The following is a 101,529-nucleotide window of genomic DNA, read 5'->3' as shown; positions in this document are numbered from 1 at the left end:
TAAACTCACATAGCTATATGCTCTTATAGATATGCATATTATCCAGGCTCTGCAGTCAAATAAGAATGTCTCAACTTATAATGCTCACCAGAGCTTTGTACAGGGGTACTCAAAAAAAAAAAAAACAAAAAAACTTAGGAAAGTTTTCCACAGACTTCAAACACCCTTTGAATTCAGACTCTACAGTTTGCACTCATACTGACACTAGCTACTGTGAAAAAACAACAAATTATTCAGTCTGGTAAATAATGAATCAACCATAGTGATAAAATTTTTGTCTCTATTGTGACAAGCCAATAACCTGATGAAGTATTAGAGAATGTCATGGACTTCTTGCAAGTTCTACATTACATCTAAAACTGCCCTTCAGCTGTTTGTGTGGATTTTGAAAGAGACAGCAAACACTTTCATCGAAATAGTTATTGCTTCTGCAGATGTTGAGGTTTCCTTCTGGAAAGGACTGCACTCATGAGGACATGGGAGCAGCTTGTGTTTTCATGGAAGTTTCACTTAGAAGACAGACATGCTACTTTGTGAATTCATAATGTGAATATGGGACACAGATGTGCATGATGTAAAACATACATTCAGTTTGTCTGAGTACATTCTTCAGAGCAAGCCACAGCTGAGGTACCTCAGAAATTGAACAACCAACAGGAGCCAGCTAAGGCCTCATGAATGCTTTGATTCATGAAAGAATTATGCACATACTCCTGGACTTTAACCAAACAACAGATAGATGAAAAGGCTTAAAACAAAGTCTATACTTAAACATTGGCATGTGCCAGAAATATTCCAGAATGGGGGCTCAAGCCTGTACGAAATGTTGCCCTAGGTTCATCTCATCTGGGAGTCATGTATTCTGTTGCAGCTTTCTAATATGTAAAGCACAATTTGAGAGAATAGTTTCCACATTATACATGAAGATGCATTTCACTTCTCAGTAACACTTCATAACTGTAGGCTTTTCAATTAAAATTTGACTGCAACACGATTCTTTAGATTGGCTTACTGCATCCCTCAAATTCATACAGTCATCAGAGTGCTGGCTGGAAGGGATCTCTAGATACCTCCTGGCTTGTCTCACATAAAAAGCAGGACTGTGGCCAACATTAGATTATATCAGCTGTTGCTTTGTCTAGCTGAGTCCTGAAAACCTCCAAGGACGAAGAGTCTCTGACATCTCTGGGTTACCTGTTCCAATGCTGCAACACCCTCCCAATGAAGAATTTTTTTCCTAATATCTAGCATGAACATCCCAAGCTGCAATGTGTAACTGTTGTCCCTTGTTATACCATCTGCCACTATTGCTAAGAACTTTTCTCAAGCTTCTCTGTAATGTGTGAACAAGAAGCTTTATGCTGTTACTTTGCCCCAAAGTCTCTTCACCAGGCTAGACTAGTCCAGCTCAAACCTCTCATTGTAGGTCTGTACTCCAGGCCCCTGATCATCCATTCCTCAACTTTACCCTCTATTTTTTCCCTTTCCCTCTTGGACTGGAGAGACCCTAAACTGGAAACTGTGAAGTGTGGCTTCACCAGTGCTGAATTATCACCTCCCTTTGGTCACGCTGCCCCTAAGGTTGGCAGCCATGCAGTTTGTGTGGTTTGCAACAAGAGCGCACTGCTAACTCATATGTTAGCATATGTTAGGAAGGAGGGAAGGAAGGAAGGAAGGAAGGAAGGAAGGAAGGAAGGAAGGAAGGAAGGAAGGAAGGAAGGAAGGAAGGAAGCGAGAGGAGGAAGGAGGGAAGGAGGAGGGAAGGAAGGAAGGAAGGAAGGAAGGAGGGAAGGAAGGAAGGAAGGAAGGAAGGAAGGAAGGAAGGAAGGAAGGAAGGAAGGAAGGAAGGAAGAGAAAGCAAGAAAGAAAGGAAAGAAAGAAAAGAGAAGAAAGAAAGCAAACCACCCTTCATGCCTGAGAACTAATATATTTTGTAGAGCAACTTTCCTGGTTCACTGCTCTATTGGAAAAAAAAAAAAAAGAAAAAAAAAAAGTTATCAGACAGGCTGTTTTCACTTCAGCACAAGGCATTGCATCTCATGGGTTAGAAGAGATTTCCACTTTGTTTGACCTTACCTTCTACATATTATCTTTCCTCAGGACAGGAAAGCTTCAGTGTTCAGCATCACATTATACTTGTATTGCAGGTTGGTCATGGCAAGAGAAAGGAACATCTGAGACTCATGGAAGGACAGTTTCTACATTGTCATTGTGATGGGATTGAGGATTTATGTCTCCAAAAGCAAAGCTTAAAGAATTTTTCTCCTGAAGAGGAAACAAACAAACAAACAAGAAACAAAAACTATGAAACAGGTCCATCAAGCCTGAAAGAGAACTAGGTGAGTGATCAGTTTTACCAGGGAACATGACCTCCATTTCTGAGACAGCTAGCCTACTCTGTACCACTAAAAGGCTCCCAGGCATGCCTTAACAGCTCCAATGACATGAAAATCAGTTTACTTCACATTACATTAGTCCGTATCTCTGAAGAACTGCTGAGGAAGGACAGTCTGTTTCTCCAGTGGCAAGACACTGCATCTTTTCTCACTTTTTGCTGCTCACATAAGGTCATCAACATAGGCCATCCACACTGCACCTGCATGCTCAAAGCAGTGGCAAGGCCAGCCCCTCTTGTCTTCTTGTGCTAATAGTTAATCCACAGAAGTGGAACAGCTCTGAACAGCTTTCCTGAAACTGATTCTATATTCAAATGAAATGAATGCAGGAAAAAAAAAAAAAAAAAAAGAGTTGAATCTCTGGTTTCAAGCAAACTGATTCAGGACTTACATATACTAGTATATACTAGTGTTATAAATCACTTGGCGATGCTTTCTGGGGAAAAAAAATAAAATAAAAACCCCTTTCTTTTCCCTTGGAACTGTTTTTGGTTGATTACCAGAGACAAATCTGAATAAGTATATGAATCATATCCATGCAGACTGTGTTAAAAGGCCCAGTGATCACCTGGAGGGACAAGAAGCATGAAGTGATCAAGACTGTTTTTTATTTGAAGTTAAATGCAGACTGAGGCATGACAGTAACTTAGCCCTTTACTGTAAACTCTGGCCTTGAATAAAAAGCACTGACTAGCTTACAGCCTCACACATTCCTCATCAAAACCCAAACTGCAAAACATTTAACCACAAAGAGCAGCCCCAGTAAAAAAGCATCTCTTATCAAAGTGATGATTTGACCTGACATGCTGAGTCAAGGAGAACCTGAGAAACTCTTCTTTGGCCCCAGGAATACAATGCCCCTTGATTTCCCCACATATGGTGTTTTCACTCATTTTTCTTTATCTTTCCTCTCAACCTGGCGCTAAACTGTTCTATCCTTCCCTGTAGCGAAGAGTGTTTATTCAGATAGAAATTACACATTCAAAGGAGAATTCATTACCAAGAGCAAACCATGGGCTTACATTTGTGTTTGGATCCAGGCTCAGATGGAAGATAGAACACCCTGTGGACTCTAACCAAGGAGTAGGGGGACGTCACCTACCCTTGCAATCTTCTGTCATAGAAATCTTCCTTCCTTTGGTTTGGTTTCCATCAGCAATTTTTACAAATTATTCCTTGGTTAAGTCTATGCAATACAGTATTGCACATTAACTCATACGTTCACTTCCTTGCAGGTTTGTGCTCAGCAGAGGTTGGTCTATAAAAGCTGCCATCAGCTATTGTCAAATCAGAAATAAGAAATGTTATTAGTCGAAACTGTGATTCTTTCTTCCACTGGCTATGAATTAGCGCTCTACTGCTTGTTTATTGAGTTACAGAATATTGGCAGAATGCTGCCATTATGTCCGAGGAACATTCTTTCAATTTTTTTTTTATAACGACACTGCACCCCCTGTAATTGTGTAACAGCACTTCCTCTGAATTGAGACAACCCGCATTGTAGGGTGTCTCATTATTTATGAACTAAAGTGATGAGAACCTCTCCACTGAAGACAATGGCCAGACAGAAGGTAAATCACACAGGACTAGAGCTATGGGTCCTGGTGTTCTCTTCTTTGCTTTGTGTTCCCATCCTCATGGAATGCCATGCCATGCCTGGCTCCAAATGCCTCCTCAAAGCATCATCTCCCTATTCATATAGTTTCTCCCAGTAGGTTCCTTTTAGCCACTGCTCCCACTGAACCCCAACCCCTTCCCTGTACAAAAGCGCTGGTCAGCCAGACTCAGTTTCCTCTGCCTCCATTCAGTGTTGCCTTGGTTAGTGCCAGGAGCAGGGAGCCTCTCTGCTGCAGCTCAGCATGAGGCAGCAGTTAGGGCACTCTTCCCTGCACATAGGCCTACTTTTCTGTAGACCCATGAGGTTAACATAGGAGGTTATGATCATAATCTTAAATAAAGATTATCAACCACTGTATGAAATGCAGGGTTAGAACAGAAGTATATGGTATATAGTTCATATATTCAATCCTTTGAAAGGTAAGCCAATGTCTAGGCTGGGAAAGACTCAATTAATTGCAATTGCCTACACATCGGATATGTGGAGATCAGCAAGGTACTCCAGGCTCACTCTGGATACAATAGAAGAAGCATAGGCACTTCCAAAGTGTCAGCCCTATGAATCTTTTCTGTGCCTCCTTTTGGTTGAGGTACAGGGTACTCAAAGCCTCCCATCACTCCTCACGATCTGCAAAGGGGGCCCGGAGTGATGATCACTATGACAAGCCACTTTTCCATTTCAGAGCTCTGTTAATCAAAGGTGAGTGGTTCAAATGCAAAAAGAAGAAAAGCTTCCAGAATACCCTGAAAGTGTGACTGTTCTGGCATATTCAGCTTGCAGGAGCTGGATGGCTTCTGGGAGTAACACCACTTGTTCTGGGATGCTGATGGAAGAAGGGTTCCTTCCGCAAGACCAGCCCTGCCACCAGCAGCTCCAGCAGCTCTGAGCTCTCGGAAAACAGGGAAAACAGAGCTCTGGACATGGGGATAAGCATGATGAATGTACAAGAAAGGGAAGGTGGTGTTCACCTGGGGAGCCAAACCTGAAGGAGTAGAAAATATGTGGTGAAGAGTGGTCACCAATGCACCTGATGGCTGCTCATCCCATGACTTAGGTGTTGGGTACATGACTGTAGGAAAACTGTAAAGGATCTTCCAAGGGTAGTTCCTGAATGAACTCCTGTCTCCTAAAAGACAGTGAGAGTCTGGTATAACTTAAGATTAGGAGGATCTCCTGCAACAGCTTCTGATTAAGAATTTGGGCTTGAAGATTGCTGAAAAGAAACTTAGCTCCTATCGGCTTTCTGGAAAGGTAACAACTGAGAAAAAAGATGAGGAGAGAGATTTTTCCAGCTGTGAACTCAACTGCTGTTCCAGATGGTGGCAGAAGAAAGGCACAATATGATCACAGAGTATCTTCATCCCTGTGTATTCTGTGGTGCTTAACTGCTACTTACAACTTGCTCCCTTTTGCAAAAACAAAAGGTGTCACAATCAAAGCTGCAAATAAGCTGAAACCTAGCTGTTACAAAAGCAGGTTTGTTTCTGCAGATCTCACTTTTCATCATGCCTTTGCTCCCCACGCTACTAGTGTAACCTGTAAAATATTATGTTTCTCCCTAAGTATGCCAACATTTATAACTGCTCCTGGCAGGAAACTAGAGACATGCGCTAGAAAGCAACAAATCAGGAATGACTGAGCAAATATTTCTCTTCACTAAGAATCATTGGAATGATATGAAAGGGTAAACTAAGAACAAGGCTCTGTCCTGGTCTAGTGCCATGGTCATGCAGTGAATGTCAAAATGATACCACCACTGTAAAGAGGTCTAGATCTGCCACTGAGCACTAACTTACCAAATTTTCAAACTACCAGGTCTTTGCATACTGCGTGGTAGAAGACAGAAGCTTCTTTCACTTCACTAACTCTGTAGTGCAGGTTTTCAGACTCAACATAATATTTTTGTTTTAGGAATATAGCAGTCTCTTACGCTGCCTGTTTACCAGGCAGATCCAGGCAGACGATGCAGAGGAGCAGGCCAACTGGAGCCATGGTATTAATAGCTGTGAAGAAAAGAACGTTATCATGTCTAATACAGTCATGGACAGATGGTCTGCGTGTAACACAGTAATCCTTCAACACAGTTTCAGGCTGTAAAATACGTCCTCTCCATCAAAATAAAACATACCAAATAATGACTCAGGATGCTCTGCTTCCTTTTCAGGGGCAAGTCCCGTCACAGAAATATTTAAATCAGCACCTTTTCTTACATTTAAACAGATTTATCGTCATATTTTTCTGTTCCTACATCCATTGCTTTCCTGTTCAATGTGGTTCCCTCTGTTCCATTTCAGCAACCCTCTTCCGATACCAGGGCATCCGCAAGAGCCCCTGCAGATGCAGTAGCTTGCAGCAGAGCCCTTACTGGAACAAATCCCCCATTCCCTCCCACCTCCATTCCCCCAGCGTCTGTGAAATCTCAGCAGTTAGATCTTGTCAAGATGCACTACAGCTTTGCATAGATCAGTTTGAAAGAAGCCAGACAAGGTGAAAAGGAGAGGAATTTTTTCCAGCTCCTCTCTTTTTTGACAAGTTGACATTTTTATAAGGAAAAAGAAAAGAACATGAAGATTAAAAAGGAAAAAAAAAGGAAGAAGTAATAATTAGAGAGAAAGAATGAGAGAGGGGTTAATCACGTGGTAGCTGAGAGGCAGTGAATCACTGCTGGCATGTGTCATGACAGAATCTTTGGACTGTATAAAAATGTCTTGCATTAAAAAGCCCTGTGTACCCCTCCAAGTTGCTCGGTGATGTGCTGAGTACAGCAGCTATTCTGACGCATGGCTGAGGGCAGCTCAAATGTTTTTAGACTGTCTTTAAATCTCATTGGCTTCCCAGTAAGTGCATGCATCCACTAGAGTTTTAAATATGACCTTGGAAGGGCAAAGTGTAAGGCAAACTCTGTGGCAGGGTGCCCTAAGAGACTGTCACAGCTCCAACTTCCTCCATGCACTCAACTCTAACAAGTCAGATCCCAAAGTCCATCTCTTCCCAGTTTTGAATAAGAGGCCTTCTTCGCAATGAATAATAATAGCAGGAGCTTCTGTGCTGTCTTCTCTTTTCTGACTCCTACAGTCTTGTATTTATATTGCTGCTAGTAGCTGTGGCTGCTGTTTCTTCAGTGTCTTAGAAATCTTTGCAGTATCCAAAACTCATATCATTGTTCTTTCTATTCCTACTGCCAAATCTCTTTATTACTGCTTTTGTTGGCTAATACTACTGCAATGTTATTCAGTCATTTACCATTTAGTGCATGTCTACATTGGTATAGACTATAATGTGTATCAGATGATCTCCAAACCATACAGTCCAGGTGCTGGAAGGAGTCTTAGTTATTATAAATAAGACATTCTGTAAATTAATCCATGCAGGAGTGTAACTGAAGAATTTCGTGGTTCTATGGCCATGATTAAACTTTCTCAAGCATCCATATGATATCCATGATGTGTGCAAAATAAAAATAACAGTAGTTTACTGAGAAGCAGCACACATGCATGCCTACCCAGTCCTTCCTGTGCACCTTATTTTGAAATAAAACAAAAATTTGGTACAATGTCAGAACTAAAGAACTAAAAACATTAAAAAAAAAGAAAAAGAAGAAAGAAAAAAAGTTCTGATTATTGTATAAAGCAAAATATAGATTTTATTCCATGAAAAATATGTGGTGCAAAACTCTGTGTTGAAGTAATTCTCACTTTCCTCTTCTCACCATTCCCTACTATGTTTTGAATTTGTGGCTGGCTGAACACTGGTGTGGGGATTGTAACTTCAATGTTTTAATTTTGTGACTTCCATTCATTTAAATTCTCATCCATGAAGCTGCATGTAACTTGACCACAGAAAGGTCCCCAAGTCAAAAACATGGCACTTGCAAACAGTCAATCAAAGTATCCAAACAGCAGAATGATGGCAGCTTGGATGAAAGGCAACAGCAAAACAATAAGAATCAGCCCAGCCCTGCCAAACTGCCATGTTTAGCCAGATTGTTGTTAACAGGGCTCTAAAAAGGGCTGGCTGAGGCTGTGACTAGAAGGCAGTTCTGTCTCCTGTTAAAGAAAGCAGATGAGCTGCATTTCCTTGTAATCTGTGATGCTGGATTTCCCATCTTTCAAGATTCAATAAATTTTTTGTTGTAGAGAATAAGGGGTGGAGAACTGAAGGGAAGAGGCTGGAAAAGAAAAAAAAAATTTTTTCATTCTTCCCTTCTTTGGTCAGTCTGATTTGGTTTATTTTATCTTGACTGTAGGAAAGGATAAAACAGACTGCTCTAGAACTTGTATAAACATTATCAGTAGAAAAGGCTTTGTTTGCCCTTCCCTTCACAATTCAAAGCTACAAGCTATTAAAGTCACTTGTCATTTTTTCAAATGTAGACTACCAACTGATTTCTGACTGTGCATGCTAGATAGAGCTGTACCTAACAGTCATCACTGTTCAAAATGCCAGGCACCAACACCAGGCTAAAGAACAGTATAAGAGCAATACTAAGAAGCAAATAAAATGTTGAGGTAACAGCATCCATGTCTTCCTATTTCTCTCCCCTCTCCATCCACAGAATTCATAGCATTACTGTCAAAACAAAATTTCCTAATTTCATTGCTTTTCAAGTATTTTCAAGTACCTTCTTCACAACACACAGCTTTGTGATAGAAACATCCTATAGTACTTGTTGACATAAACATGCTTAGCTCCTTCAAGTCTGCTCCTTTTCCTTAACTCTCATGAAGCAATACCAATATAAACCAACCTGAAATTGGTCCACACTGCAGCTTTTCACAGCACTGCTACCTTCCTCCCCCTTAACTGCTGCAAAATCACATGCCCTACTGATGCTGCCTGCTTTTGCTCTTGCTCAGTGAGTGAGCTCTGACAGCATTTGAGCTGCATGCTCAGATGGTCTTGCTCTCTTCAAACTGAGTTCATTTACATACCCGAGGCACCGTGTGGCCTTCAGCACTCATCTGCTGTGATGGGAACCAGCGCCTCTTCTGATCTGTTTGTCTGGGCTGGACTCAGGCACATTTCTGCTATCTCCCTGATAGCATGGATTATTCTTTCTCCCCCTAACAAATTCCTAGTTCATGTCCATGCTTGGTCCTCTGAACTTCACTTTTAATTCCTGTTATTGGAATATATGCTTTTTTCCATCAAAAGGGACACATCTACCTGATGCCACTCGACTTTGCTTGGCTATGAGTGCTGGAAGCTCTGTTTCTGTCCCATGTAAAACTGACATGAACAGACCTGAAAAACAGAGGCACTGCCATGGTAAACTTGGCCAGCTGGATTTGCCAGCACTCTGCAACACACCTCGCTAAACAAGCTTTATCTGCACGATCAGGAAAATGTAACTATTGTCAGCACTAAATGAAAAATATTTCACTGAATAGCAGAATTAAGTCTTCTTTCCAAAGCAAGTTGCTTTGAGGAGAGGCATTTCCTCTCCTTTTTTTTAGTTTTCATTACTCTGAAATTCAGCTAAACTGAAGTGAAGCAGCTGGCTCCCAGAGCATTGTACCAAATAGCTACTGACCCCAGCGCTCAGCAGAGAGAGAAAGTGTAAGAAAGCCTGAAGAAGCTTGGCTGAAGTATTTTTGTGCTTCTGTCCTCATTCACCTGCACCATCGAGGGGAAATTTATTTGAGAAAACTCTGCAGAGCAAAAAGTTGCAAAATCACATACTGTGTTAGAATTATTCCAGAATAATTGCACTGCTAGAGTATTTCTGGAACATTACTTTTATCCCAGATTATTTACTGTTTCACCAAAGTGAATTTGTCTGGAGTCTGTGTACGTTTTTAAGCCTGTCCTCAAGTCTGGAATAGTTATTGCAAATGTTTTTTTGTTTTGTATTGTTTTTTCTCTCTCAGTAGCTATTATTTTCAATTACCCCATACTACCATGAGACAGAAGAGAAGATAATTCACTGCAAGAGGAAACTCTAGTCATATCATTCCTAAGGGAAGCTGAATTTATGGAGAAGGTCTGCTCCGGTTTATTTTTACTTCCCTTCACCAAAAACTTCCAAATCAGAAAGCGTTTGCTGGATGGCTTTCATTGCTTTGCTGCCAGGCTAGTAACTGATGCTACCACCTCATTAACTAATCCATTTCTAAATTAAATATGGACAGGATTCAACAAGCACACACACAGGAAGGGGTAAAGTAGATGAGTGTAATGGAAGTGTAATTGTTTTTGATGCGATGTAATGTCAGTAAATGTTCTGCATTAATTGCTTTTCCAGGGCAATCCGCATGCTCTCCAACTTAACTCGTATAGGATGTTAGTTTATGTAGGTATACATACAGAGAAAGCTTTTTGGTTATTCCCCTGGTGTAAATATCAGAATTAAATGACATTGAGATGGGAAAAGGATGAATAAAATAAAGTGCCTAGGATGGTAGTGTGCTTTCTTTACTAAGACCATAAAGTAAATTTGCCAACTTACCTAAGGCTTTATAAGCACAATAAAATGATTTGCAGTAATATTTTTCCTTGAACACTGTCTCAGTCCTCACTTGATTTTTCAATAAAAGCAGCAAGAGACAAGACTGTGCCAGAGGCAAAAATGGGACCCGATGGCAATTGCAAAGGGGAATTCCAGGAGGTGGCTGAGCAGTGAGAGCTCAGCCACAAGCTCTGGATCAGGGAGCACCTGAAGAGATGAAAGTGAGCATGAAAATGTCCCTGCTACAGACTGCACTATGCAATGACCTGCAAAGCACTGTACAGTGTGTCAGAGTCCCCTTGAAAAAAATACAAATACAAATAAAATAAAAATAAAAAGATCTCTACCTGTCTGGTACTAAAACATCTTCTCTATTCCACCTAGAAGATCTGTTTCTAATCTGTCCCTTGTTGGGAAGAAACAATGGTTTGACTGAGAGAGAGTCAGCCTTGGGCTCTCTGCTGAAAGCCTGCAAAATCACAGGAGGCTGACTTGGTGTCAGCCCAGTTTGCAGGAGGCCATCTCAAAAGGCAGAGATGGCTAAATGGTGAAAATGTGTTTTCACAGGTATGAGATTGAGAGGAGATAAATTCATGGAGTGTGTTGTGCCTTGAAAATTACATGACAGTTTAAAGATTGGGAGTAATGGGGGGGGGGGCAGGGGCGGGATATCAGTAATGATGTGTTCAAAGCTGAACTCACAGAAATAAGTAGAGAACAAATCATTTCACTATCAGTGAACAATATGTCTTTTGATCAAATTCACTTGTATGGTAGGCCAGCTATATTTTTTTAGTAGCGACTGGAGGGGAATGTTTCGAGTTATTACTAGTCTCATGAAATCACATGGATTTTTCCGCTTTCCTGGAAAGCTCATATTCTCTTCAGCAATATACAGACACAGTAGTAAAATTTTATTGTTTGTTTATGGGGTCACAGTACATGCCAGCCCCTTTCAGCAGTCACTGCTTTGCATTCAGAGTACATGCTACCACTTTATAAAGTCAGCACAAGTTCAAACTGTACAAAAACAAAAAAAAAAAAAAAAAAAAAAAAGCACGTTCCCTAGACAGAAAGGTAACTTTCCATATTATATTTCAGACTAGACAAAATAATTAACTATGCAAGGGTGTTCACCTGTCACTGAAATTTCCCAGCTTACTAGAACTGAAATAAAGCATTTTATAACTGATCAAAATACCTGAAGACATGATCATTCAATTCTTCTGGTTGTCAGCTTCTCATGTAGCTTAGGCTCCCATGTAGCTCTGTGGAAATTTAGCCAAAAGGAAAAATTCAGGGAGAGTCATGAAAAAAAAAAAAAAAAAACACCTCTCAGTGAATTGAGTGGGAAATTTCTTCCACTAATACAAATTCAGATTATAGATGGGTTCACTCTAGATACATAGATCGCCTTTTTCTATTTTCTTTCTGAAAATAATTGTAACAGTGTGTTTTGCTGGTAAGGAAGTCAGAATAAATAGCTCATTTATGTCAATTTCTGAATTTGAAAATTTTATAATTCCTGCCATTTATGCAATCCTAAAAGTTTCACAGAATCACTTAGGGCCACAGATTAGGGTTCACACCATTTTTGCATGTGCCCAGCTAGAAAACAGTCAATGCAGGACAAGATTTCACATAACAAATCCCTGCAGGATGGTGCTTGCAATTAACTCCCAACGATGAATCCCTCACATGTAGAACAGTTTGTAGGATCTGTTCAAGAACAACAGAGATACAGAATTATCTGTCCCTTTAAAAATACCAATTAAATTGGGATAAATATAACAGGTTAAAAACTAACATAGGTCTAATATGTGACATCTCCAGCTTTACCCAAGCCTGTGGCAATGTTGTTGCTCAAGCCCAGAAAAGACGAGAAGGAAGAAATGGTTGAATGGTAGGTAGCAGCCCTCAGCTTTGTGCACTGCAGCATCAGGACACCCTGTCAGACTCCCTAGGCATGTCTCTGGGCACAGGTCCCTCCATTTGCTCTACTTGAGCCCCATTTCATTATGCTCCCTGACACTAGATTGCTGTTGCAGGGATACCAAAATACAATGTGTTTAATAAAGGTAAGGGGTTCAATGGGTTTATATTTTAACATTGGAAACATTACAGAAAGCAGGAAGACAAACAACCAGGTAAGAGCTGAAGTCCAGCTAGCTCTGTGTTGTTTCCATCTAGCCAAAATACTTTGTGCTGTCTTCTATTCCTATTAAGTCATTGAACCTCAATACCTTTGGTATATCTAACATATTTTGCCCTTTTCCACCCTGAAGGGGATGAGACTGTGAAGTACTTTTAGGAGTCAAGCATCAGCCCAGTTCTAAAAGAAGATGTCAGTACAGATAATGGCCAATAGTACCTGGGAAAAGAATATGAACAGAGCAAGTAAGACAGTCTCCAACTCCTAGCTTGTGTCTATTGCAAACTCTTCAGCTGCACATCAGAGACTTCCTAAATTACAGGTGGCAACTTTGCATTTAGTAGTCTGAATGGATTATTTCTTACTATGAATTTGCCCAGTCACTTTTTGAACCTGTTAAGAAAAAATAGCAATAATAACTCACCAGAAAGAGTCCCACAACTTAAGCACACACTATGTTCACAAGAAAATAACTCACAAAATGCATATATAGTCTATGCAAAATATATTTAGATATAGGCCAGGTATCTAAATATACATGTGTATTTACCTTTTCTATATATCTATTTATATAGTTCTATTTTTTTATTTATTATATATATGTACATGAGTAAGTTGGCTTTAGATCATTTCATTATATCTCATACAGTGCCAGTCCTAGCACGCTGACCAGCTTGCAGAAGACCCAGCTGTCTTGCAGTTCTCCTGCTACTCAGACATCAACCTCCATCTTGCATAAACCTATGTCTCTCTGTTCCCCTTCTCCCTTATATAGTTTTCTCATGCTTCTATGTACATGAAAGCAGTGTTGATGGTTCATGTTACACTTCTCCGCTGTGTTTTGAATTTACATCCTCCAAGTACCTGACAGCTTCCCAGGCTGGAGTTACTGGGGTAGGTTTCCAGCTGGTCTCCTGGTCTAGGTGACAGTTTCATGTATTGAGCATTTCTGGAAGCTAATAATAGTATTCTGCATTGAAAATATGAAAAAATATGACCTGCATAAGCCTTATGTAAAATGGTTATCAATAGTGGTGTGCTCTCCACCTGTGCCAGATAGCAAATGGACTCCCTGCAACATCGTTAACACAAACAGTTGATAAAGAAATGAAGCATTTTTACAGGCATATCTTTGAGTCCTAATACCACATCACCACAATCTCCTACTGACACCAAAAAGACTCCTAAATCATGACAGAGAAAGAACAGCGATTGCATGCTGAAAACATTGACTGTATTTCTCTCCACTGTGCCACTTCTTTCCTTACAGTCTGCTCTTTAAATAGAGATAAAAGCTTTGCCAAATGGTGCTTGTAAATGCGATGTCCCTTGCAGAGTGTCCCTCCCCTGGGATTTTGTGGTTGGATAAAGGAACATCACAGATTAGTTCAAACCCAAGCATTTTCCAAAGGGTCAAGAGTGATTATGCATGAAACTGTCTGAAGTGGTGCTCAGGGCTCTTCCAGACCAGCTTTTTGGAAAAGCAACTAGTGCTAGCTTTTTGTTTGTGAGCCATGTGTTCTTTCGGTTCCACGGAAGGAAAAAAAAATAATAAAAAAAATTCCTTCCAAAACTTTTCAATGTAAGCAGTTAAAGGGGATTATGAAAGTTTAAAATTTTAAGAGTTCACACAGAGAAAGTCAATGAGTAGGGAAAAGCCTTTAGCTCCATCCCGTGACTGTTGAATATGTTTCATGGAGCAGCCTCTTCTTGTGAGGTGAAAACTAGAAAGCAAGTAGCTTAAAGGAGCATAATGTATTGTGACAGAGAGCAGATTATTGAAATAGAGGTGTTTCACCAAAGAACAGCAAGTTAAATTCCCCAAGCTCTTGGTATGGTATGATGCTTAGGAAGCAGAGTTTATTTCAGCTTACTGTTCCAAGCCAAAATGTATCTCTAATCCATTCTCTCACTCATTAAAGTTTCTTGATGCAGAGCTTTAAACTGTTTTGAGCAGTAGCCTGTCTAATTTTACAAGTGCTCTTTTGCAAGCCTACCTGGTAGACTATGAAAACAAACGTCTAAGGAAAAGATGCTTTCTCTGGCAGAAGGCCAGGAGGTGCATTGTAAGCACTAGATAAATGTAGGAAGAAAACATATTCTGCCATCTATACAGCTTGCCAGGAGAAACCTCCTTGAAACCACGGAGCAAGCTTGAAAGTTTAGTTTTCTTTTGCCTCATTTTCCTTGTGTCACTGTGAATTTGTCATCTTTCTCACACAATGTTCATTCAGAATTTATCAGCTTTGTCCTTTTTTTCACATAATTCAGCTTTACTTTCTGATCTAGCTATGGGTTATCCCTTTTGTCACTGTGGTAAAATGACTGAAAAAAAATAAAATAAAATAAAAATTGCCCATCTCTCTTACCATAACATGGCTGAGGTTCAATGCATTTTTCTGTGAATAGAAAGCTGTGATTCCTAGGAATGTCAGTTTGGTACTTCCAAAATTTCATGCTGGTTGACATTATAAAAATTCAGATTCTTACACACAATTGTTTCTCTTCCCATGGATATGTATAAAGTGTGTTTTCAGGATTAAAGACAGCTTTATAATCTGCACTATTTCTGGTGGGAATCTGTGTTTGCTTTCTTTTCTCTACCCCTTTCTCAATCTCCCATATGTTTTTACCACAGGTTTTCAGTGTCTCTTCTTTCTGCCATCTGAGAGTGTAGGAAAGGTAAGAAAGGTCACAGAGGAAGGGCTTTCTGCTGGAGCCCAGAAGTCCTGGACTGTCTACTCCTGTCAGAGATCTGGGGGGACCTGTTCATTTCATAGGTGGGAGGCCAGGCCAGCTTTGCACAGCTGAGAAGAAGGAGGCCTGTAATCTCTGAGGAAAGCAGCACTACAGCTTTCTGACCATGTTACGATCATGTTCTAGGTGTATACTCTACTCTTTGGATTGTGATGGTAAAATTGCTTGAAAAAATCTATGTAATTTGGTTTCCACTTTCCTGCTCACTTGTGCACAAGGTAATCTATATGTCTGCCACTCCTGCTATTGTCTTTAAGCAAGAAGCATGTTCTTCTGTTTTCCTTGGTTCTCTCCCATTATATTTTGAGGGCTACATCCCATAACAGGGTTCTTCTCTCACTGACTGAGCCAGACCAATTTACAGATGCTGAAAATCAGGTGCTTTTTCCAAAACATATTACTGTGATGGAACACTTCTTTGCTTTATGATTTCGCATTTCCTTTTGGCTTAACCTCTCTGTCTCACCGCTCATACTTTATATTTAAATGAGCCATTTGCTTAGAGAATGTCCATTTCACAGTTCCTGGAAAGTTTTATCCAATTTCACTCAGAAAATCTCTCCACAGGTGAAAGCGCTGTATCAGAAAAGCAAAATCTGCACCAGCAGAAATTATATGCCTCACTACCCTTACAGTGAAGAATTTTCTCTTAATGTCTAGTCTAAATCTAGCCTCTTTTAGTTTAAGACCATTCCCCCTTGTCTTATTATTATCTACCCAAGTAAAGAGTCCATCTCCATTTTTTTTTTTTATAAGACCCTTTTAAGTACTGAAAAGCCACAATGAGGTCTCCCAGGAGTCTTCTCTTCTCCAGGCTGAACATGCCCAGCTTTCTCAGCCTTTCCTCATAGGGGATGTGCTCCAGCCCTCTAATCATCTTTGTAGACCTCCTCTGGATTCTCTCTAACAGGTCCACATGTTTCTTGTGCTGGGGGTCCCAAACCTGGACGCAGTATTCCAGGTGGGGCCTCACAAGGGCAGAGTAGAGGGGGACAATCACCTCCTTTGACCTGGTCACAACTCTTTTGATGCAGCCCAGGATGCAGTTGACCTTATGGGCTGCAAGCGTGTACTGCTGATGCACACTTCTTCCAAGGGTAACATCCCTTGGAAACTACTGCTTGATGAGGCCCATTCCTGTCCCAGTCAGCCCTGATTTCCATATCAAATATCATATCACACTCAATCAACTGACTGCAGAGCTTCAAATTCATTATAATGAAAAGATTATCTCTGTTCAGCCAAAGGGTCTAATTCTCTCTAGCTCTGATCTCAGATACCTGCAAAGCAAAAGTCTGGAAAAGTTTTTTTAACTTACTCTTTGCGATGGAAGGGAGAGCTTGGCATCTTTGGTTGCATCTGATTCATAAAAAACACAAGTCTGAACTGATTTCCAGGTTTTGGCTTAGATTCTCAAAGGTATTTTTGGACATCTAATTAAAGTCTTGCAATATTTCAGTAGGTGATTCTGAAAAAATTGAATATGGTGACTGCAATCCTCACATTGCCAGGAAACATTAAGCCCAGAAGTTTATCTGAGTTTGGGACCATTCAGCTTAGAGAAGAGGAGGCTAAGGAGTGATCCTATCAATGTCTATAAATACCTGAAAGGAGGGTACAAAGAAGACAGAGCCAGGCTCTTTTCAGTAGTGCCCGGCTCCAGGACAAGAGACAATGGGCACAAACTGAAACACAACTGGTTCCCTCTGAACATCAGGAAGCACTTTACTATGCAGGTGACAGAGCACTGAAATAGGTTGCCCAGAGATGCTGTGGACTCTCCCTCCTCAGAGACGTTCAAAAGCCACCTGGACATTGTCCTGGTTAACCTGGTCTGGGTGGCCCCGCTTGAGAAGGGGCTCGGGCCAGATAATCTCCAGATGTCACTCCCAACCTTAACTGTTCCGTGATTCTGTGTTTCTGGGTTTCTCTCTGCTATGAAGCTGAAGTTTTCTGAGGGCTTTGTATCCAGATCATCTGGACTAGCTCCTGCTTAAAGTCCAGAACACTGTATTTCCTAACCACTTGCTCTACACCTTCAGAAGAGCCCATCCAGTAGGGAATACTGTTCTCACGGAGTGTTAAGGTTATATGGACACAATCATGGGTGCTTGAACACACTTGGGCAATGAGTCCCTTAATTCAGCACATGCTTTAGCTCCAAAAGCTGGAGGTTCAGTCCCTGGTAGCAGTAGTTATCCCAGCCCAGCCTACTGTATCTGCTGCAGAAAAGAAGAGATGATTGTTTCTTTATTTGGCTAGACTGCTAAAATCATACTCAAAACCAAATTTTAAAAGCAAGTACAGCCTTTCTTTTCAGAAATGACATGACTTGGCTTTGAGGCAAAAACAGCACCAACTTGAGACATGTCAAGAAAAATGTGGCAAATTCATCACCCCAACCCATCAGCTCTAAGTCCTGTTCTTAAATCTGCATTTCTGAAGCCCCTTGACAGCGCCTGCTCCCCTGGAGCAACAGCACAGCCTGCCAGCTACAGACTTCAGCCTCCATTCTCTAATGTTCACACCTCCCACCTGGCACTGAAAGCACAGATATAAATACTTGGTTTTGTCCTGGCAGGGTTTTGTCCCGCATGCCAGGTATTTGGCTTGGAGCTCCTGTCACTTCAGTAGCTGATATGGGTGTAAGAGGAAGAACGCCAGGCTGATGAGAACTCGCCTGTGCCAAATAGAGAGCAAGCAGGCAACTGGGATGTGAATAAGAGGGGCCTGTGGGCACTGTGATAATTTTTTTAAAAGCTTACGTAGCCCATTTCAACTGAAGAATTTATAGAGATTTTTTTGTCCAGAACAGCTTTTCACAGAGAAAATTAGTTAGGATACCAGTTTTAGGTCTCTCAGGAGATGCTGAATGCCTTGTGGGATGAAGCCCTAAATCTATCAATGGGCCATTCTAGATAAGGAGTGGTCCTGCAGCGCTATTCCCAAACCAGCCCCTTCTTGCTCCATGGCCCCTTCCTGCGCGCACTTGTTTCCAGGAATTACTGGCCTGCTGTTGAGAAATGCAGTTTCGCCCTGGTTCCCAGCATGGCTGTGAAAGAAGTGGGGGCATCAGCATCCCCATGCGCATTCATCCGGGGAGAGGAGCTTCCCATTACACCTGCTGTGTCACACAAAGGCTGCAGAGTGCCACAAGGACTCAGCTCCCTCAGCCCCGCGGGAGGCACAGCCCTCGCCCAGCCTCCAGACTGTGGTTGAGCCAAACAAGTGGACAAAAGCAGAGGCTTTCTCTCCCCTCTGCCTCACTACCATCAGCTGGGCCAAGAAGGAGGCAGTGAGCTCTCCTGCTTTACCTCTATCATTCTCTCTGGTCCCATTCAGAGCCATGTTACAAGGACATTCCTCCCTCCACAAGAAAGATTTATACTGGAACAGTCATTGACACAATGCACGGTCTTAGCCTGTTTGTCTTACATTTTGGGGGACTCTTTTAAGTTAAGACTCCTTACTTTTAAAATTCCTAAATATCTTTGAAGTGCTGGCCTTCAGTGTTGCAGCTTGCTATCTTAATGGGAGGGCAAAGTACCATGCAAAACTCAGATCAGCCTAAAACCCTTAATTTCCCTAAGCTCCCTCCACAACTAGCAAAGAGAGAAGCCCTTCATGACATCTATCAGATTTGTTAAATTAGCCCTCTACTTTGAATCACCTTCTGAATAGACTTGTCATGCTCCATTGACTACAGAGGGAGCCTAAGGACAACATCAGAGATTGACCCTCTACCTCATACACAGGGATAGTGGGTACTTAGCATTGACAAATTGCTTAGAAGTTTTGCAATCAAAGGTGTTAACTGAGAGCATGTTGCTAAAATACTGTACAAAGCATAATAATGGCTGTTAAATTACTGTTGTCATTGCTACTACTAGCAACAAAAATGCATATTTCTGTTTTTAAGATTAGAGTGTTTTCCATCTCTGTTGATGAAATCCATGTATTTCAGGGACTCATAGCATAAATACTACAAAGTAGGAAGGTGGCTGCCTTTTCTGTTTTTTGTCTGTTTTGTTTGTTTGTTTGTTTGTTTTGTTTTGTTTCCTCCACAAGCTAGTTCTTCTGCTTTCTTGTGCCATACTATCGTGACCCTGATATTAAGGTTGCAGAGCACTTACTGCTTTCGATATACACTGGACAGAAATAAAATATAGTTGTCTTTTCCTTCCCATGTTGCTAGATAGAACAGTGGCTTATTTAGGGAGCTTTCCTGATAAGACAGCAAGTAGCAATGACAATATACAGGCCCAGCTCAAATTCAGCTACTTATAAAATAGTCTCTATCTCAGGAAGAGTGTGTTTTGTCTTTGTGTCACTCAGTTGTGCAGGTGGCTTGATGGACCCCTGTCATCAAGGGAGGATAATAGCAAAGACAACAAACTTTCTACTTTAGTCTCAGTTAAAGTTCTGATTCTGTCATTCTTTGGCTTTTTACACCAGGAAGTGCCCTATTGAATCAGTGGGATTATCCACAGCACATAAAGCACAGCACTTTACAAATTGTTACAGGACTGAGATATTACGCAGCTGAGGATCTTTATACACTATATCATGATTCTCAGGACATTCCTCCAGGCTGAAAATGAGCTGTTTCATGTTCAGAATACATCTAAAATCAAGTCTAAAATATCTAAATTCAACACAAATCTTTTTTTAGTGTACCTTGCCTCAAGATAAGAGGAGGAATTTCTGGCCTTCCTTGCAACCAGTTCCATCTCCTGCTTAGGTAATCCTATTTTGGGAACTGGGAACAGGGCTCTTCAGCACCTCGGTCTTCAGCGTTTGTTTTGTTTTGTTTTGTTTTTTTATACCTACTTTCCAAAGGAGGAGGGAAGGGAGGTGGGAAGGAAGGGAGGTGGGAAGGGAGGAAGGGAGGAAGGGAGGAAGGGAGAGAGGGAGAGAGGGAGAGAGGGAGGGAGGGAGGGAGGGAGGAAGGGAGGAAGGGAGGAAGGGAGGAAGGGAGGAAGGAAGGAAGGAAGGAAGTCTAATAAGAATGAGATTACACCATGTTATTTCTCGCTGGACACTACCTCCACCTTTTTGTGCTCTGAAGAGAAAGTGGAAGCTGGTCCATTCCTGCAGCTGGAGATTCACTTTGCACCACACTCATAGCCAAGCAGCCGCTGCATTGGACTGAGGCCCACTGTGCACCCTGCAGCAGCACCAACCACACTTGACCAAGGCTGAGTATCTAGGTCCCATGAGTACTTGTGGTGCTACACAGTGAATAGTAGCAATACATGAATTAATGTAATAAAAAACCTAGAGCTTTTCAGATGGTTAAAGAACTGTATAATTACACGGGTGTAGCCCTCTTCTTTATCAACAGCAGGTGTCTGAAGTTGTATATCAAAGTTTAAAAAATATATTTAAAAAAAAAAAAAAGAAAAGTAAAGAAAAATCTGTCTGTATTTCAAAATGCAATAGTATGCAAGTTAACTGTCACTATTATAGAAAGCTCTTTTCCCTTTCCTCCAACCCCAGCATACTGCATTTCTCTTTCACTCTCTCTCCAGAGCCTTCCATAGTATTACTACATAGCTATCAATGAACAGAAAATGTTTAATGTTTATCAGTTGTTTTTTTTTTAAGAGGGAGCATTACTGATCTTGAGAGGCATTATCTACTGTACAGAAAAAAAAAAAAAAAAAAAAGTTACTGACCTTTTCAGATCTGAGCTGTTGTCTTTTGCTCCTGGGGTATAAGTGGAGCAGCAAATTAAAAGGACTACAGTGCAACTTAGAAAAAAAAAGAGACAGAATAAATACAAATAATAATATTCTTTGCCAATGGAGACAATAGTTTCCATGGTGATTGTGTAGCAATAAGCCCTTCTATAACTCAGGGTACCCAGAAGGGATGGAGTTATTTTTGACTGTAAAAGAGACTCTGTGTGTGTGTGCACACATGCATACTTGTGTGCGTGTATGCATGTGTGTGCAAGTGTTCGTCTGTGTGTACATGTATATTTGCACTTTATGTCAAATCTCCCTTGACCATAAGTCACACATAATGGTGTTTCTTGAGAAAAGTTCTCAGAAAACAGTGAAGATTTTATAACAGATGTGTTTCACTATAAGATTATGGTTTTTTTTTTCTTTCATTTGGGTTTTTGTAGGGGCGATTAGTACAGACTAATAAGTAAGATAACCTGAGAGAAGACCTCTGCAAGGGTGATTTCCCACATCATCATAAAAGAGGACAATAGGCAAGGAGTTGAACTATTATTTTGGAGGAATGCTTCATCTTGTACATGAACAGTTGATTGTACAAAATCTCCACTCTGAGCAAAAATCAGGTGTCATCTCTCATCTACAAGGCAAGGGGTGAAGTGTGTCTGCATGTGTGAGTATTATCCATTTACATCAATATTATGCATTAATTACAATTTTACCTTGTACAAGGCCAGAGGGATGATGAATTACAAACAAGTTATTAGCTTCAGCTGTAGCAGTGTATAGGTTGAGCTATGGGGTTTCGCAGTTCTCAAAGTGGCTTCGGTTCTGCTAGCAGCTATTTTTGCATGGACATCTCCGCCCACTCACAACTGGCAGTCCTTCTTGTAACCATAGACTCACTTCATGAACCACCAGTCTCGGAAATTTTGAGCAGAGTGGTAGCAGAGTTCGGGTCCCTTCTACATGAAGTCCCATCCATTCATGTAACCCGTGCATAACAAAAAGAATCTATGTAAAGACAGAGATGGCCTTCTAAAACTCTATTCCATGAAGGCAATCACCAGAACAGAGCTGACCCAAAAACTCCTTGCCAAGCCTGTTTATGACTTAGTCAGCATTTGTGTACAGAGGTAGGAAGGACAGGAGAAATCAGAGACCTGGGTGTCCTGAATGATGGAGCTTTGGGACACTAAGCACTACTTGAGACAGTCCTCAAGCAGCTCAGGCTTACTGACAAGATCAGATAGCTCCCAAGAACAAGAGAATTTTAAAACCATCATTACTTACTAACCTAAAAATGTAAGTAGCATATAAAATGGGAATAAAGACTTTTGTAATTAAACAATAGTAAGCACTTGGTTTCCTTTCCAAAGAACAAATTAGGTTGTTGAGTCCATTGATGATTTGAAGAATGCACTATCGTTTTTCGTGGTTTATAGTTGTCCATTTGCTTCCAAAGAATTTCAGAAGACTGTATAATCACCTAGTCTTTTAACTGGTATGGAGCATCTCCCTCTTTTGGCGGTGACTGATGGAATGGCTTATAGTAATTATTTTTTTCTAAAATTTTAACTAATAGTTGGACATAGAAACAAAAGCAGGAAGAGCTTTGGAAAGGAAAGCAGATTTAGGAAGAAAAAAAAAGTATAATGAAAGGACAAAAAGAAAGGAAAAGAAATGACATACAATGAACATTACCTGAATTTCTTCCTCATTCAGAGTAGTCTATTAATGTAATTTAACATCTTTGCTCTATTCATGAGGCTTAATCATCTGTCACCAAACACACACTCATTAAAGTCACTGTTAAAGTAAAACAGCTGAGCATGACAGGGCTGGGAATAAGGTTTTCCAATTGCTTATCTGACAGAATAATTTAAAAAAAAAAAAAAAAAGTAATTCCAAACTCCTTATACAGACTCCTTAAGCCCACCACTGTGTCAATTACACCAGATACTAAAACAAACTCCCTTATAGAACTGACAAGTTTGGCGAATTTGGGGCAGACAGTTTTCAGCACTCCCAAACCAAAGAGCCATTTTCTGCTAGAACCGTTTCTGGTAGATTACTTCCTACAGATTCTTACTCTTCCTACTGTTTCTGAATTTACAGAGCTAAATATTTCTGTGACATGCAACACTTATAGCTGACAGGAAATTAGTACAGCAGAGGCAGACCACTAATAATATTAGGAATTAATTAAAGGAAATTCAAAAGTCTTCTCCAGTTGCAACAACCAAATGATGACACCACATTTCTGTGTATTAGTTTATTTAATTCTTTATCTAAGAGCAAGTAAATTATGTTGATACAATTGGTAAACATATACATTCGCTAGAGCCTCCCACAATCCCACAGAGCTAAGGGAAACATTAAAGGATATTACAGGATTAATGCTTTCATTCTACAATATGGATATATGGCTTTCATACAAGTTTAAAAAAAATGAAAAGGTAACAGACTACTAGCTTACAAAATCAATATACAAACTGAAAATAAAAAGGAAATTGAACAGGGTAAAGAATGTAACCCATGAGAAGATACTATATAGCACTGGTTTAATAGATATATACAGAATTAGAAATCCATTGAACACAATATTCAGGCTTTAACGTTATTTTGACTTCCATTTCTTCTTTTCTTTAACACCCGAACTACAAGTGTCAAGAGGATTCCTCTTTTACTTTTTTGTTGTTGTTGTTGTCTGTTTTTGTTTTGTTTTTCACTTTTCCTCACTTTTTCTTTGCAGAGAAAAAACCTTTTTCTATCTGGGCTTCTACTTAATCCAATCGGTTCTTCCACTTCAAAGCTTTGAATAAAGCCCTTCCATGTACTTGGTGTGACAGAAAAGAATGTCACCTTTATACTAAGTCCTATCAGCCATTTCATTGGTGTGTGTTTTGCTTTTTCCTTCAACATAACCATTCTTAAATTGCTTAATACCCTTTAATAGAGGAGGGAAGAAAACTGTCTCTTCAGCCTATATACTACCCTTGTATTAAAAAAATAATAATAATAACACAGGCCAAAAGCTCTTTCACTTCTGCTTTAGCTTTAAAACATGGCAGCACGACTTGTGAGAGAGGTTTTGAGTTATGGGTACATTTTTTTGTAATAGTTTTGCTTTTCCATATATGGACATATATATATATGCAGTATGTATGCATGTATATTTAGAGAGCTGCTGTATCTGATTGTGACAAGCTGATGAGGTGGTTTCAAGCTCCAAGCAGCAGCAGTACTAGCCTGCATCTGCTACAAATCCCCTCAGCAACTACAAGAGTCTCTGGACTACCAGAGGCATTTTCTTCAGCTATAAAAACCTAGATGTGCCACATAATTATAACATCGGAAGCATAATGACTCACCCATTGAGAGAAGTTAGCATCATGTTGCCAGGCTGATTATGATGAGGGAATTCAAACAGTGTAATTAATTAAATGAAGTTGGCTAGGATAAGACAGTCCAGCAGAGGCTATCCATTTATCCTAGCTGTACATCACAGAATTCAAGCTAAAGCTTTTGTACAGTATTTAACTTTGAATGACTTTCCAAAATGGGAACACTTGGAGAGCCTCTGTTTTGTCTCATCAGTAAAACCATATATTGGACCCATGCTTTCAGTTTTGTTGTGTTTTTAGATAACTACTGATTTTTTAGCCACCTGGGACCTCGGGAATATAGCTGAAGTCCCATGTTTTCCTTGATGTATCTCATTTCTGCTCAGGTCAGAGTGATGGGGCCTCAAGGCAGACTGCCATTTTTGAAGAGATGCAGAAGAGGAATACTAGGAGAATGATTAGACTTTACCATTTACTTTTAGTCCAAAAGCACATTAAATTTTCTGCTGCTATGAAAAACACTATCTAGACCTTCTCCAAGTTCAGAAACCCATGGGCAGGAACAGGGTCTTTCCATGCTCTACTTCGTTCATACAATTCTCACTGTCTTTGAAGCTCTATGTGCCTTGTCTCTTCCCTTTAACTTGAAGGTAAAGAGAATTCAGTGGGAGAGGATGCAACGTCTTGCTCTGTTTATCTGACTAAGGGGTTCTTCTGTTTGAGGGTAGCTATTCTTTCATCACTGTCTCTACTCTTCCATCATATAGGAATCATTTCTTTTCTCTAGGAAGCCTCACCCAGGTTGAGCTATGACAGAGGTTTTACCAGCAAGCCACCCTCCCACTGAACCCAGAGAATCAATAGCTTATTCTTACACTTCTTTGTCCATTGTTGTCTTCTGCTGAACAAGTTACATTCTGTCATTTATTTTTAATGTTAGAAGGACACAATAAAAGGTACCTAATGGTAGGGGCTTGCTGGGGCTGTTTTACAAGCCAGCAAGTAGTGGAGAATATACCCTCCAGCATGAGAAGGATCAAAAATGTCTGCAGAAGATTGGGTGGGAGGTAGATTGCCTTAGCAAAATCAATGGAAAAACTACAAACTATCAAAATTAGATCTGAGTAGTAGAAGGCAAACAACAGGTATAGTCTGTCCCCACAGAGGAAGAACACAAAAGTTCAGAGAAGATAATGTCCTATAGAATTTAAAAAGATTGAATAAGAGATGCCTACCCTCATTCATATACTGTTTCCCCTTACTGTAAGAATTTGGGAGATGTGAAAAATGATATTGTGTCATATCAGAATGGTGTACCTGAACAATATTTTGCTTTAGAAATGTGGCAGGGTTACATTGCTAATGTTGTTGCTGGCCAATTTCAGCAGCATCTGAGTTCAGAAAATATATTCATAAAAATAAAAATAAAAAATACTGATTCCCAGTCTGAAAGAAAGCCAGGTTGCCTTCGGGTGGACACATTCTTTTGAGCTTGGAGTGGGAATTCTTCTGTATTTTCAGTAACACTCCACTATTGTCCAGTTTGTGTTAAGGCACAAACCAAGTAAAGCATAAAAGCAAATGTGCCACTCAGTAATCCTGCCTTCTCTACTCAAAGAAGAAAGTGAAAGAAGTTTACATAAAATGTTCCTGACTTAGTATATGTCTCTTCTTGACATGGGCCCTACATGGCCTGTTGAGATGTATTTACAATTATTACACTTTTATTTCTACTTATTGAAAAAATTTCTCCCTTTTGAAAATTTCTCCCTTTGAAAAAATTATGCAGTTCAGAATGTCATTATGGAATTAGAAGATGAGAACTGGTAAGTTTGCTTTCCCTTTCTAGGACCATAATGCATACCTTATGCTATAGTCTTCCTGCACTTCATAATCTGTTAAATATGCCAGGCTAACAAGCAATGATTCTCTTTCAATATGGACACTTCTGTCAGGAGACATATCAAAGTGAGAAATGCCCCAGTCCTCAAGTACTGATTTAAATCAAGATATAGACATGCCTAATTGCTTGGAAGCATGGTTCAGTCTACCTAGAAGAAGGAAATGGAGCTAAATCCAAATCCCCCTCAGTCTAATCTTGCTGGATTCCAGGGTGTGGATGCAGATTCACCCTTAGCTAACGTTCAGCAACTCACTACTTTATTTTCTGACCATCCAGATCTTCTAGAAAAAGGCTGTCATTTGGGGGATTTTTATCATCTCCTCATACCATATTATAGCTGTAGCAAATGAGAATGGAAATCACTTTGTGAGTGGTACATTCTTGAAATGAGTTTCAGTCAATTCAGCTAGTGCCTCATGGATGAAGAGGGCAAAACACATACCTCATCCAAAGTAGCCAACCCCACAGCACTGTCACATAAGCTTGCCTTCCAGAAGGTGGTAGATAGAGGATTAGAAAACAAATAAGAGGAAATTTCATAATAACTCTGGTAGGAACTGAGCAAGATAGAGCTGGAAGAGGTTTTGTTCAGATATTTGCCTCTTTCTTTCTTAATAATGTCACTAGTGAAGCAATTACACCTGTTCTCCTAGGTAGCGGGTGTCTCCTTAAAGAGTTGAATTGACTTGCCTCTTCTTTTTAACCTTCCTCGGTGTTCTACCATCAAATACTTTTATCATTGCCTTCATAGCATGAGTTCCCACAGACCATTTTCTGCTGGAAATTTTCTTCATTGTTTCTAAAGTATGGCATACACAAATACAATTATTATTAACAATATGTCAATATAGATCCAAGCATATGTGGCTGAGTAGTACAAAGAAGTGCTCTATTTCACACCCTTTGCTCAGGGGACTGCTGTGCTTTCTCCTGGTCCTAACATGGCATTTTGTTTGCTTATTTGCTTCTGTAAACTCTCTCCATGGAGTCCCTATACCACCATCACAACAATGGGATCTTGACTGGCCTCCTTCAAAAACTATTAGGAATGTTCCTTTAACAATCCAGATGAGCAGTTATTCTTAAGGGCCATAAAATAACAGGGGAAACAGGGGAATTTATTTTTTTTTTACTCACAGAGATGGAAATCAGAAGTCATATCTAAAGTTTCCTAAAGGAAAGTCAAACTGTTGGTCTCAGCATCAATCCCAACTCTTGCGAGTGCCTGTGAAACATGGACTAGATTAACTGGTGTAGGACAACGGTGCAACAGTGTTTACACTCAAAGCTGAACCACTTTAAGTGAACTGCACTGATGCAGCATTTAGACAGACAAACCTTTGGTGAGTGAGAAAGCTTCTTCCTCCCTTTGCTTTCAATCAGATCTACCAATGCATTAGTTTAAGTCTGAGGCACAAGCATTGGTAGATCTCATTAGACCATGAAAAAAAAAATAGCACCCAGAACCACCCAAATAAAAGCCTTTATGAACGGCAGCTTGTAGTTTTGGGTTTGGTCATTGCATGTCCACAACATTTGGGACATCTTTAATTATACTACTGTCTCAGGTATGTCTAATAGTATAGTCAAAATAACAAGGATATCAACAAAGACTGCAAAACACACCCAAGGAGTCTGAGAAATACTTGTGTAACTAGTCTATCTTGAGCTATGCGCAGCCTTGGCTAGCTGGCTTCAAAAGGGTTTGGGAATATCCAGAAGGACTTGACTCACTGAGGGTTCAGATCGGCCATAGTCCCCATGTCAAAAAAAAAAAAAAAAAAAAGGTCAAGCTCTGCTTTTTTTATTTTTTGCTTAGAAAAGGGAAGTGAGAAGTTAGTCTGGAAAAAGATTCTGCATCTCTACAAGCTAATTCCAAAAGAGCAGAGTGATTTACCCAGATGAATGCACCATGATGCAGCTTCACTGAAGTCAGTGGGTATCTGCAGGAATACAAGGGAGACTATGGGTGATTTCCTGTTGACCAGCAGGCAAGCCTGGAGTCTACATAAATGATGAAGCTTACTTCTTAGACTTGAAATTTAAGATTTATAATTTAAAAGCAATGATTTTAAAAAGAATTTGGACACTGAAATCCTATATGTTTCCTCTAAAATGTCTGGTCTGAAGGTTGTTTGGTTTGTAAGACAACCCTTTACCTGGGGATATACCAACCCTTTGCCAGATATTTTTTCTACTTCGTGATTTCTGTCAGGACTCATTATCAGTTGAGACAGGTAAAAATCAAACTGAAAAACAGCAGGTTATAAGTTTTCTTCTCCCCCCCCCCAAGTTTTCTTAAAAAAAATAAAAAATAACAAATAAAAAATAAATAAATAAAGTACAGAACTATTTTTATTATGGCTGAGATTTCCCAAGGTCTTTTTGCTTATATAAAAATGCAAGAAAGCAAAAGGTATTATGTTGGCATTTCCCTTCTGTTTTACTAGTAGAGAAACAAAAATTAATATCATTCCTATAGGTTTCAAGTCTCACAAATTGTCCCTTTTTTGGTAAAAAATATAAACCACTTCAGTTTTCAAACTGATTTCTTTTGTCACTTCCCAGCAGACATACTTTCTATTTTTCAACCAACTGTAGTTAAAATCAACAGGAAGATTCCTACGAATACAAAAGGGAGTAGGGTCAGGCAGAATCACAACAATTTCAACTAGATTTCTGTGAAAAAGATATTCTCCTCTCTCACAAAATAAACAAACAATAGAAAGCATTTTTCGGCTTTTGCAGGTAAAACAGTGGATACTACCATCCACCAGTGTTGATATGGTGTTAAAAAAAAAAAAAAGTATTTTGCAATTTGAAAAATGATTGCTAAAAAATTGTGAAAATTTAGGACCCTGCTATATCCAACCACTAAAAGATTTTAGAATTTTACTGCCATCAACCAAAATAGGGCCAAGGATAGAGGAATGTTACTGGTTTTAACACATAGATGCTGACAGTTTGGAAGGAGCATCACCACACATAGAAGAAAAATCTTTGCCCACAAATACTCAACAAAATGCCCCTATCATTTCCTCAGACAAATAACTTTACACAGTTATCCAGAAATAACAAGAACTTAAGAAACAAAATCTGTTTTTCTTTCAGACATACAGTCCCAATCTTAAATAAAACTGCATCCAGACAGACTCCTATGTCCACACAGGGCACCACTGGCTTCAGCAGGGCTCTACACAGGTTCAGGTTCTGCTTGCATGGAGTAATTACAAGACTGACACTTGAGAAAAAAAATGTTTTAAAAACCTCTACATTGTTCAATATATAATAGATAATTTTCTAAATGAGTTTGGAGTCCTTTATTACAGGCCTCTAAAAATTGTTGTTAGGGTTATACATTAAAAATACTAAAGTAATAAAAAAATGATTTTTTTTCTGTTTGCTTGTTTCCTTCTATTGTACCATTAAGCTATAAATAATTTTAGAATAAAATGACTAGTTATAAGTGAAACCGTTAACTGATCGTGTTTGCTGATGTCCCTTTCTCACATTGCCCAAGTTGGCTCGATTAATCCAGCATCTTCTCTTGTTTCTTGCCTTCTTTTTTCTTCTTCTTGGATTCTGTCAAGATAACAATAACCACAAAAAAAATCAACAACAAATACCCCTGAAATTTCCCCTTATTTTCTCTATGCACATAAGAACTAATTTTGTTTCCTCATTCTGAATAGGAGAAGGGGAAACTGAAGGAAAAGAATAATAAAAAGAACAATCAGGGAGCTAGAGATGGAATGGGGATGCACGTCCAGTTCAGATCCCTTCCTATCTGAGCAGCTGACCCTGTTTGGCATGCAAAGCATTGTCTCAGGAACTTGCTTCAAAAATAAGAAAACAGCAGGCAGCTCCTGGAGAAACCGGGTCATGGCTCAGTGGCGAGCTGGAAGAAAGCTTTGCACACACTACCCACACATATTTCCCTCCCTTACTTCCTTTCTATTTCATTGTTCGTCTTTGGCTTTCCCTGAATATGAGAGCAACTCCAGAGCATGGTGAGAAAGCTCACTTGTTTCTTCAGTTTCTCCATTGCCAACAGTTCCCTTTTTGTCTGGGACAAACACCTACATACACTCGAGAGGCAGCTGAGGTTTGGCCTGCAGTCATTCAAGCACGGTCTGTCCAGCCAGTTATTACTGATAGGATAGGGATGGAAAGAGGGAGCATGTGTTGCTCTGACTAATTTGGGGTCGGTAAGGGAACAATGTGAAGCTACAAGTGAAAGCATATGTATTATACCACTGTGCAGTAAATTCCACCATGCTATCAGGTAGCATAGTGTTCTATGGGTAGAGGAAACTGACAGAGAGGCCTAAAAACTAAATATGGAATTAAGGGGATGAGATATTCTTATCACATATAACCTTGTAATGGGGGAAATAACTCTCACTGGGAACACGAATAAATCCTCCCAGATACCACCGTGAAATACAGCAAAACGGTTACTGAAAAGAGACAGAAACAGTTTTTGTGGAGCACCTTGCCTGGAAACAAAACAGTAAGCAGTAGACCCATGTTTGCCTTAACCTAGATTTCACTGATATGCACTTCCCTCCTTTGAATACTGCCTTTATTTCTTCCTTGTCAGAATGTACCAAAAAAAAAAAAAATCTCAGGATCTCAGGTTAAACAATGAATATCACAGAAAATGTAAAAGATGAGCACTTGGGCCTTAAGGTGGTCTTTTTCTTCATGAATATTATTCTTTTTTCTTTGGCTAGTTCTGGTAACATAGTTGAGAAATCATCATCTGTGGTAAAACCAGCTTACTTGCATTAAAGCCAAGGGAGCTATGTTGACATTCTTCAGCTATGCATAGGGCCACGGTACCTTCAGGAGAAAGTAGACTTAGGACCTCTAATTTCTCTGACTGTTGTTTTTCCTATCCATTAGTTTTTCAAAGCAACATTTTTTCTTCAGCTTATACAACAGGACAAAAATTTTGAATAATCCTTTCATCAATGTGAAATAAAATACTGGTTTCATTTTTTTAGCCACATAATCAGCTCTAAAGTCTCATTCCCTTAAATTTTTTTTTAAACATTTAAAGAGGTAATAACTTAAAACAAGAAGCAATTGTTTTCAGTTTGAAAATGTGAAAACTTTTTTTTTAATTATTATTATTTTTCCTCTGCCTTTGTATATGTGTCGGTGTTTGTCTGTGCATATGTGTATGCATGCCTGTGGCCTAGAGCCATTCACAGTATGTGGCACTATTTTACAAACTGTCATTCCAAAATGTCATTTTTCGATAAGTTAATATAGAATTTGCTTTCAGATAAAGCTTCCCTCACACACATTACTTTTCTGTCTCCCCTCTTATCCTCTTTTACCCATGTCTTTCTCTTCATTTCTTTTTCCCACTGTATCACTGACCCTCCTGAATTCTGTATTATTTGGTCTCTCTCCCTTTCTTGACTCAGAAACAGAAAGATTTTATCAATCAGACCAGGAATGGAATTTGTAATATCTATTCAATCTCACCACAAACAAAAAGTCTCTCTGCAGACTTCAACTATATTTACTAAAAGCAAAGGAGACATGACCATGGGCTGACCACTGAGAGTACTCTACCAAAGAGTATGTGCAGTTCATGTTTGGGGTGAAGTCACTTATTATCAGAAGTTTTTATTCAGGAGTCATTGTGTGACCACATCAGATCCCCATCCTCAATGACTACCTGCCTTGCACTTGGCTTGAGGTACCAGACAACTTACTGTTTATTCATTTGCACTTGAACCCCTTGTGTCTGTATCTGCCTCTATTAGCCTCTCAGTAAAAGGGAAAAAGTTAAATCCTCCCCATTGGCCACCTTGTGATAACCTGCATATCATCCAAACCTCCAAACCTGTCTACCTACACAGACAAGGGATTCTGCTTCATGCCTCAGGAGAATAAAAGGCTCCTGTCTGGGATTTAATTCCTCTCACACCACCAGAGCTTAGTCTTTTGGATGGGTATGCTGTATTGATGAAAAACATATTTACTCCATGAAACCACATGCACCCTCAGAGCTGTGGCAATATATATATGTGTATATATATATATATTATATACATATTATATATATATATATATATAAGCTCAAAAGTTTCCCGGTCTCTTTAGGCTCTTTTAAAAATCCTACCCCAGACACCAATACCAAGGTACTAACCTCTGAAAATATTGCTGGTCATACTGTCTTGCACAAGTCTGTTCATGGGTACCCTTCACCTGTTTTGACTGTAGTCAGGCTACAGACTACGGTATGTGGAAGTAGATTTTTGTTTTAAGATGTACTTCATGTTTTCTCACTGCTTAGACCTACACTATGCATGTATCATGCATGTATGCATGTGTCACTCAGGCTTTCATTGTCTTCATTGCTGTTCACCCTAGACTACTATCTCAACTTTTATCACATGCTATCAAGTCAGCTCACACAGCCACACTGGGACCCACATCATCTTGCTCACTCAGTCTGCCAATGTTTCTCTTCCCAAGGCAGCCAGACTTGACTGAAAGGGTCACCACACCAGCAGTGCCAGCCCTGACGCCCTGCTCAAAAGCCCTGACCAATTCAGAGTACAGTGCCAGTTATCTGAAAACTCAGCAGCCTCATACCCCTTCCAGTAGAGTGAAGGAAAGGTCACTGAGATACACTACCACCAATAATCCCATTCAGGTTTCTACTCCATACATGAAGATAACCTGAATTAAATCTACCTTAGCACAGATTGGATGTAAATCCTTCAGCTCAGACATTTCCTCTTAATGTGAACCTAGCCTGCCATCAGAGTCTGCAGTAACCCGTGAAGCTGTGCCCACTGGAAATAGCTTTTATGATGGGGAAGCCTCTTTGTTGCTCTCCACATCTCGCTGGCATTGCAAAGCAGCTTGATCACATTGATGCTCGGTTTTGAGGCAGAAGGAAGCAATATGGTGAATGGCAGCTACCTTGAGCAGAATGCTGCCATCTGCAAGCACCCTGGGGCAACAGCAGCATCCTGCACCTCACCTAGCTGATTAATGCAATGTTTGCAAAGACAGAGTCGCGGAGCTGTGCATCAGCTGTGCGTTGGCTACAGGGGATGTGTTTGCCCGGACAGGTACTACCAATAATATCCAGAGTCACTATGATGAGATGATACAAATAGATAAAATCCAGACCATGCAAATTTTTAAATCTGAATTCTAAACTGAATCTACTCACTGCACCAGCAGCTTTAAAAACAGGTGGCTTAATATTTTCAGTACTGAGTCAGACATTGATGGGAGGTATCTTTATGAGCTACCTGTGGTGGAGTTCAGGATCCTGAGAGGAGGGAACAAAGCAGAAAGCAGGATCACTTCCCTGAATTTCAGGAGAACAGACTTTGGCCAACTAAGGGACCTGCTCAGCAGGACTAGGTGCCTTTCTGTGACAGAATTATCCTGGAGGCCACATCTGGTTCACAGGCCACAAACTGGAACATCTTGATATAAAACCTTATCAAAGGTGAGTGAATAACTTTGATCTTTACACTCAAATCCATTAAAGGCCTTATCAAAGGTAGTTATTCCATGGACACCAATACCAGGGTCAGCACTGAGCTGGGAGCTGTGTTTTCTCTCACTGTCTCTCAACATGAAGTAAGCGGGCTGTGCAGTGGAGGGAAAGGGCACAGGTAGCTCTTTGCCTACTTCTCTGAGTGCACCAGGCATTAGTTCTCCAGCCCACCTTCCACCTCAGCACACAGCCACATTGAGGAATGCAGCAGCAGTAGTTGGATATGTCTTCTCCACTCAGGCTTGCTTCACATCAAGGAAATACTTAGCTTTACCATCCCTGTACATCCTTGCAGCAAAACAAAAGACCAGGACAGTGAGCTATGAATGGTCCAGAATATTACTGAGGATGGCAAAACAGTCCTCAGTTTTTGTGCCCGTTTTTACAGTATGTGCTTTCTACTGTCCCTCCCCCTTCCCTCTTATCCCACTGTGAGAGAGCTCTTGCACAGCAGGAGGCCAGAATCCTGGATCAGGGCGCATGCAAAGAGCTAATTCAGAACACCTTGCTGTTCCTGCAGAGAGCAGCATCCAAGCAGTGCACAGACAGCTTGCTCCCCACCCCCGGAGCCCAGAGCACTTCCAGTGAGATAAAAACACCCATGTCGCGTTGTACAAATAGCCCTGCGAGAACAAACTGTGTTGATGTACACACACTTGATATTCTAATCATTCAACAACCTGAATAAACCTATGAATCATTAGCTAAGAACTATTCACAGGATTAAAAACTGCACGGTCGTGGATTAGCATTGGGCCCACTTCTGTCTGCTTATACTGTCTACCAATAACAAAAATCCAGTGAATTTAAGTTGAGGACCTTACCAAGTAAACAAATTAATTTGATAAGCCCAACTTTTCATATGCAATTTAGAATGGCAATGGCTCTCCCTAAATAGTCATCTTTATTCTGGAGCCTTATTCTTACTATGCAAGCAATAAAGGAAAGTAATTACATCAAACAGAAGCCATGTAAGATTTGAAGCCCCTCTTAATGCATAAGGCACAAAAGTGAAGTAACTGCATTTTAATGGAATCCAAGCTTTGAAAGCCAGGACTTGCAGGTATTTATTTTCATTGGTTTAGGAGAAGATAACAATTCACTCGTGGCATTGCTGAACTTCTATACATGAAAGTCAAGCAATGTCCCTAAAAGCTATAAAAAATAAAGCATTCAGAACAGCAAAAGCTGTGCTGACAGAGGGTTAGAGCTATGCATTTCAACACCAGGTGTTCAAGACAGAGTTTTCTCAGGAACCAGTGCTCAGTCCCACTCAGTACAGAGGAAGGCAGGTTTCCTAAAGAGCTCTCTGCTTCTTATTGCGAAAAGTTTCCTGAAGCACCTAGTTACTATGGTGGTAGTTACTGGATACAGGGCACTTCTGAAATTTAGGGATAAAATGCCAACCTCTGTAGAAGAAAGATGACTTGATTTTGACAAAGCAAAGGATTTTATCCCTTGGTGAAAAATATCTCACCCTAAAAGGCTTTACCCTGCTCTCTAAGAACAGGAACAGTACTATCTTGTGATTTCCATGATTGTAGAGCAAATTTATTGATTCTGAAATACCCTTTAAATATAGTATTTCTTCTGTTTCTAGAGGAAGAGAGCCTTTCATGGCCATCTAGTTTCTTGTGCTCCTATTTCCTGCCTCACACAAAGCATTTATTTATTCCAAATCAGTTTAAGAAGTAAAAAATATTGCAATAGCAATTTTGTTCCAAAATGAGTTCTTCTTAAAAGGCTCTTTGAACAACACCCAGTTGTACTGGATGGTAACAAAAGCAATATTCCACTAGCTAAAAAGCCATAGAAGGCAACTCTCCAACGAATCAATGACCTTGATGTGATTCTACTTCATTAATGTATTAGAATTGATTATATCCCCCAGAAGTAAGCTCTGTGTTGTTTAATCACTGTCTCTTGTTGTCTGTAAGTGTTTCTCAATTTCTCCACTCTTCCAGTCACTCTTCTCCAAGCAGGTTTTGTTCTGTTTCTCACTTTGCTAAACTTCTGTTTGGGATAGCCTTGAATTTGTTCCCAGTTGAACACTGCATTCAAACAACTCAACCTAAAGGGTGAATATATGCTAGGAAGGTGTTCTGCTGTGTGTGTTATCAATGGGGAAACAGCTAGATTTATGCCTGTAACAAACACTAACGTATCTGACAAAGAAATGGACAAAGGAGCCACTTGTGGAAAAAGTTCTCTAATTTCTTTCTTATTGGTATGGCAGGAAGAAATAAATGCAGGGAAAAATTAATCCAATTTATTCTAAAACCATCCACGAAGCTCTAAAATTCTCTTAGACAGGCAGAAGCCATCATTTGAACCTGTCATTTGAAGGTAAGACTTACATGTTGTTCAGTTTAGCATTCTAACTTCAAACTAGTCAGGTATTACAGGATTTTTTTTTTCCTAAAGATGTAATTTGTTGAAATTTGTGAGAAAAAAATGATAAAAAAAAAAAAACTCAAGATTGCCTAAACACAGACACACAAAAGACAATAGAGATTCATGCATTTTCTGATTTTGCTAGATGTCCTATTTGTCCAGTGACAAGAATTAGGAAAGTTCTTCTCATTTTCTTTTATCCTGGATCATATGTGTTGAAGAGAGAAGAGACTTAAGAGTAAGTATTCAGAAGACCACAACTGTTAAACCTTTCAAGCAATGTCTGTTTTGCACTTGGAAGCTGCTGAAGCAGTCTGGCTAACTGGAAAGTGATTTCCAGAAGAAGCTAACTTTGCTCTTCTGTTTTCTTTTTCTTTTCATCTGTATCTGGCATGTTTGCACTGATGATTCTTCAAGGAATGAACATTCTGACTGCTCTTTGTCATGTGCTGCGCTCAGCACAAGAGGGACCCCATCTCAGCTGGTTCTTCAGCTCTCTGTCCCTGATGCACACAAGATCCATCTTAATGCCAGTAAGACAGGTGCACGAATAGACTGACACATTCAGAGCTTACTGTCTACATTCACTTGTCTACAGGATACTGCTTAAAACAAAGTAGTAATAATTCCTTTAAAGTTTGGCATTTACCTACATCCACAGAGAAGCAAAATGCTACATTGAGGCAGTTTCTATGTCAAACTGAGATCAGTAAATAGTTGTTTATCAGACAATTATTTGTGGGTAACCGTGAATAGAAACCTAATTTTATTTAGCTGTTTTTTGAAAACCAGACGTGCACATTTCTTAGTTGTGCTTTCTGCATCTTCCCCAGCCTGGGCATCTTCTGCATCTTCCCTCAGGGCATGGGACACAGACTTTGCTTTGGTCAGTGCTCCACAATGAAGAGTTGCCTGCAAAACTTTTGCACTAAGTGCAGATAGAAGAACAGCTACAAAGAAGGTGATGTGGAAAACGAGATGGAGGGAGAAAGAATGAAGGAAAAAATAAAGCTTGAAAGGAAAGGAAGTGAAGAAGTAGAAAAGGAAAGGACAGAAAGGAAGGAACAGAGCTTTCTCTCTGTTTCACTGCTGGGAACAGTAATGAGTGTAAACATTTGCTGATGGCATATCTTTTATCACAGTAAGTCCCACAGCTTCAGGCATTTTCATGGCTCAAGGGCAGCAACTACTGCCAAGGAGGCTAGATGCTGTTGCAAGCCAGGAAAGTGAGACAATGAGCATGTAAGAGAATTGGCACATAGTGGGCTGTTTAAACTTTCACCCCAAACAGTCTGCATTAAGCACTAAAAGAAACTCCTGCAGGCACAAGAGGGTTAAACAAGAACATTTGTCACATCTAGTTTTTCCATCTTCTGGAGCAGCACATTAAAGAGCATTTGAAATACAAACTAGGGGGTGAGAAAATATGGAGGTCTAGGTTTCCCATGAAGTTTCCCAGCTTTTTTCTTTTCAAAGTCACCTGTTAAAGCTGCAGAACAACTAGAAACTGAAAAATAGTACTTAAAAAAATATTTCTCTTTCTCCCTCTCCTACAAGCATTTCTTGCTCCCTGGAATCAGAGCTGTGTGAATCAGATTGATGGTGCATCTGATGAGGCATTCAAATTATTTGTCCAAAAAGTCTAATTTTTCAAAGGTACAAAAGCAGTCTCAAGGGAAACTACAGTGGAAAGACTCCAAGAAACATAAGAAAATGGAAGTAGAAAAAAATCCATTAAATGACATCTGAACTTTATTAGGTTAGGGTTGCACTGGCAGCTTACTAGCAACTTGAGGCCGGTCCACACTCTAGCCAACATTGTGTTTTATTTTTCATATATAGCTTATTCTTGTTCTCACTTAAATTAATGAGAAAAATCATATTTCCTGATGATACTGCAGCAGGGAGCCAAGTCACAGAGACACTTCTCAGATATTAAAGTTCCCACTGAGTTTTACCTCATCTTGAAATAACTAGCCACGTCCTCAAGACTATGAAGGAGCAGTGGGAAACACAACCAAGCATTTAGTACCCGATCTCACCCCTCTGGACCACTGTTTCTCCTCTTGGTTTTCACATTTCTCAGCTCCATAAGGTATAAATTATTCATGACAAAACTGCCACTCACAATGTTTATGCAGTGCTCAGTACAATGAGCCCCTTTTTCAAATGGGGCCTCTGGGCACTCATGCAATACAAATAATCATGATGATAGCAACAATAATAACAGCCAACCATGCTGTTCCCACTGGGCATCCACTGCCAGTGTCTGCCCCGCAGAGCTCAGATCACTGAAATACAGTGAAATACACTGCAGGCTCCTGGTCAGTGCCAGGGACCTTTCTTGAATAAGCATGCCTCATCCTTCAGGGGAAGGGAAAAAAACTCCCCTTTTTGCCTTTCAGGGTTTTGTTTAACTATAACAGCTGTTTCCTAATATGAGAAAATCTCATTTTTTATCTAATTAGTTTGAGCACAGCCTATTTTTCTGCCTCCTGTAATACTAATTATTACACTAGCTGCGTGCCTGCACGACTAATAAGTTACATTAAAGATAGGGAGTTCTGCAACCTACAGAAGGAGATACATGAAGAGAGTGGTGCCAAAACAGGAGACACCAACATCTTTCAAACAAAACAGAGTCACAGTCATAACGGGTCTCCCCTACATCCCCTCCAGCTACTCTTCAGAAGCAGGCATTTTGTTGCTGCAGAGAGGCAAATTTGAGGGAGGGCACCACAGAAAAAGCAGACCGCCCACCTTGCAAAATGGGGTAGGCCACAAGTGCTCCGTTTTGTCAGAGCAGCACCCAGCTTGTCTGAGTAACAAATAGCTGCATATCAGGTGAGCAATTAATTCAGACATTATTGTCAGCTCCTTGCAACATACCAGCAGCCAAGTCATTCTGCCAATGTGCAGACGGTCTGTCCCAGCAAAGCACTGTTATTAAGATGTCCTTTCTGCAGGTAGGAATCAAGTCTGTAGCACTCAGAAACCACATGTTGCATTCTGCTTCTGGCACCAAGTAGGGACAGGGATAAAACCATTCACTACCAAAAAGCCCAGCTCTACTCTTTGACAGCAAGCTCCCCTAAGAAGACACAAGGCAAGTTAATGTCAAACACTGTCATAAATCCACTGAGATTACCAACATCAACACCAAAGACCCCAGTTAAGGCCATAGTTCAGACACCTTGAAGTGAATTGTCACATTTTGATAATTGCAGACTGGGACAAAGGGAACAGCAGTGAGAGCTAATAGTGAGAGCAGGGAGCCAAGGGTCAACAGCTCCTAGCTGGGCAGCTGGACCTGCCACTGATACTGTACTACCCTGGAAAATCATTTAGTCTTTCTGACTTTCAGTTATTACTTTTCTTGAAACAACACTTCCTCAGCTTCAGGGAGTGATAGGAAGATAACATAGTTGCTGCCTGTAAAGTTTCTTTGATAGAAGAAGCAATATAATGCAGATTATTTATATTGAATTAACTCTTAAATAAAGCTCATCAAACAATGGGAAATTAGTAAAAACACAAAGTGCACTCTTTCCCCTAATGTAGGAACATGCACACTGTGCCAAAGACAGGGAACTGCACTGACACCTTGCTGGACTCTCAGATGCCACACCTGATCTGCACTACAGGAAAGAGATTACAGCCAATACTATCTACAGCAGGCCTTCCCACAAGCAACCTTCCAAAACACTGGGTGCTGGAGGGTGCAACCTTTGGTTGCCACCCCAATTATTAAAGATGGTGGCATAAGTAATGTTAATATTTGCCAGCTGTAGTTGGAATTATTTTCCTAAGTGTCAAGGGCTGAGCTGAGCCAGAATTAAGAAACTCACAGATCGGATACACTGTAATTGATAGAGTTGTGAAGGGAGATATATTGAGAACTAAATACATCTGGGGGAGAAAGTTATCAGAGAATAAAGTAGCTGAAGTAAAAAAAAATGAAGGGTACATTGCTAAAAGAGCAGGTAGACTGCTTATCCTATTTAGTTTCATCTTTATCAGAAGAATAAGTAGCTAAAAGTACAAGAATTATGGAGAGAGACAGGAAGAATGAGAGTGACAGAAAGACATACTGAAAAAAGAAATAAAGCCTATCAGGCTACCTCGCTCAATAAAAATAAATTTCTCCTCTCTCAGCTGTAAAAGCAAAATGTTTCCTGAATCCTGACAATACCCCATTCTTTTACTTTCTGGCTGGCTGGAATCCAAACAATCATCAATCACGTTTGGGTGGCTGTGAAGTAGGCCAGATGGAGTTTGTCGGAAGCATTTTCTGCTCTTCAGTGGAAGCTGGCCATCAGAGCAGCTGCTCAACAGAAGTGCCTGATTCTTTCACATCTGTCAAGATGGTTTAGGGAGACCTTGAACATCCCCAGCACTTCAGACACTGATTAGAATATGCAATTGTGTGTGCTAGAGGAGAGGTGGCTGCCTCCAAGAGGATCCTGTGATAAAAATTATCCTTTGATCTTTTCCAGCCTTTGTGAGGGGCTTTCTCATGACCTCATTTGTGTACTAAATACACAAACCCTAGTGTCTGGGATACTGCTGTCACATCACTGACAATCTTTCTGTCAAAAACAGACAGCATTCAAGAACGTTCACCAATTTTTATCCTGTGATAACTGTATTTCAGCAAGGCAGCCCAAGACCAAGCCACTGTCATCCAAGCTGAGAACATCTCAGCAAAACGAAGGAGAAAAGAGCTCAACAGAAATACAGGTAAAATTCAGAGTCCTGATTCATCATCTGCTTTCCCCCTTAAATCCAATTTAAGGTTCTCAAGAGGTTCTCAAATAATTCTCCTCTTCCAAACTATAAGCTCCAAGACTACAATCCATACTTAGAGTGTCAGCTGTTCAGAAGGAAAACACCAATACAGAGCAATTATTAAAAAGGAAAAAAAAATATATTTAAAAAAATTATCCAGGAAGTAACATTAGTTTCCAAACTAATCAGAGTACTTCATAAAGATTTTAAGTCCTTTCCATGAATGATGACTAATGATAAAACAAATCCATAAGAACTCTTAGATCACCAGTTTATCAGGCAGGCATTGATTGCTAAGGTTAATGATGATCTCCTGGCTTAGTTTATCAGAAGTTTTGCTGCAGAACAAAGTTCCTCAAAAAAAAAAAAAAAAAAAAGTACTTTTATCAGTGAATCTGCAAAATGCTAACCCTTAGGATTTTTCTGTAGATACAGTTTTCCTTTCCCTTAAACACAGGTCAAAGGCCATGAACAGCACTCATATTCCAAATTGAGTGAGATAAGGGAGATACGGGATTCATGCTACCAGCATATGTTTTTCTATGTTCATGAGGTTGGAAGGTGGATAAGCAACAGAAGAGCAGCAGTTACAGGTGACATCAATTCATTTGTGTTATTCTCAAGAGCAGCGAAGGTGAGGAGGAACTTCAACCACACTAAGGAAACGTGCCTGGTGAAATCTGAGGCACAATACTGAATTGGGCAAGTCTAGATGAAAAAAATCTGATTTACCCACTTACATTCATTCTTGAGTTCTTAACTAATCATATTTTTATTTTATTTCTTTAAATAAGATTTGGGGACAATTGTGGAGGTCTCAGATAAAGATAGCTGCTCCACATGCAAGCTGCGATCAGAAGGAAAACATTTAGTTTATTTGCTGAGCATAATGATGAACAACAAAAAGGAGTATTACAAAGCTGTTTTCCTTTTCAATACAAATCTGTAGAGAACATGCTTGGAACACTTTGTACAGTCCAGTCATTTAATCTCAGATATAATTTAGCAATAATAAAAGGAATTTGGGCAAGTCCAGTAGAAATATGCTTATCATGGGCAAATTGTTATACAATAAAATGCTTAAGTCAGAGGTGCTGCCTTTAAAAGCAGGCAAGTGACAGAAAGTAACAGGAGCTGCAATTGATTGGAGAAGCTAAATGGGGACTTTTACTGACCCTATTTATATTACCAAATTAAAAGGAAAAGTGATGTAATGAAGAGGCTACAAAAATGATCTAATAAAAGGAAAATTTCAGGGCATGGGAAAGAGGGCTAATCAATAAAATTATTAAAACCCTTTTTCTGAATATACTGCTACTTTTCAGGGAAATATTCTTAGTCAGTTCACATCCAATTTTCGCACTCCCAAGCTACTGCTGTCAGAGATGTACTCAGTGATGTAGTTCTTGAAGCTTACGCCAGTCCGAGATGTAACAGTTTAGCAGTAGAACAGATTCCTTTAATCAATAGGACCCTCACTTACTATTCTGCTGCCAGCACTCACAAATGCTAGAGAGCCACTGCCTTTCTACTCCAGGCAATCGCAGTGGGAACTGACAGCGGTTGAGCAGCTTTTACAGGTCTAGCTGCATATATACACAGACCTTATACAACATTACATCTCAGGAAAAAGATTGCTGCTTCCAAATAATGTATTATATGTTGTTTTTTTTTGTTGTTGTTGTTGTTTTTTCTCTTGTAGTCTCAAGCCACTGATGTGAAGCTATGGGAGAAAAGGAGCCTAGTATGTATCTGTAGTTCATTTCAAGTGCTCAAACAATAATCTAGATCTTACTTCTTGGTTCCAAAGAATTAAATATGGTCTATTCTAACTATAGATTGAATTTTCCTTTAGATAGATGTGGGTAGGGACTTAGTCCAGTCTGTAATTTCCTTCCCCTCAGGAAGAAAAACAGAAATACTCTGCATGTCAGCACTCAGATTTTTAACTCAAAAATAAAGTTCAGTAGGGTACTACATATCATACAGTATTCTTCTGCTTGACCTAACTTCTTATTCTAGTTCCTCCTACTGCTGTCAACACACTTTTCCAGCATAGTTCCTATGCAGTTATTCACACATCTGCATATTGATGTCTTATCTTTAGCTCAAGGCCCAGGCAAACTGTAAGTGCTGACTTCCATGCTTGGTGCTCCTACTAATGTGAACAGCAGATAAACAAGCAGGTGGCACACAGGAAGATGCTGTAAGATTTCTGAGACAAAACAGGAGAGCAGAATTTCTGCCCACGTTTATTATGACCGCAAACCTACATTTGTATTTATTTCTCTATTTGCAATCTTTCAAATCAAATGAAGTCAGGTTTATTAATTAACTTGCACCTCATAATTATCTTGCTGCAGCCAGTCACGATCCAACTTCAGGATCAGCACAAACTCACTAAAATCCAGAATCAGCTAAAAGGAACCCCAGTCCAGAAATTACACATGCTCTGCTAGGACATTGCCTTAAAACTGTAACTTGAATGACCCTGTACCACCCAACAGCACCATTCTCACAAAAGAATGCAGCACCAAGCTCTGCTTTGTCTCCCTTTTCTTCCAACAGCCATCGATAGAGCCCACTGACTCCACAGGGTCAGGACAAGGCAGAAGGCTTCAAGTGGCTCGAGTGGTTGAGCTCCTCTGGCAGCACAACAGGAAGCTTCATTCAGTAAAATCCCAAATGCCACTTAAGCATGAAAACTTGCCTAAAAAAATAATGTCTTTCCCTCCAAACTAACGAACAATAAAATCACACAGCTCAAAGCACCCTTGCTGCTTTTATTCCCCTCAGTCACTTCTGTCCCCGAACGAAGATGTTTATTGCTGTCAACGTGACCAAGTCAGCTGGTCTCTGAAAATCTAGTTGTATCCTTTCTGCTTCACAGCTTGTATTATCTACACAGGTTCTAGACTCAGCACTTATCTGATAACTCAATGGAAAGTGTGCAAGGAAGGCCAGTTACAGATGCACTGACTGCACAGTACATGGATTCACGCACACATACAGAAAGCATCTGTCACCTAATCAGACACCTCTTGGGTTGCACAAGCAGAACAGGCCACTTGCAGGTACCCTACAGATCATTGGTGCACCACTATCCACAGTTTGAAAACTGGTCATCCAAGTTCCACTTGTCACTCCTAATCACATTTATTTTTATAATTATCCAGGTACTCAAAGCCTATGTTTAACCTAGCTGATTTTCAGCATAATAAATGCCAGGGTAGCATAGCTTGCATCATCCACTTAAAAACACATTACCTTTGGTAGCTCAAACAGGATCTCACAGCTTTAGCTCCCACTATAAGTCATTCTACATACATAACAACAGTTATTCCAACAAAGAGTATATTAAAAGGCCTTAATGATTAGGAAAAAAAAATAAAAAATAAACCACAAGCTTGTCTAACTTAGGACACCAGGCATCAAAATGCAGGGCAAATGCCTTTCTGTATACCAGGAATTACACTGTCACTCCCAGTTATAAAAGACATTTACATTCCATACTCTCCTCCCTGCTGTCTTTTAATAAAGAATATACCACCACAATGTGCAGGACATCTGCATACCCTCTTTCAGCATGAAGTGAGCAAAACATCCCTTCAACCACTATGTGTTCAGAAGGAAAGCAGTCCCTTTTCTCAACTACTCATTACTCAATACCAAATGCCAATATGAAAGGTGTGTTTATCTCACCAAGAGATGTTTTTGCATGCTATTACTGTGGTGTTCCTGTCAACATGCAAGTTATGAAAAGCATCTGAACTCTGAAGGCCTGCCATCAGCAAACTAATGGCAACACATGTAGTGTAAGGTGAAACTGGGTCCCTAATCTTCATCTCACCTCTTGTCTGTTAGTCTGCCTTGACTATACAACACAGTAATATTGCCTACCCGATAGCTGGCAGACAGGAGCAATGCAGAATGAGGAAAGACCATTAGAGTACAATCTCTTGTAGTACTGAGTTCCTGCTGAAGCACGTGGGACGTCATTGATCTGAGTGAACTAGTGTACAACTTTCCATAAATTGAATTTACCTTGAGGTTTGGGTTTGGTAAGCTTCCCACAGGGCTTTGAGATTGTGACAGTCTTCTGGCAATCAGCATTATGAAGGGCTCTCTTTAGGTTCCCAGTTCGAGTCTTCAGGGCAGTATTCAAGTCACATTCTCCCCAGGCCTGGAATTGGTATTTACACTCCGCTGCAATGAGTAAGTAAATAGCAATTTTTTAAAACAGAATGACAGGATGAAAGTAAAAATGTTAAGAATCCAATAGTAAATCACAAACAGCCAGTGCTTCTAGACAAAATGATCATGCAACTGGTGAAAGGAATACCAGAAAAAATTAAAGATGATTTGCAGTAACAATGGCTGTCTCCCCTGGCACAGAAATGCTTTAGGATGGAATCTTCTTGCTTTTGAATTATTGTCAGTCATAATATAGATAAAAAAAGAAAATGCAATCAAATAGGGAGATACACAATAAGAAAAAAAAAAAAAGAAAAAACAACAACGGGAAATATCGTTCACATCTATATGATTGTTCCTCCATTTCTATGATGCCAAAGGTTAGCAGACAAAGCGTGAACAGTTTCAAGAATTGTATGTGCAACTATGAAGTTGTCAAGTCGGAAACTGCTGCACTGATTGCTTTGGTAGGTCACGCTGATGTCAAAGCATACAAGCTGTTACTGAAGAAAAAAAAAAAAAAAAATCATAATTTGCAAGAGTAATCGGAGTCCTGGACAGACATCTTGTCTAACACATATTTCTGAACTGTTATAAGGAACCTTATGAACTGAATAATATAGTTGAAATACCCTGGTCTCCATTCACTCCTTTCAATGCACACACAGTGGTTAGCCACCCATGCTCCATGCTGCAAATCACATATCACAAGGTCACGTAAAGCCTGTGGTAACCACAGCAGAGATTCACAGCTGTGAGAGAACAGATGATGCTTACATCGCTGCCTTAAATAGCATTGTACACGACAGGAAAATAGATTTAAGCATGCTGCTGGAATACTGAGTTTAAAATAGTAGATTATATGGACTCTCTGCTGGAGGAGCTGCTTTGCTCTGGGGAAGATGCCTTCTGATGCCTTAAATGCTTTAGTTGCAATGGGCTTGAAATGTGGAAGGTACCACCTTCACAGACATTTACAGAGCTAAGCAGAAAATATAGGCTTCCTTCAAGCACATTTAAGTAAAAAAAAAAAAAATCCAGCCTCTTGAGACTGCGATGCTCACCTCCAAATTGCTTCTTCCAGTTGCAGGGAATCTTACACTTCTGAGTCTTGTGGTTTGGCTTGCACTCCGCCCCGGTGCGGGTGCCCTCGCGTGTCCCCAGGCCGCAGTCTCCATTGGTGGGCACACAGACGCTCCACTGCCATTCCCCACAGTCAGACTTCTTCGCCTTTTTCTCTGAACAAAGACAAGGAAGCAAACCCAGTCAAGAGAAGTGGTCAGTACCCACAGCTGATAGAGCAGCGTCTCTTGTACTAAACGTGTTAAACAGTCACAGCACCTGAAAGGGTGAGTAAGGAAGGGGTTTGTAAACTGCTTCACAAGCAAAAGATCTGCCATTCTTTTCACAGTTGTGCAGAGCCAAGTCAGCCTCTTAGGCTTGGACTCCAAGCGGGGTGGATAGTTCAAATTCAGTCCTAACTACTACATCTAATAGGAGAAGATCTCACCTTCAGAATGGGGAGTCATCTAGACCCCTCAGAGACCACTGACCAAAACAAGAAGGAGAGAGCACTCAGAAAGGGACACTCCTCTGTTCCCCATAACTGATGTAAATATTTTCAGTTTCATCTGAAGCACTCCACACTGTACAGATAAGGAATTTATGTGCTGACATCAGGTATTGGGATTTGAGCACCTCTAGGGAAGAGCAGTGGGTTACAGACTTTTCCACTTGGTGAACACATGTTACAATATGTCTCCAAAGGCAAAGAACAAACCACATGGAGAGGGTACGCAGCACGTTAATGCGAGTTACTTATGGTTATTGATCTTCCTGCATGTAAATGGTCAGAATCTTATCAGTACAGCTTGAAACGCTGATAACCTATAGGGGTTTTGGTTACTAGGGAGAAAAGTAAGAAGCGAGATTTTCATTTAAATCCTTACACTTCAACTCTGATGAGAAAAGGCAGCAATGTTATGAAATCCAAATGTTCACAAAATAATAAATTAGCCCCCCAAATAACACAAGTAATTGTAAATAACCCTTATATGGAATGATTGCCTTTTAGTATTGCATATTTTCTCATGCTTCCTTACAAGCCACAGTGGTTAGAAACACTCGTTTTTTAATGGGAACACTCGCTCTGACGGACTCACAAATCATTATTAACCAGTATGTTAGCAGCCTGTAAATAATAAGACCTCAAGAAAACACACCATAAGATGTGATCCTTAAAAACTATCAAAACTGGGTTTGACGGATGTGAGTTTTCCGCTCTAGGCCTGTCTCTCTTGCAATGAGGTCTGAGTTCATCACTAACAGTACTTACTGTCTGGATTCTGGCTGTCTATCGCAGCACAGAGTTAGTTCAAAACCTTTGCTGAAAGATTTCCATATCATGCAGCATTGGTGTCGTATTTACATATACCACACAAACAAGTAACATGATAACTGCTCTTTCATCACCCATGTGGCTCTCCTTAAGTCAAGCAGGAACCCATTCCCAGAACAAATTTTAAGGAAAGCTGCCTTGCAGTACCCACTCTGTGATGAACTGAGGACTCCTGCTGCTGGGGCTCTCAAGCTGCTAGCTTTCATGGAAATTAATTTCAGTTTTCCTATTTAATATAGAATAACATGTCAAAGCTATAAATCCCTATCCTGCATATTAAAAGGTTAACGAATGCCCTGAATTTCACAGCAAAACCAAAAACATATTACATTCTTCCACACATCCAATGTAGCTCAGAGATTAACCCTGGATTAACTGGACCTTACCTGGTTTCTCTTTCTTGCCAGCCTCAGTGGTACTCACTGCTGCCAGAATGAAAACAAGTGCCAGGAGGGCAGCTGTGAACAGTCGACGTTGCTGTTGTTGCTGTGGCATTCTGGGGAACAACCAGACAGAGTAAAATGAGGTTTAGTTAGATTGCAAAAAGCGGGACACCATCTAAACTGCAGCGTTTTGGGGAAGCTCTGCTTCAGGGCCTGAAGACACAAGCAAGTCAAACACAATTAGCCATTGGCAAAATTAACAATTATTGTCCTTACAAAGAGAATACAAAGATTCTTAACATTTATTTTCCATCCCTTGTACCAAATCCCTGATCTACAGCACTGACGTTGTGGATGAGTTTTGCCCCAGAAAAGTCAATAATTATTGCTCTCTGTGAGAAAGCAGAGTCTCTTGATGAGCCTGGAACTTCTCTCATCTTTCCTGACCTCTGGCTGTGATTTACTGTGTAAAACTACACAGAGCACACAGTTTGTGTTCTACTTTATCCATTCATACAAAGTAGGGAACGTTACATAGTCTACCTTGCAAGGTTCTTATTAGGCTTACACAACATCTGAAAAGAGCTTTTTTTTTTTTTTTTTTTTTTAAGAAAAAGACTTGCATAGGTTATATGCGATGCATTACCTTAATTGTTATTGGCATGTTGCTATCTATCTTTTCCTTCCCCACCAATTAGTGTCTCTTCTTAATAGCAGTTAAGCTAATTGACTGAAATGCAAAATGGGCACAGAGATAGGACTTGTGCACACAGAGGCTATCCACAGCATTCTAATGAACCCCAAAACTGTATTTGGGAAACAAATATTTAAATACAGAAAAAAAAAAAAAAAAAAAAAAAGAATTAAAATAATTTGCTTGGTGTTGAAGGATCAGTTATTAGCCAATCACCAAAAGTCACTCAAAGCTGTCCGACTTAAATGTGTCAGATCTGGATCTTAGCCTTCATCAGGAGCGTGGACAGCAGTTTGAGAGTGATCCTTCCCCTCTACTCAGCTCTGGTGAGGCCACACCTGAAATATTGTGTCCAGTTCTGGGCTCCCCAGTACAAGAGGGACATAGAATTCCAGAGAGGGTCCAGCGTAGAGCCACAAAGATGATGAGAGGACTGGAGCATTTGTCTCACGAGGAAAGACTAAGCAACTTGGGCCTGTTTAGCCTAGAGAAGAGGAGATTGAGAGGGGATCTTATCAAACTCTACAAATACCTGAGGGGACAATGTAAAGAGGATGGGGTGAAACTCTTCTCAGTGGTGGCCAGTGATAGGACAAGGAGTAATAGGTATAAATTGAATCACAGGAGGTTTCATCACCATATGAGGAAGAACTTCTTTATGATTTGGGTGATCTAATCAGGGTCTAGGTGACCCTGTTTGAACAAGGGTTTAGACTAGATAATCTCTGGAGGTCCCTTCCAACCTCAACCACTCTGTGAAATGGTTTACACACATTTCTTTCTCACTTGGCTGTAATTTGCATTGTCACATTTTGGCATCGTTCACCTGAAAGTAGGGCCATAACAACTACTTATGTGAAAACTGGGAATCCTCCCCATTTCCCAGAGGTGTCTCTCTAGTAGGTAGCAGGGTACCAAGACGGTGGCCTAATGGTTGCTTGGATGGAAGGTTTCCCCAACCTTTTTATTTTTTATTTTAATTAATTTTTCCAAAACAGGTCTATGCGAGAGCTAGAAGGAGCATCACCAGTGCTGGCCACTAAGACAGCCTTAAACCCTCCACTAAACTGATACCACAGAGTTTAGAGGATATCTGAGATCATTTCACTGAGAAGAGAGAAATAATTCTCACCACGAACAAAGAATAAAATGTATCTGAAATTTAATTTGGCACTTCTCACTATTCCTTGCTGGCAACCATCTTGTTCAAAAGCAACATAATTGTAATTGACATGGACAACAGGAAAGGAATCTGTAACACAGGGACTTTTAAGTATCTACCTTTAGATTGATAGATGCTAGAAGCCAGATGAGAAAATTTAATAGTTTTGTTTCAATATAGTTCATGTGCAAGCTACAAGATACTTGGCATTCAAGTGCCTGAAGCAGCTGTCATTAACCCCAGTTGGTTTACTGAAAAAAGGACCAGCACTGTTCACAGGGAACTCAAACAGAGCCTGAAGCTGAGGCACGCATGAATCCTGTGTAAGGTTTGTTTGTTTGCTTTGTTTTCTTTTACTGTATGTTTCCAACTAGAGCCTCTTTGTTTTAAAGAAAATGAAATAAAAAATACATAAATACCTAGCAATAAATAAGAAAATAACCAATCTGCTTTTTATCAACTCAGCACACAACTGGTTCTCCATAATTAACATAGTTACAATAAAGACTTGATCTTTCCCCTTTAGCCCTATTCCTTGGAGAAACTTCACCACCAGAAGCACTGCACCTCATCTCACATCCCATTTCCACTACAGTTTAACTTCTCACTTCCTCTCTTCCAAACAACTAACTCCTTAATTGAAGAATATTAATAGCTTGTGTGAAAACACAAAGGGAAAAGAGGGACAAATATTTCTGTAATCTCAAGGCACTGTCAGATGATGAAGCAGGCAGCACCAGGGGCTTTGCAGCTCAGGGTGCCACCAACAAAGAAATACAAAACTGGGCTGAGAGCTTCCTCCTGCATCGTTGCTGCCCACCCCGAGGACCTGGGATGTGGTAATGCACAACCCCACAGGCCCACAGAGTCACTGGGAGCTGTGAATATCTATCTCTAGGGAAGCTGACATACTGAATTGAAAGAGACTCAAATTCAATCTCATCGATATTATTTTCCACAAAACTGGCAGGAAAAATACCTGAGTTGTAGAGTCTGAAATGCTCCAGAAGCCCTATAAACAAAACCCCATGGAGCCCTGATGTAGCATATTTGCCAAAGACTCCTGCAGCCAAAATCCTTGCCAAGTTGTCTAAAAACACTAAACTGCAGACACGTGTATCCCTCTGGCAGAGGGAGCCAGGCTGCTTCCTAACAGCCTTGCTATTAATTATAAGCAAGTGGAAACCATGTTGCACAGAATGAAGCCTCATCTCACACCACACAAACACATCAAATCCAACATAACAGGTGAGACTACAGAAATTTCCATCATTGTTTTGTACATAATAGAACAGCAAGGGCAGGTGCTCCCATGAAATTACAAATATGGATAACATTTCTATTTCAACCTTGATTTAAAGAACTGTCAAAGATATTACTAGCAAATGGACTCCTCTTTGACATTTTGATTTTTGTAATGAGACTTCCATCTACACCAATGGTAACAAGATCAGGTGATATTTACAACCAACAGGAAGAGAAAAAAAAAAGAGGAGAAGGAAAGAAATAAGAATTTTGTGGTGATGACTGCAGAAAACAACAAAGAAAAGGTAGAGAAGAAAAAGTTTAGAACAGTTTAAATGATAAGTTAGAACAAGATCAGAAAAAAAAAAAAAAAGATTTAATAAGAAAGACACTAAACACATCAAAAGAGCACCAAAACAAACTACAGACAGAGAGAAATGGTTAATGAGACTTAAACACTGAAACAGAAAGATTAGGAAAGCATGAAGTGTGTAACGAGTGAGAACTGAAGCCCAGCTGAGATGCACTGTAGCAAATGGCTTCTTCAAACAACTGTGAGGCAAGGAATTACTTCAATCTTACAGCTGATTTCCCAATCAATCTCTGCTTGGGAGACCAAAAAATAAATGGGAGAAAAGAAAAAAAAAAAAAGAAAAAAAAAAGAGGTGATCAAAAAATGGATGAGTTCATCCACCATCCATCTACTCTGAGAACCTGGAGAGTCAGGCATGTCACACTGTGTGTGGAGTTTAAAGAACCTTCTGTGCAGAGCTTGAGCCTCCACTCCAAACCCCTCATGGCCTCCTGACCTGATTTTACAATTACACACATCTTTCATGAACCTGATTCATTAAATCATTCATTTCCTGTGATAACTATAGTCCACATGGCTAAGTGCACCACTCTTCCAAGAAATACCTATCCCATGGACACACATCCCGATCTAACGGAGACCCAAATTGGTATCCACATAGTGGCACAGTGGCAGGCAGACACATCCACTTGTACAAACCTACAGACACTTTCATGCAGTGATTAGCAACCTAAGAAAAAAATGTTACTTTCTCCAGCACAAGACCCTTCAACGCAGCTTGTGTTCTACCCCCAAGTTAGCAGCCCAAGGCAGCCCTGATGTCCCTGATGTTTTCACACTGCATTCCTTAGACCCTTGGACCTCAGTTAATGCAAGTCGTAGTCCCTGGAGCAAATGCTATTAACTGACACACAGTTTCTCTTCTCTCACCTGCTCCAATCAGAATAAGTCTTTTCCTGAACCCTAACATCCAGAACAAACAGACAATTTCGGATGAGGATCCATTGGTGAGCAGCAGCCTTTATTTTTCCTATCCCTACTGAAGTTAGCATATGCAGCATATCCTAGGATCACATATGCCTTTTGCAGGTGGCTTTTTTCCTGTTAATAGCTATTACTCAAAATCTTGTCCCTTCGTCTGTTCTTCCCAAAGCAACTGGCAAGGCCCCAGCTTATAGAAACAAGTGTCTTATTATTAGTCCATATGAGTGTAATCTCCCACTCCAAATTTTGTCACGTGATTTAACACATCCATAAGGGGGGTGTCCTGGTAACGGGAGCGCTGAGAAGGCGGAGATCCTGAATGCTTTCTTTGCTTCAGTCTTTGCTTCAGGGACTCCCGCCCAGGACTCCTCGACCCTGGTGGGAGGAGAAAGGGGCTGGGAAATGGAGGGCTCCCCCCTGGTTGATGAGAGAGTGGTTTGGGAGCATCTGAGTGGGCTCAACGCACACAAATCCATGGGTCCCAATGGGATGCATCCACATGTGCTAAGGGAGTTGGCAGAGGTGATCGCCGAACCACTCTCTATCATCTTTGAAAGGTCCTGGGAAAGGAGAGGTGCCTGAAGACTGGAGGATAGCCAATGTCACTCCGGTCTTCAAGAAGGGCAAGAAGGAGGATCCGGGAAACTGCAGGCCAGTCAGTCTCACCTCTGTCCCTAGAAAGGTGTTGGAACAGTTTGTTCTGGATGTCATCTCCAAGCAATTGGAAGAGAAGAATGTTATGAGAGTAGTCAGCATGGATTCACCAAGGGGAAGTCGTGCTCGATCAACCTCATTGCCTTCTATGATGGCATCACTAGCTGGGTAGATGGGGGGAGAGCAGTGAATGTCATCTACCTTGACTTTAGCAAGGCTTTCGATACTGTCTCCCATGACATCCTGATTGTTAAGCTGAGAAAGTGTGGGATAGAGGAGTGGACAGTAAGGTGGGTTGAGAACTGGCTGACTGGCCAAGCGCAGAGGGTGGTGATCGGCGGCACAGAGTCCAGCTGGAGACCTGTGACTAGCGGTGTTCCCCAGGGTCGGTGCTGGGTCCGGTCTTGTTCAACATCTTCATCAACGACCTTGATGAGGGAATAGTGTCTGCCCTCAGCAAGTACGCCGACGACACAAAGCTGGGAGGAGTGGCTGACATGCCAGAAGGCTGTGCTGCCATTCAGCGAGACCTGGACAGGCTGGAAAGATGGGCAGGAAGAAACCAAATGAGGTTTAATAAGAGCAAGTGTAGAGTCCTGCACCTGGGAAGGAACAACCCGACATATCAGTACAAGCTGGAGGACGACCTGCTGGAGTGCAGCTCTGAGGAGGGGACCTGGGGGTCCTGGTGGACGACAGGTTGACCATGAGCCAGCAGTGTGCCCTCATAGCCAAGAGGGCCAATGGGATCCTGGCATGCATTAAAAGGAGTGTGGCCAGCAGGTCAAGGGAGGTGATCCTGCCCCTCTACTCTGCCCTGGTCAGGCCTCACCTAGAGTACTGTGTCCAGTTCTGGGCTCCCCGGTACAAAAAAGACAGGGATCTCCTGGAAAGAGTCCAGCGGAGGGCCACAAAGATGATACAGGGCCTGGAGCATCATCCCTATGAAGAAAAGCTGAGAGGCCTGGGTCTGTTAAGCCTGGAGAAAAGACTGAGAGGGGATCTCATCAATGTGTATAAATACCTGAGGTGTGGGAGACAGAGGGATATGGCCAACCTCTTTTCAGTGGTTTGTGGAGACAGTACAACCATAAGATGGAGCACAGGAAGTTATGCACCAACATGAGAAAGAACTTCACAGTGAGGGTGAAGAACACTGGAACAGGCTGCCCAGGGAGGTTGTGGAGTCTCCTTCTCTGGATATTCAAGGCCCGTCTGGACACCTACCTGGGCATCCTGCTCTAAGGAACCTGCTTTGGCAGGGGGGTTGGACTCAATGATCTTTCAAGGTCCCTTCCAACCCCTTCAATTCTGTGATTCTGTGATATCCTCTAGTTCTTCCAATAAAATATAAAATCATCTGTGCTGACAATGCTGTTACCCTGCAAGTATTGCAATGCTGTGTGTATTGCTGTTCCTTAACACAGGCCAGAGGCTTTGTAATGAGTTTGCAAGGCCTTGAGACTGAGGCTTGTCATGATTTGCTCTGTCCAAGCTTTCTTTAATCTATCCACAGTTTTGTCACATTTGGTTTAGCTGCAGCAGCAATTTTTCTAATTGACCAGCTGGCTATGGCTAATTTGATTTACTTTTGTTTATCTTTGTGTGGAGCCACTCAGGTTTTATGACTCTATTACAATAATGTACTCTAAAGAAATATAGGACTGGTGTCTTAGCAAAGGACTTGAGACATGGAGACACAGGATACAGTGTTGAGTATGTGTATGGGAGGTACAAGATGAGGTATGGGCTTGGCAGTGCAGACCTCAAAGCTATAAAAGAAATCTCACCAATGGTCAGATAAAGAAATGAAGACCTGCAGCTAGAGAGAAATAGGAGTAAGAAAGAGAACAAATAAATAATTTCTAATATATGCAAAAGACAACACATATAGTAAGTTTGGGTATAACATGGAGCTACAGACCAATGGAGAAACAGAAAGGTACAAAAGCAGGTCAGCAAACATTTAAAAGCAACCCTAAGCTGATCCCAAAGTAAGGAAAAGGAACTATCAACATGGACATCATATTCCTCCTGGGAAAGGACTCTAGATGCTGACAGGTCACCACAGCATCACCAACATTATAATGAAACCACTGACCTCAGGGCTCAAAGGAGTTGGGGAAGGGTTAGCATAATATCAGGAAAAGCAGTTGAATCATAGTGTATGTGTAACTATTCTAACTGCTATTATTATATCTGATAGACATATTCTTTCTCCTTCTGTAGTAACTACATCTAGACTAATAATAATTCTTGCATCAGACTGCTAAGGTTTCAATCATATGAACAACAAAATTCATGATACAATATATATAAAAGGCCACAAACAATTACTCCTTGGCCACAAGCAGTATTTTGAGCATTCTATGATTCACAATTTATTACAATATCATTTTCATCTCATGATCATGAATTCATAAAATGTATCCCTACAGCAGACTTAAGAAATCCCTACAGCCCAATATTTCTCTTCACATCACTGTTCATTTTGGTTCCTCTATAAGCTCCTTACCAATGTTAGGACAACCTTTTGCATTGATACCCACCCACCCCCCTTATATTTTTTCTTGATTGAATTAACAATTTATCGTCAAGTCCCGAAACAAATACTTTAATAAGTTATGGTTTGATTAGTCACAGATTAGTCACAGCTAGAAAAATCAGTTTTTAAGTGACCTAGTTTGGGAGATCAGTCTCCTTTCAGTAAGCACATGCCATGTTTAATGAACATTTACATCTATTACTACATTTACATTTATTTCTTAAGTATTTACTTATTCAAAACACATTTTATTTTGCAGTCTATCGGGGCAGATTAACAGGTCAGCAGTTACCTGAATCCATTTATTTCTTCTTTCTAAAATATAATATTATATTTGTTATACTGCAGTTGTACAAAAGCTGGAAGCATTTGATGCATGTTTTAACAATCATTTCTAATGAACCCAAAATGTCAACTGTCACTTTGGCAGTTCTCTGAGATGGAAGTAGTTTTCTCTAAAGAAGTTGAGAGGATTCAATTCTTAGGAGTTCGACTTCTGCAACAGCTGCAGAAACTTATGCTTCCCCAGTACTCTCTCATTTACAACCTGACATGTGCCTCTGTGTCCTACGTGATCTCCTGTATTGAAAACTGAGCCAAATGCTTACTCGCTTTCAGAGCTAGACCTTTGTGAACTGTAATCACCCCACTGTAAAGTGCTCACCCTCCCCACACACACACACATTTCCTCTATTGTCTTTGTTAACAACAGGAGGGGAAAAAATAAAATAGAAAAAAAATCTAGATTTGCTTATAATTTCCCTTGAAAGACTTAAGTCAGCTTGATTTTTGTTGATTCTCAGCAGCAGGCCAGTCCTGGACTTTCAAGACACTACTTTCCTGGGTGATCAGTATGTTTTCCACAATTCTTTTAGGCTCCTGATAGCCCTTTAATGGGTTGATTCCCAGTTAGGCTTGAAATTCTTCTAGGGGCTTTCTTTTCCTTCTTCTCTTTCTTGAGGAAACAGATTATTTTTAATTTGATACCAAGATCTGAAAAGTCCTTTATTAAAAATCTTGCATTGGGCCAACACATTTTACCAGTTCAACTAATTTCTTTTAAAATGTCTTTTAAAACTGAAAACCTTAATTAGACTTTTTTAGTTTATGGTCCAATTTAATATAATCTGAATCATCTTATTAACATTTCTTACTAGTGGTCATTTTTAAGGATGAGCTTTGTGGTCATACTGAAATAAACTCTAAAATCAACGTATAATAGTCCTGTGGTAGGTAGTAAAGAAATCCTATCCACAGATACCTAGCCCCTATTACTATTAGGGCCTTTTGCCATCTAATCTAAATGTAGAAAGATAAACCCTTCTATAATGAGAAACATAATATTCTTGTTATAGAAGAGAACAATATTTTCCTCATGCATAACTCTACCAGGACTTCTAACTAAATCTACATCCACCTTTGGGCTGACATTAAAAACACAGACATTTCTCTATACTCCTCCAAATTAATTCTGAATCATGAGTTCTATCCTCTGTATACCAGTAGTATTTATTTGATTACTGTCTATCATTAATTTTGATTACAGCTATCATTTTTACTCTGATTTCTACTGGGACATACTTTTCAAGCCCTGGCTGCTGGCCATGTTTACAATTTCAGCATGTGCCTGGGCTAACCCAATATTTGCATGTTCTGCACCTTTTTCCATTTCTCCAATTCATTGCACAGACCACTTCCATCTGATATTTCTGTCTAATCTCACCCAAATGTCTTTCAGGTACCAGCTTTTCCTTACATGTCTTCCACCCTAACCACTGCAGTTATACAATAATATATTTCTTTGTTATAGCTGTCCCTCCACTATAATGTTGTTTCTTTATCTAATGCTACATGTTTATTAACTTTATTTTTCCTTTCTGGGTACTGTAAGTAGATGGAAATGACACACTTTTCTCTGTATGCTTCCTTATGGGTAACCCCAAGCCCTCCTCACAGCACAAAGCCTTGAGCCAGCTTGCTGATGTCCATCATTTAGTTGCACTTTCACAGGTCAAAGAGAAATGCTGTGCTCATTTCAAACAGAAATATTACTTTATGTTTAAACCACTAAGGCTATAAACAAGCTAAGTTTTCTAGGAAAGTACCTTTAATTATCATTTGGTAGACAAATCAGTTGCTATCTGTCTTGGAAAAAAAAAAAAAAAGCCTTCTCATTTCTCACCATGGTTATGTTTCAGAATGATTTTATTAAAGAAAAACCTATTAGAATAATCATGAAACACTGAGTTTTTGATCAAATTAAATAATGAAATGATATTTTACCCTCATCTAGGAAGAGCAGGGAACAACAACAACAACAACAACAACAACAAAAAAGCATTTGTTCAGAGTCCTGCAATCCTCTACAAAGCATAATCTTTGTCCTCAATTCTCTTGCACCTTTTACTTTCCTCTGAGGGATCATTACAGTTCTATGATCTGTACATGACATTTTGGGGCCTGCACCAGCAACACCAAATAGCAGTAGCTACTGGTCTTGGACTGTGTGCTAACAAGTTTGTTGAAAGCGGTGTAGGAAAGCCCAAACCCTACTGGAGAAAAGCTCCTCGTATTTCAGCTGCAGGAGAACGGCTGCTTGCAGGGTTCACATCTCAACTCCAGCCTCCAGGTCGCCATTCCAACACACATGAAACACTGCAGCCAGCAGGTTGCTCTGTTTGGCAAAGCAATACAGAATTGCAGAGTTTACACTAACAGGCATATCTCAGCTTTTGGTTTTTTTTTTTCATTTTTCCATCTTCCACTTCACTTCCCTGTGTGGGGGAAAAGAAGGGCCACCCCACATGGAGGCAGCTCCAGCAATGCTCTCCCCTTTTTGTAGGATCAGGGAACTGCTAAACGGTAGCTGGCAGGGAGGAGGCAATTGCCTCAAATGAGAACCAGTACTGGAAGGAGCTGCAATTTATTCAGTGGTGTAGTAGTAAATAATAATAATAGAGTATAACTATCTGTTTGTTGCTATAGATCAGCCAGGGAGAAGTAAAACTTTAGAGAGCTGAAATTTTATTTGGTCAACTTTCTTTTTCTTTTTTTTAACCAGCATTTACCCTCAGCTACAGCACAGGGCACCCATAATAACAAGCCACAATCAAATGGTTAGCTTAAAAGGAAAAATAAAATCACAGCATGACCCTGCTGATAAGCCCAAGTCAAACATTTCACTTCAAAAATTGCAGTGTGCAGCTCGGGGACTACATTTTCCAATATGTAATCAACTTCACGTTCTCTTTCCAACATAGGCATCGTTAAGGGCCAGAAAAATGAGCACTGAGGCCAGCAGGTTATGCCAATGCTATACAAATGAGCAGGGAACTAATAAGCGGCACAACTGAAGAAAATGATTTAAATGTAAACAAGAAAAAGTTGAAAACAATGATCAATTAACATCCTCATCTACCTTTGTTCAAGTAAATAAGCTAAAGTAATTAGTTAACTTGTGGATAACAGTTCCCCTAGCCTTTGATATTTGCATAATCAATTGCATGCTTGTCTCTTGCATCCAGCTAGGGCAAACACATGCTGTGGATATTTTGTACTTCTGGTTCTCCAGACATAAATTAATAGTTCAAGCTGATAACATACCCCTGAGAATTCTGCCTTTTAGTGCAGACCATAAACTCAGAATGACTCAAGATTCAAGGAAAAAGTCAAAAAAAAAAGTTTTTTTTTCCACTGAAAATGTTTTGTCAGAATTGAAATGTTTCATGGAGAACAATTTTAACAAGAAAAGACAGCAAGTTTATGAAAGTATTTTTGTAAATTAAAATAAAATTATTTTTGTTCTTATGAGCTCATTAGTATCAAACTATATTCCCTACCATAAAAGTATATATATATATATATAACAGGCTTTACAAGGCATCCTACTTATTTCACCCTCATCCACAATGCACACGTTTACTTCCTCTGGTGTCCTCATGTGGGTCTGAGTGTCAGTGGGACAAACACTGACTTCTGTGACTGTCTCACGTATTAACCTTCCTCTCCCACAGCACTAGTTGAAAGACTTAAAAAATAAAATATTTTAAAAAAATGAAATTTCAGTTCATACTGCTGTATTCCTGGATCCTATCAAAGGTCTCTTTTAAAGTCACTTCTCTGTGATTTTTTTTTTTCTTTCTGCTCTGCTCGTTCCACAACAATCACACCTGCTGGTCACTATCTATGAAGTCACACAAAATTTATTTATGTTTTCATTTTTCCAAGACTAAGATGAGATTAAACAATCCTGGATTTGATCAGCCAACACCTAGGCAGACCACAGGAGACCCACATCTGTTCTTCCAACATTTTTTCTCATTTATAGGAAAGCCAAGCTCCTGACTCAACTCTCCTGTGCATCATCTGCATCCACGCGTCTCCTGGAGAACCTGTATGTTGTAGTCATGTTTCCACAACCACAACCATCAATAAATCATCTAATCTCCTTCGACGCCTTCACAGCGTAATACACATAAAACTGCTTAATAATAGCAGAAGGTCCAGGCATGCCTATCTGGGAAGAACATGCTCTTATTACAGTTATTCTTTCTGCCTTCCTTCCCACCCCTCCAGCTACTTTCTTTGCTTTAGCTAACAGTCTTCTGGTTGCCTGAGATGTTAAGACATACAAGGTATTTTTTCATGGTTTTGCAACTCCTCTGACAGAAGTGTCTAGATTGCTACTACTGGCTACCAAGAAACTACAGGACCAGAAAAGGGCAAATAACACATCATAATACAGAATCTTTTGCTATAAGGAGACAGCTGACACCTACTTGCCAGCTAATGTGTTTTCATCTACCGAGATGAATTTGGGTAGCTTCTGAAAATTTATGAGAAAGGGGTGGCATATTCCATCCAGTTGTAAACACATCACAGAAAGAATTTCTCATTGTCTCTGTCGGGCCAAGAGAAAGTTTTCTTCACTATTCTAAATCTATTTATTGAAAATAATAAGCTTGAGAGGCCTCATTTTCTTTACTGCTTTTGTAACAATGCCTATGGATAACAGATTAAAAAAAAAAAAAGAAAAAGACAGAAGCAATCAATGAATACAACTATTTTTGTACTTAGGACCACAGCCAAAGACTATTACTTCTACCATGAGGAAAAGAACCTGTGTGCAGATATATCCTGATATCACCACAGTCCCAGTAGTCACATATCGGTATGGGGAATGCATCACAATTTGAGAGCTGTTTAAACTGTGATATGATTTTCATAACATACAGCTGCACCATACAGGCCAGGCAGCTACCTCCACTGTATTATCATTTTCTTTTTCTCTTCTGCCTCAGTGAGGATGTTTTCAGCTCAATAGCAATATAGGCAAATCACAGCATCTGTCACTGTCCTCACTTCTCCATCTATGAAACAGGGATAATAGCACTTGACTCCTTTGAAAAACACCGACACCCATAATGAAAAAGGTGTATATTCTATACACCTAAAATATAGCCCATTTCGTTATTTCCTTTACTTATTATGACTCCCAGTCTCCTTCACTGCCTGACTATTCAGATTCCGTTCCAAGATATGCAATACAATCAGAACCCTATTTAAGCTGAAAGCACATGCCTCAAGCCTCTCACCTATGCCCTCTATTAATCTTTTTGAGGTACTACACATTTTGAGGTACTGCACATTTTTTCACGCCACAGGAACTATTGCTTCAAATGACAAAAAATCTCACGGTATAAGGGACAGCTATGAAAAAATGAATGAGGAAAAAAAATAATGACATGCAAATGAATATTTTTTTAGCCACATTGTAACATAGGGCTACAATGTGTTTTTCAGTCGAATTTCTCATTTGCGCCTCTGCCGGTCAGAAAGGAAACAGCATCTCCGAGGCACATACACTCTCCTACCATAGTACCAGTCAGAAAAGAAAGAGAAAAGCCCAGGCCTCAGCTTCTTCAACTGGTATTCCCCAGACTCCAAGCCTTTCCTACTTAGCTAGGGCTTTAAGAACAGCCTCTCTTATTCCAGTGCAATTTAGCAACCACCCAGAAAGGAGCCTACCTTGAATTCATAAAGGGACATGGACCATGGCATTTTATAGCAGCAAGAAATGAGTTGGGATTCAGAGCAACTCCCTTTTCAACTATGGGAGCCTGGCCAATGTCCACAACCACTGTAGGACTCTAAGAAGAGCTGCCATTTCTACTCCTGTTACTTACTTTACCTGCATTAAGCTTCATATTTCTATCCAAGGCAGGAAAAAAAGAAAAAAAAAACAACAACAAAAAAAAATGAAGTATTGTGGCTATACCATTAGATGCAGACAGGAGAAGATGAACTTATAGAGTATGTGATATATAGGGATAAGACTTCGGAGCAGCCTCGTTGTGTTTTAGACTGTTGGGCTCTTTTGTATACTCCATTAAATATATTATAATATATATATATAGGATAAATACAGAGCTGCATACTCCCACTGAAATGCTGTTAGCTGAACAACAAATCTGCTTGCTGTTGTAGGAGTACTGTTCAGAGGTCACTGTGCCTGTCAGCTGTCTTCCAGCTACACAGCAGGTCAAAATACTTGTGATTTTTTCAATGTCTGTTTCCATCTAGCTGGTTGGAGAAAGGGGGAGTTGAGGGGAAAATGTTTTCATGACTGATTAGCTTTCCTCCTCTCTTGGAATGTACCTGGGGAAAAAAATGAGGAAACCCCATTTGATTAAAAATTCTCATTATCTGACATCCCTTCTTTAGTTTGATGTCCACCATTTAGCTCTGTTCTTTTAATTATCCTTCCAAGTCTCACCTTCTCAATCCCAGATGATCTTTCCCTTTATCTTCACTCCTTGATCCTTGTGCACACATTTTTTCAAATAATCAATTCTTGAGTCACTCTACACCTTACAGCTGCTTCAGGTCACAGAATACTCTTAGGACCACTAAAACAATTCTTTTTAAACAACAAGAAGTCGCCTCTCCAAACTGGAGGACAGTGTTCATCAAACCATTGAATGTGACAGTTCCTAAGAGAAGTCACGTCCTTTTAAAGCCAGACACATATCTAATTCCATCTATGTTTATGTAACAAAGACTGATATCTAACATTGGAGGAAAACTAGGCAGGAGCACAAAGAAAAAAAAATGGTGGGTGTTATTTATACTATTAAATATTTAACAGAATAATGGGATGGGAAAACCATACGCACCAATAATCGGACAACTAAAAAATTATCAACTAATGTGAAGCGTGCAAGACAAAACAAACTCTTATTAAGATGTGGGCAGGCAAATATGTATTTCACAATGTTCACATACTCTCCATTTTGCATCTGCCAGAGATCTCTGTATTCACTGTCCAAGCAAGAGAGAGAAAATCTCAGCAAAACAACTGGAGATTTTGGCAGCTGACTGAGGGAGGACTGAACCCACCATTATCCTGGGAGTCCAAACAGGAGAACAGGATAGCCAAAAAAAAAAAAAAAGTATTAAACAAAATGGAATTGAAGATGGTCATCTGTGGTGTACAGAGTTAATCGCCAGCCAAGAATAAAATGATCCAAGGCCTATTTTTTCAGTTTTTTCAAGATTCAGATTGATAAAAATGCAACAGGTCAGACATGAAAAGCTTTCCTCAAAGTTGTCTTTCCAAACCACAATGGATAGATATATTTTTATTATTTTTTTTTAAATAAAGTCCACATTCTGCGCAGACGTGGCAAGAATTGTACTTGTAACAAACTGTATCATCACAGCATCACAGAATAAGTACAGTGAATGCCAGAATTACAAGACTGAGTTTAGGAAGAAAGCAGTTGGCATTTTTAACCTCTGAACGGAGGTTACAGCCCTGGAGGAGGTTGTACTACTGCTGGAAGGCAGCTTTGATTCAAATTGAGTTCTTATTATCATATAAATAAGGCAATTTTTTAAAAGCTATATCTATGCCACACGCCAAAATGTAATAATAACTAGGAAAAAAAAAATCAGGCTGAGAACAGCTCAGATTTGCTGTTGATCTACTGGTTGGTTGTTTCCAGACAATATCCTTTCCCACTTCCCTCCAAACTAGACTGTATTCAGCTTTAGACCTTACATCACAGCATCCAGCCAAAAGCTATTTGAGAACCACCCCTCTGAGACTTTGGAAGATGAGTTAGTTACACAAACTGAGTGCTAATTCAATGGTAGAAATTAAAAGAAAAAAAAATCATTTAAGGTTATGCTTTTTGTTGAATTTTATAATGATTTCAAAATAAAGATATGAAGCTTGGAAGATCTGTCTTCAGATCCTTTCTGTGATTGATAGTAGAGGTTTTGATTAATTTCTTACTTCTCAAGAGAGTCCTAGCTACAGCTCAAAGATTTTTCAGGTGAGCATCTCAATCTCCCATGCAGAGACTGTAACTCGTTTCATAGTACAGATATTTCTAATGGCCTCGAAGGCATTTTCCTGGAAGAAAAGATTGTTGTGCCCTAGCAGCTATTTAAGTATTTTATACTACACGATTAGCTTTCACATGAGATTTGGAGACGCTGCCGCTATAAAATGCCTTGTAGGATAATATTTGCAGCATTCAGATATGTGAGATTTTGGCTGGGAGGAAAAAAAAAAAAAAATTTCAATCCAACAGAGGGGGGATGCAAATCAGGGCTCTTTCACTAAATGTTCTATGCAAAAGACCTGTATATAAGGGCAAGGCAGTACAATATAGAGTAACTTCACTACTCTTTCTTCCCTTGTCTGAGCAGCAGTTAGTTTTTTGTTTTTTTTTTAAACTTAACCTGCAGTTATATGCAGCTGCATCTCATAATTGCATTTCTTGGTGAATAAAATAATTGAGTGATTCAAGAGACTTTTCTTGAGAATGTGTCTCACAGCAGAGTTGCAAGACAGTCCTCTTTTTTTCGTGTATGAAAGAAATTGCTCATGAAGGGAGGAGTTTTAGAACAAAGTTCCAAATTTTTCTGTTCCCTGCATGCTGCACTCAGTGTTAGAGATTCAAGTGAGAGGACTCCACAGGCTAAAACCTGCATTTCAAACTATATTCCTAAATCTGAAGCCCAGGTGGTCTCTTTAGAGTCTGCTGATCAGCGAAGCTCAAGGGATCACGCTGTTTACATCATTTTGGATGTACATTTTTTCTCTTCCTCATGCAGACTGCCACTTCTCCTCCTCCTATTCTTTTGCACTGCTATTATGTGCAGAAATTCAGTACTGTATTTCCCCATATGAAGAAATTGGCAAGGAAAGACTGTGTACTCTTGGCAGAAGTTTATCCTGGAATTATGCCAATAAGCAATCATTTTCTGGTTGCCACAAGCATTCCATTATTTCAGTTTGGCCATTCAGTCCACTCCAGTTCTGCTCTGTTAGTGCTTCCTTAATAAACCCCATTATCAGGGGCTTAGGCCTCAGTCATTTGAATTCATGCTCAGCTGGGACTTGGTATTCAGGGGCCCAGTCCGAATGCCGTTAAAAAAAAAAAAATTAAACACTTTCTTTGCCACAGAGCAGAGACAATGGTATTTCATTGGCTGCAAGTTATATTTGCACTCTTGAAGACTTAAGAAAAGCTGTATTTTGAGGCTTGTTTTATAAACACTTGGAGGCTTTGATTCTGGCTAGAAGAGAAATGCTACAGCAGTCTTTTTCCTTCATGCTTCTTTGCATGTATGTGCCTGTTGTTTACCACAGAGATGGAGGAGGAAATGAAACTATTTTCATCACCTAGATTTTTGGGGGGAAAAATGAAAAGCCTGAGTAGGCACCCAGGGACAGCACCTGAGACAGCTCCTGGCCAGTGCGGGGCAGCCTAAGTGCCCCTCTGCACAGCTCCTGCTCTGCGTTCCCCTTGGCTTCTCCTCCTGAGAAGAGTCTGTGGCTTTAGGAACACCTCGCACACACTAAGTAGCAAGGTGACCGGCTCCAGGCTCTGAATTTTAAGCAAGCAACGTCAACTGCATTGCCGCACGCATCAATTAGGAAAAACAGTTTGCCCAGAGATTAGTTCTAAATCCCAGACTGTTGTCTTTGCCACTGAAAAGGCACCTCCTTCCTCTCCTTTGCTCTCTGTAATTATAACCAGAAATGCAAACCTCGGAAAATGCAGCATCTGCCCTGCATCCTAATAAGTGTGGCTGATCCGCTGCTGCAAACTGACTTGCAAGATGTGGAAGACACTGCTGGCTTGTTTTGGAAGTAAGAACAGGAGAAAGCCAGAAAAGTATGATAAAAACATGTATGTATATCAGACTTCTCAGGTGAAATCCTTCTCCATTTGCTACTGCTAGTCACTCTGCAGGTTACAGCAGAGTGTAGTCTAACATAGGAGGAAAAGGAAAGTACACAAGTTTTGCTCAAGAAAGGCACTTTACTCCAGAGTCCCTTTAGGAAGGCTTTTTATCCTTGTTCCCATAAATCCATCTGAAACCCTTTACTCCTATTGCTCATTCAGGAATTTGGAGAATAACCTGGTAAAAGCTGCAGTCCAGGGACTGCACCAAGACCATTCGCTGCTGCAGCAGTAACAAAGGGGAGCTGGTGTGCAGCTGCAAAGCCAGTTTCACGGGCTCCTGTCTGGGCCCTGGGGCACCCATCAGAACAAGGAGCTCCTGAAGACGGGCTCTCTGTTCATCCCGTGCACCAGAACTACACAGAGATCAGACTGGAGTCACCAAAAGTGCAGTTGCTTCAAACAGGATCAGAGTCACACAAACTCTGAGACTGCAGCTGTCTAAAATTAAAACTGAAGCAGCAGACCTTGTAAGATCTCTACTGAGTTTGACGTGCTTCATGAGGCAGTAGAGAGCTGCATACATCTGTAACTCTAAATGGCCCTTCCCACTGGCACTTTGTTTCAAATTTCTTCACTGATGTTTAATAGACAGAAAAGTATCATGGTATGCATGGCCTTTACAATTTCAGTAAAATGGGAATTGTTTCAATGACTCTACCAAGAATATGGTCCTACTTAACTACTGAGCTATGTTATGTCTCCTCTTCTTTGTGAATATGCAAAGAATCATGACAGTGAAATAAAAAAGCCCTAATAAAACTGCAGTAGCCAAAGAAGTTAATAGGCATGTATGGGGTGGGGAAGGAGGCATGCGGGGGTTAATAAAAAAAAAAAAAGAAAAAAGTGGGGGACATTAACTTTACACCAAAACTATCAAGATGACAAGTCATCATTTTATTTCTCTGCAACTCAAAAATATAATGCAATCTATCCATCCTTGTATTGGCAACACAATATTCCACCAATGGGAGAGATTTCCCCAGCCATACTACAGAAATTTATTAAAAAAACCCCAACCACAAGGTTACTATAATCTATCTTGAATTAAATGCATGATCTCTCATTAGAGAAGATAATTCAAAGGTCCTCGAGGTAGACTCATTTGCAGTATCTGTATAGGTGCAATACAGCATTGCCCTCTGCTGGATTTTAAGCTGCCTACTTGTGCTAAAGTTGCCTCTGGCTGAGCTTTAAAGGATGATTTCTAAACAAGCACTGTAATCATCACAGGGGCAACACCTCGCCATGGAGCAAGGAGAGAAGTAGTGGATTAACACTTATTCCTAAGCCTTTCTTTCCTCAGCATGTTTTCAGATAGGAGTAGCATTGACTCAATTAGTCCTTGCCTGGTCCAGCAACAGTCAGACTATTATGCGTTCCTCAGAGACCAAACACTGATCAGGAGCCTTGGACATTCAGATCCACGGCATCTGAATGTGCAGAGGCTAAATCTGAAGTGAACCCTGGCCAAAGCCATGGCACCATTCTGGTACTTACAAGACTGGTCCACTTTCTGTCTCTTTTCACATCCAATTGGGCATTCTCAAACACACGGCATTTCTGCTGGACAAACGTCTGCTGCCACTGACAGTTAACTCCATTTTTGGTATCTCCTTATGAGAAGTCAAGTGCTATTTCCAATCTCTTCATACAGATACTACCTCAGCATGGACTGATGTATGAAGAGTCTGACAAGGATGAGGAAAGGCAAACTGGACACAGCACTACAACGTAAGGCAAAGCTTTTTGGCTGTTCTTGCTGTTCAGTGTCTATCATGTGCTGATTCCTTCATGGCTTATTGACATTTGGTGTAACTACTCAAGTACACACACATACATGCAGGTATACCTATAGGTGTATACGCATTTAAACACAGCTGCCTGCAATGGGTTAATTATAACCCATCTTATCTAAAGACAACAAATCCCATTCTGTACTCCTTCAGCTATTATTCCTGCTGATCATGTAAAAGACACAGCAGGGTATTTTGCATCCTATAGCTTGATGCTGTGCAAAATGGGACCACATCCAGAGAATCAGGACATCTGCTAATTCAGACTAATATATGGGAAACAGAGCTAGCAAAATACTATTTCAGGGAAAAAAAAAAAAAAAGAAAAAAAAGGCAAAAAGAAAGCTGTTTTTCATTTATACTACTTCTACACCCTTACTCTCCTTAGATGATCCTTTATTGAATTATTTTTATTTTAGCTTTTGCCACCATTCTTTCTTTCAGTTGCTGCTGCCACATTCCCTGCTTTGTCTCATTTTAACACTTCTTTCATTTTTAGTCTTCCACCAAAAATGCATGCTTTATTTTCTCTTTTTAACAAGCAGCCTGCAAAAACAGCTGCTTATATCCGTAGTTTTCTTATGATTCCAAATCTATCTTGCATCTCTTCCACACTTGTTGCTGCGGGAGCACCCACTTTCCTCTGTTAGTGGTATTCTTAATGATAATAATATACAACAATAATAGTAATAATAAATAACAATAGGAACAAAAACAACAGACAACTAAATTTATAGAGGTACTTTCTTGCTTTGTCACTTGATGAGAATCTCTGTACTCTAAAAAGCCTCTTGTCCACCTCTCTCTGCAAGGTATTCTGCAGTTCACTGTGGGAGGCATCTTCCTAAAAATAAATGTCACAATTTGATTTCTCTCGTGTTACAGCTAATTAAATGTTGCCACCATAACATTTCACTATTGCAATATATTGTATTTCCAAAGTATCAAAAAACACTTGGTCCTTTTCTTGCTTCTTTTACTTGAAAAAAAAAAAAGAAAAAAACACCTACATTGCCTGATCTCTTAGAGGAACTTAGCACCAATAGTCAAGAAGATCAGATAATCTAAGTTTAGCTGTCAAACTGTGGAAATCAGGATACTGAAGTGTAATAAAAGGTCTGTGTCACTACATATGAAAGCACTCAGATGTGAAAATGTCAAGAATAGTGTAGAGATAAAAGACTGACAGACACAAGAATCATATCTAGTAAAAAAATGTGGTGAAAGCATTCACATAATCCAGAAGCCAAATCTTGCATACAAAGTTTATCTAGATCCCAAAGTTTTATGGTACAGACATTAAAGAAAACAATTTACAGCATCGCTCCATTTTTTTTTCAGACTTGTGCCTTAATTTGCATATTTGTGTAAACAAAAGGGCAAAATGATCCATTAATATTTTCCACTCATCTTAAATAAGTGACTGAACCACACACAAAGCCACAAAATGGATCTTGTAATCATGGCAGAAAACTAGTCATGCAGTAACTCCAAAATAATTCCAAAACAATCAATAGTTGGTGTTATTAGGAGTCACTAAGGCCAGTGATGCAGCTGAAGCTTACCACCAAGGGAACAGGTCATGATGCAAATGGTTCAGCAGAGCAGTCACTGTTGCCAGGGAATATATAAAAGTCTCCAGAAGCAACACACAGGTGCATTCCCTGCTTTAGGTGTTAAAGCCCAACCATTAAAAGGAAAATATGAGGGGAAAAAAAAGCATTGCTATTTGAAATATAATTTTTATTTATTATTACTTACGTTCTTAAAGATCAGACACACTGTACATAATGAAGAGAGTAGAACATTTTCTACAACATTAGCTGTTTTTTTTTGTTTGGTTTTAAACTGGAAAATGCTTTGTGATGACAATGTATCAAAATTAAATTTGAACTGTACAAAATCTCCATGTGACTACTGTCCTGCCTTAAGTCTATCTACTTGTAAAAATACACATTGGGAAAGAAAGAAAAAAAAAAAGATGACTTTGCAAGACTATAAATGGCCACAAATAAAACAGTGACAATATATCCCTGATAATTCTTAATAGCAATGCCAGAAAGCCAATGCAAGACAGCTACCAAACTGATGATTCCTCTTTTCTTTCCCAGGGTGTGGGTGTCCCAAAGGTCTTGGCACATTCCAAAGTGGTTTGCAAAGAGAGCCTGGAGGCCAGTACAGGAGTGGGAGGACTCTGGCAATATTCAGCCTCCTTTCAAGTTAAATTCTGCCAATGCAGAAGGGGGAAAATAAAAAAAAATAAAAATAAAAATAAAAATAAAAATAAAAATAAAAATAAAAATAAAGGGGGGGGAGAAGGGGGTTCTCTTTATAGCTATATTATATTATTTGGAAATTACTGCCAACAAGAAGGTAGAAAATGTCTAACATGGATTTCAAAGGATACATGTCTGGAGTATGGACTAAGAAAAAGTCTCAGGAAAGCCTATCAGGGAAAATATCTATGGGGATCGAGTTCCAGTTTAAACTGCAATAAAGTGTGAGCAAGGTAGCACAGTCTAAGCTCTAACAGATTTTTTTCTTATTTGAATTCACTCAGGCCTCTTGGCATTATGACTCTTAAGAAAATTTGCAAAACAGTGCAAATGGTGGGGCAATGCTGATAAAAGTGTAAGGAATTACTTGATGTTATTCAAACTTTATGAAAATGATGCTGTTTGTTATTCTCAATTTTAAACCATGAAAAACATGAGCTGAAAGATACTTTGTTTACAAAGCCTGAAATACTGGATGTTTTCATGCATACACATCTTTCCTACCTCGACTTCTGCACAAATCATAAAGTAAAACAAACGCTCAACGGATCTGGATTCAGGTCTTTTCTCCCATATACAACTACAGGTGCGTGTGTTCATTTCTGTAAGGTTGCACACTTTAGGAAGTATAAACCCTACATTAAGTGAACTTGTTGCCTTTAATGAATGAGAATGGAGATCCCACAAACTCCATGATTTTTTTCTGGTAACCTGCCATACTGAGAGGGTTAACCAAGCATCTGCTTGGATACAAAGTCCCAATGGACTTAAGACTTTATTGGCATATGAGATGCCTACATTCATAGTATGTGGATCTTTTTTACCTCAGTTCCCAGCTAGTGCTCATACAAGTCTCAGATTGCAGTGCAATTTAAATATAGCTAAATATAAATAGAGCTCAGCTTTATCCTGGATAGCTAGAATATTGGAAATAACTGGCATCACAGGGTTCATAATAAGCTAATTTACCTAATTACCTTTTTGTATTACTGTAGCCATGCAATCTTCAGCACCCAAGCTACCACTCAGTCAGCAGGCTTTTCTGGATTTCAGGTATGTGCTCTTAGTTTTCCCTGTACATCAATCTTAATTCTTGATTCTGCTCCTAAACAATTACCTCAACAAAGCTGAATTCACCTTCTATGATGTATGCCGGCACAGGAGACAAGGGAACAAACCCCAAGTCCAGCCTAGCCATGTTGCTTTTTCCTTCTAGATAGTTTGCAATACGTTTGGTATACTGAAACCTGTTGGCTCTTTTCTATTTTTACTTTTTGCCAAGAAAGGCGCAGTTCAGCTTTTGAGTAAGATTACCTCCCTCTTCAATAAAGAATGGCTGGCAGGCATGCATGCAGGAAGGCAGGATTAAATTCAGACTTGCATGGAGTTCCAGACCATTTCAATTAACTTCCTTCTTCACCACCCCCTCTTTAGGTCACTGTATCACGTTTACAAGGAAATAAACCTTATGCATATCTGTTTGCCAGTTACTTTCACTCGTCTCTTTGTTAGAGGAAGCAAGCAAAAAAGTGCTGTCACAGGGCACACTTATATTGGTTCACACAATGTTTGTAAGTGCATGAGATTGCTTTTCAGAATAATTCTGCCATTCTTTGTAATAGACGGAACAAAACCACACAAAGCAGTACACACAGAGGAGAGTTGAGGAAAGAGGATACTTGATCCCAAAGTGTTCCCCTATCTTCATTTCATTGGTACTCACACCTTCTCCTATGATGGAAGGAAGAAAGAACAGCTTATATTGCCAAGGATCATAACACCACCTTCCTCATGTGTGGATTCAGGGAGGCAAGAGGGAGCATTCCTGCAGGTAATTAGCCTTGACTGCTAATCACATCAGCCAAAAGTGATGAGCAAATTAAAGCTTCGGTAGAGCAGTTAGTCTGAAGCTCTTCCTAGATCCCCAGAGCAGCACTGATGGTTACTACGATGCTCTGATGCACACAAATCAGCATTACATCCTCACTAGCAGATGAGGGCTTGCCTTCACAGCCCACCCTTCCTGTGGATGGGAATTAAAGACAGCGTGTCTTCCATCAGCTTCTCACTCCACCCCAAGGACCATGTTTCCTTATAGGTCAGGGCAGATACTCAACTTCTGATTCATTCCACAGATTTGCCTTCATACTGCTACAGTACAAACCAAAGAGCAGAATATTTGCTTGATCTTCTCAGTCAACATTTGCTTGTTTTGCAGTTTCTCAGAAAAAGAACCACATTCCACTCATACAGTGAATGCAGTAAGAGTTTGACAGGGACTTAGATTCAAATTTGTCTGTATCCCTCGACTACTAACTCTTTTAGACCTTTCTTTTTTTTTTTTTTTAATTAAAAAGGGAGGGAGAAGGAGGGCAAAACCACCATAGCACTGTGCTTCTACAGGACCTGTCACCTGAGATACTCATTTCTGAAGATAAAAGGTAAAGCCTCAGCACACATACCCACATACTCCACCTGCGATAAAGGCACTTCAGTTCAAAAGTTATAGATAGGAAACAAGCAAGCATGGCACAGTTTGCACCTACGCCATCCATATCTGGGTCCTGAGGGAAGTGAGCACACAAGCAGTCCCAGCACCCTGTTTTACAGATCTCTGCCAAGTGTCATACTTGAAGTATGAGACTCAAGAGCAGATTCCCTCCAAAAGCCCACTTGGAACCAGGGCTGGGTCTCACACAGGTGGGCTGTGGCACTTGCACTTTTCCTTCCGTGTCTTGAGCCCCCAGACCTGACCCCTCTTCCCAGTGAATGCTGCCTTGCCAACAGACTACACCTGGGCACAGAAAAGGGATGGCTCACTTCTGCTTTGCAGTTGGGCATCACACCAATCCATCTCTCATTGGGTTCAGCTCCAATATGCAGCATACTGCCACATTTCTTTCTTCATCCCATGCTTGATATTTGAATTATTGCTTACATTTGCAGCAGAGGAAGAGAAGTAGGGCCCTTGCTTCAGAGCCATCCATGGTCTATGCTACAGCCACCCCAAAAGAGTGAGCCTGCCTAGTCTGTGCACAGAACACACAACTGTGGCTCTCTACTACAGCTAAGAAGTTCCCAAGGGGGTGAGGGGGAAAGGGCCTGCTTTACAAGTGTTGCATATACATACAGACGTGTTATGGGAAATAGTCTCCAGAAGCTGACAGGGATGGGACAAACGCTGTCTTTATGTTAGATACACTAAACCGAGAAAGAATCAGTCCCAGCTCTGTCACCCAAGAAACAGACTCTGAAACTTTTCAGGCTCTAGGACTGTGTCACAGATGGTAAAAACCTAAAACAGATGGGATGAGAAAGGACTTGGAAGATGATGATGATCAGGAATGGAACGGGCCAGACAGCAACAAGCAGGCTGTGCGCTGAGGAGGGTCCCTGCAGGATGAAGGCTGATACACAAGTATCTCAATATGAAGCTCAGTTCAGCCCAGCCAACTGTGCTGAAGCCACGAGGGCTGAGGCAGTTGCTCAAAAAACTCTGAGAGCAGGCAACTACTTTCTGTGGTCTGACATTGTAAGAAACTCAGCCTAAGGAAATGGAGAAAAATAAATCCTTCTGAAGATTCTCTTCTCAATCCAAGATGATGGTAGCTTAATTACACTGGAACTTATTAAAGGCTAAGCCTTAAAGAAAAGCACCCTGTGAGATTTCAAAGGATGGAAACATAGAATTTAATAGACATTACTACTAAGCCCTACAGAATTTAATTGAAAACAGTCACAGGTAGATGTCAGATTCCAAACCACTGGAAGATCAGAGTAATGTGAGTCCACCTCACATAAACATTTACATAAATCAGAGGCTGCCAAGGGATTTAACAATGGAAGTTCTGCGTCAGAAGAGTGGGATTTCCAGCACCTATTTCCAGATCTGTGATTCAGGCTCTCCTACCCCATTTTCTGCCCCCTTTCTCTCCTTATCACAAGACAGGTTTGCTGTAAGCAGCTTTCTGCCAGAACAAGCTCAGATGATTAAGCTAACTACCTCACAAGGCTCAAGGATTATATCTCCCTCTTTACTGACCCAGAAATAACCTTAGAAAGAAAGAGCAGACCTCGTGGTGGCAAAGGCTGGAGACCGGAAGCAGGAAGAAGCGAATGCATCTGAGGAGTTCAGGCTATTCCAGTACCAAGATGATACCAGCTTGTTCCTGGAACACTCCTACCAGTTTTACTAGCAGCAAGTCATACTCATGGGTTTCAGAAAAGCCATATTTGAACACTTCATGTAGTCAGGTCATCTGGACACCACACAGACCTTACAAAACATCCAAGTGTTCCTCTACATACGTTGGAGATTTGGCACTTTCTCCAAATCAAGCACGTTTCTGATTTAGCTAGTTTCCCACCAAAGCTAGCCCTTGGCAACTTTTTCTTCCCCCCTCCACAGCCAAGGGAGCCACACAGGATGCCTAGGACTCATTTTCCTGCAGCTTGAGCATGTCTTATACCACAATAAGGTCTCTATGAAGGAGCAAGAACATTGTCCCTCCAGCCACAATTCTTTGTCAGGATGTTAGCTGGTGCACATTGCTGGAACATTAATTGAAATGGCAGTGTTTCTATCAGTAGTTCTTTCAAGTACAAAGCCAGTTCAGCATCATTTGTCCCCTTCTTTAAATGCAACACAGTTCATGCCCTTCTCTTCACCTCTACTAGCACACACTGCTAATCTGTATACTTATCTGTAGCATACATATTGACCAACAGAAGGGCAGAGATGGGGTAAAAGCCTGAACAAGCCAATCATTTGTGAGTCACAGAACTGACATGTACAGGAATCACAGCACTGCTGAGGCTGGAAGGGACCTCTAGAGGTCACCTGGTCCAACCCCCTGCTCAAGCAGGGACACCAAGAGCCAGTTGGCCAGGACTACGTCCAGATGGTTTTTGATTATCTCCAGGGATGGAGACTCCACAACCTTTCTGGGCAGCCTGTGTCAGTGCTCAGTCAGGAAGAGACCCACAGTCTCACTTATACTCAATTCCACAAGCAGGCCTGGTTTTATACAAAGCTGGACACTCTAACAAAGTCCTGATCAAAAGCACTTAGTGTAGTATGGAGATTTGCATCTCCCAGCCCTGGAGCATCCACATCCCTATGTGGCATCCATAATAACGTGTGCAAGTTTCACAGCCAAGACAGAGACAAAAGTCCTGTGAATTAAAGAGCTCCTAATCATGGGTGTCAAGAGAAACATGTATTGCTCTAAGAATGATATTGCAGGCCAGATCAGAAATGCTACCATCTGCTCTCCTTAACTGGAAACAGAAATAACAGTACTTGCGAGTGTGGGGAAAGAGGGAAGGGAGATACTAATACCTAATGTACAGAAAGTAGCTCTCCCAAATCCCTACCTATTCAAGGAAACAAAGTCAATCTCTCTGAAAGGCCTGATGAGCTCATAGACTGTTAAACTTTTTTTTTTTCTTTAAGGTTCATGCGTTACCCTAGAGCTGAGTGAGAGCCACAGCTATAGATTCTGAACAATCACCTACCAGGCATGCTACAGGTTAAACAGGACATAAAACCAATTCACCCCTGATTCACTGGCAGCAAATCCCTCCCCAGATTTTCTAAATTCTTCTTCAGCCCAGGTCTTATCATGTCAGCAAGATACACCTTCAAGTGGAAAATACAGCTAGCTTATGCAGTGCTGTATGCTGCATTTTAACTCTTGCAAAATGGCTTGACAGAAGAAGGGAAACTGCTTGTGCTATACCCAACCAATCCTATTACAGCCTCTGCAAGGCAGCGTACTCCCACGCATCAGATAACACACAGATTAACAAGGTTAGCTCTGTGATTGCTGTTGGTACAGGAGAATCAACATTAACAGGTGGGTTTGCTACAGAGAGGGGAAGAATATATTACAAGCGGGTATGAAAATAGAAAGAAATGGGGAGGAGTAAGCAAGAAAACACCTCTGAGGGTGAAAGTACAAGACGCTGTGTGGAGAAGTTGTATCGAGCACAGCAGAGCAGGTAAATCAAATCTCCACCTTAAATCTGTTTCCTCTCCATTGTGTGCATTTTGTGTGCGTTCTGTTTCAAGTGAAAGGAATAGAGGGAGGACTAACAGACCTGAAAGTCCTGCTGGAGCAGGTCTATATCAAACAAACATCTCACCAGCAAGAACAAAGGAAGAGTGGTGGGGGGGGTGGAGAACGGGCCTATCTCACCGGTCAGTGTGCTTGTTACACATGCTGCTATTGGGACAAATTGTAGCTCTCTTACATTAAGCAAACACTGCATTGAGCAATACTATCCAGCAGAGATATCACTGATCAAATGCCATAATTACAAATCTGATGGCTGAAAGGACAGCCTTCCTGCTCTGGTGCCTGTAGACAGGGTGCAAATCTACCAAACTAGGCCAGTATCTTCCTTATTAACAAAAACTCTTCCCCCCTCAGTCCCTGCACTGCTTCATTCTACCTCTCATGTAAAGAGAGCTACAATGCTTTTATTCTCCACTCACTTCATCTCTGCCCTATTTCTGAGGTCCCCTTGGCCCAAGTTTGCATACCTCTGAACCAGTGGCTTCTGCTGTTGTTTTGATCCTTTCCCTGGCTGGTTTAGTTCCTTTATTAGCTGCAGCACGTCTCCGAAGTTAGATCTGTTTCTCTCAGCAGTCTCCTTTTGCATGAAATACATATTACAATTGATTGTCTCCCTAATTAGGGGACTTTTAACATCTCTAGAGTTACATATGACTGACAGAGTTCTCATCTCATTTAGTAGTGTAAGCATCTATTCCTCCTTTGCTTCTCAGTTTAGGATATTTCTGGCATCTCAAGCTATGCCTTCACTATCTCTAACAAAAATAATTAAATAAAAGCCACACATGAATATCAAACTTTCGTAATAACCTTCCTAATTCCCCATTTTTATCTCCTGTGGTAACTATATAGAGTTCCGGTTCTTATTTTTACTGCATCACAAAGATGTAAGAGTTCTGCAATTTCGTCTGAAAGTCCAGTATTTCTTTTCACTTTATGCTAGTTAAGAAAGTGAAGAAATGCCAAACAGAAAATAAAATAAAATAAAAAAGTCCTATATACCATTGGCAGGGGGAAAAGGATGTAAAAATATGCACTTGGAAATTAAAAAAAGAACCTTTTATTTTAAAAGGTACTGCAAATTATTTGTGATACAAAGGAATAAATCATAATAAGCTTTTTTTTTTAAAAAAAAAAAAAAACACTATAGACAAAGAACTCTACTAGCCTCCAGCAGCAAGAACAGCAGTTTTCTAAAAAATAAAAAAAATAAAAAATAAAACAATAATAAAATATAACAAAATAATAATAAACAACAAACACAGAAAACACAGGATCCTCCTCCATCTCAAATGCGTTGAGCCATTTCTTACAGTGCCACAGGGAAGCTCAGGTATGCTAGTGAACAATAGGATATGCAGAAGAACCATTATGATGCTACAGACCTAGCTAATGTATCCTGAGAGAGGAGCAACCAAGTCTTTCCAAACATCCCAACTTGACCTGGATGCTGAAGGCTTCACATCAAATACAATTCAGAGTACAAACAGATTTTTACAAGTCTCAGTTGCTGAATGCATATCAGGACTGGCAGGGACAGTATTGTCCAGTTTGGGATCTAGACAGATTTTTCACAAGCTGAGAAATATAGTGAGGGAGGTTTGAAAGAATTCAAAAGGAGTTTAACACCCAATTTTTCACATTTTCATTTAATACAGAAAACACAGGAGAGCAAGGATAAAAGTTTTATATAGCAGAAAATTAGTAAGCTTTTCTGATAGTGCATATTAAGATCAGACCTTCATAAACGTAGAACTAGATAATCTTGAGTGTGGAAGGGTAACAAAATCTGAAACTCAGTAGTGCCAGGAGCAAGATCCTGCACTCAGGAACTAACAGCAAATTCTACTTTGAACTGCTGGCTCATCAGGCATTACAAGTGAGAAAGGTGAATTTGCACACGGGATCCTGATTACAACCATGAGGAGACCATTCAAAGAGTGGATGGAAATTCAGAATACATCATGCACCCAGGGAAGGAGGTCTTGTTGCCTCCTTTAAATTCCTCCTCTCTGTTATCAACATTCAGTGAAAAAGAAAATCCAGCAAGTTTTGCGGTTTTGTGTGTGTGTGTGTGTTTAGTTTTGTTTTTTAAGTATAGGCATTGGCAAGTTTCAAAATGTAATGGTTTAAAAAGACCTAAATTTTGAATGTTTGGAAACAGCTTGATACACTTTCCTCTACTTTACATACTGTCTTCTGGGACACAGACTTTCTCTCAGTGACTATTTGTACAATGCCAAGAAAATGTCCCTCATGTTGGTTGGTTGAGTCCCCCTGGCACCTCTGTGAAAGAAATGAAAGCAAGTAATCTAATGAAATCTAAAATGCCCAGGACATTTATCTATATTCAATTCCCCCCTCTCATTTCTTGGAGGGGAAGGGCTGTTTACTTAACCAGAAGATTACATTTGTTGATCAAAGGCAGAGGGGAATCCTCTCTACCTCACGCACCCCATCCGCATGCAGATTTCGGAGCCCAGCCTCACTGAAGCAGCACAGTGTATGGTAACACAAATGAACTACCCCTATATTAAGTCGCCAGATGTAATCCTGACAGAAACTCCAAGCTCTTGGGTCCCTCCTCCTCTGATCTCTCTCTCTCTTTCTCCTGCCTCCCCCTCCCTTTGCTTTGATGACTTTGACAGCCAAGTTCTTGGAGAGTTACTCCAGGTTACGTGTCACCTTTAATGGGATTCAAAGCTTTAAGTCAGAAAGTGGCCACTCTTGACCTCTGGCCCCACTACCACCCACTCTGCCACCCCCCTTCTTTCTCCATCACCATGGAAATGAATAGTGGAGCGAAAAAATGGGAGCAGGCAGTCTAAAGCTTTTCACAGAGCCCCCAAAAGAAAGATGAATGAAACTCATTCATCAGTGAGCAAGAGACCCAGAGAGCAACGTTGGCTGAAAAGCGAGCCAGAAGGAGAGCAAGCAAGAGAGAGAGACAGACAGAGATAGAAAAGGTTACCTCATGCAGGAAGTTATGTGATTTGAAAAAGAAAAGCACAGGAGGTGTGAGGGAACATAGTCCATTTTCAAAAACTGCAGATTCCACGATGAAAGATGTTGTTATTTGGGGATGGGGGTTTATTTCCTCAGCCTCTTCCCAAAAAGAATTTCTCAACAGTTTACCAGGAAAGGATGGAATTTTAAAGGGAGAAGAGAGAAGTGCCTGAAATTTCAGTGGATGCCTGTTGGATGGGTAGCTCATTTAAAGGAAAAAAGAAAATAAAATTACAAACAAAGTTGTGTTTGTAGTGTTGAAGTTCCCTTAATCACATCTCCTATGTTGTAGGTATGTTACCCCTATGCAAATATCAAGGCAATTTTTAGCACTAGAGATCAGATGTACATAAGATGCAATAGCTTATTCACTCAGATATAGCAGAGATTTTCTAGCATATTCCTCTAGCTTCTACATTTTTCACATCCTCACTACAACAGCACTGACAAAGAGCTCCTTCTTTCAGGGCATCTTAAACAGATGCACATTAAAAAAAAAAAATTAATAACACCATGTATCCCAACATCAGATGAAGGAGAGATGTCCTGCTGCATGCTGGCCTACAGAGGTCAAGGAGGGAGCTTGTTGGTGCCAGCAACAGAAAGAAACGAAGAGGGAGAGAAAGGAAAGCCTGAGATGCAACAGCTCCAAAAAGCCTATTTGTCTGCACCATCCTGGCAGGTGGGGGAGAAGCATAACAGAAGAAAGGCAAGAAGCAGCAGCAAACAATTCACTAAAACTAGAATCTAAGAGGTATTAGATAAGAGAATCCAAGATTATACTGGGATATTCATACCATTAATGAATTCTCAGAATAACCTGTCAAAATTCATCTCAAGCATACCAAAAATTGTGCAGAAGCCAACAGGACAATTCAGGATGCTTATGGGAGGAAAAGCTATAATGGGCAGCCCTCAGTAAGTGGCAAATTATTACCTAAGAATGTCTTCGTGCCTTATCCTGAAAGAGAAATTATAGTGTAGTTCTGCCAGCCCAAAGATTACCAGTTAAGTCCTACTCAGAAGACAGTCTACCTAGAGATTAAGTGATAACTCCTGGAAATAGTTGCCCCTCGCAGAGTGATTACCCTTCTGAACCATGAGATCTTTTTCCTCCTTCCTAAAGCTAATCAGGCGTGATTCCTTTCATTCCCTCAACTCCTTTAAAAAACAAACAAACAAACAATCAAAGACACTATTCTAGTGAAAAGGTATCTCCAAAGAGATGGGAATCAGTAAACTTTATTCATTGTTAATCCAGTGAACAAGATACCAAGCTTCCTTGGAGTGGTATTAGCACCTCTACTGACCAGTGAGCTCAGACCTAGAGTTCATACTTAAGCTTCAGCTTCTTGATAATCAGTATTACTCTCTATGGTGGCTCATTCTCTAGCTGTAGCCAGAGACACTAGGCAAGGTAGTTCAAGCACACAAAGAGAAAAGCTCACTTTAGCTGTGCCTCCGCTGACAGCACAGACACAATCTGCTGGAGCTACTTGGCTCGATGGAAGGATCACCACTACTAAAGAAACAGAAACAGCAACTCAGTGTACTCAAAGTCTTTTTAAAAATAAAGAAATATGTAAATGTCCTGACTTTTTTGCCTCTCCTCTCCTCTGGCCTGAAGCATTACCTCTTCTTCTCCCCCCAATACCATGGACCTGTCACTTTGAAAACCAATTTTTTGAAGAGGCAAACAGCAAGAAAGGTCACTATGGAAAGGTGTTTCTAGTTATCCTAAATTACTACTCATTCAAGGTATAGCAAAAGTTAGTAGGATAATGCTATTTCATGAATGCAGAGCAACCACCTGGTTCTGGTCTAAAATAACTTGTTTTAAGAACAGATAACAGTAACATCTTAGTGCTAAATTACTGTCTAAATGATTCTTCACTCTGGTGGCCTCAGGCTAAGGCTCTGAATTGTCTTCAACGAAGATGTCTCTGGTTGATCCATCCTTAAATCCCACTGTAGGCAAGCTCAGGTCAGTTCTGTGCTGCACATCTGTTTGTTAAGCAGACAGATTTTGGCAGCAGTAAATTGCACCACAAATGGCTCCACAGAGGTGGGAAGCCTCATTTGGTCTTCAAAGTAACCAACTTCCTACAGTAAATTTAAAAACTTCAGTGCTCCAAACCATGAAGGACACCTGCATGTCATTAAGTACTTAATGCTGAGCATACAGCTTTCTGGGTCACCATCTGTTCCGCGAGAGCACCAGCCCTGGCTGCTGTTCCCAGTTTTGCCTGCTCTAGGGTTTGAACTGTCAGCCTTGGCAGCTCACAATTACCCAAAAGGTAGTACGGATGAATCTTCTGTGTCAGCTATACAAATTCAGAAACAGTGTCCCAAGAGAGAACAATTCAGCCAGCCAGAGTTCAATCAAGTCTGTTTAAGGATTAGGAGCTAATCAGGATAGCTCATAAGGTATATGCCTGTGTTTGTTTTATCTACTGCTGCCCTTCTAATCTCATCAAGATGTCTGCCTACCTGTAATTATCTGGCTCTGGTAATACTTATGGTCTGTGTCATTTAATCAAAGTTCTCTCCTGTGCTTGTAGGTTTGCTATCTAGGCAACCATATACAAAAGAAAGTTCAAAATCAACATGTTCTTGCCTAACCTGTGGAAGTTGTTGAAAAGACTATAGCAGAGAGCTAACTGCACAAAGCCAGAGAAGAAATATCTAAACTGCACTGGAAACACAGATTTTCCCTCTGCTCCACAGGAACAACATGGGATAGACGTGCCTGCACTTTGCCAAAGTTTTCAGCCTCGAGTTTCAGTCCTTTTCAAGTTGAGTATCTCCAGATGGTTACACCACATTGATATCATCATTAAGTTAGGAAATGCTAATCACAGAGAAAAAAGAAAAGGTAATGGGTCCTAGTGGTCACTGGGGAAGCATGACCTTTACACAAAGCAGAGTAGAAGAAATGAGAACAGAGGCTGCTCAGAGATCTGGGGAACCGATGCAAGCTATAACCACTCTCCACATCACAGGCTTACAACTTCTGCTTTTTGCCCTGTGTCCTCCCACCCAAGTTGTATTACACATGAAAATCCAATTCAAAGAACTGTACTTTGTAGAACAATTCAGTATTCTATGGGAAAGAAATGAGCAGGTTTTTCCCCATTTGGGAAAACCTTCTTTGGGATTTGATCTTTCAAAATCTTCTTAAATGAAGCCAACAATTTATTATAACTATAGTTGGTTCTTGAATTGAACTAGATTTCAAAGCTACTAAACTCATTCTTCTCAGTGAGAGGAAAGCCATCATTTCTTCCAACTCTGGAAACAAAACTTGCTTATCCATATGACTACAAGTATATAAATAAAAGTTCCTCACTCCCATCAGCAAAGGAAGCCAATAAAGCTGAAACCTTCCTTCTCTCTAATGCCTCTCTTTCCTGAGTCTTGCAAAGTCCAGAAGACCTCTTTACCCCTGCACACCGTGCTCATTCCCCAAATAAAAAGTAGGTAACTAATAGCACACAGTGGCATAGATACTCTTCTCTGAATTAGTTTGATTTAGTTTATTTCACTCTAAAGAGGTAGACCTTTATGTAGACAGATCTGTTTCACCTTAGATGTATGCCTTCATTGTTCAGATTCACTTTTCTAAAAGGTTTTATTTACAGGAAGTCCTAAGAATAGCAAGACATTGCTTGGATAAAAACCATTTGTGCTAAAGGACCAGAATTTCAGAAATAAGGGCTATAAGTAAGGCAGGGTAAGAAAGGGGATAAAAATAAAAGGAGCACACAAATCCATCTTTTCATGGTAAATGCCCTCCCAGCATGGCCCTTCTGGTTTTAAAATGTATGTTTCCCCATTCGCTTTGGTTTTGACATTATGTTTGACTGTATTCTACATCTACAGCAATTGGGTTACAATTTGATATGATAAAAGGCAACACATTAGTTATTACTTAAAACATGTTACAGCCTGTATATGAAGTAAATTGGCACCTAAATTGCAATATTCATGTATTACAGTTAAAATTAAAACTCCATTATTTGATGAAGCATGTCACATTTGCAATCTTTTAAAGCAGACTTCTGCTCCGTTGACCTGCCTACATTTCGTCTCTGAGCACATGAGGAAAAACTCTCCTGTCGAGTCAAAATAGGTATTCTTGGGCAAAAGCCCCAAGTTAGTTCCTTATGCCAATCTTCTGGAATCCATGACCCTGCATTTGCTGCCTACTTTTCATAAAATGAGGGATCCACTGCCTTCCATGAAAGCGTTTGTGAGATTATCATCCTGCACCCCATCATCTACTCTGTAAAATTGTAAATTAGTTTTTAATTGAATTTTTCCTATCATGGCTTTCTCCTGTAAATTAGAGGCCTTCCAACTTGTTATTTTTCTTCCCTAAAACATATTTATAATGTGGTTATCTGTTCTTCTCGAGTCTGTCAGATGGATTAAGCTCTTTAAGCCACCAAGCAAACTTATTCCAGCTATTAGGTTGTTGGAGAGGTTTTTTTCCCCTCTTTTCATTTCTTTTCCTTTTGCACCTTTTGAAAATGTTGACACTGATTCAAAATGCATTATTCTGGTGTCTCTCAACAGCAACGTCTCCTTACTCTGGCCATCTCATGTAGATGCCTAAGAATCATTTTTAGACATTTCTCCGGAGCACTACATTCAGAACTCACATGGCCATGCCTACCTCCTATGAACCCTAGAAATCATTTTTAGTCACTGCTTTCCAGATATTTTCCACTATGTGACTTTCATTCATACATACAGACCTAGAAAGGACCAGATCACGCAGTGCTAGGACACCTGCATCTTTATTTTCAACCCTGAAAACACAACAGGGAAAATGTCACCCATCCCTGAGACACAGACATAGGCACGGGAAGGAACAGGTGGAAAGAGGCTCCCTGCCTTTCCCTGGCAACTCTCCCCATTTCCAAAAAGGTAGAATGAGGTCTTCAGCAGCCTCAGGCTGTTAATAACAGTGCCAATCAGTTAGTAATGAGTTTTGCAACATTTAGCATTTTCCTTAAAGCATAAAGTCTAATTCTTCATTAATGTTTAAAAGAAGAAAATATTTTTTTTTCAGTCTTCAGTTTTAAAGAAAAATACTTGGAAGTGTGACCAACGGGTTGCATTTAAATAATAAAAACCTATGTAGAAGACCAGAACAAAGGATCCCATCGTTGTTTTGGATTTTCTTCATCTAGTGATTTTTAGGCCAATATCCTGACAGGAAAGGGGGAGGGGTGGGGCTGTCAGTACTGTATTCAATGAGTATAATTACACTGAATTAGTGCTAAGGGGTTTAGAGAAGAAAAAAAATAGTATTCCACAGAGTTAATATAAAGTGGGCTTTCATGTACATACAAACCCACAAGGAGTGAGCTACTGCCTGCTGAGAACCATTTGAGAGCCAGGGGATTGATCAGACTCGGCCAGCCCCTTGCTTAAGAGAAAAAGCTGCAGTTGTGAATTACTGTAAAGCAGTATTTACATGATTGATGGGTCTACCCCCACCCCCCCCCAACACATTTGTTTCAAAGATCCATTTTGTCTTCTGCGCTGACGGTGTGAATTAACCCTTCTCACAACGGCTGGCTGGATCCTGTAAAACCAGTCCAAGGTCTAGCAGCTCGACGAAGTTTTTATCTTATGTAGTTGTGTGACTGGGAAAATAGGAAAGAGATGCTATTTAACACCCAGACTTCTGAGGAGCACCATAATACCAACCTCCTAAAATAGTCTGCAAACCATCTGCCATCAGACTAGCCAGCTCTTCATCTTTCTGGAGCATTGTTACTGAAAGAGCTCTGCTACTCACTTCCCTTGCTGTCTGATACTTCGGCACCCACTTGTCCATTCCAGGGAGCATAAGATATATCTCCACTTGCCTTTTTAGCCCTATTTGTTATCAGCCCAGATCACATCCAGCTTTTAAAAAGCTCCTGAAATCTCTGGAATTGATAGTCTGACATAAAGACAGATTTCCATGGAACTCCGATCACACACACCTGCTTACCAACAGGCCCACTCCATCTCAGCAACAGATTATTCAGTCAGGAATAAACTGTTTATGACAATGCAAACTGCCCTGTGCTATTCCTGGTTCCCAGTAAGGCTCTTCACATATGAGTATGATTTCTTTTCCCTTTAAAAAGGGAAGGGAGAAATGTATATGTATATAAAATATACACGTATATAAAAGGAGAGAAATGAAACAAACAAACAAAAGTATTAAATGCTATTATTTACACCAAGCTGCCTGCAGACAAGTGAAATGTAGCCTTCCCACGCACAACCCCATAAATGCATATCACACTATATCTGCACCATTTCACTTCTCTTGCTCTGGACTTCCACAAAACTGTGTGTCTTACCCCACAGCACCTCCTCTGCATTCACAGTCCCGTTCTAGCCACATGGAGGAAAAAAAGGAAGAGAAGAAATGATGCATTGCCACCCCAGTTATCTGTGTCACAGCTGTACTCCCTATCAGCACATGGCCATGATTTCTTAATGGCTTCCTGCAGCATCCTCTGCCCCTGCAGTGCAAGAGCCCTTCATCCCAGCCCAAGCACAGTTGCTGCAGTGGTTTTACAATGAACATTAGGCTGGGGAGCTCCTCAGGGTGTCCTGCCTTGGTTTTGTCAGGGCACATCATGGAAGTTTTCTGTCCTTGAGCTTAGAGTGCCTTGTATCTCTCTGCTTGCACAGTCCTTTCTTGAGTACCATCTGTTGTGATAGTTAGGGTAGATGTCACAGGAATCACAAATGCCAAACCCAAATACTACAAGATATCTCCGCTTTAAAAAAAAAAAAAAAAGCTTCAAAAGGGACAGATGCTGACGTAGTACCAAATGTCACAAGCATTCCAGCCACTACAGACTCAATTATCAAATTCTCATTTGAGGATACAAGTTTTCAGGCCAAAACTTGTCATGACTGAAAGCACCCAGTTGCTAAGTTAGCCCATGTGCAACAAAGTTATCAGGGACCAATACAAACCAGGACCAGAGCTCAGCTTTCCAGGGATAAATGGGTTAGTGATGAATGCTCAGCATCCTCTGCAGCATGCAGTAACTGCTGTCAGACCTTCTCCTGCTATACAACTACTTTGTTTCCAAATTTTATACGAGTGCATTTTATTTACCCCAAAGGATGGCATGTTTCATTTCTCTGAGAAGAACTCTCTCAATTTCAGTGAATCTGTCCAATTTGTCAGGATCATTTTGACTTTTACTGCGCTTGTGACCTCTGTTGCTGTGATTTGCAAGTTCTACAAGTGTACCTTCTGTTCCCTCAGGCAAACAGGGAAAAAGGAGAATTAGATCAATGGCTGCTATTCTGGGACCTCATGGAGCTGCACGCTGCCTGTAAACCACACGTATTGAAAAGCAGCCCTTAAGACAGCGTAATGAATTCTCCTCGAGCCAGGAGTAGAGCTGGGGCAGCAGGGTACACATGCATTACCGGCGTGCTGATATGACACCGCCGTGCTAACAGAGACATCAAGTCCCATGGACACACTGTACAAAGCTTAAGGCTCGCTCCTGCGCCAGGCCAGCAGTCTTTTGTTTTTCCTGTCAAAAATGTTTCCACCAAGCTCTGGCCAGGACACTAAATTGTTCTCTTCCCTCCCCCACTAAATCCCCTAACTGTGCAGCCTGGTCCAGCAGCAACAGCAGCAGAATGTCAAACACAGGTGTGCTATTAAGAAAGGTCAAGTTATTTAACTCCCAAAGCCTATGCACAGTGGAGTACCATTAAAAGCAGACTAAACAACAATTTACTTTAAAACAGAAGCTACTTGTTGTCACCTCGTGGGCTTTTTCATTTGCCATATTCAGAAGCAGCACAGGCAAAATCATTTTGCCTAAAAATCATTTTGCCTAAAAAATCATTTTTGCCTAAAAGCATCATCAGGAGAAGCAGCAGGTTAACTCTAACCTCACTTGGCTTCTGCTCCTGCTGATACTTTGTGTGCCCCAGCAAAAGCGGTAATGCATTTAGAGTCACATGGTGACAAGCAGCACTAAGCCCTTGTGTCCATTCATAGCATCCTGCATAAAAGCCACTTGAGCTCATCAAGAATAAAAATGAGCTCTTTCTTAAGCCCAGCCCAATCCAGTTAACAGGCTTATATGGAAATGCTGAGAGACAGGGCTTACAAGTGGCAATGCACCTAACTTGCACACACTGCTTTACTGAAAATTAAGAAAGACAGTAGGTATGCACCATCCAGCATGCCATCCAGTTCATAACCCTTTCCTCTCTATATATTCCTTCAGAGATCCTTTTCTCTAAAGACATTAATTTAAGAAAAGGCCCAAATGACCTTTGAGATTAGCAATCATTACTGTAAGTCTTCTTCCAGTAGCACCAAAACCAAAAACTACTGATAAATACAGCAGCACATTTCTGTCATCCTGATCAGTTAGCCTTCCCTTTCTGCTCTGTAAGTCTGTGTAAGTTGATTGACTTCTGCTAGAGATGCCAGCGTGCACCAAATTAGAAAGAAGATGCACTGAGGCTCTGAGATTGCTTGTTGTGACATTAGTTGGTGATAACATACTATTGCTGAATCCATCTGTGGACAGAGATACAAGCTGGGGAAGAGGCTTGTCCTGACAGTCTTCTAATGCACTTCAGGAGGTGCCTAAACTCTGTCCCCACCACCACAACCACAGAGCATATGGGGTAGCTCCAATATGAAAGATGCAACAAAAGATGCCTGCCATTTTGAAAGCCCAAGATTTTCTTTGGGATTCATTACTGAAAGGGTAATATCCTTGAAGTACCTGTAACCTTAAAACCTTGATTTTTCATAATAGAAATAAGGGGTTAGAAGGGTGGACACATTATTTTTGCCCAGAATATGGATAATTCTAGGAGTTAAATGAAAGACATTTAAGAAGTATGAGTGTTACTAACAGAATTTAATTTAAAACATTCTCCAGGAGATGCAGGGAGACTAAGTCAGCATCAGAGTAATTGAACACAGCCAGACTTAAGGGAAAATGGGTAGTTTTCACACGATATTCCACCTCTGACAACATACTTGTTTTCAAATATTGTCCATTTACCACAGCTGGAAAGCATCACAGCATAAAATTAGATATACATGAGCACAATCAGCTTGCATTTCTGGTATCACAGCTTCCTGGAGCACAGTTTGCTTGAGTGTTAATCAAAAAAAGGCAGTAACAAAAAGCATTAATGACAAGCTATACAACCAATCCAAATCACAATAAGCCTACTTGATATATAACATTACAAATATATAAATATGCATATAGTTACTATATATTTAATATAGTTACTTTGGCAGACTGTAGATCAAGTCTTTAGCTGAAATGCTTAAGGGGGGGTCATTCTAAAAGTAAAAAATGTACGGTCTTGAGCTATACACTCTACACCTCCCCAGCACATAACAAAAAGACTGTCTGAGTCAGAAGTATAAACCTACCTTTTCAGGTTCTCTACAATGAGCATTTTGTTGCTGGGAGGTACATTAGGAGAGTGTTTCCAACTACCATGTTCTGATCTAGGATGGTAGAATACAAGCCTCCAATTCAGACCAGAGATAATCAATGTAAAATACACAGTGATCTAATGACGATGACATTATCATTTTATGGGAATGTGAAAATGAGATGATTTCAATAAACGATTTCTTGTCAGCATAACCAATTCATATGGTGGCAGCTCATTTGAAGCTTACAGAAGAAAAGCTAGTCACAAAAAAATGGAAAATAATTGACTCAGGAACTGGGCTACATTTTTACACTAATTTCCAAAGGAAGAGAGAATAGCCACAGTTACAATACATTTCCATGGTATGCAAATATAGGATTCTCTCACAATTCTTTGAAATCTTAACTTAGCACATTATTATGGTGGATATTATGCCTGGGAGATTGTTGCCAGTCCTAAGAGAACCAGACTTCAAGCACAGCATTTGAGAGTCACTTCCTTCTGTTCCCTGCAAGCCTTCCTCTAATAAAGAATGCAAGGACTGAGCACAGATATTCTGAAAGGATGCCAAAGTGCAGTCACTGATGATACTCCTGGTCACTCAGAGGGAGGAGGGGAGCACTTTTTGAATGAATTTATTCACTCAAATATCCTTAAGAGAAAGAAAATGGAAATCCAACCCAAGTGAAACTAATAGAACAACTTTGACAGGTGAGATGTAAAATGGAGATTAAGAGGTCCAAGAGCAAGGCTGAGGAACAAGGAAGCAAATACATAGTGACAAGTAATAAGGCATTATTTAAGCACATGGGAAAGCAGAACTCTGGAAGAGCTCATGGGTCCTGCAGACTGGTGAGATGCAAAGAAGTCAATGGGGACAGAAAAGGAGATTGCAGAGAATTTAAATGGTTCCTCTGCTTCAAATTTCAATTGAAAGCAGGGAGGAGAGATGCAAGACCTAAGGTTATACAAGCAAAGAACTTGCCAGACAGAGTTAGGGGAAATAAAATAAAACAAACTCCTCAAGAAATTTGCTTGTGCTAAACTGCATTCCAGCACTAGGAGCTAGAGCTGAGAAAAATCCGTTAAAGGCAGATGTACACCAGCTAGCCTGAAATAAAAACCCTACAAACTATTTTTCACAAGGATAAATCATCCCTCTCTAATCTGCAAGAATCCTCTAACAATCCTGACTATTCTTCATTAGATATAAATTGTTTGGATTTTCAAAGACTTTGAAAAAAGCTATTACGATACCTTGGTAATCATGGGATAAGAGCTAAGGTCCTGTCACTCTTTAAATATTAGTCAAGCAACTGAGAATCCCATGTTAAGAACAATAAGTTCTTCATACAGAAGGGGGCTGGTAGTGACCAAAAGATCAACCTAGGATCAGTGTTATTAAGTGCATTTCTGAAGCATCTGATAGAAGGAATGCAAACCAAGGTAACAAGTTGCACTACTCATATTAAACAATAAGATTAGTCAATAGCATGGAAGCCTTTGTCCTCTCAACTACCCAGGCAACTGAACAAATATCAGAAAAAGAAAAAAAAATCATCATGGGCATCAAAACTAAGTGGAAAGAAAAGAAAATATATATATACACATACACATTTACATGCCACTATATACCAATGATTACTGAATTAACTTACATTCTAAACATCAAAAAAGTCCCTGAGACAAAAGATGACATACCCCTGTGCTTAGCTCAATAATTGTTTCAGAGTAGACACATATTTATAATAGAGTTTCTAAATTTTTAAGCTGTAATATGAAAAAGAGTTTGACTACAGCAATTATAATGCAATTCTGGAATGTCAGGACACATTTCAGATACATGTGCCCACTAGATAAGGGCATGAATTATGAGCACACTTAGAAATAAACAATCAAATAGTCTACTGATTTATAACTTAACATGGGGCTGTAAAAGACCACTGAAAATGAGAAACATAGGAGAATGTGTAACATTTATGATAAATGACCTACTAGACAGTTCAAGTAGAAAAGAGGTTAAAGCAAATGGTAGCTGGGGTTATGGAAATAAGTGTATTAGATACACAGGAAATCACAATTAAGATTAAGAAAACCTCAGCTATTGAAAGTTATGGAAATACATCTTCAAAACCAAAATAGTTGGTTTTTGTCCACAGGGATGGTTTATGTTAGGGGAAAAGCGATTTCAAGTCTATGCCCATTTAAAGTTAAGGAAGATGAAAATTACTTGCAAATAGTTTTAAACAGTCCACATAAGCCCTTTCTACAATGTGACCCACACTCTTACATCCACTTTCACATCTTCTGCAATTGGACTACTGCTCCTCACAGGACATGACCCATGCCTTAGGAAAAAAATCCAGATCTATTCCACAGTTTTTATTGCTGCAACAGAAACAAAACTGCAAACTGGGATTGGATGGGAACCAGAGTATGGAAACTAGAGAAGTAGATGGGGCCCTGCAATGCAGGCAGCTTACCTGGGATCAGCTGCTGCAGCTTGGAACTTCTGCTACTGCAAGAAGGTCTGAGTAGAAGGCATATAAATTAGTTTTAAAAGAAAACAAACAAAACACAAGTATCCATTTCAGAAAAATCATACGTGATCATCAGGAAGTGAAAACTATACATATTCTACACTAAGAGTCTCAACCTAACATTGAACCAAAGCTAAAATGTGTTTTGCAAGAGAAACTATGATCATATGGGAAGAAAATAAAAAATAAAAAAATAAAAAAATCCCAAACTCTGTGTCTTGCGGAGCAATTGAAAAAGAAAGCGTGCAAGTCTTTGGGGGAAAAAGTGAATCAAAATTTCATTTGTATTAATTGTATAATTATAATGAAAATAATTGTAAATCATAATTACAAACTATGAAAAATTACATGTAAGTTATATTCTAATTTTCAAATATATACTTTGAAAGAAACTTAAGCTGATCAGGAAAGGATAAGTTTCAGAAAATGATCAGCTTTCAGTTTCTACTCCTCATTGCCTATCGATGTACATTATACTATCCTTTTTGTTAGAAATCATGATCATCAAAATGCCAAAATGAACAGCATCAGCTGCACATCATGCTGCATCATGAAAAGCTTGCTGTAGATAGCATATCTGTCTCATATATGGTTTGATTTCTGGTTTTCATTCCCTCGATACCCATAAAATACTGCAAGTGTTCACATATGAACTATATTTTCACTGACTTGGAATAGTTACTGAATTCAGTAATCAAGAATTCCTATTTTGATAGGCCTGATGTGAAATATTTAAGCTTCAATTTTTCTTGACTTAGACATGTAATTTACACTTCACAAACTTCTCCTCCTCTGTTGTTTTTTTTTGTTGTTTGTTTGTTTGTTTCAGAATTCCCTATTTAAATAAAACGAGAAATTCCCACCTACAATTACTTGAGAAGTCTCAGTTGGCAAAATCCCATCTTGAAGTAGAGCCTTATTGCACATGCTGAAAGTGTCAATACAGAAAGAAGTGAACTTGTCATTTATAGTATGTGTTGTGCAATTGGAAAGTCTAAAGTTAGATAACACATTTTAGAGATGCATCCCTACAGTTTGGAAAGTTTCTTCAAACAGAGAGGCACTTCTGATGTGTGTGTAAAGCACAATGTCGGGGCAAAGCGTCTACACATCTAATTATTTTTTTCTTGTATAAAAGTGTTCAGTCTCCATAGCCACTCAACCTAGTGCTGTGATTAGCACAAGAAAGAGAGGTTCTCAATTATAGGAGTACTTCCTTGTAGGTATAGTCATAAATAATTCAAACTAAACTATAGTACACAGTGATTAAATGAACAAAGTACATGCTGTAATATGGTACACTTGGTTTTCAGTCCTTTCCTCGTATAGCTGTATTCAAATTCCAGCCATTCACAAGAGCACTCACCCTTTGTGAAAGCCAGCACAGATTTGCTGCATTTGGGCACAGAGAAGCAACCAAAGGAAAGCCAGGACCACTTCTCATGTTACGCTACTGAACAAACAGATGTGTTTGTAAATATTATCTCAATTGCAGAAGATTATAAGGATACATTTTTGAAAGTAGCCTCAAAATAATTTCCTAGCTCAGAATTATGAGTAGGAGGAAAAGAAGGTGAAACTCCTTGCTCTCATTCCTATCCTTTTTGAATTTGGGATTCTTTCATCACAAAAACATTACCAATTCTGCAGATTGCTGTGGGCAGGTAGAAAAAATGGTCCCCACATTGCCACATTTCTGATTTCTGCCAGCTTTACAAAGCCACCTTAAATGTTATGCCCAAAAGTTTTCTCCCTTCACAGGTTAAAACAGAGGCTGCTCTTAGTGGACAGACAGAAGCAAACACCTCTCCTCAGGATGAAGTCCAAACTTTTCAGTGCTAGAAGGTTGTAAGGTAAAAGGTTTGGGCAATGGGTTATGCCTGGCAGACACTGTGCCTTCAAAAAATACAGTTATTAATGTTGATGGACAGATGCTTACATCAGAAAGCCTTGGAAAAGTACAGTTATTAATATTGATGGACAGAAGTTCACATCAGCTCTCCACTAGTTTGACTTTTAATATAAAATACTTGAGCAGCTCACAGTTAAACAGAGGATACCAAAGGCACCACAGTAAACACATTGCTCTGAAACTTATCACAAGAGATGTCATCCCCACCTACACATAAAAGGTATGCGCCTGAACACATACAGTATCATAAAACACTCACTTCAGCTGTGTTAATCTTCTAGATTAAGGCATTGATCCAGCAAAGGTTTCATATGCTTTTTCCATTGTCTAAGTAATCCCACTGTTCCCAGCGAAATAACTCATGGCACATAAAGCTGTTCTAATGCATAAGATTTACAAAGATTGTAGTTTAAATTACAAGTGACTGGTAGAATAGACTGACTGCTTTTAAAAGACAAACATACCTCTATAATCCAAACGGCCAAACGAGTCCGAAACACAAACTGACCTCAGCATCCTATTTAAAGCTATAAGTCACAAAGGGCTTTTGAGTTTGCCTTCTTTATCACCTCATAAACTCAGTTTCTACACTATTTTGCCAGGGCAGGGAAATTCCTAAAACACTAGATTCAAAATAGCTACTCCTATTTATGCAGTCCATAATCCCTGCAGCTCTTTATAAATCCTCTGCTGGTGGAGGATATGTGATGATTATTAACCGAGGGAAAAGTGGGAACAACCTTTAGGCTCCTGTGAGTTCTGCAGGTCTTTGGTCAAACTGCCCGTACTGCAACTGGATCTCTTGGGACTGGCTGGGGTTGTTTTGTGTTTTGTTCCCCACTTCCTAATCTTCTGTTGCTTGAGAAAGCCTAGAAGAGGAGGCAGCCTGCAGCATGGAGCAAGTATGCTAATGCCATATCAAACTAACTGCCATGCCAACGGCAATCAAACACACGCCTGCTCACACACTTCTGCCAAATAATCACTTAAGCAAACATCAACTACAGAGATTAGCAACAGCATCTGACAACATGCAAATCAGGCAAGAAACATGGGCTGAAGGGACAGCTTAGCAAAGTGAGGATTTGATAAGTGAAATGTGATAAAGTTCCTGAGTCAAAACTCACAGGGTGTTTGGAAGATTCCTGAAAATCCAGTCTGTTGGTCTTGGAGAGAGAGCTAGTAGTTTGGTTTCTTTTCACCGCTTGGTCCCTACTGCATATCAGCTGCACCTAAGCAGGCTTCTAATAAAAGAAAGTGACTCTCATGCAGACAAAAACATCTTTGTGACCTCAGGGAACGCAGCAATCCGAACAACCAACCAGGCGGTCAGTCAGGTGGCAGAAGCTACTGGGAAGCAATCAGAGCATCTCAGGGGACTTTCATCAGCACCAGAAGAAAGGCTAAGCCTCTGCAATAGAGGGCTGGGTTTTCAGAAGAAAACTAAGGGCAAATCATCCATGGAATACAGAAAAAAGAAGTTCAAACTATTTCCATTTGGGAGCATGGGGAAGAAAGGCTACTTTCAAGTAATTTTTATTTTTCAAACTACAGAAACAAAGTACTGTCCTACCAGAATTAAGACAAAGTATCAGAAAAATCACTTTATTGGTCTTTAATTTACTAATACATACACCACTCCAAAGACACTCTCAATGAAAGTAATAAGATTCTGCCACAAGAAATGTGAGAAAAGTCACAACCATTTGCCAGCATTATAATGCATTTGGGTCTTATTTTTAAGATTTTATTACCCAAACAAAGGGATGGGCACTCTTTCTAAATCTTAAGCTGAATTCTATAATCCATCTTCTGACAAAGCTCTTGTTGAAGCATCAACTTTCCCTGAATAATGGTTGGAGAATGTGTCCCCATATTAGTATTCATCTCCATTTAGCAGGAAGAACATGATTTACTGGGCTGGAAAACATCTCAGTACGGAAGCAGATGAAGTTCAGCTGTCTCAAAGAAGACTATGGGGTGTAGTGCCTTAGCACTGAAGGGACAGCACTGTATTAGAGGTGCCATCTTTCTCACATACTATGTCTAAGTTCTTTCCTGTATCACTTTCAAAGGCAATAGACAATGCTACCTTTCCTTTACTATCTAATGAAGTGCCTAGAGGAGTATCATAGAGATATTAGTATACTAGTTTAGGTATTTTGAGCAAATAACACTCTTCCCATTGTTGTTTGCAGGCTACAAGCAAGAAAGAAGAAAAAAAAATCCTACTTTTTTTTTTTAATTAAAAAAGATTTTGATATGGAACTACTTACATGCTGTGTCAAGCATATTTCAGATAATTCTGTCACAGAGGCAAAGATGGTCCAGACTGTGGGCCTTCTGTTGCTGACTATAGAAGGGCATATATATTTGTGTTACACTGTTAGGGCTCTCTTGCACTTTGAGATACATGATGTGTGAAAGCTATAGCTAAATAAATGAAAATATTAAAAAAATAAAAATAAATAAGAAATAGATCTGTTGCACTAGTCATCCAGCTGAAACAAGGATCCTTAAATGCAATAGTTTGAACATCTTTAGTTGGCCATGAAACTCATCCCACTGTTCCCAGGATTCCAAGAAACAAAACCCAAGAACAAAGCAGGTTTTGTGCCTGATATTCCATGGAACTGAATTTGAGAAGCCAGTTCATTCATGGCCATTGTTTGCAATCAGACAGGGGCATTCTGACTTCCACAGGTATCATTAAATGCTTGTGTCAACACGCCGGGATTTCCTCACATCTTAGAACACACCTGTTGAGAACAGCTATCTAATTTTTACCTTTATAACCCCAAGGGACAACCTAAGGCAACAGACTAATGCAGGTAGCAAGTCAGATGATAAAGACAACAGTAAAGTGGTCTATCTTTCTTAATGGGCTTGGAAAAATCAGGATCAGTTTGCTCTCAAGCCTCAGAAATAAGCTTCCTCAACCTTATAGCCTGCATGCCTCGTGTTGTGCCTGTCTTCACCACCAGCTGGACTGGCCCCACCAATACCTGAGACGATCATCCCAAGCATGTAGCAGGAGGCTTGCTGAAGGAAAGAAGAACACACACAGCCTATTTTTCCTTCCAGTTGTTCCATCTGGTTTTACTCCTGCTGCTGGGAGAAGAACTTGTTCAGACAGTGAGCTGCTCCAAAAATATTTGGAGACAGCAAAAATTCAGTTTCATGTACATTAGCTAGCTGCAGACCAGTGCCAAAACAGGAATTTGGACTGTGGTATTAGAGAATTTCTCTTCTTTCTCTTCCCTCCCCACAGACATCTAATGATGGTATCATCTACAACTAAACAAGGGATGCTCTACAAGATCCAAGCTACATGGGAACTGTACAGAAACTAAATGAGGAAGGGCAATTTTTATAACACTCTCATGAAACATTCAGTGAGCTCTGAAATAGTGCTGGCAGGCCTCACAGGAGCAAGGACCAGTTTAAAATTGAACTTGAGTTTACTAAACAATCATGAACCGGAGCCTCAAGCACTATTTATTTTCAGAAGCTATTTTTATCAGAAAATCCCCACCTCCTGTAATGCTCTTTTGTTCTGCCTCTGCCCTTCTGTTGCACCTGCCATTGAATGGCACTCACCAAGCACTGTGCTCTTTGGGACCAAATTAACATTTTAATACATTTTTTCTTAACATAAGGAAACCTCAGCATAAGGTTATACACACTGAAACCAGAATGTGCTATTCAGGGAAAGCAAGAGGCTTTCTGGGAAGAAGAGGGGGTGGAAGGGTAGCATCACCTGATTGCATCAGTAATACATATAGCTCTTTTCCACATTCACATTCCCTCTTCTCATCTCCCATGAAACTGCCTACAGCTGTGTTCTCTCAACCTGTGGTCTGAAAGACATTAAAAAGCAGATTGTGAGAGGACTACACTTTTTAAGAAGTCACTCCTACATATGTAAGCAAGAAAGGAAATTAGAAAAGTGTCTTAGAAAAATGCCCCCTTCCCCCTCAACATTCAACTGTTCATATTCAGTTCTAAACAGCAGTCATCATGGTGCCGCCACAGGAGGTAGTGCCAAATCTGTTCAATAGTTCAGTGATTCCATTCTTTGGAATAACATAAGGTGAGACACATTGGTCTAGTTTGATAAAATCCTACAAATTCTTTCTACCTTGATAAAGTAAGTCACTGCTGGGAACTTAAAGTGAACTACTTTAATACTTCTATGTCAAATATCACCTGCAACAGGGCATTTCATGCCTTGGAGGTCCTTACTCTTTTACTAGTGAAAAGACTGTTGGAGCCTGAAGACAGTCTGAAAAGTATTAATGAACTTGCAACCACAGATTCAGCTCTTCTGGCAACTTGGAGCAAATGAAATTTTAAGCAGCAAATTCCATACTAACTGCCAACTCTTATTTCATGGACTGGATCAAGTTCATGTTAAAGACATTGGGATTAAAGAGTTTCTCCAGCTCATGACCATCTCGGTTTGATACAAGATCAAAGGTTTGCAAAGCATATTTAAATAATAATAATAATAATAATAATAAAAACAAAAATAAAAACCTGCTTGTCTCCATTTAGTGTGTAATACTGCTAGCACAAATAACATTATTTGAGGTGTCCATCCCTGGGAAGTTAATGACACATGGAAGATATACCTGTTCTCAACTTGCTTGGTTGCTGTTGTATCAATTCACAGACACATTCCTCATGCAATTATAATGCTCCGTGGGTTTTTGTAGTAAAATGCAAACTTCCACATTACAGAAGACATTGATCACTCCTTTAATTTCATTTTTCCACAGTGTTTCTGCTGAAGAAAGCTGATGTGAAACAACAGACTCAGATTTCCCTCAAATATCCTCAAATGCACATTGAATATTTGACAATGCCCACTTCTCTGTTTTCCTCCACACGGCTCCATCAGAGAGAACCCTCTCTGCATTCAGAGCAGCACAATGGATGATGATTTCCAAAGCATTAACTTGGAGCCATTGAGACTTGGATGTTTTCAAAATGCATCTATTGTGCACAAAGGATTCTAGACTACCCCAGCTACTCTAGAAGAGTCTTTTTTGCCTTTCTCAAAACATCCATCCCTTGAGCCATCCCTGGAGTGCATTGTTGGGGCTGATTCCTTAGTGCAGCGAGTTCCATCAGTCAAAGCTCAACAGATACAAATAATATCAGGATATGGATATAAATTAGTGAGACAGACCCTAAATAGTTTTGACAGGTTTACTAAGTATATATAGCGACACAGAATGCTATTCCTGCTGTCAGACATCAATATGTAGACAGAAGATTGGGGACACCATGGAAACTCAGTGACATAAGAGTGGTATTGATTGGACAAAAAATGAGGCTGCAATTTAAGCTTAAGGCTGCCAGAGATGCCAAGAATGGAGAATGACCTCCAGCAGTGAATTTTCAGCATAAGCTCCCTGTGAACAAACCAGTCCAAGAAGGATAAATCAGGGACAAGCTCACCAGAGATATGGGTCGACCGAATGCAGGCTACCCTAAGCAGACAAGAATCACTGTGTGCATGCATTACAGTGACCTAGTTCATTCAAAGACAGCATTTTGAATAGTTTATTATAAAGAAGCTCGAAACAAAGAGACTTCCTCAATTAAAGTCCTGAAATGAATCCTCTAAATGAAAATGCTTTTGATACACTGATCAGCAAGAGGTTGTAAATATCGAAGCAAAGCTTATATTGTTAAAGACCAGTTCCCACAGAAAACAGCACTGCTGGAGTATAGGTTATGAGGAGGTCTGAACAGAGTGCTAAATTTCATGAGCAACACCCAGTACATCCCTAATGCCTCAGTGCTCCACTGGTACACTTGATAATCCTATCTTCCCTGCTGCAAAACACAATAAAATAGAGTATGAGTAGGAGTGCATTTTCAGAACTCCTGAAGAAAAAAACAAAAACAAAAACAAAACTATTTTTAAATTATTATCTGAGGACTCAGGACTATCTTTTCCTAGTATGAGCGAGAAGAAACAGAGGACATGATGGAGAAGTACCTTGCTGAAGCCATGACTGCTGGAAGGCAGCTACAGAACAACGTTCACACCAGCAAGAGAAGGATGAATCTACACAAAACATCCATCAGTACAAGACCTTCCTTAGTGCCGGTATGGGTATACTGGAATACGATAGTGGGATCGCACCATGTTTTGTATTACTTTATTAAAACCAACCTTCTGCTAGCAAGGATGTATCAGCTACAGACTGTATCTCAAATAACTGGTGATAGACATCTGGATAATTGCAAAAATTCTGCTTTTGTTAGGCCACTTCTGTGCTATAAACAAAGACTTACCCGTTTGTAAAAGAAAGATTTGTTGCTGGCTTCTCTTTTTTTTTTTTTCCACCTAAGAGCTTGCTCTGTAGCATGCTAAAGTCAGTAAGTTTCTGTCCTTCAATTTCATCCAAAGTTTTGTAAATAATATGTCATCAAAGTGTTTAGCTTAGACTGGAGACAGGGGTATATGAAACCTTGCCATTTCCTTTCTCTTTAGGGAAAGTTACTAAATTGCACAGCACGGTTTGTTTGCTTTTTTTTTTCCTGTTCTTTTTTTTTTAGTGTCCTCTCCAATGAAATACCCTATCCATTCACTTCCAAATTTTTATTACTATAACAAATTAATATTTCTTGTCACAGATATGCAGGTTCCTTTATCCCTTCAGACCATTTCTCTTGATCAAAAGTTCAGACCTCGTTATTTTTAAAAGCTCTTTTTTCTTTGCAGGGAAGAAATAGAAATACATAGAAAAAAATATATAAACACTTTGCTTTGTAGATCAGCTCAAGTCCACTGTCTGGAAAATGTTAAGGACAAGTATTTCTTCATAGTGACTTTTCTCATACCCTTCCCTTCTCTCTCTGTTCCTTCTCTCCACCTCCCTAATACAACCAGAGTTACACACTTAGTCTTTTCCTTGGCCAAAACGTTCAACTTTGCTAGAAGCATAGAACAATCATGGCCAAAGGGGGGACGAAAGAAAGCATAGAGTTCAAGAGTTGATGAGCCACAGGTAGAGTTCTTCCACTGTACTACAAACCATTTAGAGCAAGTAGGATCTAATTAAAGCACCCACCGCTATCCATAGTGGCAGGGTTATCTCACAGAGAAAGATTTAACACGTTGCAAACATTTCCACAATGCTTCTAAGAACCAACTAGTCTAGGACTGACATCCTATAATGCGGCTTCAGACCTTCACTGAGCTAATGCACAGCAGACATTGGCTACCAAAGCGGATCACTTGTAGTGTGGAAGAGAGGTGTGTGACGGCCAACTGGAGCATGTAAAAGGAGCAGAGGAGCTCCCAAAGAATTGATTTTTCCCTTTTCAAAGTTTGCCTTTTCCCTATGCAAAGCTCTACTTTTAAAAGGGAGAGGATGAAGGAGGGCAAGGAGTTAGAAGCATCAGCGTTGGAGACCATAACACATTTGCAGAATAACCTGTATGCTTAATGGGAGAAAACTGTATTTTCACCATTGTTAACCCAGATTTTCTCCCAACCCATCCTTCCAGAGGAAATGCAAGACATAAACTGACAAGAGCAGTTTTAAGTAAATCAGCACTTGCTGGAATCAGTTGTTTCACCAACATCAAAGTACAGACAAGAAAGCGAAGTCCCAAGGAAAAAAGTATATATATAATATATAAATATATGTATAATATATAAATGTATGTATTGGTTAATGTGCTCATTCTGAAGGTACAATTTAACCTCAGTTATCGGGAGTCTCAGCCGGGACACTCCTGGCATAGGGCACCTGGGACCTGCAGGAGTTTCGCCACCCTGGGGTCCCGCTGCCCTCTTGTCCTCCCAAAGCGGATCAGCCCAAGGACTCTGCCTTCCCTTCCCCGCCGTGCCACGTCCCCCACCACCATCAGCACCACCACCAGCACCCCTCTTCCTCTCCCCCTGCCGCGGTTCTTGCCACTCCCCAACACGCCGAGCCACCCGCACCCCGAGCGGGGCTGCTGGTGGGCAGCCCCAGACCCGGGGCAGGTGCCTGTGGGGCCACAGGTACTCCCCACCACCAGCACCCTCATCTCCAGCCGCTCTCCCCAGCAACCCCGAGGACCAGGGGGGACCCGATGCGGTGCCGGGGGAACCCCGGAGCCGGGAGGGGGTCGCGCCTCCCAGTCCCTGCTTACTTACTTGGGGCGGCGAGAGGCTCTTCTCCCGCAGCTGAGAGGGGCGCGCCGCGGGTGTCCCCGGTGCGGAGCTGCTGCTGCTGCTGGTGGTGGTGCTACTGGTGGTGCTGGTGCCGCAGCGCGTCCCTTCGCTTCCCCTCGGACGGGCTCGCCTTCTTCTTCTTCTTCTTCTTCTTCTTCTCCTCCTCCTCCTTCTCCTTCTCCTTCTCCTTCTCCTTCTCCTTCTTCTTCTCCTCCTCCTCCTCCTCCTCCTCCTCCTCCTCCTCCTCCTCCTCCTCCTCCTCCTCCTCCTCCTCCTCCTCACGACCCGCCGCTCTCTCCGGCCGGGGGATTTCTTCCCGAGATTTTTATACCGGAGGCAGGGAACCTGATCCTCCGCGCTTTGACTCGACAGAGCCTGGGCTGCGGCGAGCCGGGGAGAGGA

At 40.3% G+C, this 101,529-nt stretch overlaps 1 protein-coding gene across 2 annotated transcripts; it reads right to left on the bottom strand.

Moving 5' to 3' along the window:
* Nucleotides 1-23,755: 23,755 nt before the first annotated feature.
* Nucleotides 23,756-101,310, bottom strand: PTN (pleiotrophin). 2 transcript variants are annotated; one of them, XM_040561350.1, is made up of 6 exons: nucleotides 101,110-101,310; nucleotides 90,974-91,020; nucleotides 48,012-48,121; nucleotides 46,292-46,465; nucleotides 45,078-45,239; nucleotides 23,756-29,890 (listed from the first exon to the last, which is right to left on the bottom strand). In XM_040561350.1, the coding sequence occupies exons 3-6, from the start codon at nucleotides 48,118-48,120 to the stop codon at nucleotides 29,838-29,840; spliced, it is 498 nt and encodes a 165-aa protein (XP_040417284.1). In that variant the 5' UTR covers nucleotide 48,121; nucleotides 90,974-91,020; nucleotides 101,110-101,310; the 3' UTR covers nucleotides 23,756-29,837. The 2 variants fall into 2 exon arrangements, with proteins under 2 accessions (XP_040417284.1, XP_040417281.1); XM_040561347.1 differs by lacking the exon at nucleotides 90,974-91,020 and having other exon boundaries at nucleotides 101,110-101,309.
* Between the last annotated feature and the right edge of the window lie 219 nt (nucleotides 101,311-101,529).

Source organism: Cygnus olor, chromosome 1, assembly GCF_009769625.2.
Source record: "Cygnus olor isolate bCygOlo1 chromosome 1, bCygOlo1.pri.v2, whole genome shotgun sequence".
Classification (NCBI taxonomy): Eukaryota; Metazoa; Chordata; class Aves; order Anseriformes; family Anatidae; genus Cygnus; species Cygnus olor.
The sequence above is the reverse complement of the archived record's forward strand: the minus strand, read 5'-3'. Positions and strand labels throughout refer to the sequence as shown.

Excerpts from the sequence above, each read along its gene's own strand:
- PTN (XM_040561350.1), bottom strand. The coding sequence starts at position 48,120 with ATGCCACAGCAACAACAGCAACGTCGACTGTTCACAGCTGCCCTCCTG. Across the intron at positions 46,466-48,011 it reads TGGCAAGAAAGAGAAACCAG|AGAAAAAGGCGAAGAAGTCT; the intron begins GTAAGGTCCAGT and ends GTCTTTGTTCAG. Across the intron at positions 29,891-45,077 it reads TACCAAACCCAAACCTCAAG|AATCCAAGAAGAAGAAAAAA; the intron begins GTAAATTCAATT and ends TTATCTTGACAG.